This window comes from Rhinatrema bivittatum, chromosome 2, assembly GCF_901001135.1.
Source record: "Rhinatrema bivittatum chromosome 2, aRhiBiv1.1, whole genome shotgun sequence".
Classification (NCBI taxonomy): Eukaryota; Metazoa; Chordata; class Amphibia; order Gymnophiona; family Rhinatrematidae; genus Rhinatrema; species Rhinatrema bivittatum.
Window position 1 is genome coordinate 697,627,421 of NC_042616.1, and position 144,179 is coordinate 697,771,599.

The window sequence follows — 144,179 nt, forward strand, 5'->3', positions numbered from 1 at the left end:
ACCTGATAAGTTGAACTGAGTCACCATACTAGAATATTTAACAAAAAATGACAAAAATCTTCAGTTTAATAGCAGAAGAACATAGACATTAAACTATGGTATATATGAATAGAACCATAATGTTCCAAAATACAGTATCTTCTTCTTGCATATTTTATACCTTCTTATGCTAGGGGGTTAATCAACTATTCTCATGGGCTATAAAACAAGTAAGTTTGCACAGGAGTTTCTACGCAGTTACAACATTGCTCTACTGGAAGTGTTCCTGGGGGACTTAGGAGTCTTTCGAGGTCTTAAGGCCCCTAGTTACCGGTTCATTTATTTGAAAACAAGGCCTGAGTTACTAAGGCTTTTCTCCCATTCTGTGTCTATGGGATAAATGCTCAGTAAAGGAAGCCCAAAGTTTTATGTAGTTTCATACCAGAATGACCTGACTATATTAATGTCTATTAAAATCAGTACTGGTGAATCAAACCCCATGTTGGCACTGCCAACACTTGTTGCATTGTCATCACATTTTCAGTTATTTTAGTGCTTAGATTATTGGGACTATTTTCTTCTTGTTTAAATCTTCAACGGTGAAAGTCTGAGTTGTCCCTTAAAAGTACTAAAAACTTTAGGAAGAAATATACAGTAAATTTTTGGTAAAAAATAATTATAATTCTATTATTATTTTGCATTATACATTTAATGCCCTTAGGAGCTCTTGCTTCATTGGTCAAGTAAGTACTGGAAATTGTGTCTTAATTCTACTATAAATGTTTTGGCCCTGGACATCTCCTAACAAACACATATCAAATGTTTGATTTTTTTTGGTTATTAAAACCAACAATTGCAAAACAGTTGTATTCTAAAATTTTTGGCAGCCATCTTTAAGAACAGAACAACATTTTAGCTCATTTTACTGAATAGACTGGCCCAAACATAGACATTCTTTTATTGATGTTATAGATACAAAAACTGTACATTACAAACAGTATAGAAACCGACTGAAAAGAATCTGCCACACACCTGGCTAATTATCTAAAGGCAATAAAATTTACAGGTATATAAAGGAAGTAAAGCCTATTCCCTCATAGTGCACAGTTATTTTGTAGATACAGTTTTTTTCATCAATAAGTGGACGTGAAAGCAAGACTTTAATTTTCATCAGCGCAGAGAACAAGTGCGAGTTCTGCTCTGTACAGCTTCCCTCCATCAGACAAGGCCATGATGCTTTTCTTATACGTTGAAATATTGTTAATATCCAATTCCTGTTTTAAAAAAAGAGAGGATGGTTCACAATTCAATTTATTATATAACGCTCACAACCCAGATGAATGTGGACTTTATTTATTATTGATTTTTTTTTCCCCACAGGCACAGAATTTAAGGTCTATCTGTAGCCACCAAGAGAGTGAGCTGGCTAAAAGGAAACCTCTTAGTACCTTAAATTATTCATGTGATTGTATTTACCAGGAAAATTAAGTCTAATAGCAAATCTTTAATCTAATCATCCATGACAAATGAATTAATAAAGGATTTACATCTCAATTAAGGTTGCCAAGAGCACTTAAGGCCCTTCTAGAGTTATTGTCAGCAACTCTATCTTTATCTTCTTTTTTATTTCGTTGTACCTTGAAATGTCATTTATATTCAGATTGTTTCCTCACCACCTAAAAACAGTGTCAGGAATTACCTTTTTGTTCTTTTCACAGAGATCTTTCAGCAGTGCATCTAATTCATTTTCATCGATGTACCCACTGCCATCCTGGATAATGAATAATGACAATTTGGAGTCAAATACAATTTTAGTTGTAATCTCTAGTTTCAATGATTTGCACTAAGATGCTCTTTCTAATGTGCTGATTTTTTTTTTTTTTTTTTAAATCTTAGATGTGGCATTTGTCAACTGTCAGTGATATTTTGTAGTCTGCTCTAAACTAATATGCAAAAAAGGAATTTACTGCTGACTTGATTGGCCTGGCAACAATACCAGTCAGAAAACTAAGTTTCATTCTTGGTATGGCTTCCTGTTCCTGGAACATATTGGATCTAGGAGTCCTGCACTCAGTATTCCATCAGAGGGAATGCAAGATATAGCTTTACAGTAACATTTCCTGGCTTCAGGCTCCACTTACAGGTGACACTAAGGAGTCTTGGTCTGTGCTCCTATGGGCAGATTGTTGCCGTAAGGACTGGATGGAATATTGTATGGGACATGAGCTAAGATACAAGGGCACAAATTTGGAGGCTATGAACGAAAGCCCTTAGTGCTTTATGTTCAATATTCTACATTAATAAAATTGGTTAGTGTAGGTTCCTAGAATGCTAAAGAGAGAAGAAGGCTTCAAGAACATAAAATGGAACTAGATAATTATAATTAGGCTTCTGATTTTAGATGTTTATAAACTGTAAATCCAGGTGTTGTTTATTTTCTAGCTAAGTAGAGATTCTTTGAAGGTACAAAAAAATCAGTGTTTTTGCAGCACAGGAATTATTGCTGGGTACCTCTTCTGGTTGAATCAAATATATACATTTGTGCAACTGAAGAGTCAGCACAGAAAAGTCACAATAACAGACTGGAGAATCTAGGGCAGGCAAAGGGGCGGGGGGGGGGGGGGAGAGGGAAATGAGAGAGTAATAAAGGGAAATGGCATTTTTCCTGTGTTTATCCAACATACACCTATTTTATGTTTTTGCACTAGGGTGTTTTATCAGTCATTATCAGTTAAAACCTAGAATCAGAACCCCTAATTATAATTCATCTATAAACTTACCTGGTCATACAACTCAAAAGCTTTATTGAATTCTTTACCACACATTTTTACTCCCTAAGGCCAGAACAAAGGAGTGTTAAAATAATATGAAATACCTTAGTACAAAAATATATGATGGTAACTTTTAAACAGCCGCACGGGCGTACTTGTTCACGTGTATGGCGGCTCGCACGAATGGATGCAGCCATTTTATAACATGTGTGCGCATATGATATAAAATCTGCTGTACGCGCATATATGCGCATGCAATTCTGTAAGATGCACGTCTCTGCGCATAAATGCTGGCTTTAAGTGGGGAGATATTATTAGATACAGGTGCCGATGCAATTACCAGTTTCCACAGTCCATTCCCAGTTCACTCAGGTAAAGGCTCCCAACTTCCTAACCGTCCCCTAATTAATCTTAGTCCCTTTTACCCTATTAGCCCTGACATTTCAAACCCCGCTGACTAGCCCAGATCTTTTTTTTTTATTTTAAAACTTACAAGCCAGCAATAGCAGAAGTAAAGTTACATGGTAGGGGATCCTGATGTGCACACATTTCAAGTGACCTTCCTGGAACACCCATATCCCACCCATGCTCCACCCAGACCATGCCCATGCCCCGCCCCTTTTTTAACTTTTTGATTTGGGCGCGTACTCAGGCGCTTCTTAAAATCTGCGCAGTGTGCACCAGCTCAAGTCATGTGCGTATCTCCCAGCTTTGGGCACATGTAGGACTTTTAAAATTCACCTTTAAATGTTCAAATATACATGGTAGATAAAGTGATATACCTGAAATTTAAGAAGAAAATTTTCCTGTACAGGGAGTAACCTTTGGGGGTAAATAAAAGTAAATTAAAACTTTTACAACAAGGTCGATACATCAAACATATGGCAATATATTTCTTACATAATAAAAAGGTGCCACACTGCACATACCATTTTTATTATAAAGCAGCTACCAACATTATAGGTGTTTTATAGTAAGTTTTTTTTTTTTTTTAAATACATTGTGGGTAAAAATGTTCCTATAGTCTATAGTAGTAGATGCATTATTTATGGTGCCACGGTGATAGAAAATGAGGCAGTCGCCATGACAGCTAATCTAGCAAGTATGTTTTGTATATTTGTTACTGATTGCATTTATTGTTGCATATTTTGTTTATTGCCCAGTGCTCCAATTGGATAGGGGGCATTATAAATATATAAAATACTGTCTGAGCATTTCTGTTATTTACTATCAGGATTTTTAAAGTTAACCGTAACTGCAGGTTAGAGGGGACATTCAGACCACAGAGGCCTAAAATATAAATAGTCTGGCTTCTGTACTTGAAAAAATGAGAGAGTCCTGCAGGGTGTCTAGCTATACCCTCAACTGAATGGCTTTACCCAAAAGGGGTTATCTTGCATAACACCCTGTTTTCCTGTCAAAATTATGCTTCTGCTTCCAGAAATGATTCAGCATGTTTTATTGTGTGTGATCGGTGAGTCAAAGTGTGTTCAAAGATCATTATAACCCCAGTTTTTTTATAGAAGCAAAGTGTATTTTTAAATGAAATCAAACCTTTAAAGGGGGATTTTAAATCCTTGGCGCATGCATATCCCGGCAGACACGCGAGTGGCCGGGCCGAGTGTGCAGTGAGCGCATTTTCTAAATGGCCTGGTCATGCGCGTATCTGCTGGTACACGTGGAAGAACCAGGGTTTAGAAAAAAGGCAGGCTGGGGGCAGGGCAAGGGGCCAGCCGGGACAGCGCCGTTGTGCACTGTCCTGGTGAAGTGTGTGCTGGTAGCCGGCCGGTGAGCGCAACGTACAACTCTTCAGAGGAAGTAAATTATAAAGCAAAAAAAAAAAGTGAATATTTAGATGGGGATTAAGGGTCGAAGAGGAGAGGAGAAAAGGGTGGCAGAGTAGTTAGGGGGTTAGGGAAGTGGGGATAGCCCTATTGCGTCGCTGCATGCTTTTAAAGAAAATCCCTCCCTTGCACCCACGCACACATGCTCGAGCCAACATAAAATCAAGCGCACATGTGCGCGCAGGTATCGGATTTTATAATGTGCGTGTCGGTGCGTGCATGTTATAAAATTGGCGTGTCCATGTGCGTGTGCAGGGAACTACGCGCACATGGACGCGTGAGATTCTTTTAAAATTGACCTGTTACTTTTTGTCTTGATTCTTCTTCAAAGCTCATTGGGACTCTGAGACACCCCTGCTCTCAGAAATTTTATTATTATCTCTGCTTGAGTATTTGAATACTTTGGAAGATATAACAATAGCCTCATGATTGACTTCCTGATTCCACGGAGCCGAGTCATCACCTCTTTGACCTCTCAAAAAAAGGACACATGCATTCCTTTCTCTTGCATATAAGTATAGCTTCTTTGCCCCATTAGTATATGTAAGAAAGGAGAAGCAAGCAAGAAGTAGGAATATGTACAGAAAGAGGACAGATCTTAGACACAATGGAATCTGCCTAAACAGTAAAGGGCAGATTTTAAAAGCCCTGTGCGCGTAAATCCAGTTGGATTTACGCGAGCAGGGGACTTGCACGCTGGCGCGCCTATGTTGCATAGTCTGCCGGCGTGCGCAAAGCCCCGGGACGCGCGTAAGTCCCGGGGCTTTGCTGTGTCAGGGGCGGCTTGGGCATAGATTTGTTCGCACCGGGTTGCACGAACAAATCTACGCCCACATAACTTTAAAAATCTACCCCTAAGTACCCATGATTGCTACTCTGGTTGTAGTCCGTTTCTGCCTGCACTTGCAGGGAAGGGGTAGGTAGGAATGCTGTCCTATTTTTGGCTTGACAAAGCTGTATCATGCCTGGAATTTAACATGGGGGAAATGGTGTTCTATTCATACATTTGATTGTGCCATTATGCTTTTTTCTACAGTCCAAAGCCAGTGGTGCTGCAAGTCTGAAGAAATGATTGGTCTTTTCTAATGGATGAAACTAGTGATTCATCTTTTGAGGGATAATCCAGTGATGATATGTTAATTAATAAATGAATTAATTTGTACAAAAACTTACATTCCTCTAAGTTCCAATAAAATTGACCACAGAGGACTACAGTAAAAACATTAATAAATCAACCCAAACATTCTTTCAGGAGGTAATGACTGCTCTGAACCTGAAGATCACATTTCCTATGAAAGTTCATCAAACAGTGATAGGGAGGAGATGGTGGTGCCAACAATCCAGATGCCAAGATCTCCAGTGATACAGAAAAGAGCAACATCCCATAGCTGATATGGTAGAGAGTGACTTAGGCTTCACAGCCAGGAAAGCATAGCTATTACCCCCTGAGAGATCTATCTATCTATATCCAGATATAGATATCTACCATATTGTGAATGTGTTTGCAAGGACCTAAGTTGATCCAATAATGAATTCAATAAACTGTTAGAAAATAATTTTCATACACGAAGGCATATACATTATTTGATATAGAATGGAAAAATGTGAGAATTGCTAGAACTAGTAGCAGCTCATAATAGCAACTTTAAACATGGTGTTTAATATAAAACTGTTAAACAATATCAAATCCAAAAACTATCACCTCTTAATAATTAGTCTCAATCTAATTTCTAAATATATAAATCCAATACTGTAGTATCCAATGCTGAATTAACCATTCATTTAGTATCTTTGTGTCAATAATTCAAACAAATCTCAGCACACAAAAAATCTTTTAAGGAAGGAAGGGAAAGTTTCATACCTATAATCTTTTATCCCCAATTTTGGGTGATCCATTATAGTGTAATCATTAACAATCCGCCTCCAACCATTTTTTAAAAATATTTTTATATTGCATGAAAAAACCTTTTAAAAAATTATAATTGTCAGCAGAGTCAACACAAAATAATATCACGCCAACAAGACAGCTGTAAATGTCCCAATTTCCACCAACTGTGATTGTCTGCAAAGCCGATGCTGCAAAGCACTGGATACTACAGTATTAGATACTACAGTATTGGATTTATATATTGAGAAATTAGATTGAGACTAATTATTAAGAGGTGATAGTTTTTGGATTTGATGTTGTTTAACAATTAATAGATCCCTCGAACCAGTGCATTTAAAGTGCATATATATTTTAATATAAAACTGTAACATACCTGGCCATTTCAGTCAGTCCTAGCTTCCCATCATTGTTAGAATCAAACATTCTGAGCTGAAAAAAAATATTATAGTACAATGTAAACAGTGAAGTAGTCAGCCTATCAAGAAAGAAAAAAACCCAACTATAGTGAAAAGCATAGAGTTCAAGAAGACAAAATGGTGCAGGAGAAAGCAGGATTCTTTGACATCTAAAGAAGGGCTATAAGTTTAGTTTTTAATTTAGTTTAGTTTATTTACTTAATAAATCACTATTCCTTAAGTCAATTCAGATCGATGAATAATAAAACATTACAATGTGCATGAAGTAAAATAAATCAGAAAAAGCAATAAAACAGGTTGTGAACATAATAAAATAAGCTTGAACAAATGTAAGTGAAAAAGGTTGAACAGATTACATAATAAAATAAAAAAATACTAATTTAAAGTAATCCTCAACTGCCACCACTCAACCTAATGAATCAAAAAGCTGCAATCTCCCCTGTCAATCATGCCCGCAACCTAGGAGTCATACTTGACAAGGAACGATCCTTTAAGAACCACATCACTACTAAAATCAAAGACGGATATCACAAACTCCTAACCCTACGTCGTCTAAAATCTTTCCTTTCCCCCAACGACTTCAGAACAGTCCTTCAACTACTTATATTCTCCAGCCTGGACTACTGCAACTCCCTGCTATTCAACTTGCCTCTCTCCACCATTGGACTACTCCATATCCTCCAGAATACAGCTGCCAGATTACTCACTGGAACTAAAAAACATGATCACAGTACTCCTACCCTTATATCCCTCCCTAAATTCTTCCCCTCCCATTTGCCCGCTCTTTCCCCGATTATGATATTTTAATTGATTTATATAATAAAATTATCCTCTGTTCAATCTAGAACTTGTATTCCCTCTCAGCACCGTTATTGTATTATATGCTCTATGGTTTTAGTGTTCGTAAATATGTTTAGTTACTTCAATTTTATTTTTGTATGTTAAACACTAATGGATGGTCCACGGTCTGTACAGCCTGTTTTTCCGTCAATCCTGTTATTTGTAATTAATTCTAATTAATACTTATTAATAATGTCAATTGTAAAGCCTGTTGCTAAGTTATTGTTAAATGTAAACCACAGTGATGTATATCCTTACGTACTGCGGTATATAAAAATCTCTAAATAAATAAATAAATAAATATCACTGCACTGGCTCCCAATAAAATTCAGGATAGAATACAAAATTCTAACCATACTGTTGTGTCCGTCGCTGTCCGACGTCTCTGCTCTGCCCACCTTACCTCGTTGGCGACTCCCTTTGGGGTTGATGGAAGGCTAGCTGCTGCGACATCTCCAGGCCATCCTCCTCCAGCATACCCAGACTGGCTCGACGCTGCAAACCGCCATGTTGATCAGATGTCTAAGCGCGCGCGGCCCGACTGATGTACTGGCGTTGGCACGAACCTCAGGGGCGTCCCCCTGAGATGACATCATCAGCTCCAGATATTTAAGGTCTCAGTTTTCACTAACAAGACGAGTTAGCAAGGGTTCGCTTCCTCCTGGTCGCTGCGGATGGGATTCGTTCTCTGCAAACCCAGCTACTCTGCCTCCTCGGACTTCACTAGAGGTACCCGCTCTTTGGGGGCCTCTCTCTCTCTTTTTCTTTGCAGGTCGCAGTCTGGAACCAGTACTCGCTCCTCGAGGGCCCACGTCCCGGACTTGCTCCTGAATACCACTTCTGCTAAGAAGTCGTCGCTGCTTACAACATTGTGAGTTTCCATCTATCTCTCAGAGCTTTCCCTGGGTCCAGGTACTCACTCCTCGAGGGCCTAATGCATACCATCTCCTGGGCTGCCTTAAGAGACCATTGTGTGAGTGTTACCATCAAGGACTTGTTCCAGAACTCTGCATATACTGCCTACTCGCTTTCGGGCCGATACAGTAAAATTGTGGGAGAGCGGGCAAGCGCCCGCTCTCCCGGCGCGCGCACAGGCCACTCTCCTGTGTGCGCGATACAGTATTTTAATTTATTTTAATTAGGGCCGGCGATAAAAAGAGGCACTAGGGACTCTAGCGCGTCCCTAGCGCCTCTTTTTTGACGGAAGCAGCGGCTGTCAGCAGGTTTGACAGCTGACGCTCAATTTTGCCAGCATCGGTTCTCGAGCCAGCTAACAGCCATGGGTTCGGAAACCAGACGCCGGCAAAATTGAGTGTCCGGTTTTTGACCCGCCAGCTGCGGGCCCATTTAAATTTTTTATTTTTTACTTTTTTAAACTTTCGGGACCTCCGACTTAATAACGCCATGATATTAAGTCGGAGGGTGCATAGAAAAGCAGTTTTTACTGCTTTTCTATGCACTTTCCCAGTGCCCAGAGAAATTAGCGCCTTCCTTTGGGCAGGCACTAATTTCTGAAAGTAAAATGTGCAGCTTGGCTGCACATTTTGCTTTCTGAATCGCGCGGGAATACCTAATAGGGCCATCAACATGCATTTGCATGTTGCAGGTGCTATTAGGTTCGGGAGGGGGGTTGGACGCGCATTTTGGACGTGCTATTACTCCTTACTGAATAAGGGGTAATGCTAGCGCATCTAAAACGCGCGTCCAAATGCCGGCTAACAGTGCGCTCCGTTGGAGCTCACTGTACTGTATTGGCCTGTTTCTTAGTTTTTCTACAGCTCAGCCCCCTGGGATCGCTGTTCCAATACCTGAGGGACTACAGCCTAGCCGGGCGCTTCCAGCTCACTACTGCCACCTTTGATGGTTTAATATATTGCTTCTAAGAAGTCCTTATTGCTTAACATCAGTGAGTCTGTAACTATCTCTCAGAGCATTCCCTGAAACCAGGTACTTGCTCCTCGAGGGCCTAATGCATATCATCTCCTGGGCTGCTTTAAGAGACTATTGTGTGAGTGTTACCATCAAGGACTTGTTCCAGAACTCTGAATATACTGCCTACTCACTTTCTTACTCTACAGCTCAGCCACCCTGGGATCGCTGTTCCAGTACCTGAGGGACTACAGCCCAGCCGGGTGCTTCCAGCTCACTACTGCCACCTCAGGTGGTTTACTATATTGTCTAATAAAAGAACTAGTGTGTGTCTGTCTCCTACACTAAGCGTGACCAGTGGTCCCTCTTGGGATTTCCCCGAGGGCGTGGTCATCTGCCACTTGTCCAAGGATCCACCCACAACTATTCTAAATAACAACAGATTGCTAAAAAACAGCTTTAACAACAGAGCTTTCTGACACATACTACACAAAATAATATACAAAAAGCAATCAAACTGGCTAAGTACATCCATAAAACTGCACTCTCCAAACAGAAACCTCTGCTCAGTGAACAAAGGTCTATTAAAGATTCCACCAGCTCGTTCCAAACAAATTACCTCAACTCGGAAGAGAGCCATATCCCTAGGAAGTCACAAACTCTGGAACTCCCTCCCAACTGAACTTAGAACACAGCAAAATTTAAAAACCTTCAAAAAAGAACTAAAAGCCTGGATGTTTTCCAAAGCCTACCAAAACACCCAATGACGCTTAGATATTACTTCCCCCTACTGACCCTATGCAAACATAATGAAGCAATGCAAGCACCTAATAGAACACATAACTGAAACTATATAGTTTGACATCTGAACCACGTTTATAAAACCTACTATATCTATGTTAACAATCACAGGATTCTTTTGGAAACTCTGTTAAACATCGAAACTTTGTAAACCATTGTGATGGCGAAACCGAACGACGGTATATAAAACTCGATAAATAAATAAAATATAAATAAATAAATAATCAAATATTAATAAAGAACAATAAAATCAGATCAAGGAAACACAAAATAAAATGAAACTAAGGGGTAGATTTTAAAATGTGTGTGCGCGTATCCATGTACGCGCGATTCCCGGTGCACACACATGGACAAACCAATTTTATAACATGCTCGCACATATTATAAAATCCATGTGCCGAGTGCACATGCGCATCGGATTTTATAATCTGCATGTGCATTTTGTAAGAGTATATGCAGTGACACAATCGGGCCTCCCCGAGTTCAGCGCATTGTTAGCCTGCTCTGGGATGCGCGTTTTCCCTTACCCTTTATTCAGTAAGGGGAGGAAAACGCGCGTCCAACCTGTGGTACCTAATAGCGCCCTCAACATGCAAATGCATGTTGATGGCCATATTAGGTATGCGCGCGGGATACAGAAAGTAAAATGTGCAGCCAAGCCGCACATTTTACTTTCAGAAATTAGCGCCGACCCAAAGGTCGGCGCTAATTTCTTCCGGCGCCGGGAAAGTGCACAGAAAAGCAGTAAAAACTGCTTTTCTGTGCACTCTCTGACTTAATATCATAGCGATATTAAGTGGGAGGTCCCAAAAGTAAAAAAAGGTAAAAAAAAAAAAAGAACATTTTGAATTTGGCCTGTGGCTGTCGGGCCGAAAACCGGACGCTCAATTTTGCCAGCGTCCAGTTTCCGAGCCCGTGACTGTCAGCGGGCTCAAGAACCGACGTCAGCAAAATTGAGCGTCGGCTGTCAAACCCGCTGACAGCCGCCGCTCCTGTCAAAAAGGAGGCACTAGGGACGCGCTAGTGTCCCTAGCACCTCCTTTTCCCCGTTTTTACTGCGTCACCTAATTTAAATAGAGAATCGCGCGCACCGGCAGAGCGGGCGTTCGTCCGCTCTCCCGCAGACTTTACTGTATTGGCCCGTTTTTTATTTTGTTATTTACTGCTCCTTGGGAGCAGAAGCATTTTATGTGCGCCAGCCGGCTGCAGGCGTGCGCTTCCAAGGAACAGCGTACAATGCTGTCCTGGCCCACCCCCTGCCCTGCTCTTCCTTGCCTAGATCCCACCTCCTGGTCCACCCCTTTGAAGAGGCCCGGCACTTGTGCAGATACCAGGCCTCTTTGAAAATTTGCATGGTGCGTGCAAGGCCTGATCACGCATGTAAACCCCAGGATTTGCACGTGCAGGCCTTTGAAAATGTGCCCGAAAATGTAGTCCTGAAACATTTGGATAAAGAGAAATGATTTAAGAGCTTTCCTAAATTTCATGTAATCTTTTTCTGAATGTACACTAAGAGGTAAATAATTCCAAATGCTGGGGCCAAAAAAAGCAAAACAACTATCTCTGGAAGATTCAAGTCTAATTTTTTTTGTGGGAAGGAACAGTTAGTAGTTCTAACTGGCTGGAACATAAAGTATGACTAGGATGATAAGGAGCAATGAGAGTGGCCTCAGAAAGCCATGTACAATATTATAGCATTACTCTAGTGAATGCTATAAATGCTTTCTAATATGTTGCAACCCGACTTGTTTGAATTCTTTATTCCAAAAAAGCAGGTATATTAATCTGCTCGGCTGCTGGATCTTTCCTTACCCACTAGTGATGTCATTTCCAGGATGAGGTGCTGAAATGCTATCTCGGAGCAGCACCAGCTGGTTTGGCACTAAAAGGATCAAAGCCTTAGGAGGTTTACCTCTTGGTAGACCCTTTTGTGGGACCTTTGTGGGACTGCAAGAGTGTTTCCTGTCACTCTTTCATGTTGTGTTATTGGGGAAATTGAGTGGTGAGACATGGGTTGTTTGGGTGAGGGAGTATTGGAGAGTGTTATGAATGGGCTCAAAGGTTTTTCTATTCAGCCTTATTGCGGACGGAGGTGACTTTTAGTGAGATTTTAGAGAACTATGTATAGTTCCCTTACGGGGCACTAAAAGACCTTGTTTTTATTCAGTGGATGTGACATGGGATTATTGAATGTCAGATTTTTAGTTCAAAAGACCCATTGGATCAAGGATTTAATTGAAGAGCATAAATTACAAACTTTTTCTTACTGAGACCTGGGTTGGAGAGGGTGATGGGATGACCTTGTATCAAAGCTGTCCAGAGAGGTTTATATTTTTTAGTCATTTAGTCATTTAGTCATTTTAGTCATTCAAGAGATTTTAAAAGTGGAGGTGGGTGCCAGTTATTTTTAATCAAGGGTTGAATTTAGAGTTGGCTTCTAGTTGGAGGGCTTTGGAGTGTCAAGATTTAGCAGTTAAATGGGGTGGGTTTGAGTACTTTTTGTTATTTATAGGCTGCCTTTTGTTATTTATAGGCTGCCCTCATTCAGGTAAATTTTTAAACACCGGCGCGCATAAAACACAGGAGATATGCACGTGACCAAGCTGCGTGTGCACGCTGCGGGCATTTTGAAAGGGCCGCGGTCACGCGCTTATCTCCTGTTATGCGAAGAACATCCGGCTTTAAAAAATAGGGGTGGGCTGGGGTCGGGGTCTGGGCAGGGCATGGGCGGGCCGTGAAGTATCCGGGACAGCTCTATTAGGCACTGTCCCGGTGAAGCATGCGCTGGCAGCTGGCCGGCCCACACAAGTTACTGCTGCTCGGGACAGCAGGTAAGTAAGGGAAAGAAAAAAGAAAACCTAGTTAGAGTGTTTTTAGGGGTCAGGGAGGATAGGGGTAATGGCAAGCAGGGTAGGTAGGGGGTTAAGGAAGTTCCCTCTCGGTCCGCTCATTTATTGGAGCGGACTGGGAGGAAACTGAGAAAAGGCTTTATCACATCACCACACGCATGTACCAAAATCTCCCCCCCTTGCACACAAGACTCGGCAGTCGCGTGCGCATGCGTGCATCGATATAATATCAGGCGCGCATGTGCACGCGGGTAACAGATTTTATAACATGCGCATGTCGGCATGCGTATTTTATAATATTGGCGCATCCATGTGCGCGAACTGGGAACCGCACGCACATGGACGCCTGAGCACAGATTTGAAAATTCAACGTTAAGGAAATTCCTTCCCAGCCCGCTCGTTTATTGGAATGCACTGGGAGGGAACTGGGAAAAGACCGTATCACGTTGCCACGCGCATGTAGCAAAATCCCCCGCCCCCTTGCACGCAAGAGTCGGCACTCGCGTACACATCTGCGCACTGATATAAGATCGGGCGCACATGTGCGCGTGGGTAATGGATTTTATAAGATGGTGGTTTTAGCTGATTTTAATATGCATCAGACAGGAGTTTTTAACAGGGGAAATGTCTTTTAAGACATGATGAATGATTTAGCCTCTACCCAATTAACTCATTTTCTAACACATAAGACTTGATTTAGTATTTGACACTGATTATAGAAGTGTTATTATAGCTAGCCTTCGGGATATTCATTAATTTTGGTCTGACCATTTTATGCTGCTTTTTCCAATTTGTAATCTAGTGGTGAGTGAGAAAGGAAATGTGACAGTAATGAACTGAAATTTGGCTGCATGAAAAGAGAGTGATTTGGTGGATTGTTTAACTCTTGATAAGGAAGACTTTTTATTGAAACCACTGTAAGAGAGGACTGGGATGTGGAATACTAAGGGAGAGAGGGTGACTATGGTGGCTTCAGTGGACTGTGATGTTTAAGAGCAAAAAATGTGCTATTTGGTTCATTCAAATTTAAAACTTTTGAAGCAGCAGGATTATTAGTTGGATCATATTCGGAGGAAGAATTTGACATAGTTAAATAAAGAAAAGTGTAGGGTTCATGATCAAATTAATAATCAAGCTAAAATCAGGCTAAAATCAGGGAGGCTAACATAGGTTTATTTTCAGGCAATTAGACCTCGCTGACAAGAGACCAAGGAACATAGCCCAAGTGGTTAGATATCTTTCTGGAGGGGTGCAACAAGGGAAAACAGAACAGACTTATGGACTTACCAGTGGAAAAATTTAGTGAATTTTCAAGTATGAAAATTGTTGGAATTTGAGTGTCTTGTGGAAGTTAGAGGTCATACGTCTTTGGAGAGATGTGTGGGTAAGGAGCAGCAAATAGAGGATGATAAGGGAAGAAGTCTCATGTATATATTTCTACAGTTCATGATTAGAGGTGTCTATTTAGCAAGAAGTAAAAGCAGGCTAGTATTTATTAGATCCTTTACCTTCAAAATATATTGTGGCTGAAAAAGGTTTTTTTGTCCCATTGATAGCCTGTTGGATGAATTATTCATTGAAGGAGAATTTTGTTCTCCTGGACCTTAAGCATGCCATTGTTTGCCCCATTTTGAAGAATCCCAATCTTGATCCCTTAATTCTGATTTACTATCAATCTAGTTTCCAATTTACCATTCCTTAGTAAGCCAGTTGAGAAATCGGTAGTCCTGGCTTTTAATTTTAGAACCAGGAGCCCTATATATATATATTACAGTCTGGATTTAGAAGAGGCCATGGGATGGCATCATTTTTATTATCAACTATTAATGGCCACAGAGAGAGGTGTTTATTCTTGGTTTTTTTTTTAGATCTCCCTGCAGCATTCATTATAATTGATTATGGCATATTGTTAGGGAGGTTGCTGGTTTTAGGATTAAAAAGGATTGTATTACAATGGCCTGAGTCTTTTTTGACCAGTAAAAAACAATTGGAAAGCTAAAGTCAAACTATAGCAAAACTAGCTTTGGTGGGTTGTAGGGCTCATGCAGGGTTCAGTGATTTTGCTATTATTGTTCAATATTTATTTTGTCACTTTAATACTGATTTTCAGAGTTTCGATGTTAAACTGCCATTTTATTTTGCAGGTGATGTGCAGCTATAGGTATCTATGGAGGGTAACCACATGGCAGAATTTACAAAACCATTGCAGTTTGGCTGGAAGCAACCAGACGTACATTAAATCCAGATAAAACAGAAATACTTTGGCTGAGTAAGCATGAGAGGGATTTGGAGGTAACCATTAAAGCAAAGCCAGTGGTAAACAGTTTAGGGCAGGAATGGCGAACTCCAGTTTATGAGTACCACAAACAGGCCAGGTTTTCAGGATATCCACAATGAATATGCATGAAATAGATTTGCATAGTATAGAAATCCCTCCCCCACCGTGACACTATTGACCGCCATCTACCTGTGGCAACTGGGAGGCTATTTGAGATGCTCTGCCACTGAGACTGTTATTCTACCTTGCTTCTGGGGCTGAGCAGTGTGGAGGGATAAGGCCCAAAAGAACTTTGTGCATTTGCGGGCTGTCCAGCTGAGTCCATTGAAGTCTGACGCCATTCTGAGCTCTGATTCATTTCCCACCATGATAGCACTGACCCCACCTACCTGTGGCAACTGGGAGGCTACTTGAGATGCTGTGCCGACGCATAGTGGTGCGCTGTTGCGGAGCCCCGAAGGGGAACCTTTTGGGAACCCTTGGGAGCCTTTTGGTATTTTGGGAGCATTGCCATTGTGGTTTGATATGTATTTTGAGGGCGTAGAATCTCTGTGGTAAAAGGGAAGTGCCCCAGAGCACGAGAGTTAAGGTATGTACAATGTTGTAATACAGTCTGGGGAGAGGGAAACATCATGATAAAATGTTTTTTGGTGAATTCTAGATCAGTGGGGAAAAAGCCTGTTTTGGGGGTCTCAGCATGCTTCATCAGATTACAGGGCAAATGGGCATCTTGTAAAAGTTTTCAGCTGCCCAAATGACTAAAGAGATTGAGGAAGATTGCAGGTCACTTTCCAGCTGGAGACTAAACCCCTGAGAGGGCAGAGGCTAGTGATGCTGAGGGAGTTTGCTGTTTCTGTCCCTACCAGAGCACTTAAACGAGGGGTGAGCAAATTTCTGACCACAGGCCATGTCCAGCCTGCAGGTATCCTCCTCTACCTAGTTCTTTTCTTGACCCCCAGGAATAGCACCGTATCGTATTGTGGCCCTCAGACTAAAACATTTGTCCACTCCTGACCTAAACCTTCCAGGTAGAATCTAATCCCTAAGGAAGAGACTGAAGTAGGAATACAGAGCCTGTAGATGTCAGGCTCAACCTCTATTCCTGCTGTCTGAGACATGAGCTAAATGTCCTGATCCTGAAACTCAAAGAAATATCTTGCTCATTTCATTTTTTAAGATGTGAAGCTGCTATCTCAAGTACCTCTTATTCAGTGCCAGTGCAAGATGTTCCTCGCCCTAGGTGGTGATGCCACCCTACCATGTGATCTCTCTCTCTCTGGTGATCTCGCCAATGTATGCATTGTGCTGCGTGATGCCCTCACCTTGACCGCGGCGTCCATGTTGCCCTGCCTGCTTCCCGCGCCCTAGGTGGTCGCCTAGTTCACCTAATGACTCTTGCAGGCTCTGCTCTTGTTGATGCTCAAAAACTGCATAAATAAACGCCTTTTAGGCTCTTCACTTGGAGCTGAGCTGTTCTACATATTTGCCCATCACAGTGTTCTATGCCCCCGTTCATTTTGAGGGTCGCTTTACATTTATTAACATATATCTAGGAGATTCAAAACTCAGGCCCTTCGTTCTGGGTAAGCAGTCCAGTCTTTGGTAGTTGCTTATGTACTAGTTAACAGGACATGAATTAATTGCTGACTAATTCATTTTATACATCCACAGAGTGAAATGCAAAGTTATCTGGTATCTAGAAAATAAAGAACAAGAAATTGTTTCCAAAATTGGATTATGATTTGTTGGATCTCTCAGCATAAACTTGATTTGGTCCGATTCTTGTTAGTGAATATGCCTGCTCAGGATTTAATGATCAATTTAAAAAAATTTACACCAGGCATGGCCTTACCAGAACCAAGAGCTAAGGTGAAAAGATAACCATTATCCCTGAATTTCAGGAGATCAAATTTAATGATTTACCTCTATATGGGATGCTGCTTGTGCTAAGCATAGTCAGTGTCCCTGGCCTCCTACGATTGGATAGCCATGGGAGAAATTGCATAATTAGCTTGTTGCCGCTTTCACACCTATTAATTCAGTCTTCTGAACAAAGCTGCCTTCCCACCTTCAATCTTGGCTCCTGCTCCAGCCTCTCCCCCTGGCAAACACTGCCCCTGGTAAACAGCTTGTGGGGAACCGTCTTCTGTTGTTCTCCCCACCCCCCACCCCCACCCACTTCCTCCCTTCCTGAAGTGAAAGAGGAGGGGAAGTGAAGTTGGGGTGGACAGAGAAAACAGTCAGAAAGCTTGAGTCCCCAAAGATCTCTTAAATTCTTATCAAACAGGATGGAGTCATGTCCCTTTACAAGACCTGCATATGTGGCCAATCATACACCATTTGCAAAGATCTCGATATGTTTTGGAAGTCTGCAACTTCTGATGGATCATAGCTGGCAGAGTCGGCATTCATTTCAGTTCATGAAAGCTTTGATGACTGAGACAACTGCTGATAAGTTTGTTTGTGTTAATTCATCCCCTTTTTGTATTTGTTTCAATATGCTTTGATGCTTTTAATGCAAATACAACATTGTTCCCCGCTTAAATGGCAGAGGGATAAGAAGAATTTGATTCAGACGACTGAGGGCCACAATTTTCATGGTCTGGGATACCGTTTCGTGGGCATAAGGGAAAATGCACAGGATTGCTTCTATGGCCAAGTCCTAAAGGCAGCGAAGAAAGCGTGCATGGGGGTAACTTGCTGGTGTGGCGGTTACTACCCTTAACCAAATGAACCTTGAAACTTTTGATGCAACTCCAACATTGCTCTTTCCTTCAATGGCAGGGGAAAAGGGGAATTAGATTTAGGCAGCAACCAACACAAGCCATGACTTTTTTTTACAGACTGGGGAACTGATGCTCAGACATTAAGAAACAAAACCACAGGATTGATTTTACGGCCAAATCCATAAACAAAGCACGTCAAGCAAAACTGACTGATACATGGGGGTAACTTACACGGCGCGGCAAATACTACCATGGGAAGCTTGCTGGGCAGACTGGATGGACCATCTGTACTTTTCTGCCATCATTTCTGTTTCTATGTTATGTGTCCAATATATTTGCACATATCTTCCTGTGAAATAACTGCTGATATTGAGGACATTTTAAACATACTGAAACTTATATACCTGGAAAAGTGACAAGTACTTTCTCAAGAAAATATAAAAAGGATGTATGCACTATTTTAATTCAAAATAAAAGTGACATTTTTACTATTAAAAAGTTGTAACTTTTATGTCTTGATAAATTACTGATTTATATACTAAGTACATTTCTTATTTGTAAATATTTTAAATATTGTTTAAAAACATACAATATGAATGGTTTCAATCAAAAAAATGTACTTTTTTTGCATAATTTGAGGTGTGAATCTTTTGCAAAATTATGCAAATTTGCCACATAATTGCCACAGAATCTTGAAAAATCTGCCAAAGAATTTTCTAGCTCTGGGGATCGAGCTCAGGAGCGTGAGCCAACGTCCCCGACCGAGATATCTTTAAGTCCCGGCTCACCAAAAAGGCCGGCACCACCATCGGGCCCTGGAGAAGAAAGTAGTCAGTGGGGTGACAAGGGCCCCACGGAGACGCTCCGAGGAGAGGCCGAGGCATCCCGACAGACCCAGGAGGTGGAAGGACTTACCACTCAGGAGCACGGAGACAAGGTACTACCCGGAGGTGTTGGGGGAAGTGCAGGACTTGTTCTCGAGGCAGGGATGAGATCTACGAGCCCGAGGAGTGGAGCCGGCATAACAACAAGTGGGGGCGAAGTGAGAATCCAGGTAGCCCCAACACAGTTAATTTTGCCAAAAGACCCTGAGATTTCATTAAATACAATTTGGAAAGCTCTCCAATCCTTAGAAAATGCGATTTTGGGCCTAACCAAAGAAGTTATAGAAACAAAACAACAAGTAAAGGAAAACGCAACTGAGATAAAAGTACAGAAAGACAGAATTGATAAACTGGAAGAAAAGGTTAAAACATTTGAGAATGTGAATTTGATTACAATGCAAAAAGAAATGGAAGTTGATAAAAGATTAGAGAAAGTAGAAAATGCGCTGAGAGCTCACAATTTAAGATTCCTGAACTTCCCAGTTCTTAAAAATATTTCTCCAGTTGAACTCTTTAAATTGTATGTCTCTCAAACATTAAAATTACCTGAAGAACTGAAACCTATGATATCGAAAGCATATTATCTTCCAGCAAGTGTAAGAGGGGACGTTGAACAACAAGAACCGCCAGAATTGTCCAATTTATTGGATTCATCTCAGATTTTGAATGTTACAACTCGTAGACCTTTGCTAGTAACGTTCACATTTCTAATGGATAAAAATAATATTTTTAAATATTATTTTAGAAATAATCAAATGTTATTTTTTGGCCAAAAGGTCTGGTGTTACCAAGACCTTGTAAAGCAGACCCAAATGAGAAGAAAAACTTTCTTGGGTATGAGAGGAGAGGTAGAGCAGAAAGGAATTGTATTTAAGCTCCAATTTCCATGTAAATGCTGTTTAACATATCAGTCTCAACGTTATGTTTTTTTTGATCCAGTTCAGTTGAGGACATTCCTGGACTCGCATTCTAGTCCCATGTAAGCTTGCTGTTTGGTGTATTGGTAAAGTGAGGAGTGCCGTTCAGGTCACCATTATTTTCCTGTATGTTATAATTATGTTTCTTTTTGATGCTCAATTGTAAGCTCTCCCTTATTTCTTATATTTTATCTAATGCATGGAATTGAATTATGTTTCCACTGTTGAATTAAGTAAAATTGGATGTATCTATAATCTGTGCATTAGGATATTCTAACACAAGTGGATGCTTGTAATAATTATAAAAATTCATAAATAAATAATTGAAAAAAAAAAAAAAAGAATTTTCTAGCTCTTGCCCCAGCAGAAGATGAGGGAGGACAGGCCAGAAGCACTGCAGGGCTACCATCCTCCTCCTCCTATTTGGCCGTGATAGGAGCAGGTGAGTGAGGGGGTCTGGGAGTGGGGAGGGCAGATTGTGCCATCCACTGACACCAATGTTTCTCTTTCGGGGCAGGTGAGAGAGGGGAAATGTACCATTCCACTGCCACTAATGCTTTTGTTCCCAGGGGGTCCCTTATCTCCTGTGGCAGTTTGGCCAGGACCGGCCAATTCCACGGCAAGTGCTGAATTTTGCAGGCCTTACCATGGCCGCACATTCACGGGAGACTGGGGGCCCTGATTAAGTTTAAGGAGGTGTTAGTTAAACTTAGACTTGCCTCACTCCATCTTCAGCATCCAGAAAATCTTTCTCCCCTCCAACAAAAGGTTTCAAAAACTAGGAGTGGATGGTGCTGATATGATAATATCTCTGATGCTGGAACATTGCTCCCCCTCCCTTCCTACCCAACTGATACCCTGACAAAAATCTTTCAAGGTACTTATTTATTTATTTATTTATTTATTTATGGTTTTTATATACCGATCTTCTTACATTATATGTAAATCAAATCGGTTTACAGAGAACAGTTGAATAAGCTTGCTTGTGGGCAATTACATATAACAAAGAACTTTTTTGAGTAACATATTGTATAACTTTTTGAATAACATTGAAACATAAGAGCAAAATATACATGGCTAAAAACATAAACATAAGAGCAAAATATACTATACATGGCACAACAGGTCTTATATGTCTAAATCTTAATGTTTTAGATTGAGCTTTTCTAAATAGCATTTAAAGAAGAAATAAATAGCCAAAAAAGACAATGTCTAAAATATGGTATTATGGAATATTCCTAGTTCCTAATTGTACAGATGTCTTACAGGAATTTGTTAACAGTAGTCTAAGATAATTTACTTCTGCATTGGTAATTCGAAGCGATCAGGGAGGACTGGGAATGGATAGACTATGGGTGAGGGGGTCGGGATGGGTGGGCGAAACTCAGAATCCAAGGGGGGAGAGAAGAATAAAGGGAGGGGGATGGAGGGGTTATATAATTAGAGCGGAGAGGATGTAAAAAGAGTTCGTTGAAGCAGCTTTTTAGAAATCATGGAAATGCTTGGCTGAATAGCCAGGTTTTCAGTTTTTTCTTGAATGACTGGTGGCAAGTGTCTTGTCTGAGTTCTGGTGGTAGTGAATTCCAAAGTGAAGGACTTGCTGTGGAGAAAGCCCTATTTCTTAGTGGAGTTTTGGTTTGAGGGATGATAAGAGTGATAAAGATGATAAAGATGATAAAGTGATAAAGAGTGATAAAGATGATAACTTAAAGCAGATGTTATTCCAGGGAAGCATCTGAAGTGAGATCAGAGTTGAATGACACCCTTTCTAACATCCCATAACACCATAAAGCTGAAGTTTCCATACATTGTCTGTGACAAGTCTTGCTGTTCCTTGAATAGCAAACACATCAGTTCATGATGCACCTGTATTGTGGTAGGCCTTTCCATGTGTAGCAAGTCATAGAGCTGCACAATATTAAACTTATATATGTAAGTTGGAATACTTTTAAATGCCTTGTAAAATATTTTTATTAAATGCAGTTAGTAAATACACAGATTACTTTTATAGCTTTTCCCATGTTCACAAGAAACTTGGTGTTCATAAGTTTCCTTTACATAAAAAAAGACCCATTTTGATTTAAAAGCTCAATGAAAAGTACATGTTTGTATAATATTCATGCTGCTCTAATGAAAAGAATCACAATCTAAGAAGAGCAAATCTGAATGCTGGCTACCAGGCATCACCGCCATATTCATAACACAGAAGGGAAACCATGCTGTTTGGAGCCATTTATGTCCCAAATGGAATCAGACTGGGATGGTAATTTATAATAGGGATGGGCATTCGGGAGAAACAAAATAGGAAATGAGACAAAATTTCCTGTTCCATTTTGCATCATTTTTAAAACGGAACGAGTTAAAGTCTGATGAAATTTCATCAGAATCTCGTTTCATTTTGAAAACCCATTTAAAAAAATGTTGCTGGTCGGGCCTAGACCCAAAGCTAATTGAACTGCCATACTTCAAAATGGTATCCTTCACTGATGAAGGTGTGCCATAGTTAATTAATTCTGGCATGGCCCCTGCAGATGGCATCAGTTGGCAAAGAAGACAAAAAGAAAGAAAGATGCTGAAGAGGAGCTCCGCAGCCTGGGCTGAGGCCCAGGCATTGGGATCCAGCCTCCGGGCTGAGCCCCGGAGATAGGCCTGGGTCTGGGCAGAGGTCTCAGTGCAAGGACCTGGCCTCTAGACCAGGCTGCGGTATTTGGCGAAGGCCTAGGCCAAGGCCCAGGTGTTGGGACGCAGTCTAGGCCTAAGTAAGGTTGAGGCTTTGGCCTGGGCTTAGGTTGAGGCTTCAAGGCCTTGTGCTGATACCTAGTTGAGCAGGCCAAAGCCTTGGCCTTGCATAGGCTTAGGCCTCGGTAGATTTCCAAGATGTTGGCCTAGGCCCAATGCAGGGCCCTGACTTGGGCCGGAGCCTAGGCCTCATTTGCAGATCCCCCCAGGACTGGGGTAAGTGAGGGCCAGGTAGAATCTAGGCCCTGGCATTTTTCCAGGTGGGAAGGATGGGTGAGGGGCACCGGAGGCGTTGGGAGGCCCTGTTTCTTTTTATTTCCATTTTTGTTTTTATTTCATTTTTTGTTTTAAACTAAAGAAACAAAATAAATATTACACAAAATGAAATTCATGGGGAAACCGTCCCAAAAATGAAACAAAAGCAAAACAAAATTTTTCTACCTTTCCACCCCTAATTTAGAACATCTCAGCTGGAATTGCAAATTAGCATTCACCAATGACTGGTTTTCAGTTCAAGAGTTATACATACGATATATAGAGTACACTGGATAACAAACCTTACCATTGTTTGCGTATATTCCAGTAGTTTGGAATCATCATAAGACTTGTTTGCCTTCTGTAGCAAATCTTTCAGAAAGCTCTGTTCAAATATAAAGCAGAATGTCTCAGATAAGCATTGCCAGATAGAAGACTTATTTAAAGCATTTATTGGTCTTATTTTACAATCATTTTAGAGGGTTTTTTAATCAAATAAAAAGAAAAGTTTCTACCAGTCAATCATAAGAACTGCCATATTGGTGAAACTAACCCAACATTCTGGCTTCACCAATAGCAAGAAGTGGGAGGTCAGAGTCTGCATACAAGAAGCAGGTTATGTGTAGCATGGTCTACACCTCTCTTATACCATTCCAGTTTCCAGTAGGGGTGTACAGAGAAAAAATTTCACTTGATGGGGAAATGCTAATTTTTTTAGCATGTGCAAAATGAAATAAAACAAGTGAAATTACTTTCCTAGTTTTGAATAGTTATAGTCCATGGATGCACAGAGCCCAGGGTTATATCCATAACTGTTGCTTAAAAACCTATAATTTGAGTGACCCTCCATAAATTTGAATAATCCCTTTTTGAGAATCACAGAGCAAAAACTGGTGAAGCAAAGTCTTCTTTAGATAAGTATTTGAAGTATTTTGTCTTTGAAATATTTTGTTGACACCAGTGGTAAATGATAATATTGTATGTGCATTACACAGAAACAGTCTAGAGCACATTACGGGCATAAGACTACAGATCGTGTCTCTTGCACAGTTTTGGTTGATACTGCAAGTGTTTGAATAAGGAGTGCTACATCATTTTGCTTCACCATTTTTTGTCCTTTGATTCTCATCTTCAAGGTGAAGATTTTTGTGTGACTGTATTCTGTAGTTTATTCTTTTTTGAATCTAGTTAAGCAATTTGTCACTACAATGTCCCTTGTCTGAGTTTCACATTAAGAGATGAGGTACATCCTTTGGTTTGCTTCAATTTAGTGATGAAATCAAGAAGGTAAGATCTGATAGTGGAAAACTGCTGAATTTTACCATTCATATGGCAGTTTAAAAAAAAAGTATAAAATATTACTTTTGTGAAATTTCATTTTCTCATGGCAGCAAGTTCTACTGCTACTCTGGTCCTGGAGTGCCACAAATTGGTCTGGTTTTCAGGATATCCACAATGAATATGCATGCAATGACTCCACTGTATATAAATATCTCATGCATATTTAGTTGTGAATGTCCTGAAAACCATTACCATAGGTAACTCCAGTTCTCAGACTGGAGTTACCTACCCCTTAACTTGTTAATCATTTAAAAAAAAAGATTTTTTAATGAGATCATGATTCCTGTTACTTGGGCCAAAACATGGTGAATGTAATGAATCGAACCTTCAGAGATAGGAAAGCAAATACAAGCATAACCTACTGCTTAGAACACAGAGCTGTCAAAACCATGAAAGTCCTTCAAATTTCTTGCAGTCTTCCTCATTCTCAATACATGCCTCTGAAGTCACTGAACTTTCAGAGCTTTCTTTCTGTGATCTGAATAATCTTCTTTGATTTAGGCTAATATTTATTTATTTATTTATTTATTTATTTAAAGTTTTTTTCTATACTGTTGTTAAGTTATATACCATCACAACAGTTTACAGATAGTAATGTAAAAAATTGTATTGGGTAATACTATCTAACCAAAGTGCCAGTAAAGTTCAGGTTACATAGTTTCAACAATAAAGAATATTTTATGAATGTCATACATCTTGTCCATTTATACGTGTAAGAGATTTATTTTACATGTATAATACTTTTGTACTGGTTGGCGGCGTCCCCGCTGGGGCTGTGCTGTTGCAAGCCCTCCCATGGACGCCCGACTCCTAGGCGTGCGCGCGCGCCACTTGGGCGCTTTTCTAGGCCGTTTCCCGCCAGTGGTGACTCCGCCCAACTTCTGACGTCAGACGCCGCGGCCTTGATAAGCCGGCTGCGGCCATCCAGTCTTTGCCTTGCAACGGGTTAGCTTCCCGGTTTCCTGTTGCGCTGTGCCCCGGAGTGACCCGCTTCTCTTCAGCACTCCATTCCTACTACACTATCTGCCTAGTTCCTGCTTGCTTGCTACAGTACCTGCTGGTTCGTGTCTGCTTGCTACAGTACCTGTATCCTGCTACAGTTCCTGCCTGGTTCCAGTACCCGAAGCTTGCTACTGTTCCTGCTTGGTTCCAGTACCTGAATCCAACTACAGCTTCTGCCTGGTTCCAGTACCCGATTCCTGCTACAGTCCCTGCCTGGTTCCAGTACCTGAATTCAACTACAGTTCCTGCCTGGTCCCAGGACCCGAAGCTTGCTACTGTTCCTGCCTGGTTCCAGTACCTGAATCCTGCTACAGCTTCTGCCTGGTTCCAGTATCTGAATCCTGCCACAGTCCCTGCCTGGATCCAGTACCCGAGTCTCGCTACAGTTCCTGTCTGGTTCCAGAACCCAAACCCAGTTACAGTATTGCCACTGTCCTAGTCTGGTTCCAGTTGCCAGTCCTGATCCACAACCCGCCTAAGTCCCAGCGGTTGGGCTCCTACAGGCTCCTCCCGGGGGAGTACCAGCTTCCAGGGTGAAGAGCATCTATGTCCTGCCTGAACATCTGCCTGCTATTCACTAGAGACATTGTCCTCCTTTCCCAGTCTCCAGCAGGTCGGCCCAAGAGTCCACTAAACAGAGACTCTCATAACACCAGGAGCCAATTTATTATGCCAACGTAGTGCTTTCTAGCACCTTGATCAATGAGTGCTGAGCTGCTCTAGCTTCAATATTTTAGTGAAAAAATGAATGCATCTTCTGGTATTAAAATAATAAAAGTATGGAGCAATTCCAGTGCAAACACCAAATCATCATCATACAGCACCACTGCACCAGCGTAAATATTTGCTTAATATGTCTAGTTTGTTTCCAACTGACTCTTTACAATTTCCCCTTCTATTACATTTCCAAGAAAAAAAAAGTGAGGACTAACTTCTGCAGTGCTATATGCTGAAACAGAACTTGACTACAGCCAGTTCATAAATCTTGCTTAATTCTCTTGAGCTTCAAAACTGTCTCATGCAGAATTGCATGAGTATGGTCCTTAGGGGCTATAAAGAGGAGATCCAGGATGATTATTTATAAGGCATATATGCATACATTTGGTCTGAGAACCAGGTTAATTTGCATAGGTTAATCATTCAGTAAACCAGACCTGTTTGTGTCTCTTGAGGACCTTAGTAATGCACGTCTGGTCTAATAGATGCTAGCACTGTCAATTATCCGTGTTTGAATGCCCTTAAAATTATTTATTGGGAATAGAAGTCTAGAATTTGCTTTTCTTATTTTGGTGCAATAGTTTCCTACTGCTTTTTTTGGACAAGATCAATTAGAAATGGCCTCCTTCAGGCTACAGTGCCATGAGCCTTCTTTCTCAACTATTTTATATTCCCTCCAACTCATTTATTCCAGTAGCTGAGTGCTCCCTCCGGAACATGGTAATGTGAGCCCTAATTCTGGTTGCTAGATGTCATGGTTAATTTATGGCTAGAACTCAATGGGTTATGAATGCTGCCTCCACAGCATCCCTGTCAGCCCAAGGAGCAGAAGATCTGACCTAGGCATCATATCTAAATCTTCCATACACTATAGCACTTCCCACTGAGCCACTGGGCTGGTGTCATGAATATTCTTAAAGAAAAAAATATAAATATAGATTTGTCATGAAGACTTATTGAATTGCAGTTTGTTCTCTAAAATCTAAATTCACTAAAACCCCCCATAACATTTTGCTATCATTATGCAGCTATTACTTAATAATTATTAATTGATGTCCATCTACAGTATGCATATAACCAGACAGTAGGAAATTGCAACAGCACAAATAGGCTGCAAATGCAAAGAGATGTTTCTATCAAAATGTATAACCTTGAAAAGTTTAGAAACTTATATTATTTGGAGCCCATTTGATATATTGCAAACCCCCTTACGAGTACTGTTGGTTCATACACTTTGTAACCTAATGCTTTTTTCTATTTTCTGTAAACTCATAATCAATATCATTGAACTATGAAACTATATCCTCCTCTGCCTTTTAACAAAAATCACTCTGAATCTAAAAACTCCCTCCCTCCTCAGTGGTAAATGTATTTCTCTTCCTACTTGGCCATAAATAAATGTATATTTTAAATACAGCGCTATTCAATTTACACATAATTTTCACCAATGTTCAATATGGAGTGCTAAAGTCACCCTTGCAGATCATTATGCTGCAATTTGCACCTATCCTAAATATTTTGGGGTTTTAGAAAATATCTGCACTTCTTGCACATAAACTTGTACAAACGCTAGCAAGATGCAAGCAGACACAAAACAAGCACAGTTGTGTTCATCTACAAACTACAACACTACACTTGGCATTAATGAAATCAATCAAACAAAATAATTCCTGAGTAGTAGTTGACCAAGAAGTGTTTTCTCTGTTGTTCCTCTATACCAGTGGTTCCCAGCCCTGTCCTGGGGACCCCCTAGCCAGTCGGGTTTTCAGGATATTATCCACAATGAATATGCATGAGAGAAAATTTGCATGTTATGGAGGCAGTGCATGCAAATTTTCTCTCATGCATATTCGTTGTGGATATCCTGAAACCCAGAAAGGTGACAATATTTCAACATATCAAGAATAAATCAACATGGCACCAAAAGTATCATGAAGACCCCTAAGGTCCTGTCATGGGGCAAACTGCTAACAGTTGTGGAAAGAGTTCTCCATGACACAGTCAGGAGAGCAAAAGATCAGCAATTCTGGCCAAGTCACCCCAAAGCTTCATAAGTGGAGCAAAGGGCACCAATAGTGGCATGAACCCCCCAAGGATGTAGGGGAGGGGCTATGCAGCAGCAAGTGTTACATGAAGAGCCGAAGGCACTATGAAGGGGGAAGAAAGCACCAAAAGAATCATAAAACCCCCTATGGCAGTAATAGAGAGTCAAAACAATTGAAAGAGTAGCATGAAGACCCCAAACATCATGGGAGGTAAAAAGCAGCCATCCAAAGTAGCAAGAAAACCCCACAGCTCCAAATAAGGGGCAAAGGGTACTAACCATATTGGTAGACTGCCCTAGGCAGAGAGAACCCAGAGGAAATCCTTGGATTAGGCCTGATGTAATTTCCATATGGCATCATTAGATGAAGGAGCTGGATGTTCAGGCTTGGAGTTGGTATTTGCTGGAGGTGAAGATGATACTGACTACAGGCACCAAATGCACTTTAGCTACTAGCTGTTTAATATACTGTGATTCATGGAATCCAGAACATGATTCTTCTGAATCAGTTTTTGCAAATACTAACTCCATTACTTCAGAAGAACTGTTCCCTTTAAGCTGTGCATATGTGCATGTACACATAGGTTGTGAGCACCATACATGTGGCAAAACAACATGCACAAGAAATCCTGATACTATTTGCATTATACTGGCTCACAGTGCACAAATTTGAACTTGGCTTATAAAAGGTTGCACAAAAAGAAAAATTTTGAGCACGCAGTCTTTGTCAGAAGCAATATTTATGGAAAAGAATGGTCCTGGTTCTAGCTACTGCAATTCTACAGCCCTTGAATTTTGCTATGGTATAATCCATTGAAAGCTATATATCGGATGAGACCAATAATCTCAAAAACTGTAAGGGAATGGATTTTGACGAAAATGTCCAAGACGGCATGAAACCATTAAAAATAACTGGATGGTAAGGCCTGTGTAAAGCATTGAATGGCCAGGGCAAGAATAAGAGTTGTTAAGTACCATAGGGGAAAGGGATTTGGAAAGCAACAAGAAGAGAGGAGGAGCAGTGCAGGAAGCACCCTAAGGTACCAAATCTGTCTTGGAGCGACAGTGGAAGCAGTGGCATAGGCAATTAAAAATAGAAATGGTAGGAGCAGATCAATGCAGCAAGAAGAGTAGTCAAAACCCCTCCAAGATATACCTCAGAGGTGGGAGGAGGGAGAATGGCATCAAAAGCCAAAGGCATCAGGAAGATAAAATAACACCTGAGTTGCATGAAGGGCCTAAGGAGTGGGACAGCAAGCATGCCAAGCAATGGATTGCCAGGATAAGACAAAAAATCAGCAAGCACTGTAGGAGAAGAGGTTTTGGACAGCCAAAGTAGGAGATGACTGTCTCAGATGGCAGCATGGCTACCTGGTTGATGCTACTAGAGGCATATGCCTCTGACAAAGATTAAGCCATGCATTTCTTAAGAACACACAGCCAGTACAGTGAAACTGCAAATAGCTCATTAAATCAGTTAAGGTTCTACCTGTTACTTTTATAACTGTGGTGATTGAATCGCTAATACATGCTGATGAGTGTTGACCCCTAAAACATAATGAGGAGTATCACAAACATCACAAAGTTGTCAAAATCCCCAAGGTATACCTTGAAGGCTGAGGTAGGAGGAAGAATGATATCAAAAGCCTAAGGAGTGGTACAACAAGTATGCCAAGCAATGCATGGACAGGGCAAGAGCAAAAGTCAGCAACTACCATAAAGGAAGGGGATTTGGAAATAAATTCAAAGACAGCTAAAGAAGTAGAGGAAGCACCTTAAGGTATAAAGACTGGCTTGGATTGGCAGTAGCAGTATTGTTGCCGACAATTATTAAAAACTGAAATGGTGGAAGCAGAGCAATGCTTCAAGAAGAATAGCTGAAAGCCAACCAAAGTATACCTCAATAGCTGAAGTGGAAGAAGGAAGAGTGGCATAAAAAACTTGAAGAATGGTGTAGCCATCATGCAAAGCAATGAATGGACAGGGTGAGCAAATAGCATGTAAGAGAGCATATGGGTGAACATGTGTTCATGTGAGCAAATAGCATGTAAGACTGCATGGTATAAGAAGCTGTACAGGCCTGAGGAAGCCTCTGTTTGTTCTGGGAAGAGAGAGAGTGTGCATGAGAGAGAATGTGTAGGCATGTATGTGTATGTGAAAGAGCATATGAGAGAGAACATATGTGTGAGTAAGCAAGTATATGTGTGTGTGTTGGAGAATATGGGTATGTGAGAGAGAGAGACAGAGAAGAAAGTTGTACTACTCCCTCCCCAAACTAATCCATGAAAGTCTCAGGGTGACTAGAAATCAAAAGTTCCCAAGTATGGAGAGCAGGGGATTTTTTTTAATCCTTATTAATTTTAATAATTGTGTATTATTTGATGTCTTCTGTTTTAAATATTTGATTTATTTGGTTTATATTCTGCTTTTAAGGGTATTTGGGAACAATTAAAAAATAATTATTGGGTATTCTTTTCATCAGCTGTTTGAATATTTATTCTTTTTATGATTATAGTTTTACTATTATGATTAGTTCATATATCTTGATTTTATTGTTTGATGTTTAATGAGGAATGGTGATGTTTCTGTTTTTACATTGTTGCACTGCATACGGAGTCTGTCTTGTAACAATTTACAATTCAGTTTTTGTCTGCATGTTTCTAGTTATGCTTTGTCTTTTTATTTTGTATTTGCTTAGGATCCATCTGTGTTCTGCACATGTGACTGAGGTGAAGTATTTTGCTAGCATGTAGTTTCAGCTTGGCTTGTTCTGTTTTCCTAATATCAGGTGTATTGGTGTTTTAGGGCCTGGTGTAATATTTGAAGTGTTGCCTTTTCATAGGTAGGGTTGTTACTGTTTGAGTGCGGGCAGTAGGGATGTGCAGAGCAAAATTTTATGTTCATATTTTTTATGTCCGAAAGGGGGTCCCACTTGCGGCCAATATGGACATAAAAAAAATCCAATGAGTTGGGTATATGTACATATGTGCAAAAAAAAAATTTAAACCCCCTCACCCTCCTTAATCCCCCCCCCCAGACTTACCACAACTCCCTGGTGATCGAGCGAGGAGTGAGGACGTCATTTCTGCAATCCTTGGCGAGAAGCATGTGACGTCGGTGGCACGTCGAGTGACGCGGCGTCACGTGATTCCCGGCGAGTTCGCGCCGGATGGCTCGTTCGGCCCAAAAAGAACTTTTGGCCAGCTTGGGGGGGCCTCCTGACCCCCTCAAGCTGGCCAAAAGTTCTTTTTGGGCCGAACGAGCCGTCCGGCGCGAACTTGCCGGGAATCACGTGGCGCCGCGTCACTCAGACGCGGCGTCACGTGATTCCCGGCAAGTTCGCGCCGGACGGCCCAAAAAGAACTTTTGGCCAGCTTGGGGGGGCCTCCTGACCCCCCCAAGCTGGCCAAAAGTTCTTTTTGGGCCGAACGAGCCGTCCGGCGCGAACGAGCCGGGAATCACGTGACGCCGGCGTCACTCGACGTGCCGCCGACGTCACATGCTTCTCGCCAAGGATTGCAGAAATGGCGTCCTCACTCCTCGCTCCATCACCAGGGAGTTGTGGTAAGTCGGGGGGGGGGGGATTAAGGAGGGTGAGGGGGTTTATATTTTTATTTTGGCTCAACAATCGCGATTTCCCACATATCGAACATATCTATGTTCGATATGTGGGAAATCCGATCGTTTATGTCGAATCAATTTTTTAAGTAAAAAAAAAATATGAGTTGCGTTTTACTAATGCGGTCAATCCGAATGCACACCCCTAGCGGGCAGTGAGTGCGCTTTTCATATGAGAGGTATACTATATTGTAATTAAGTTTACCTAAAGCTTTCTGAGGGCTGACATGCTTTACAATAGTCTTAATACCATATGACTGCAGATATCTTTTTTGCAGAATTTTCCGATTGGTACCACAGTAGTGCATGTAAATAATATACATATTTTAAATGATATTTTTACCTTAGAACACTGAATATTCTTTTTCATGTAAAATCTGTTAATATAAATGCCTATTTTCTATTTATTTGTAGGAAGGGAGGAAGCAGGATTGTGTGCAAGGCTGTAAAGGTTTGCTATGACACCTAATATCCTTGCACCAGCTCTGGCTGCACATGCTCCACAAGAAGAAGCAGGATTCCATCTGGAGCTGTGCTATTTTGGGTTAGTGGCTCTCCCCAGTCTTGGCCAGGGCTAACTTTTCTGTTTTTAAAAACCCAGGGAACAGTAGGGGGTCACTTCTCGTCCCCTCTCCCCTGGAGTCGGGAGGCAGAGCCGAGCCTGGGGAACCATAAAAACAGCAGACTGTGTAGACTACAGTCATTGCAAATGCACTAGAGTGGTGGGAGGGTTGCAGAGAAATGGAGGCAAGCTACAGACACAGGTCAGAAGGGGGTAAGGCAGGAGAAAGTGCCTATGCAGTGTTGAGGAGACTTCTGTCTGAGGTGACTGCACTGAGCTCTGAGAGAAGCAGCAGGCCCTGGAACCAGTGAGTCTCTTAGAGAATGAGACTGGGAAAGGGAGGGAGCTGCTGCAGAATGGGGAAGGGTTGGCAGCAAGCAAGACCTTTACATCATGATGCAGCAGTGCGGGACTGGGGGCACTCACTGTGTGAACACATAAGCAGCAGTACAACAGTAGCACATCAGAGTGTTTGCATGTCTGTGAGAGACACACACACACACACACACACATACACACGTTGTCTGTGAGAGACAGTGTGTGTGTGTGTATCTTTGTCTCTGACACAGACACACTCACACTTTCAGCGTGTGGGTGTGTCTAAGAGAGTATATGTCTTTGTGGTTGTTAGTATGTACGAGCCAATAAAGTTTCTGCAATCTAAAAAATCTGTTTGTGACTGAGTGTATGTGTCTGCCACTGGCTGGCAGTGTCATTACTTGCAACAGGTTCAAGAGCCAGACCAGGAATCCAGAATATGTCTCTAAGAGGTATAAGCAGATATGTAGGGGGCCCAACCAATTTGCATGGATGGAATGGGGGCTGCAACTCTGCTCACCCATGGTCTCTAGAATATGTTTGACTTCTTAGTTATTTAGGAAAGATTAAGTTTATTTTGGAGATATTTTGGCTGAATTCTGCTGGGTTTCAGGGTTGACTTAGTGTGCTTTTGGAAGCTGTTGAATAACGTGCTGCAGGGAAAGTGCATGAAGGCGTCAGAAATGATAAAGGGTAATAAATTTTTGAAACTTTGGGTATTTCCTCATCTTGATATAACAATATCTCCTTGAGAAATTTTTTAAACATTTCCCAAGGGGACATCAGCCGGGTGATTGGAAAATTTATAATTCTCATATTCTTAGAGCGCAACAAGTTTTCTATATACTCTACTTCCTTATGCATTGTAATACTATCTCGTATAAATACATTTTCAGAATTCTGAGTTAACTGGATCTTATTAGTTAAACTCTGAATATCTTTCTCATGTTTTTCTACAATTTTCACTTGATCATCAATTAACTTCCTATTAGTATTAATAGCAGTCATCAATGATTCATTCATTTTTATAACATTATTATCTAATCTCATTATCATTCTACCCAGGTCAGCCATAGTAACATTGTCGGGTACTACCATCGAACAAATATTACTATCTAAATGAACTGGAGGTAATAATTGCACACCAGAATAAAGAATACTTCCATTCTCGGCCCGAGGAGGTGCCATTTGAATTTCAATTTCTGCACCTCCCTGGGCTGCCCCTATCAGTTCATTGGATGTTACAGGAGATGTAAAAGGCTTTGGCTGTGGTGGGGTTAAATGTCCTGCACCAGGACTAAGGGAGATTAACGACATACCTCCCAAACTGTCCTCTTTTGGCGTTTCCAACACGTCACTGCCCCTCACGACGTGTTGATCCATGGGGCCTATACGTTGTTGCTGCAATGGGGAGGAGGTAATGATGATCTTTGCCTTCCGTTTCTTACCCATTGAAGATGATACTCAAGGATTCTAGCCGGCTCCTGGTCTCCCCCAGTCTAAGCCGGTCCAAGCCGCGCGCCCCTTCGGCGCGCGCGGCTTAGGCGGGGCGCCGCTCTGCCGCTGATTTTATATCGGCAGTGTTCCTCAGCTGGTGTCACTCAGCTGAGGGTCCGGGTCACGTGGTCAGGGCTCCTCCACTGATTGGCCGGTTCAGGAACCCAGGAAGAGTAGGCAATTTCTTCCTGCTTCAGCTTTTTCTCTCGGCGATTTTACCGGCAGACACAGAGGGTAAGCAAACCCCTCCTCCCTTCTCTTTGCTCCCCAGAGTCACTGGTGAGCAGACTGGTATTGGGGAAATCCCATCTTCAGTGGGGGTGTCGACCTTCTTAGAGGAGTCAATCGACATCATTAATAAAAGAGCAACTCTCTTTATATCATTTATAGCCGAGCAGGATAAAGAAAATATATTTAAGAAGTTTTTTAGATTAAGGAATATGTTATTTTGTGGGCACAAGTTACAAATATTTCCAGATGTGGCTAGGGCCACACAAGCAAGAAGAAAATACTTTCTTTCATTAAAAATGCGGGTACTTGCAATAGGTGCCACATTCTTTTTGAAATTTCCGTGCCTATGCTTAGTTAACTATCAGGGTAATAAATATGGTTTTGTGGATCCTACACATTTAGAAACATTTTTACTAGATAAAAGTCAACCTGAGGTATAGGGGGAATAATGTCCAGAAAAATAATCAATCTCCCTTCTCTTTAAATTATTTCGTATATACATATTAGAACAAATAGGTAGAATACCCTTTGTTATTATATGTAAGATTGCTTAAATATTTGAATGGTATAGATCTCCCCCAATTATGGGATATGTACTCAATGCAAATGATGATTTAATATGGGTTTTTGTAAAGTAGTTGTGTTATGTTGAAGTACACATTTTCTAATTTTCATGATGTATATAATTGTGAAAAATCAATAAAAATTAAATTAAAAAAAAAAAAAAAAAAAGAAATGATAAAGGGGATGGAACAGCTCCCCTATGAGGAAAGGCTGAAGAGGTTAGGGCTGTTCAGCTTGGAGAAGAGACGGCTGAGGGGGGATATGATAGAGGTCTTTAAGATCATGAGAGGTCTTGAACGAGTAGATGTGACTCGGTTATTTACACTTTCGAATAATAGAAGGACTAGGGGGCATTCCATGAAGTTAGCAAGTAACACATTTAAGACTAATCGGAGAAAATTCTTTTTCACTCAACACACAATAAAGCTCTGGAATTGGTTGCCAGAGAAGGTAGTTAGTGCAGTTAGTGTAGCTGGGTTCAAAAAAGGTTTGGATAAGTTCTTGGAGGAGAAGTCCATTAATGGCTATTAATCAATTATACTTAGGGAATAGCCACTGCTATTAATTGCATCAGTAGCATGGGTTCTTCTTAGTGTTTGGGTAATTGCCAGGTTCTTGTGGCCTGGTTTTTGGCCTCTGTTGGAAACAGGATGCTGGGCTTGATGGACCCTTGGTCTGTCCCAGCATGGCAATTTCTTATACCCCATGGGCCAGTTTTGAAAAAAAAATCCTCTGGGCCAATATTTTCCTGCAATCTGCCCCTGAGTGCCATTGCAGAAAAGTAGGTGCGAAACAGTGATGTGGCAAAAGCAAGGAGCTGCAGTGGTAAAGGCCAGCTGTGTCGCCAGCATTTCCTGGAGCTGGCTCAGCGGCAAAGAACAGGCCCAGCATTAGGGATGTGAATCGTGTCCTCGATCGTCTTAACGATCGATTTCGGCTGGGAGGGGGAGGGAATCGTATTGTTGCCGTTTGGGGGGGGTAAAATATCGTGAAAAATCGTGAAAAATCGTTAAAAAAATCGAAAAAATCGAAAAATCGAAAAACCGGCACATTAAAACCCCCTAAAACCCACCCCCGACCCTTTAAATTAAATCCCCCACCCTCCCGAACCCCCCCCCCAAATAACTTAAATAACCTGCGGGTCCAGCGGCGGTCCGGAACGGCAGCGGTCCGGAACGGGCTCCTGCTCCTGCATCTTGTCGTCTTCGGCCGGCGCCATTTTCCAAAATGGCGCCGAAAAATGGCGGCGGCCATAGACGAAAAAGATTGGACGGCAGGAGGTCCTTCCGGACCCCCGCTGGACTTTTGGCAAGTCTCGTGGGGGTCAGGAGGCCCCCCACAAGCTGGCCAAAAGTTCCTGGAGGTCCAGCGGGGGTCAGGGAGCGATTTCCCGCCGCGAATCGTTTTCATACGGAAAATGGCGCCGGCAGGAGATCGACTGCAGGAGGTCGTTCAGCGAGGGTTCCGGCGCTGGACCTCCAGGAACTTTTGGCCAGCTTGGGGGGGGGGCCTCCTGACCCCCACAAGACTTGCCAAAAGTCCAGCGGGGGTCCGGAAGGACCTCCTGCCGTCCAATCGTGTTCGTCTATGGCCGCCGCCATTTTTCGGCGCCATTTTGGAAAATGGCGCCGGCTGAAAACAAGATTCAGTAGCAGGAGCCCGTTCCGGACCGCTGCCGTTCCGGACTGCCGCTGGACCCGCAGGTTATTTAAGTCATTTGGGTGGGGGATTTAATTTAAAGGGTCGGGGGTGGGTTTTAGGGGGTTTTAATGTGCCGGTTTTGCGATTTTACGTTTTTTTGATTTTTCACGATTTTTCACGATATTTTACCCCCCCAAACGGCAACAATACGATTCCCTCCCCCTCCCAGCCGAAATCGATCGTTAAGACGATCGAGGACACGATTCACATCCCTAACAGCCATAGACTTGAAAGGGCAACATAAACAAAGGAGACAAAACTTTTTGTTTCATTTGTGGGAACTCCCTCCATTTATTTTGTGGTCCACAAGTAAAAACAAAATGGATTCATTTATTGTATTTTAAACATCTGTTTCAACCAAATACACATCCCTACTAACTGGTAAAATTCTGTAGAAATTAATTTGTTTCTAGTAAAAGATTTACCAGCCCCATAGATGCTTTTTTTCCATGAGTTGAAAAGCACTAAAAGTAATGAGGTTCACATTGAAAATTGTTTGCCCAATAAAGTTTGGACTTAACTGGACAAATGTTGGGTTTAAAATATCCCATTGTATATGTAATATTGAATATGCATTACCAGGTAAGTATCAGCTAAAACGTATCTGGATTAAAAGAAGCTGTGCCGGAGCATTCTGGGGGTGGGGGTGGCTAATTGTCACCCAGCATCTAGCATTGCTCTGATGACAACACTGATAGTATATGAAATGCTATCATTTTTTAAATTTTATTTTGCCTGGAAATTTCTATGTTAGAACAAAAATGAAATCAGTAGAAATATGACTTTTCCACTGATTTATCTCCTGCGTGTTATATCAGTCATTTTTCCAATGACATCTTTTGGTATAGTATTGAAATTTGCAGGTAAATAAAATAAAAACTGAAAACAAAGGCCCCTAGCAATGCAAGATGCTGAACTAGGAAGATGCTTAACTAGTCCTCTAGGCTAGGCTTTTACTCTTCTTCAGGTGTTCAATGCGGATAACAAATCCACATTCATAAAAAAGAAAGGGGGGTGGTTTCGCTAATGGTTTTCACTTCAGGCAGATGGGAGGGGGCGTGTCACTGCTGTGCTCGATGGTGGAGAGAGTGGTATGTGTGTGTGTGTAGGGGAGTCTGACTTACCTCTACACTTTTAAGGGCTCAGGGAGCAAGGGGGAATGCTGGCTTTCCTGGCTGTCCGGCCCGAGTGCAGAAGATTGCACCCGGACCCTCCTGACCCCCACAAGACTTGCCAAAAGTCCCTGGTGGTCCAGTGAGGGTCCGGGAGTGATCTCACCGTCGGCTGCCAGTAATCAAAATGGCGCCTTACTATGTCACGGGGCTACTGGTGCCATTGGTCAGCCCCTGTCACATGGTAGGAGAACAAGATGGCGCCGGCCATCCATTGCTTCTACCATGTGACAGGGGCTGACCAATGGCACCGGTAGCCCCTGTGAGATAGTAGGTCAAAGGCTATCGGCGCCATTTTGATGCGAGGCAGGCCCGACGGCACAGAGGGAGAAATCACTCGTGGGACCCTGCTGGACCACCAGGGATGTTAGTAAGTCTTGGGGAGGGATTACTTCATAGTATGGCAGATACCTTTTTTGCTAAGTCGTTGTCACCAAAATAATCTATTAATAATTATTGTTAGTTTACCTTTAGTTCCTCGGTCTCAATGAAACCACTGTGATCGGTGTCATATCTTCGCCATGTCTATAAGAGCCAATTAGAAGAAATGGTTGAGAATGGATGCCAACCTGCAATGACTTTCCTAATCTAAAATCTCAAAGATAGTGTTGCCTACCTGCATGAATTCTGCACTTGACTTCAGTTGTTGTCTAAAGAACAACAGGAAGTTCTCTTCCGTTGGCAGTATTTGAGCAAGCTGAAACAGATTAACAATAATTTGAAAGACTTAAGCACTATTTATTTCTGCTAGAGCAGAAAGAATGCATTGTAAGTTTGTCTCTGTGAATTAAATGCTGTTACAGATCATATCTGACTCTGGAAGAAGTTTACATTTCTGCTATTTCTGCAACTTTTTAACATAATTATACACATGCATTGAGTTTTAGAAGTTTCTTTTTAATGCTTTGTACAAAGCCTCACGTATTTTACCAATTCAGGAAATGAAAAAAAAAATCCATTCACATCTCATTCCTTCAATATGACTCCCTCCAGGAATCCATTAGAAATGCTGGCAGTGCAATAACGAGTAAAGTGCTCCACTGTAATAGAATGGTTGATTGTATGTTCTCAGGCATTTAATCTAAGCACATTATAAGTGTCTGTACTTATCCACCAAACATCACTTGAAAGTATTTTGTTTTTGAACTAAAGAAGAGTCACAAACTTTTACCTCTGCCTTCGGGAAATGCCCACTTACCTTGAGGTCAGTACCTAGCCATTCAGAAAGGCTCTTTATATGAGGTGATTCTGCATTTAGGGCCTCATTTAGAAGATGAGGGGCGGGAGGCCGAAATGGGGGGTGGGCCTGCGCTAGCCGGCAGCGATCGTACCGTCGTGGTGCGATCGCTGCCGGTTTCGCACCCAATAGCGCCACCATAGGAGGTGTAGCTATTGGGAGCGAAATAGGCAGCGAAAAGGCACCTACCTTTTCGCTGTCCACGGCGTCGGCGCAGAGTCGGCCCCGGTGACATCCTGACTCCTCCTCTTCCAGGGCCGACTCCGCCCCGACTCCACCCCCATCCTGGTATTGCGTGTGAGCGGCTTGGAAAATGAGGCCCTTAGTTTGATATGTAAACTCTGACTGTCAAAAAAAACCTAAAGTGCAAATTAATTTTTTTGAAAAACAGTGGCCTACATGAGAAAAATAAAATGTGCAAAATGCCCTGAAATGAACAAACATGCTAACATTTTAGTTTTTTGCCCATTTGCTTTTTACAAGTAAGCCCCTTTTGTAAATAAATGTGCAAATTTCCCCCTTTGCAAATAGTAAACTTTCACATGTAGTCTGCTATATGCAAAGGTTTATTCAAATTCTGAATTACTAAACTGCTGCGAACCAATGTCATGCAAAACAGCTCATTATTGAGCTGCTGTGAACCAATATAATGCAAAGCAGCTCATTAATTCAGAATTCATTGAAACCGGCTGATGAAGATGTTTTCATGAGCTGGTTTTCAGTCAAGTCCCATTGCTAAATTTCTCATGAAAGTTTCAGATGGGGCTTATTTGTATCCAAAGCAAATTTTAGCAAAAACATACCGCTAGTATATCACACCCTTATTACAGTCCCTCCACTGGCTTCTGATTCAGTGGAGGGTGAAATTTAAAATACTTATGCTAATTCCCAAAACCATAAATACTTGTGTTGCAACAATGTCAAACCCTATATTGCAAATTTATCATCCAAATTGTGCATTGCACCCTGCCTTTTAGAAGTACCCTCACTACTATTGGTCGCTTGGATGAAACCGGAGTCAGAGCTTTTCTGATGATAGGCCTCATTCTTTGGAACACACTGACTGATCATCTCTATTTGATAGCATGCCCAGTTCAATTCAAGAAATACCTGAAAATGTATATATTTAAATTGTCATTTGAGATCATAAGTTAATTGTGCTGGAATGTCATCAACTCCTGCTCCGGGTTGTCACAGGCCATTTTTGGTCTAATACTTTATGTGAGTATTGAATGTCTTTGGCAACTTATTAAAATTCTGGTTTGGTATGTCAGGTCTTGTTTTAATTATTGTGTATGTAAAATTGTTCCCTGCCACAAACAATGGATGTATGTGGGCTATACATTTTTTAATGAATAAATAAATAACACAAGGCAAATCCAATGGTAAGTACATTAGCCCCAGTGGACGATTTTATGAAATGCTATGAAGGCAGTGATGAGTTTCTTGTTACAACATTATATTTCAGATTGTATTTATCCCACCCTTGATAATACCAGAATTTTTAATAAGAAACAGGAAAATAAATTTCCTGTTCAATTTGGTTCCTCAAACAATCTTATCCACAACAGAGCTAATTACTTGATAAGGTATCCATATTAGGATACCTTATCAAGCATTTAGCTATATTTCATTAAATTCAGTTTAACCCTGACCAATAATTGCCCCTCTGCCACAAATCTTATATGATGCTCAATGTGGCATACTCTAGGCTTGATTTACAAAACATTGTTTTCTATTGACACATAAAGGGAGAAAAACCTTAGTAAATCAGGCCATATATGAGACACATTATTTACTACTGATGACTTGGCAAGTGCAATAACATGTTTCCCTTCTCTGCATAAAAAAAAAAAAATACAACTGTAGTAGCTATAGCATGTGAGTGACAAGAAGCCTTTGTTCATAGCAGATATGGAATTTTCTTCCATACTTTCAGGACTGAAAACTAATACTTCTCCAGTTTCATTTTATAAAGAAAGATGATCTTTTAGTCTTCTCCTATAAATTGTTTAAAATGCTATCACTGCCTGAAAACCTATCATGACTTTGTACCTCATCCTGGACAACAGTGATTTATTGAAGGATTCATTTGACACTTACTACAATAAATTTGTATTTCATTTGTTTACTGCTGGTCAACATATCTGCTTTTCCCATAAATTATGGCTCATGACTTCCTTGTCAGAAAGAGGTTACAAGCACATCGGGGGCCAATGTAATAAAGTGTGTTGAAGCTGCCGTGGATTTGTGCACGCCTGTATGCGCATTTTCTCACGCAAAGCCCTCTATGGGGATGTAATAAGGGTCTTGTGCGTGGGGAAAAAAGCGTGCATGAACATGCTTACAGACCCATGTTTTTTCCTGTGCGAATGCATGCTAAAGGCACGCAAAGGAGGCAATTACCTAATCATAGGCAACGTAGAGAGCCACGCTAATGCTCGAGTAGGTGTTTTAATGCGGGTTTTTACCGCCACAGTCAGGGCAAGAGTTAAGTGATAGCGCCAACTTGGGGGGGGGGGGGGGCATTTTATTCCATTGCTTGCATTGGTGTGGTGTGGTTGTGTGTCTATGCAGCTCTGGCGTGATTTCTATGATGGAGATTTCTAATTGTGTCCAGCCGTTCCTAATGCTGTGGTGTATCCTGTGGGTTCGCCAAAGGATGACAGCAGGAGCAGAAGGTTTGGCAGGTGACAGAGGTCGTGGCATGAGAGGTTCCGGAGGAAGCAGGCTGAAAGGAGGGATTGTGAGGACCAGGCTGTTCTGGCTAGGTTCGTGATTAGCTAGGCGCTTTTCTGGGCACTTGAGCTGAATGCCTATCTCCGCAAGCAAGCGGCCAGATACATGGCCATTGGAGCACCTATCTTGGCGCCCCGACCATCCAGATTCGTGCCCGGCTGAGCACCTATCTCCGCAACCAAGTGGTCAGATACATGGCCATCAGTCCACCTATCTCATATGGCCAGAGCATCAGGCTGTCATGCAGTTATCAACCACATATAAAAGTTCACTTTTATGCGCAGATTATCAGTGCGGGTTTTCAGCGTGGATGCGGCCGCTTATTACAGAGGGCCTTACTGCGCTTAGGTACATGCATTTCTTCATGACTGTGCGGATTTATTCACGCAAATCATTTGCATAATTTTTTATTTTTTTTTTACATCCCGCCAAAGCGGCAGCTTCAGCCATGCATGGTGATCAAAACCCGTGCTCAAAACTACAGCCTGTTTTGTCGCGGGTGTTATTATATAAGCATCTTCATGTCCTAAGCTCAACTGCACTCAAATTAACTAACCTAGGGGCCCCAAGTACTAAGCATTTTTCCAATAGAAATAAAATGGGAGAAAACCATTAGAATATAGTTTCTTTAGTTTAAATCACTATGGACTAAAATAATATATTCTATCAACATAAAATATAAAGTGTCGAATGAAAATTAAAGATAACAAAAGACAGAGAGAAATCAAGAAGTGTCAATAAGAAAACCTCTTCTATTTCTTCAAACGTAAGTTAATCAGAAAATCCAAATTAAAACATCTCATAGCATTTTCTGTGAGTAAATAACTTGTGATAATTATTTTTTTAATGAAAGAAAATAACTGAATAATACAAACATATCTTTAATCCATTTTAGTTATCAATAAAAATCATGCAAATTGTCGGGCCAAGTCACTAAAGCCCACTGTTACTTACTATGTATGATAAATCCTTATAATGTGCACCTGCACACAGCACTATTCTCATAAATGTGCATTACAATATTTTAACATATTGAGTACACAATGAATGTAATAAGATAACACAATAAATGTGATTTTTTTTTGACCTGTAAAAATACCTTCTAGGTACACCTGGCCAGAACCTACACTAAACATCTGTATGTATTTTTATGATTTAATCTAACCAAAACTTAATGGCATCGGTTAGAATGTACTATAGTACGCTTACTCCAAACTTACTTATATGCCTACATGTAAACCGTTGCGATGGTTTATAACTTAGCGATGGTATAGAAAAGACTTTAAATAAATAAATAAATAAACAAACACTAAATAGTGGACTAGTTATTAATGATTTTGCTAGGGTGTCTTAGAGGCTTTTCCCAATCTAAGAATTCCACTCCAAACCGTCATCCTGATTAAATATCAACTCTTCTGGGGCTGCTGGCCCCTCAGTGTTTCGCCATCGGTTGCAGACGGCTGCGACCTCTCATGCTCACCTCTTTTCACTGCACCATCAATTCTGGGAAGAGTGGCAGCCTCCGCCAGTGAACGCCAACCTCCCTGGCATCCCTGGGACGGCGTGGGTGATGCCGACCGCCATCTTGTTCCTGGAGTTACCTAGCGCGTATGCACACGGGCCATCTTTAATACACGTCATGGCAGGAACCTCGGGGGCATCCCCTCCGCATGACGTCACCGCCTCACTGTATTTAAGCTGACTGGCTCTACGCTTAGACGAGTTAGCAAGGAGTTTCCTCATTCCTGAATCCTCTTCATTGGACTTCCAGTTCCAGTTCCTGGCTTGATGTGAACGCTCTGAGTACCCGCTCCTCGGGGGCTCTTCTGCGTTCCTAGGCTATCTGCTCCTCAGAAGGCCTTCCTGCCTTTGAACTCCTGTTTGTTCTACTCCTCAGGACTTCCTCTGGAACCATGTCTCATGAGTGCTTCTACTCTATCAAGCCTTGCTGGGATTACCTGCAGTGTACTCCGTGTCTCGGGCCACTACTGTCTCCTCCTCAGCAGGATTCACTTCACCATACCCTGCACTGTAGATTCCTGCCTCGACTTCATCAGGAACCTTCTGATCTTCCAGACCTTAGACTACCTCAGTATCACCACCTTTGTACAGTCATCCTCGGCGTACCCCGCGCTGCGGGCCACTACCAGATCTGCACATCTGAGGTAATTGCTTCACTTCCGAGAAGGCTGCCTGGCGTACCTTACTCCGCAGACCACTACCTAATATCTACATCTGAGATATCCCCCTTTATCAAGAACTGTATCTCAACTGCAGTTCCCGCTCCACGGGTTCTGCTCCTGAATTATTCTTTGACTGCAGTTCCCCGCTCCACGGGTTCTGCTCTCTCTTCTTTATAATAAAGTCTCTCTTATAGCAGTGTCCTAAGCCTCTGAGACCATGCCTACCGATGGTGAGGCCCACAGGACTCCTCCCTGTGGGTGGAGTCATCTCTCACCTTGGCCCAGGGTTCTCAGCCATACTAAAACATAACAGATTGTTAACTCCATGGACCCAGCTCAGGTCTCAGCCCTCCAGGCCATCCCTGGCCTGGCCCAATGACTCTCTAAACAATAGAGGACACTAGAGACTTTGGCGAATGCCTTCAACCAGTTGAGCTCTCAGCTGGACACTGCCTCTATGCCTGACAAACTCCCCATGTCACAGGCGTTGCCTAATCGGCTCTCCGTACCCTTGCCTGCACCTACACGTTTTACAGGTGATCCCCTTTTATGTAGGGGATTTCTGAATCAGTGCTGTATGCACTTTTCCCTGCAATCTACCTACTTTCCAGACGTAGTGTCTCTTTTAGATGGGAAAGCCCTGGCATGGGCATCACCTCTTTGGGAATGTAATGATCCAATTCTCAAAGATTTTATCGGCTTCCTTGCTCTCTTTCGTTCTGTTTTTGATGACCCCGCTCGCAAGACTATCGCTGGTTCTGCACTCCTGCACCTCCAACAAGGTACCAAATCTTTAACTGACTATGTTATTGAGTTTAAAACCTTGTCCTCAGAACTACATTGGGATTTGGATTGCCCATGGACTATTTTCCTGGAAGGCCTTAACTTTCGCATTAAAGATGAACTAGCAGCACGTGAGCTTCCTGATCACTTGGGCTCTCTCATTGAATTAGCTGGACGTATTGATCGTCGCGTGTGTGAGCACTTACAGGAGCTCAAAGCTTCCAAAAAGATGCCATCTGGGGTTCCTCGCTCTCGTCCACCACCAGTTACCCAGACTATGCTGGTACTCATCATTGAAGAAGAGAAACCCATGCAACTGGGCCGCAGTCATTTATCCACTAAAGATAGGCATCACCGAAAAAGACTAGGCCTCTGCATGTACTGTGGACAACCTGGTCACACTGTTCCCATCTGTCCTATCTGTCCGTGAAACTCGCAGACCTAGGATCCGCCGGAGGCCTCCTCCTAGGTCTAACTTCTCCATTTCCTCCACTGACCCTTCCAGTCTCTATTAATTCTGAAGCCTTTGAGTTCCACACATTAGCCTTAGTGTATTCCGGTGCCGGTGGAAACTTTATACTCAGACAACCCGTGAAGCACCTACGAATTCCCACCATTCGGACACCCACACCACTACTCTTGTCTTCTATCCATGGCAAGCCATTACCTGATGAGGTCTCATTTACCACTCAACTTATCCATCTCTGCATGGGATCTCTTCATACTGAGACCATTTCTTTCTTAGTCCTAGATAAGGCAATACATCCGGTGGTACTCGGATTACCATGGCTACAATTACACACACCTCAATTTGACTGGAGCACTCTTCAAATATCCCAATGGGGGAAGCCTTGCCATGGGAGATGTCTCGAGGAAGTGACTCCTATGCCATGTATGACCACTACCACATCTCTTATGGGCCTATCTCCATAATACTCCACCTATCAAGACGTATACTCTAAAGCAGCAGCAGACCCCTTACCACCTCACCGATCTTTTGACTGTGCCATCAATCTACTACCTGATACTGAGCCTCCCAGAGGAAGGGTGTACTCACTTTCTCTCTCGGAAACCCAGGCCATGTCCTCCAATATCCAAGAGAACTTGGCGAAGGGCTTCATTCGACTTTCTAAGTCTCCTGCAGGGGCCGGGTTCTTTTTTTGTGGGTAAGAAGGATGGTTCCCTTCGCCCATGTATAGACTACTGGGGCCTGAACAAGATCACTATGAAGGATTACTACCTACTGCCATCGATCTCCAAACTTTTTGATAGGCTCCAAGGAGCCAAAATTTTCACGAAATTGGACCTTAGAGGGGCATACAATCTGGTCTGAATATGCCAGGGTGATGAATGGAAGACAGCATTTAATACTCGCGATGGCCATTTTGAATATTTAGTCATGCCCTTTGGCCTGTGCAACACCCCAGCCGTATTTCAAAACATGATGAATGAAATTTCCAGGGACTTGCTTTACACCTGCGTAGTAGTCTATCTTGACGACATACTGGTCTTTTCCCAGAACTTCCAGAACCACCAAGTGGACGTCAAGAAAGTTCTTCAGAGATTAAGAGACAACCACTTATATGCCAAATTAGAGAAATGCTCTTTTCACCAAGAATCCGTTCCTTTTTTAGGCTATGTGGTATCCAGCCAGGGGTTCCAGATGGATCCGCAAAAAACCAATAGTATTCGAGAATGGCCACAACCTACTGGACTTAAAGCTCTGAGGAGATTTCTCGGATTCACCAACTACTACAGATCATTCATTCATCACACCTCTTACTGCCATGATGTGAAAAGAAGCTAATCCTTCTCAATGGTCTCCAGAAGCCATGATCGCGTTCCAAAAAGCTCAAGAAGGTGTTCCTTCAAGAGCCTCTTCTATGCCATCCAGATCCCTGACAACCTTTAATTGTTGAGGTAGATGCTTCGGACATTGGGGTAGGAGCCACCCTTAGCCAAGACGCTGACAACCATACACTATATCCATGTTCCTTCTTTTCTTGGAGTTTTTCTCCAGCCAAACGGAACTATGGGATAGGAGACAAGAAACTCTTGGTGATTAAATTGGCATTTGAGGAATGGCACCCATGGCTCGAAGGCGCTCAACATCAAATCACGGTTTACACCGACCACAAAAACCTTGAATACTTATGTCACGCACAGCGCTCGAATCACAGAAAGGCTCGTTGGTCATTATTTTTCAACCACTTTGACTTCCTCCTGAAGTACTGCCCAGCGGACAAGAACACTCGCGTGGATGACTTATCCCATTCCTTTTCTACGGAAGATGTCCCTGACACTCCGCATCATATCATCGACCCTAATAGGGTACTTCTCTCTGCTACTCACACAGTTCCAGCTGGGAAAACGGTGGTTCCACAGACCCTCCGGAAGAAGATACTCCAATGGGCCCATGATTCTCTACTCGCAGGACATCCAGGACAATCCCGGACTTTAGCTACTCTACAGATGTATTACTGGTGGCCCTCTATGAAAAAAGACTTTCAGGCCTACGTGGAGTCATGTCCTACCTGCGCTAGACAGAAACCACCACTGGGTCGTCCTTCTTCAGCCACTACCCGCTCCAACTGAACCGTGGACACATATTGCCATGGACTTCATAGTTGACCTGCCAGTGTCCGACGGCAATAACACCATCTGGGTCACAGTTGACCGTTTTTCTAAAATGGCCCATTTTGTGGTTCTACCCGGGTTACCTTTGGCTCCTGAATTAGTGAAGCTATTCATACGGCATGTTTTCCGCCTCCATGGCCTGCCAAGACATATCCTCTCTGACAGAGGGGTCCAGTTTACAGCTAAGTTTTAGAAGGCGCTATGCAGAAAATTTGACATCTCGCTGGATTTCACGAGCGCTTACCACCCACAGGAGAACGGACAAACTGAAAGAACAAATCGCACATGAAAATAATTTCTATGAGCCTATGTTAATTCCAGGCAAAATGATTGGTCCGAGTTGCTCCCATGGGCTGAATTTGCAATTCTCATCCATCACCTTAGACCTGTTGCAGTAAAAGGGAGAAGCAGCAGCCCTTGAAGCCCAAATTAAAGGTCTTGTTGTGTGGGGGGGAGTTGTCACAGCCACAAAAAGTAGCGGACACAGGGATCAATAACTGGGGCCCGCAAGGCCAGGGGTGGGAGGAGGCGGCAGAACACTGCACGGAGCGGCAGTAGCCACAGAGGCATTCACGGAGAGGGGGGCCAGTGGTCGGTGTTCCACCTTCACGGAGCGGAAGGCTGGCGTGGCATTCACAGAGCGGGATGCCAATGGTATACCACCTTCACGGAGTGGAAGGATGGAGGGCTGCCATCTCCAAAAAAAAAAAAAGCAGAGGGGTGGGTAAGAGTATGTAAAATTACCGGCGAGGACATATGCTATAGGTATTGCCAATTATTAGGCTTGTTCAATATTTGTTGATTGTTAATGTGGCTCGCGAGAATGAGCACTACTACCTGGAGATAATACCCTTGTTCAATGTACATACACACGGTTAATGAGACTCCATCATTGATCTAGGCTTCAACAGCAAGAGGAAATGTGGAAAAAAAAAAGGATTTGCATTCACAAAAAAGCGAGGTGTAGCTTGCTTGTTACGGCGGTTACTTCCCCAAAACCAAATAAGTCGATACTTTACTTTCAATACATATCCAGCATAGCTCTCTGCTTCAACGGCAGGGGAGAAAGTCTAATACTTCACTTTCAATGCATAGCTCTCTGCTTCAATGGCAGGGGGAATGTGGAAAAGAGGATCTGTATATGGACAACAACCAACAAGGTCTGAATTACATAGTCTGAGTGGACAAAGGCATGGGTGTAGCCTGCTTATTGCTGCGGTTACTACCCCTAATTAAGCTAGATATTCACTTGGATGCGGTTCCGGCACTGCTTTCTATATTGGTGGTGGGGTGGAGGGGAAATGGAACTAAGGGGTACTAAAAGCCAGGCGTAACAAGTATGAAAAAAAAAAAAAGAGTGCATGGCTTGCTGGGCAGACTGGATGGGCCATTTGGTCTTCTGCCGTCATTTCTATGTTTCTATCAGCGTCTACAGGGTCATCACCCTTTCAACTTATCTATGGACGACAACCTTTACCTCCTCTACCGGTTCCATTGTCGGTACCGTCTCCAGCAGCCCAGGTATCGGCACAAGAACTGCATCAACTCTGGCAGCACACCAAGGAACTTCTTCTGAAGGATGGACAGAAGGCCAAAATGTTCTACGATGCTCACCACCGAGCCGCTCCACAGTTCCAACCTGGAGACAAGGTATGGCTCAGTACCCGCTTCATCTGCCTAAAACTGCCTTCTGTCCGATTTGCGCCTCGATACATTGGACCTTTCACAGTGCTTCACTGCCTGGGTCCTGTCACCTAAAGCCTACAGTTACCTGCCTCACTGCGCATCCACAATGCCTTCCACATCTCCCTTCTTAAGCCTCTCGTGTTATCAGAATTTTCGAAGACGACACCTCAACTTCAACCTCTTACGGCTGAAGAGGACATCACCTACCAGGTTGAGGATATATTGGATGTGAGAAAGCACGGTAGGTGCTGGGAGTACCTCATACCCTGGGAAGGGTTTGGTCCCGAGGAGAATAGTTGGGAGCCTGCAAGCAAAATCCTCGACAAGGAGTTGATCCGGCAATTCCACGTTTCCCAGCCTAGGAAACCAAAACCCCCGGGGAGGGGCCCTAAGAAGGGGGCTACTGTTGCACCCATCGGTCGCAAATGGCTGCGACCTCTCATGCTCACCTCTTTTTTTGCTGTACCATCAATTCTGGGAAGAGTGGCAGCCTCTGCCAGTGAATGCTGTCCTCCATGGTGTCCCCAGGATGGCGTGGGTGATGCCGACGCCATCTTGTTCCTGGAGTTACCTAGCATGCGCGTGTGCACACGGGCCATCTTTAATACACATCATGGTTGGAACCTCAGGGGCATCCCCTCTGCATGACGACACTGACTCACTGTATTTAAGCTGACTGGCCCTACGCTTAGATGAGTTAGCAAGGAGTTTCCTCATTGCTGAATCCTCTTCATTGGACTTCCGGTTCCAGTTCCTGGCTTGCTGTGTGAACGCTCTGAGTACCCGCTCCTCGTGGGCTATTCCGCGTTCCTAGGCTATCCGCTCCTCGGAGGGCCTTCCTGCCTTTGAACTCCTGTTTGTTCTACTCAGGAATTCCTCTGGAACCACGTCTCATGAGTGCTTCTACTCTACCAAGCCTTGCTGGGATTACCCACGGTGTACCTTGTTTCTCGGGCCACTACTGTCTTCTCCTCAGCAGGATTCACTTCACCATACCCTGCACTGTAGATTCCTGCCTCAGCTTCATCAGGAACCTTCTAAGCTTCCAGACTCAGACTACCTCAGTATCACCACCTTAGTATAGTCATTCTCGGCATACCCCTGCTGCGGGCCACTACTGGATCTGCACATCAGAGGTAATTGCTTCACTTCTGATAAGGCTGCCTGGCGTACCTTACTCCACAGACCACTACCAAATATCTACATCTGAGATATCACCTTGGGCATCCCCCTTTATCAAGAACTGTATCTCAACTGCAGTTCCTGTTCCATGGGTTCTGCTCCTGAATTATTCTTTGACTGCGATTCCTGGACTGCAGTTCCCCGCTCCATGGGTTCTGCTCTCTCTTCTCTATAATAAACAGCAGTGTCCTAAGCCTCTGAGACCGCGCCTACCAATGGTGAGGCCCACAGGGCTCCTCCCTGTGGGTGGAGTCATCTCTCACCTCGGCCTAGGGTTCACATCCATACTAAAACATAACACTCAGATTGAAGATGAAACCTTTTCTGGGGCTCACAGATGCCTCCCTCATCTACCCCTGATTGGCTTCAGGCCCCATCCGTGCAAGGCTTGATACATTGTGAAGCAATGGTATATGATGATGCAAGAATTCAGTAGATCCCTAAATATGTCATTGACAAAGTTTTGGAACACAGCCAAAGCATTGCATAGGGAAAACAGCATTACCAAGTATTCCTAATGGCCATCATGGGTGTTGAAGGCAGTTTTTCATGCATCCCTTTCTCAGATACAGATAAGGTTATACACCCCCCACAGAGATCTAGCTTAGTGAAGACAGATTCTCCCTGGAGCTGATCAAAAAGCTCAGATATTAAATGTAGGGGATTCTTATTTTTTATGTTTATGGCATTCAAACTCTATAGTCAGACAAGACAAGATCATAAGGAACTGTCCTTCTTAACCACAAAAAAGAATCCTCCTGCATGGGAGGTGGGGGGTCGAATGAAGCCTCTGTCTAAATCCTCCCGAATATATTCTGACATGGCCACAATCTCAGGTATAGAAAACGGGTAAATCCTGCACCGTGGTAGCATTTTGCTGGGTATTAAATTGATGGTGCAGTCATAAGAACAGAGGGGCAGTAAGGTCTCTGCCTGTTCCTTACTGAATACATCAATGAATGAACTTGGGTAGCCCTGGGACATCTGGGAGATCTAAGGAGCACAGCTGAACAGGAAGAGGAAAAGACTGTCCACAGGGGCATCCCAAGAGAAGATGTCCCATTTCCCCAGTCCACAACTGGGCAATGCCATTGTAACCAGGGCAAACCCAGAAAAAACAGGATTAATGGACCTCTAGAACACAAACAGAGAGAGGTGCTCTTCATGCATGACTCCCTCTCTCAAGGTGACAGGTTCTGTGGCGTAATGTATAGCAACTGGTAAGGGTTTTCTATAAACTGAGGAGAAAGTAGTGGGCTAGTCAGTGGAACTAAAGAAATACCATACTGTTGTAAATGCTCTCATCTATGAAGTTGCCGGTGGCTCCAGAGTCCAGAAAGACTTCAGTGAAGAATTTCTTGCCTTTGCAGACAATCTGGACCTTCAGCACATTTCTTTGTAGGGGAGTACAATGGGTAGTGTCCAGGATTGCTGTAACATTGACTAGAAGAGTGGACCCTTTGTGTTGTGGTGTGATTGGCACTGCCTAGTGGGCAAGCACAGCAGGCTTGCACCAACAGCTGGTAGAGAAGCCCTTAGGTAGAACCGGTTGGAGCTTTGCCTATAGCAATCACTTCCCTTGCAGGTTGATCCCTTGGATTCTGGCAGCTGCTTAGGTGGGGACCCTAGGGCAAACCTGGAGAGCAGAGAGTCAGAGACCAGGCAAATGGTCAGGGAAAGTGGCAGACAACAGAGTTGAGAGGCAGGCCAGTAGTAAGGGCAGGCTGCAGATGAAGCAAGGTCAGAATCCAATCCAGGGTCATAACCAGAACGTCAAGCTGAGGGAAGAGGGAACAACGAACAGGACAGATAAGGCAATGCATGGACAAGGCAAAGACAAGGCACGGACAAGGAAACTAGCTAGTAACATGGACTGGGACACAAGGCGCTAGCTGGTTGCAAAGGACTTCATTATATACTCCTGGAGGATGTGATGTCATCAGCCAGCACCACAGGAAGTCCTGGCTAGGGTACCTATAAAGGAAGTCCAGAGTTACAGGAAGTTCTATTCCAGGTCCTTGGAATAGTATGCGGCTGGAGGCTATGCTAGAGTTGGTTTGGATCAGAGGTGAGGAATGTAATAGTTGCCTTTTCAATCAATCCTATGCTTTGGCGGTTCCCATCTTCTCTGGACATGACACAGCGTAATGTCCCTGGCCTAGACATTACAAGTACAAGTTGTTTTGTCTTCACTGACATTTCTCTTAGAAACAAGAAACATGCTGGCAGAAAAAGATTGTATAGTCCATCCAGTCTGCCCATCCATCCAATTAATTTAGCATTATAATTCTCATCACTTCCTTAGAGATTCCCTGTATTTATCCCATGTTTTTTTCAATTCAGATACCTGTTTTGTCTCAACCACTTTCACTGGAAAGCTATTCTAGTCATCCACTACTCTCTCTGTAAAGAAATATTTCCTAAGATTACTCTGGAATCTCCCCCCTTTCAACCTCATCTCATGACCCTCGTTTTAGAGCCTCCTTTCTGTTGAAAAAGGCTCACCTCCTATGCATAGAAATCTTTGAGATATTTGTCTCTATCACATTTCTCTATTTCACCTTTCCCCTAGGGTATGCATGTTTAGATCTTTAAGTCTATCCCCATATACTTTAGAACAAAGACCACTGACCATTTTAGTAATCACCCTCTGGACCGACTCCATCCTGTTTATATCCTTTTGAAGGTGCGGTCTCCAGATTTGTACACAGTATTCCAAGTATTCTTCTTCAGATAGCCTGGATTGACCCAAATACCTGGGGTCCTCCTCGACTGGAGCCGACATAAATAGCCAGGTTGGCATCAGCAGAGGCCTGTGAAACCAGGATGCTAGCCGGACCCCATGCTAGGGAGCTCCCAGTCTCATTCTTGAAATTGAAAGTTCACCGTTATGCTCAAGGACACGAAGCTGTCCAGAGTGGTGGAGAGACTGTGGCTGGCCAGTTTTCCTAAGTTGGTCTAATAGGTCTGGCAAAACACGGCTGTTAATGCTTCTTCATTCCATTATAGCTCCGATGTCAAGATGCAGAAATACTGCCCCACAGTCTTGCTCTTGGAAAAGGTAAAGAGGAGTTGATTTGTACAATGTACTCTCTATTGTTGCGTTCGTGCCTACTCTTCGCCCTCGCACCACCCTATCTACCTTTGTGGCGACTCCCTCCGGGTCTGATGGATGGCCGTGGCGTCTCCATGCCGCTTCTCTCCGGCGTCCCCAGACCGGCTCGACGCTGCAGATCTGCCATGTTCCTGATGACGTAGGGTGCGCGCTCCGAAGTAAGTACCAGCAAGGGCGCATACCTTAGGGGCGTCCCCCTGTATTGACGTCATCCACTTCCATCATAAAAGGTCTTCACTTTTGCTAAATGAATCGAGTTAGCAAGGGGGATTGATTGCGGGGATTCATCTGGACCCGCTTCTCTCTACGCTACTCTGCCTCCTCGGACTTACCAGGAGTATCCGCTCCTCGGGAGCCTCGCTCTCTTTTCTTTATTTCAGATTGCAGACAGGAACCGGTACTCGCTCCTCGAGGGCCTATGTTCCTGAACACTCTGAAGATTCTCTATTGCCTGGAAGCGATCGCAGATACAGACATTGTGAGTTACTATTTCAGATTACAGATAGGAACTGGTAGTCGTTCCTCGAGGGCCCATGTTCCTAAACACGCTGAAGATTCTCTACTATCTAGAAGCTATCCCAGGTACAGACATTTGTGAGTTACTATTTCAGATTGCAGATAGGAACTGGTACTCGCTCCTCGAGGGCTCATGTTCCTGAATACACTGAAGATTCTCTACTGCCTGGAAGCTATCGCAGATACAGACAATTGTGAGTTACCATCGCTCTCTCAGAGCTTTCCCTGGAACCAGGTACTCGCTCCTCGAGGGCCTAACTCTTTCCAGCTACTGAGCCTTCTTAAGAATCTATGTGAGTGTGTCATCTGCTACTGGCTATGTATACAGCATATCCTGTCTACTCACTATCTATAGCTCTCTACAGCTCAGCAACCCTGGGATCGCAGTTCCAGTATCTGAGGGACTTCAGCCCTGCTGGGCATATCAACTCACTACTGCCACCTCTGGTGGTTCTACTAACCTGTCTAATAAAAGAACTATCTGTGTCTGTCTCCATACTCAAGCCTAGTCAGTGGTCCCTCTCAGGATATCCTCCTGGGGCTGCTGTCATCTGCCATCGGCCCAAGGATTCATCTATTACAGAGTGCTCACTCCTCTCACTTCAGGAGCTGAGCACAACAGTCTGCTAACTCTTATCAGCACAGCAGATCCTAACAGATTGCTAACTCCTCCCCTCTGGAGGAGCAGATTACAACATCTATCTAGCTTGATTGAATCTAGATAGAGAAGGCATCAAGCTAGGTAAAGAGTACATTGTACAAATCAACTCCTTTTAAAACTTTCATCACTCCAAATGACTGAAATTCTTTAGTGATGTCAACTTTGCTGGTCCTACCTCTGACTGAGTATGGAAAACTGCCTCTCTCAACCTACACCATTCCCCAAAACCCACCCCGAGTTAAAAGTGCCCCCTTTTACAGTGGTATAACATACTGGTCTCTACAGAGGCTCTCTCCTTCTCCCCAACAGCATTTGTAATGATAAAACCCTTTTTAGTTGGTAATGCACCTGTGGTGGATTAATCAGTATGCAATGCAAAAATTAGCACTGGTGCAATAAAATTTATTGCAGCTTATGGAAATTATCTATGCGATGCGGGAGTAGGGAAATTAGCCTAGCCACACCCCCTTTTTATTGCAGGCACTATTTTCACTATATTTATAGCTTTTTGATGAATCTAGGTCTTACAGTGGTATTCAAAAATAAGTTTTACTGTAACTTAAAGAATAATATCCATGCAAGGAATCAAAAATCATCATCATCATAAACAAAAAGAATGATGGCTCCCAAAATCACTGTCTCCTTATCCATCTTCCAGCCTGAATCAGTGTCCTTGTTCCAGTATTGAAAAAAGGAAACAGCACTTCAAAATAGGGGTAGGAAGGCAAATGCCAAAACAATTCCTCCCTTCAAAATAGAGATAATCCTGAGAATAACTTCTTTTCAGCCTCAAAACTTTCACTTTGAACACTGCAAATCCACTTGACTGTCAGACAGACAAGCAGTCTCAATCCTGATCCTCCAAAATGGGGAGGGCTTTTCTTCAAGGCTGGTGAGGTATCAAAAATACTGCCCAGGCTTGTAAAGTAAAAAAATTCTCTACTCTCTTCTGCAGACAGGGAAACCCTTTCTGGGGCACAAAAAGAGGATTTCTTCCTCTTATTCCATTTTAGCAGGCAGAGGGCCTACTGGGATCTCCAAAACAAAAACGCACCAAAGCTTCCCAAACTTTATAAAGGCAGACCACCACCTCAAACCAAAGCTACAGTCAACACAAGCTGAGCATGCTCAAGATCAGATTAAATAGAGGCGCACTAATCAGTCCCAAAAGGCAGGGGGAATGACCAACACTTGGGGAGGATCCACACATGCAAAAATCTCTCAGCAGATGCAAACAAGAAAAATGTTTGGTAAGGGTGGGAAGGCCACCGTTAAACTTAATTCTTGCTAAAACAGGAAGGCAATGAAGATGTTTTTCCAACACTGGAGTACAATAAACAAACGTCCTTACACCATAAATCAGTTTGTAAGCTGTGTTCTGTAATAGCTGAAGATCTCCCAGAGAAATGAGTAACAAACCCAAATATAAGATGTAGTCGATTCTTGGCAGGATGAGACTCTGTACTAGTGTCCGGACATCATGGAATTCAAGAAAGGTTTTCATCCGATTAATAAATTGTAGATTAAAAAATGAAGACCAAATCATAGACAATATCTGGCTTTAATCTTTACACCAAATATTGAGATTGACTCAGATGGAATGATCTGTATACCAGACATACAATACTGCTAACACTTGGAAGAAGCAAATGTCTCAACATTTTGTTCCAGTGCAATTACTCCATGTATGCTCCATTGATTCTGAAACCATGATTTTAAAAGTTAGATATAGCTACCCCTAAAACTGTAAATAAACATTAGCAATTTCACACGCTAGATTGGTGACACTGCTACAGCATGAATATGTGACGGCCAGGATGCAATCAGTGGTGCCTCGATCTACCTGCTATTCCATTTGGGACAAATTTTGGCACTCTCTTCTACTTTCCAAGAGAAACCTTATTACTCGATATACGGATTATGACTATACAGTCTCTACAAGAGATAACTCATAGCTCTAAAATGGATGGACGCCTGGCTCCTGAGGGCTGGGGAAGGGATAGGGGGAGTTGGAGAATGTATTACTACATCAGTGTCATGCCATGCTTTTGTGAAGTTGTTCGTAAAGTAAAAATTGTTCAATAAAGAAAAGATTAAAAAAAATTATATCAAGCAATGGCACTAAGATACAAATATTTCTCTTTTCAAAATGTATCTTACTCATGATGCTAACCATAGTTGATGACTTTCTCAATATACTTATGCTGGTGCATCCTTACATTCCATGGAAGAGGTGAAAGGGGCAACTCCAGCTTGGTTAGTGCATATTTCCCTAGTAGGGATATGCTATGACCAAGTACTTTGACAGCAGAATAACAGGGTTTTACATTTAAATTAATTGACAAATGAAGTTTTATGTTTCAATGTAATCATTGACCTGAAAATAATAAAGTCCCTTTATAACGGGGAACAAGAATCATTTCAGTCTTTGCACAGATAGCCAAAGGCAACTGGAATGAAAAGTATAGAAATCTCAACTAATGTATTACTAAAAACCATTACACTCAAATTTAAAGTTTCACTTAATCAAGGGCATAGGTTGAAAAATCAATACATCTTTCCACTTTGAAGTGGCTGAAAGGCAGAATATAAATCAAATAAAAATAATTAATTAAGACAATTTTCAATGATTTCAACTCATAAGAAACAATTCCTACCTTAGATTTTTATGTAAATATCATGATGACTTTTTAAAGTATTTTTTCTTTATTTGGAAGATGCATAGGTACGTTTGACTATTTGAACTTCAGACAAGCAGAGAATGAACTTTTGCTAAGAAGTTCAGGGTGTTCTCAACTAGAAACAGGATTCCAAAACAAAATATGGTACTTTTAAATTCTTTCAAAGTTAAGTAAATGTAAGTGTCCAATATTAAGTAAAATCATATCTTTCTATGAAAAAAAGATTGAAAAACATGTTATTCCTACAGCATTATAATTTTAGGTGTTATGGTCACCGGCTGCGGCGGTCCGCGGCTGGGACCGACCATCATGGCCGCCGGTCGCGGCAGACCGCGACCGGGGCAAGTGCCTACCGGCAGGGTCCGACAATCCCCCAGGCTCCGGCAGGCATGGGCAGTCCTCCCCCGTACTCTCTTCACGGCCGTTGCCACTGACGGTGTCCTGCTGCATGGCTCCTCGTTGGCTGGATTGGCTCTGCCCCCCTCTGGGGATGACTAGGGCCGCGCGCGCGGCTGGCTGCTAAATTTAAAGGAACCACGACAGGAAGTTGTCATGGTTCCTCCTCTGGACTCCTTCCTGTTTCTGGATATTTAAGGCAAAGTCTGCTCCTCAGACCTTGCCTTGGTATTGAGGCTCTGGAGGGAGCTTGTCTGTGCTCCGTGTTCCTGGTCCATTCCATGTCTTGTCCCTGCTTCCTGTGGACTGACTCCTCGGCTTTTGACCTTCAGACTGGCTTCAGACCTTTCTCCTGCTTTGATCCTGGACTGGCTTTGGACCATTCTCCTCCTTCTGGACTGGCATACGACCCTTCTCTGGACTTCGACCCTTGGACCGGCTCTTGACTATTATTCGACTTCCGGACTGTCTACGACTTGCTGGAGGCGCCAGCCATCTGGAATCCACGACCCACAGAGGCGCCTGCATCCAGACCTATTGTCCGGTGAGTCTCCTAAGTCCCAGCGGCCGGGTTCCTACGGGCTCCTCCTAGGGGAATCACGAGCTTCCAGGGTGAAGTTTTCTTTCAACATCTGCATCTTCAGGCCTTGCCCTCCGACGGTAGAGACCTAAAGGGTTGTACCCTTTTGGGGAAGCATTAACTCTACCTTGGAACAAGGGTCCACTTCCAGGATCATAACATTAGGAACCAATGTATTCTGTTTTGTATTATAGATGCAATATGCACCACAATTTAGCACAATTTAAAATGTACCTATTTGACTATAAGGCACCAGTCGTCGTCATGGGAAGGCAGATTACTCAGAGAATGCAAACTCTACCAGTTAGCTGCTAGTGTTGGATACTGTGGTTCAGGGAATCTTCAAATCTCAGACAAGAACTGAGAAACCACACTCAGGCAGAAAGGCATGGCTAATGGCTCACATCACTTTATGGAGTATTGCTATTTAAATTCTTGTACTTATCTTGTAACAAACTCACAGCTGGTTATACACATTCACTTCAAGAATTAAAAGTGGTATTGTTATTTCAAATAGCCTGAGCTGTTTCCCGTGTATCAGTTACTCATGCCATTCTGCTAGTGTTTAGATCCTGTCTTGATTTAAGATTTCTTAGGTGAAATTTGTTTGTAGTTCCAGTTTTGGCAGTAATAGTAATCATACTAACCATCATGTGACATTTTATATACCAGTAAATATTACTGTATATGAAGCTTATGCTGGCTATACAGTTCCTAAATATTTATTTAAATAAATAAATAAATTTATCTAAGTAAATAAATAAATATTTCTTACCTTTTATACTGTAAAATATTACTATTACTACTTATTTCTATAGCACTACTAGACATACAAATCACTGTACTTATACAAATAAGAGAGAGTCCTGCTCTATGGAGCTTGCAATCTAGTCAAGACACAGATGAGAAAAATAAGAGGATCCCATTAGTTATATCAAGGGGAATTTCCAGAGGATAATTTGGGGGCTTGAACAAATTACAATTGGAAGAGCACCCTTCTAATGTGTGTGAAGAAGGATGCTAAATCATAGAAAACAATGGCAGTTGATAAAATCACTGCATCTCATGTATGTGAATGAAGTGCCTTTCAAATGTGCACTGGTGAGGTGTCAACATATGAAAAGTCACTCGGGGTTATTTAGTTTGAGGCATTCCGTCAAGATTCAGGAACGATCCCTCAATATAAGGAGAACTTGTTTTTAAATGATCAAGGTGCAGCCTAAGCTGGTACAAAGTTAAACAAGAACTGTCCAGGCTTAGGGGCGGATTTTAAAAGGGTTACGCGCGTGCTGAGCCTATTTTGCAAAGCCCCGGGACCCGCGTATGTCCCGGGGCTTTGTGAAAGGGGTGGGGCGGGGGCGGGACCGAGGCCTCCGGCACAGCGGCTTTGCCGGGGGATCGCGCACCGGCAAGTTACGCCTGCCAAAGGCAGGCATAATTTACAAAATAAAGGTAGGAGGGATTTAGGTAGGACTGGGGGGCAGGTTAGATAGGGGAAGGGAAGGTTGGGGGGTGGGGGGAAAGGAAAGTTCCCACTGAGGCTGCTCCGATTTCGGAGCGGCTCAGAGGGAACAGGAAAAGCCATCGGGGCTCTCCTAGGGCTCGGCTTGTGCAAGGTGCACTAGTGTGCACCCTCTTGCTCGTGCCAACCCCGGATTTTATAACATGCGCGCGGCTGCTCGCGCATGTTATAAAATCGGGCCTACATTTGTGCGTGCCGGATAGCGCGCATAAATGTACCCCGCGCGTGTATGTTTAAAAATCCGGCCCTTAGTGCAAAGGAAATAAACCTTGACAGTTTCTAATGGGATACATTTCTCAAGAATGCAAAGCCACTTTATTTTACCACATGTAATTGGTCCCTCCCGATGCAGCCTTTGCAAAACATAGTCCATATCGGGGGACTGACATTTCAATAACGATTTGGCATTTTGGAATTATTGAACTTTTCCTGTTTAAATTGTTTTTTCTGGTTTGTTTTACATGGACATTTGCAATTGATTTCGCAACATACCTGTTGGATTGTATTTTTTAACAAAGTCCACGCCTCTTGAACACCTTTTACCTTTGTAGCTGTTCCTTTCAGTTTTTTTCTAACTATTTTTCTCATTTTATCAAAGTTTCCCTTTTAAAAGTTTAGCACTAGAACCATAGATTTGCTTACTGTCCCCTTCCAGTAATTAATTGGAATTTGATCATATTATGATCACTATTGCCAAGCTGTCCCACCACTGTTACCTCTTTCACCAAATCATGTGCTCCACTGAGAATTAGATCTAAAATTGTTCCCTCTCTCGTCAGTTCCTGAACCAATTACTCCAAAGAACTGTCATTTATTCCATCCATGAACTTTATCTCTCTAGCATGTCCCAATGATACATTTACCAAGTCAATATTGGGGTAATTGAAATCTCCAGTAAATCTTGTTTTAATGTTCCAAACACTTTCAAAATCACTTAAAATGGCAACTCCGTAAAGCATAACATCAAATTTCAGCAGTCCCCCGACACATTCCCGTGTTTCGCTAGGCTGCATCGGGAGGGACCAGAGGCATGATTTTATCTATAAACATAAAACAAATGTACACAATTGAATGGTGGAAAAAGGCTACATCAACTACAAAGTAAATTTTAGCATACAATTCACATACCTGTGATAGCGTTGTACGGGGCGCGAGCGCCCTCACAGGTGACAGGTATTTAAAGAACAGAAAAGGCGCGAACATGGAGGATCTCGCGAGAACTGTCAATCATCCTATCTGTCAAACGTCAGCGGCTCCATCCCCTCAGTCAAACAAGAACCATTCTATATCTTTATTAAGACCTTTTGGAAACACTGTATCCAAAGTGAAGATCCATCTCTGTTCCCTCCTTCCGAGGATCTCGGGGAAATCACCACCCCGAGATGGGCGGCAAACCACCTCAATCACTGTGAAGGAGAGGTCAGAGATGGTGTGGCCCTGCTGGGCCCAGTGAGACACCAGGGGCTCATCCATCCGCAGGGAACGAATATTAGAACAATGTTCTATCATTCTGGTTTTAAGCATCCTAGTGGTTTTACCGACGTACAAAAATGGACAGGGGCAATTGACGACATAGATGACTCCTTTTGTCATGCAGTTAGACTCAGAACGGAGCTTAAAAAACCGGCTGGAGGTGGGATGTGTAAACCCAGAGGAGGCAGACGTGTGGCTGCACATAGTGCAGTGTCCACATGGTTGATGAAAACCACCCGTACCACAAGTCCTGTCAATAATTTTTTTCGACGCCTGAAACTGAAATTATTTTTTACAGATGCTCCATCAACAGCTGATCTCTCTGTTGTCCACCCTAAGTCCCGGTGGATTCCCCCTGGCCCCACCGATGCACTACTTGGTGCGTTTGAACGTCTTGTTTGTAAGGATGCACAGACCATTTTTTCAAATAAACAGTATGTTCGCTATAATCTTTCTAAAGAAGCTCTCCGGGCTATTGACGTTTTAGCAAAGGACAGCTCAATTATCATAAAACCAGCGGATAAGAGGGGTGGGATTGTGGTACAAAACCGGACAGACTATGAGGAGGAGGCTTTACGACAGCTACAGGATTCCACTTTTTACAGTCCTTTACCAACTGATCCTACTACGTCTTTAATGGTGGAAATTAAAGATCTGGTTCATGAGGCACTAGACCGACATAAAATAACCAACAAAGAGGCTAAGTTTCTGGTTGCTTCCAACCCTATAATGCCTTTATTTTACACTCTACCTAAGATTCATAAAACCCTGGTACACCCTCCTGGCCGTCCCATTGTTTCTGGGATCGGGTCCCTTTTAGAACCACTATCTCAATTTGTAGACGTGTTTCTAAAACCATTTGTCTCACAGATTAAATCATATGTCCGGGACTCCTCTCACTTAATTTCTATACTATCTGAGTTGGCTGTTCCCCATGAACATTTCTTTTTCGCCACCTTAGACGTAGTTTTGCTGTACTCCAATATCCCCCAAAATGAGGCTCTTCAAGTAATTGCAAACACCTTAGATACTCGTCCTCTGCCACACCGGGTGCCTACATCATTTCTATTGTGCCTATCTGAATTGGCCCTTACAAAAAATTTCTTCCAATTTCAAGATATATATTACCAACAAATAAAAGGCACGGCTATGGGGGCTACAATGGCCCCCAGCCTTGCCTGTTTATTTATGGACCAATTTGAGAAAGATTTCATTTATCCCTCCGATTGGTTTGGGTTTATTTTTTTGTGGCGTCGTTATATCGACGATATTTTTATCATCTGGCGTGGGACGGACGCACAATTGTATATGTTTATTGACTGGGTCAACTCTTTGAGTAGACATATACAGTTTAATTTTTGTATCCATCCGCATGAAATCCCGTTTTTGGATATTTTGATCTCAGTATCAGGAGATAAGTTTGTTACTACGTTGTACCAAAAAAATACTGACCGTAACACCCTTTTGTCCTACCAAAGTTGTCACCCTAGAGCCCTATGTGACAATATACCCACGGGGCAGTTCTTAAGGTTACGCCGCCTGTGCTCCACCCGAGCAGAATTTTTGTCGCAAGCACATAATATGACGATCCGCTTTTTGGAACATGGCTATCCCACTAGAGTGGTTAAGAAAGCCTTTAAGAGGGTTTTGTATACCCATAGGGATTGGCTATTCCTTTCACCCACGAACTCAGATGATGGAGCCAACAACTGTATCTTACCCTTTTCAATCATGGGTAGGACCATTGCCAGTATGATTCGGCATCATTGGTCTTCATTAGAACTTACAGCACTTTTTCACAGTTCTCTTCGTTTCACTTTTCGTCGGGGCCAAAATCTGCAGGACCGTCTGGTACATACTGCACTGCCAATTATTGACAGGACTTGCGGTATGGGTGGTTTTCATCAACCATGTGGACACTGCACTATGTGCAGCCACACGTCTGCCTCCTCTGGGTTTACACATCCCACCTCCGGCCGGTTTTTTAAGCTCCGTTCTGAGTAACTGCATGACAAAAGGAGTCATCTATGTCGTCAATTGCCCCTGTCCATTTTTGTACGTCGGTAAAACCACTAGGATGCTTAAAACCAGAATGATAGAACATTGTTCTAATATTCGTTCCCTGTGGATGGATGAGCCCCTGGTGTCTCACTGGGCCCAGCAGGGCCACACCATCTCTGACCTCTCCTTCACAGTGATTGAGGTGGTTTGCTGCCCATCTTGGGGTGGTGATTTCCCCGAGATCCTCGGAAGGAGGGAACAGAGATGGATCTTCACTTTGGATACAGTGTTTCCAAAAGGTCTTAATAAAGATATAGAATGGTTCTTGTTTGACTGAGGGGATGGAGCCGCTGACGTTTGACAGATAGGATGATTGACAGTTCTCGCGAGATCCTCCATGTTCGCGCCTTTTCTGTTCTTTAAATACCTGTCACCTGTGAGGGCACTCGCGCCCCGTACAACGCTATCACAGGTATGTGAATTGTATGCTAAAATTTACTTTGTAGTTGATGTAGCCTTTTTCCACCATTCAATTGTGTACATTTGTTTTATGTTTATAGATAAAATCATGCCTCTGGTCCCTCCCGATGCAGCCTAGCGAAACACGGGACCGTGTCGGGGGACTGCTGAAATTTGATGTTATGCTTTACGGAGTTGCCATTTTAAGTGATTTTGAAAGTGTTTGGAACATTAAAACAAGATTTACTGGAAATTTTTGGTGGTTATAAGTTTCTGCCTGCACCAGTGCTCTTTGTTACTTGCGGATGTACAAGGGACTGCTTCTTCTTTGTTTGGTAATTGAAATCTCCCATTATTACGGCACTACCAATTTGGTTAGCTTCCCTAATTTCTCTTAGCATTTCACTGTAATTTTCACCATCTTGGCCAGGTGAATGGTAGTATACTCTTATCACTATACTCTTCCCCAACACACAAGGGAATTCTATCCATAAAGATTCAATTGTGCATTTAGTCTCATGCAGAATCTTTGTCCTGTTAGACTCTATGCCATCCCAGACATAAAGCACCACCCTGCCTCCCAGATGCTCTTCTCTGTCATTGCGATATAATTTGTCCCATTGGTTATCCTCCTTCCACCATGTCTCTGAGATGCCAATTAAGTCTATGTCATCATTCACTGCTATACATTCTAATTCTCCCATCTTAATTCTTAGACGTCTGGCATTAGCATACAAATATTTCAAAGTGTGTTTTTTGTTTGTATTTTCATTCTGCTTTTTAATTAATAGGGATAAATTGGAATTTTTTCGCTCAGGTGAGTTTTTACTTACACTTGGACTACTTTTCTTAATATTGGAACTTCACTGTTGGGATGCCCTAATTCTAATGCATCCTTAGTATCCTTTGAAGATACCTCCCTCCAAACCATACACTGCTGAGTGACTGTCAGCTTTCCCCTTTGTTCTAGTTTAAAAGCTGCTTTATCTCCTTTTTAAAGGTTAGCACCAGCAGTCTGGTTTCACCGTGGTTAAGGTGGAGCCCATCCCTTTGGAAAAGACTCTCCCTTCCTCAAAAGGTTCCCCAGTTCCTTACAAAACTGAATCTCTCTTCCTTGCACCATCGTCTCATCCACGCATCGAGACTCCGGCACTCTGCCTGCCTCTGGGGACCTGTGTGTGGAACACGGAACATTTCAGAGAATGCTACCCTGGAGGATCTGTATTTCAGCTTTCTACCTAACAGCCTAAATTTGGCTTCCAGAACCTCCCTCCCACATTTTCCTATGTCGTTGGTGCCCACATGTACCACAACAGCTGGCTCTTATCTAGGTGACGCGTGAGGTCCGCCACCTTCGCATCAGGTAGCATGTTACCAGGCGATCTTCACGCCCACCCGCCACCCGGCTGTCTACATTCCTAATAATCAACTCACCAACTATGATGGCCGACCTAACCCTTCCCTCCTGGGCAGTAGCCCTGGGAGACAGATCCTCGGTGCGAAAGGACAATGCACCACCTGGAGAGCAGGTCCCTGCTACAGGATCTTTTCCTGCTGTATCAGGTTGATGTTCTCCAATCATGAGACCTTATTCCTCCAAGGCAGCACAAGGCTGCCAGTCTGAAGTTGGGACTTGGCTACTATGTCCCTGAAGGTCTCATCTATATACCTCTCTGTCTGCCTTAGCTCCTCCAGGTCTGCCACTCTAGCCTCCAGAGATTGGACTCATTCTCTGTGAGACAGGAGCTCTTTGCATCGGATGCAGACGTACAACTTCTCACCGGCAGGTAAAAAAATCATACATGTGACACTCGATGCAAAAGACTGGGAGGCCCCCCTCTTGCTGCTGGACTACTGCCTTCATCTAAAATGTATTATCTTCCTAGTTAAGTTTTAGGTTGCTATGGGAGTAGGAAGGTGTCTAATTAATTAGTGTCCTTTAAATGTATTAGTGTATTCACTGTATGTCTGGTAGTGGCCTACAGGGGAATGATCAAACTCTCAATAAGGTGTGGGGAATTCGTGAAGTGAAATTAAAAGGCTGATTTGTTTTTTAGTGTGAAAGTGACACCTGCCTATAAATTAAAGGATGAGCTAGGGGTGGGTGGGCTGGGAAATACCAACACACTAACTTCTGCTTATTAGCTGTCTTACTGACTAACTATTTAAAAATACACTAATTTCTGTTTATTAGCTGCCTTACTGACTATTAAAAGCACAAATAACAAACACACTAACTAATATACCACAATAGTTTTCTTCTCCCCAATACTTTAAAAAAAAATAAAAATTTCCCAAGCAGAACTTTCTGATTCCTTTCAGCCACCAGCAAGGTGCTCCTTTCCTCTCAGTGCTCCCACTGGATTGAACCTGGTAGGATCTCAAACAGTAGAAAGATCCCATGCTGCTAATGCCCAAGGATAAGTAGTGGCTTTTCACAAGTCAGTCTGGTTAATAACTGTTTATGGGCTTATCCTCCAAGAACTTGTCCAAAACTTTTTTTTAAAACTATCTATGCTGTCTGCCTTTATCTCATCCTATGACAATGAATTCCAGAGCTCTATTCTGCATTGAGTGAAAAAGAATTTTCTCTGATTTATTTTAAATGTGCTATTTACTAACTTCATGGTGTGACCCTAGGTTTTGTATTTTTTGAAAGAGTAAATAACCAATTCACATTTACCCATTCTATTCTACTCATGATTTTATAGACCTCTATCATATCCCCCCTCTGCCATCTCTTCTCTAACTTGAACAGCCCTAACCTCTTTAGCCTTTCCTTTTAGAGGAGCTGTTCCATCCCCTTTATCATTTGTGTTGCCTTTCTTTGTACCTTTTCTATTTCAGCTATATCTTTTTTGAGATACAACAACCAGAATTGTTTTGCTCCATGGTGTGGTCTCACCATGGAGCAATAAAGAGGAATTATAACTTTCTCCATTATATTCCTTATTCGTTTCCTAATGATTTTTAATATTATGTGATTTTTTTTGACTGCTACCACAACTGAGTGAAGGATTTCAATGTATTGTCCACTAGGACGCCCAAATCTTTTTCCTAGCTGGTAACTCCTAATATGGAACCTAATTTTGTGTAACTACAGTGTGGGATACTTCTCCCTAGGTGCACTTGTTAAATTTTATCTGTCATTTAATATAGTAATATAGTAACATGGTAATAACCACAGAAAAGGACCAAATGGTCCATCTAGTCTGCCCAGCAATCTTCTTATGGAAGAACCTGCTGTATCGTGCAAGTTATCCCCATGTTTCTCTTAAGGATAGCAACTGCTGTTCCATTCAGTTTTCCCCAAACTTTATGATAACCCATAAAAAAAAATTAATGTAATAACATTTTTACTGGGTGATGAGCCTTCTTGAAAATTCAGAATGCTGCTTGACATGCTTTACTTATGGACTTGGCCATAGAAGCAGTCGCATGCCTTTTCATTTCTGTCTGTGTATCAGTAACCCAGATTGTAAAAGTCAGGGACCATGTTGGTTGTCAACTGAACCCAATTCCTCTTCCAACCACTCTCCCCCCCCCACCCCATTTTCAAAGCAGAGAGCGATGTTCCAGCTGTGTTTGAAAAATTCCCTCATGAGAAGCTTCTAAGAAAACTAAAAAGTCATGGGATAGGAGGCGATGTCCTTTTTTGGATTAGAAACTGGTTAAAAGAGAGGAAACAGAGAGTAGGAGTAAATGGTCAATTTTCTCAATGGAAAAGGGTAAACAGTGAAGTTCCTCAGGGATCTGTACTTGGACTGGTGCTTTTCAATATATTTATAAATGATATGGAAAGGAATATGACAAGTGAGGTTAACAAATTTGCAGATACAAAATTATTCAGAGTAGTTAAATCACAAGTGGATTGTCATAAATTGCAGGAGGACCTTGAGAGACTGGAAGATTGGGTTTGCAAATGGCAGATGAAATTTAATGTGGACAAGTGCAAGCTGTTGCATATATGGAAAAATACCCCTTGTTGTAGTTTCACGATGTTAGGTTCCATATTAGGAGTTAACTACCAGGAAAAAGGTTCTAGTCATCATAGTGGATAATACATTGAATTTGTTGGCTTAGTGTGCTGCAACAGTCAAAAAAGCAAACAGAATGATAGGAATTATTAGGAAGGGAATGGTGAATAAAACAGAAAATATCATAATGCCTCGGTATCGCTCCATGGTGAGACTGCACCTTGAGTACTGGGTACAGTTCTGGTCACCGCATCTCAAAAAATATTAGGGATGTGAATCGTTTTTCAACGATTAAAATTATCGTCCGATAATGTTTATATCGTCTTAAATCGTTATAGAACACGATACAATAGAAATTCTAACGATTTATCGTTAAAAATCGTTAAATCGTGTTAGTGCGCACTAACTCGAGTTAGTGCGCACTAACTCCCCGTTAGTGCGCACTAACTCGATTTAGTGCGCACTAACTGAAAATGATACAAATAAACACTTTCCAGGTCACTGAAGGTCAGTTAGGAATGAATATGTGTTCCTATTGGCTGGCTGCCCTCTTATCTATTGATGTTACCAAGGTTACCACTGAGGTGATGGTTGGGGGGATGGGAAATGGAACTGGAAACTAACGAACACCAACAGAAAATGAAACAAAGTGTTCACACTTCCCAGGTCAGTAAAGGTCACTTAGGAATGAATATGTATGTATGTATTCCTATTGGCTGGCTGTGCTCTTATCTATTGATGTTACCAATATGGTTGGGGGGATGTGAAATGGAAACAGTTGGAAGCTTGACAAAAAAAGTAATGTAATGATCAGCACTCACCTGACTAGAACTTGTTTGTTTATTATTTTTGTTAGCAGGCACCTGAAATGCTAGTGCATGTTGAATTTGTCAATCACTGTGCATTTTAGAAAGGTGGTCCTGGCTGGAACTGTACACAGTTCAAATATATATAATTGATTGTTGGTAAGTGTATTTTTTAAGTAGCCACACTGGCACCAGTATGTTTACTTTTCCTCCTACTTAACTCACTAGCTCAGCTTTGTAAGAAGGGCTTCTCTGCTTGTGTGTTCTTTTTGTTTGGTGTGAGGAGAGCAGAAACATCAGATCTTTATTCAATCTACTACAGTCATCTCTTACAGTGCCCTATCCCTATTAATACCAGGAGTGTTGTGATCTTCCTGCACACAGTGCCCTAACCCTGATACCAGTCTGAGACAGCTCCCTCCCTGCATTACTAGTGAGAGGCTGGCTTCACAGACAGGGGGGAGCTGCCTGACCCTCACTCCTGACTTCCCCCATGTCCCAGCTAGTGAATGGTGTGTGGGTGAGGGGGGGGGGGAGGATGGTGAAGTCTGAGACAGCTCCCTCCCTGCATTACTAGTGAGAGGCTGGCTTCACAGACAGGGGGGAGCTGCCTGACCCTCACTCCTGACTTCCCCATGTCCCCGCTAGTGAATGGTGTGTGGGTGAGGGGGGAGGGGAGGATGGTGAAGTCTGAGACAGCTCCCTCCCTGCATTACTAGTGAGAGGCTGGCTTCGCAGACAGGGGGGAGCTGCCTGACCCTCACTCCTGACTTCCCCCATGTCCCAGCTAGTGAATGGTGTGTGGGTGAGGGGGGGGGGGGGAGGATGGTGAAGTCTGAGACAGCTCCCTCCCTGCATTACTAGTGAGAGGCTGGCTTCGCAGACAGGGGGGAGCTGCCTGACCCTCACTCCTGACTTCCCCCATGTCCCAGCTAGTGAATGGTGTGTGGGTGAGGGGGGGGGGAGGATGGTGAAGTCTGAGACAGCTCCCTCCCTGCATTACTAGTGAGAGGCTGGCTTCGCAGACAGGGGGGAGCTGCCTGACCCTCACTCCTGACTTCCCCCATGTCCCAGCTAGTGAATGGTGTGTGGGTGGGGGGGGGGGGGGGAGGATGGTGAAGTCTGAGACAGCTCCCTCCCTGCATTACTAGTGAGAGGCTGGCTTCACAGACAGGGGGGAGCTGCCTGACCCTCACTCCTCCGGGGTATTGTGATCTTCCTGCACACAGTGCCCTATCCCTGATACCAGGGGTGTTGTGATCTTCCTGCATGCAGTGCCCTATCCCTATTAATACCAGGAGTGTTGTGATCTTCCTGCATGCAGTGCCCTATCCCTATTAATACCAGGAGTGTTGTGATCTTCCTGCATGCAGTGCCCTATCCCTGATACCGGGATGTGTGCAAGAAGATCACAACACCCCCGGTATCAGGAATAGGGCACTGTGTGCAGGAAGATCACAACACCCCCAGTATCAGGAATAGGGCACTGTGTGCAGGAAGATCACAACACTCCTGGTATTAATAGGGATAGGGCACTGTGTGCAGGAAGATCACAATACCCCTGGTATCAGGGTTAGGGCACAAGTTCTAGTCACATTGACTGATCACATTACTTGTTTTGTCAAGCTACCAACTGTTTCCATTTCCCATCCCCCATATACTGTCAGTAGGAAACTTGGTAACATGAATAAATAAGAGGGCAGCCAATAGGAATACATATTCATTCCTAAACTGACCTTAACTGACCTGAAAAGTGTCAAATTGTATCATTTTCAGTTAGTGCGCACTAACTCCCAGTTAGTGCGCACTAACTCCCGTTAGTGTGCACTAACTCGAGTTAGTGCGCACTAATCGGAAAAAACGATTTTTAACGATTTTTTAACTAAAAAATCGTGCCTAAGACGATTTTCTTGCCCTGCCACACGATTTCTATCGTTAAGACGATATGGAAAACGATTCACATCCCTAAAAAATATATAGTTGCGATGGAGAAGGAACAGAGAAGGGCAACCAAAATGATAAAGGGGATGGAATAGCTCCCCTATAAGGAAAGGCTAAAGATGTTAGGGCTGTTCAACTTGGAGAAGAGATGTCTGAGGGGGGATATGATAGCGGTCTTTAAAATTATGAGAGGTCTAGAATGGGTAGATGTGAATCAGTTATTTACTCTTTCGGATAATAGAAGGACTAGGCAGCACTCCATGAAATTAGCAAGTAGCACATTTACAACTAATTGGAGAAAATTATTTTTCACTCAAATCACAGTTAAGCTCTGGAGTTTGTTGCCAGAGGATGTGGTTAGTGCAGTTAGTGTAGCTGGGTTTAAAAAAGGTTTGGATAGGTTCTTAGAGGAGAAGTCCTTTAACTGCTATTAATCAAGTTGACTTAGGGGTAGATTTTTAAAAAGCGCGCCTTCGCGTACTTTTGTTGGCGCATCAGGCGCAAACAAAAGTATGCTGGATTTTAGTAGATACGCCCGTAGCCGCGCGTATCCGCTAAAATCCTGGATCGGCGCGCGCAAGGCTGCCGATTTCGTGTAGCCGGCGCGCACCGAGCCGCGCAGCCTGCCGCCGTTCCCTCCAAGGCCGCTCCAAAATCGGAGCGGCCTCGGAGGGAACTCGCTTTCGCCCTCCCCTCACCTTCCCCTCCCTTCCTCTATCTAACCCACCCCCCCGGCCCTATCTAGACCCCCCCTACCTTTGTCGGGGGAGTTACGCCTCCCGGAGGGAGAAGTAAATCCCCGTGCGCCAGCGGGCCACTAGCACGCCGAGACGCGACCTGGGGGCGGTTCTGGAGGGCGCATCCACGCCCCCGGACCGCCCCCGGGCCGAAACCATGCCCCCGGGCCCACCCCCGAATTGCCGCATCCCGCCCCCAAAATGCCGCGCCGATCTGACACGCCCCCCGACACGCCCCCGACACGCCCCCCTCGAAAAACCCCGGGACTTACACGAGTCCCGGGGCTCTGCGCGCGCCGGTAGGCCTATGGAACATAGGCGCACCGGCGCGCAAGGCCCTGCTCGCGTAAATCCGGGCGGATTTACGCGAGCAGGGCTTTTAAAATCCACCCCTTAGGGTATAGCCACTGCTATTATTGGCATCAGTAGCATGGGTTCTACTTAGTGTTTGGGCATTTGCCAGGTACTTGTAGCCTGGTTTGGCCACTGTTGGAAACAGGATGCTGGACTTGATGGACCCTTGGTCTGACCCAATATGACAATTTCTTATGTTCTTATGTTTAAAGCATCAAGGCTTATAGGTTAAGGGTACAAATCCTATGCCTTCTGTTAAGGGTAGTAACTGCTGCTCTGTGCAGGTTACCCCCATGCTTATCAGTTCCCCAGACTGTAAAAGTTGTTGGTTGTTGTGTAAATCAAATTCCCCTTTTCCCCTTGCCTTTGAAGTGGAGAGCAATGTTGCAGTTGCATCTAAAGCAAAAAGGCTTATTGGTTAAGGGTAATAACCATTGTATCAACAAGTTACCCCCATGCACCCTTTTCTTTATTTCCATCCTCTAGCCTTTAGGGATCCACAGAGTTTATCTCATGCTCCTTTGAATTGTTTGATTGCTTTTGTCTTCATCACCTCCTCCAGAAAGGCATTCCAGGCATCCACCACCCTCTTCGTGAAGAAATATTTCCTGAAATTGGCTCTGAGTTATCCCCCCTGGAGTTTCATTTTGTGACCCCTGATTCTACTGTTTCCTTTCCATCAGAAAAGGTTTGACATTTGTACATCATTAAAACCTTTCAGGTATCTGAAGATCTGTATCATATCTCCCCTACATCTCCTCTTCCAGTGTAAACATATTTAGATCCTTCAGCCTCTCCTAGTAAGTCTTCCTATACTGATCCCACTCCATTTTGGTCATCCTTTTCTGGACCGCCTCCGTCCTGCTCTATCTTTTTTGAGATATGGGCTCCAGAACTGAACACAGTACAAGGACCAATTGCATTATAACCTCCTTTTTCTTACTGGTTATTCCTTTCTGTATGCAGCTTAGCATTCTTCTGGCTTTAGCTATCACCTTGTCACAGCTTGAGATTGCCAGACAACTTCATCTTCTTGAGATTGCCAGACACTATTACCCCAAGATCCCTCTCTTTGGTCTGTTCACATCAGTTTTTCAATTCCCATCACATACAGCTCATTTGGATTACCACATCCCAGATGCATGACTCTGCACTTCTTGGCATTGAATTCTAGCTGCCAAAGACCACTCTTCAAATTTCTTAAAACACTTTTCATTTTCTCAACTCCTTCAGGTGTGTCCACTCTCTTGAAAATCTTAATTTCATTCACAAATAGACAAACTTCACACAAAACTATCGAGCAGATACTGTTGTTGAATGTCCAATATTCCAGTCTCACAAGGTCTTCCTGCAATTTCTCATACTCCACTTGTGAATTCACTACTCAGAATAATTTTTGTCATCTGCAAATTTGTTCACCTCATTCGGTCCTTTTTCCAGATTAATTATAAATATATTAAAAAGCACTGGTCCCAGTACAGATCCTTACTTTTCTCTACTTTTCTCTACTGAGAAAACTGACCATTTATTCCTACTCTCGAAGTCATATCTTTTAACCAGTCTGCAATCCACAAAAGTATATTGCTTCATATCCCTTAATTTTTTTTTCGTCTTAGGAGTCTCTCATGGGGAACGTTTTCAAATGCTTTCTGAAAATCCAAATACTCTATATCCACTCGATCATCATTATTTATATGCTTATTAACCCCTTCAAAAATATGTAGCAGATTGGTAAGGTGAAACTTCCCTTATGTAAATCCATGCTAGCTATGTCCCTTTAAACCATGCCTTTCTATATGTTCCATAATTTTATTCTTTAGAATAATTTATATGCTTTTTCCTGGCACTGATGTCAGGCTCACTGGTCTATAGTTTCCCCGCATCACCCCACTCTTGTTTTGTGCATAGAGCAACTTCAGCCCTATACTGTACCAGTTCCTTGGGATTTTACAACCTGAATGCATGACTTTGAATAGCATTAAATCATAACTGCCAAACTCTAGAGCATTCCTCAAGTGTCACTAGAACCTGCCACATGTTTTCCACATCTTCCAGGGTTTCTACTCTGTTACAGATTTTGATGTTATTATCTACAAAAAGGCAAAACTTATCCAAAAGCCCTTCAGCAATAAACTTCAATAAAGTTTGAACAAGCTCACTCATATAGTAGAAGGGCAGGGGCAGTCCGCTCTTGTGCTTCTACGGTTGGGACAGGCCCTCTGTGCACTGCAAGAAGGAATGAATAATGTTGGGAGGGGGAGGTCTTGCCATCATCTGCTTTTACAGCTTGGATGGGGGCCTCCATATCCTTAGGGTAATCTGAAGGGAGTAACTGTTACAGCACTAAACACCTCTGCTGGTCAGACTGCATGGGGCAATTAGGTTTTTACTGACATATTCTATGTTACTATCTTGAACAATACTGGACTGAGGACGAACAAATCCCTGCTGCAAACCACTAGTAAACCCCCCTTTCTTTGAAGTGAGCACCATTCAACTGCTACTGTTTGTATCTTCCCACACAACCAGTTTCTAAGCCAGTCAGCCACTTTATTGACTATACAAAGAGCACTCGGTTTGTTTATAATTCACCTATGCTGAACTGTTTTAAAGGCCTTTCTGATATCCAAATACACTACATCTAGTTTCTTTCCATGATCTAATTCTCTAGGCATCCAGTCAAAGAAAAAGATTAGATTTGTCTGCTAAGATCTTCCTCTGGTAAAACCATGCTTCCTCGGATTTTGTAATCCATTACATTCCAGAAACAGTACTATCCTCAGTTTTATTTATTTATTTATTTAAAGATTTTATATACCGACATTCATCAATGATATCACATCGGTTCACAGCGTAACATAAACTAGTGCCTGGGGTGGCGCTTTACATAGAACACGTTTATAAAGAACAAGTTTAACATAATACAAATATAACATGTTAACAAGAGGGGAAATTGAAAGAAGGGGGAGATATAAAGTTAAACATGTTTTAGTAGCAATTCCATTAATTTACTCATCAGCAATTTAGTTTTAGTAGCAATTCCATTAATTTACTCGTTACTGATGTCTGACTAACTGGCCTGTAGTTCCTAATCTCCTCCTTATTCCCAGTTTTGAGACTAGGATGGCAAACCATTTCCTGGGTGCGACAGATCTCTTATAAACTGCTCATTCACAGCACTCCCTACTACTATGAAGGGAATACATGTCCCACATTTGTCTATCAAAAATGTGGTAACCTTATGGCAGGAGCAGGAGACCTCGATGCTTATGTTCTTGCCATTTTTGCTCTATACCACCTCCTTCCTTGTTCTAATGAGATATGCTAACCCAAGGCCAGAAAAGTATAAACAGTGCCAGGGTTCTAGTTACACAGTTTAACATAATCCCAGTTCCTATATTATACTTGCTTCCATTTCAGTTAGATTACCTTAAGGTATTGATGGTAATTGACATCCTGGGCACGAAGATTCAGATTAAAAAGAAATAATCATTCTTATCACCAGCAGTATCAAAGGTAAATAATGCACAATATTATAGGAGATTACCTGCAAAGCTAAGAGGAACTTTTTTTTTTTTTGGAGAAAGGCATATAAGGATCATTTCTTAAAGGGATTACATAGTAAAAGAAATGAATGCCGATCCATCTGATCCATTCAGTATGCCCAAACTGAGACTTTCTCTCTGGTTTTCTACCACTTGGGTAAATAAGTACATAAACTTCCATTTACTATATCAACATCTCCCTCTCTGATGTCCCCTACCCAACCTCTCAACCCTTTTCCAACAACCATCTTCCATAGCTGTTCCAAATATATATTTTTCATTCATAACCTCTACCTATTACCTCCTATCACTTTGCGAGTTAAGCAGCTAAACTGACCCCTTTGAAAATTTATGGGGGATTGAGTTGCTAAATTTATTCACAGTTTCATTAAAAAGCTAAATTTATCCACTACAAATCCTCTTCTGAGTTGAGGAACTACTGGCCTGTATCAAGCTTACCAACAGTAGCAAAATCTTAGAGAAAACAGTGTTGGAACAGCTAGAGGACTATATAACCAGTTTTGGTTTCACAAAAAATCACAGTACTGAGCATCTCCTGTTCAGTCTGTTAGATTGCCTACTGGGTTGTTTGGACCAGGGTGGTTTAGGCATACTGGTCCAGCTCGACTTAATTGTGGCCTTTGACTCAGTGCATCACGAGATGCTTTGAAGCTATTTAGCGCTGTATGTCTTAGGGGAAACAGTTTTAAGTTGGTTTAGATCGTTTCTTATCGACAGAACACAAAGAGTTCAGATGGGAAGTGATACTTCGTTCTGGCATACCTTTAAATATGGGGTGCCCTGGGGACAGCCCTTTCAGCAGTTTTATTTAATATTTGTCTTCTTTGGGGGCTTTATTACGTTCATTGGATATTAAATATTTGATATATGCTGATGATATTCAGTTGTTTTTTTTACCATTTGGATTAAAGGGTGAACTGACAATAAGTAGGTTATAGGCTAACTTTAGCAAGTAAGAGAAAGGTTGAATGACCATCATTTATTTTTAAATTATAAATAAAACTAAGATCTTACGGGTGGGAAAGTCACTGGCTGGTTCCCCCGGGTCAGAGGTGAAAATTACAACTGATCTCTCCATGCCTTTACAGACAGAAGTAAGAAGTTTGGGAGTCTTTTTAGACTTGCAACTGTCTATGAAATCACAAGTGCGCCACATAGCTGTTTATAAGCTGAAGATGATTAGGCCGTTAAAGAGTTTTCTACCTCATGACCTTTTTTGGATGGAGGTACAAGCTTTGGTCCTGGGCCTCTGGACTATTTCAGTGCACTGTATCTAGGTCTACCAGAGAAGCTAACCCATGTGCTTCAACTTGCTGAGCTACTGAACATTATACTCCACATTATATTTTCTCTTTTTTCAACTGTGAACACTTTCACATAGTAGAAAACAAATGATAATTTCTGAACAACTTTGGGGGCAATGAAAATACAAGGATTATTCTGCTAAAAGTCCATTCTAACAATGGGTTTCAGTATTCAGTCTGATATGGTGGTCACGACCTTTGGCAGATCATTGCTTTCAGCACCCTCTAAAGATCTTGGTGGGTCTAGTATAGTCTTCTGAATCAGTGCAGTCAGTGCTGGACTGCATATGCCATTGAGTGCACCTGGTCAATGTGCCAAGAACTGGAGAAAGTAAGAACATGGTGAGTCATGGTGCAATGTAACAATGGCTGTCCTGTCCCAATGCTTCTTGCCATCTGTTTTGATGTCAGCCAGGTCTTCTGGGATGAGAGCTGATAGCAGTTTTGCTAATGATGTTTATTATAGAAAGTCTCAAAGCTGTGTTTAGTTTTTATGTCATTTTGTTTCAAAATAGTGAAATCAGGTCATTGTAGTGCAAATATTGCCACTAGCAAAGGAATATAGCCACTAGCGGAATCTCACATAGATTCTGTTGGTATGGTGTGGAAGCTCAGAAGGATAAGATAGGGGTCTGGTTGACAGAGGAACCTTTTCATAATGGCTACCACTCTTTCTGGCAGTTCATTCCCTTGGGAAAATACCAGCTTGTCATAACATGGCGATATCATATTGAGCTAAGAAGTCTAAAAACAACTGGGTCTTAAGCTATTACTAATCCTGCTACTATTTATCATTTCTAAAACACTAATATTGACATACACAGTGCTGTAGAGATTCACTTAAGAGACATTGCTTGCTCCATGGATCTTTCAATCTATTCAAGGTAAACATGCATGACAAATAAGAGTCTATGAGAAGTGTATTTATTGTAGAGAAGTCATTAAGAATAAAAGATGCCACAAAATGGTGAGTTTTCAGACTGGATTTAAATATGACTAGAGAGAGACCATGACATATCAACTCGGGAAGACTATTCCAGGTATTTGATATAGCAAAGTGGAAAATATGGAGTCGTGAGTTGACAGTGGAGATGAATGGCAGAGGTAAGAGTGACTTGCCTGATGACTGGAGTTCATGAGGAAGGGTGTAATGAGATTATTAATTAAGTTGATTTAGAAAATAGCCACTGTTATTACTAGCAACAGTAACATGGAATAGGCTTAGTTTTTGAGTACTTGCCAGGTTCTTATGGCCTGGATTGGCCACTGTTGGAAACAGGATGCTGGGCTTGATGGACCCTTGGTCTAACCCAGTATGGCATGTTCTTATGTTCTTAAAAAAGAAGATAGATAATGAGATGTGAAGAGTGAATGCATTTGTAGGTAAGAGTAGCTTGACCTATATGTGGAAGTGAAATGTAGTGACTTGAAAAGCATAGCAATGTCAGAAGATAAATCATGCAGTCAATTTTTGAATAGATGAGAGAGGTAAAATATAGTTCAGTAAGAGGCCCACAAGGATTAAATTGCAATAATCTAAGTGGGAGGTGATACGAGTGGATACACATTTTGGTAGCATGCTGAGAAAGGAAAGGATAGACAAATGACATTTTTCAGCGTGTTTTGGATGTGGAGTCAGTCCCGTTTTTTCTAGTGAGGTGTCTTAAGAATTCCTGCTAAGGCTGCTTGAACTGGCATTTTTCTTTGTTTATTTTCAATCTTGAGGCCTTTATTTTCTGAAGTATCTTTTATAATTGGCAGTCATGTTTCTCAGTGTGGTTCCATAAACTAACACATCATCCATATAAGTCACTACACCATCATAGTCTTCAAAAGGTTTGGCATCAATCCATGACTCTATAAAGTTGAAATCAATGGGATATCTGAGAGCCAGATTTAGAGAAATGTCACAATTTGGCCAACACTGTCTAGTGTGTGTAATCATTTACCCCACATGGACAACGTAAGTGTCAGTGCTGGATATGCAATTATTGTCTCTGAATCTTGCTATGTTTCTGTTTTTATACACAATTTAAAAACTTAGACTTCAAATTCTTTTTGGATCATTTGCTCGTGGTAAATGATTACACAGACCAGACAGCATCAGCCAAATTGTAACACTTTGCTGATTCCATCTCTCTGATACCCCAACTGATTTCAGCTTTATTGGGTCATAAATTGGTGCCTTTTTTCACATATTTCTGTTACTATTCTTCCTTTTCTCACAGTGTGGTTTATATGACAAGGTTGTGGTTGCTTCTCTTTTTGATTCTTTAAGAATGTTTGTCATCTTGCACTGGAATATCTCAGGGACTCAAATCATGCAAAAAAAAAAAAAAACTTCCGAAGCAGTAATGTTCCCATGGCATTCTGAATGTCATCAGCTTGGCACTCCTCATCTAACAGGATCCTCCAAAATCCACTGGCTGCATCAGGTTTGGAGAATATGGCACTTTCTGCCAGCTTGCGTGTTATCTAACTAGGATGAATTTCCACTTTTAGACATTTTTATTGAGTTTCATCAAAGCCACACATACTTGGATGCTCCCTTTTGCTTGGTCACTGGAACCATCGAAGCACACCAGTTAGTTTAGTTACTTTTTCAGTCCTGAGCATTTTTCACGCATTTCAACTCTGCCTCGACTTTTTGTAGCAGTTGTATCGGAATATGATGGGATTTGCTATCCTGTAAGGTTCCGCTCATTGTTTTATGAAAATTTTGACTGACTCTTTCTTTAAGAACCCCATAGCACTGAAGACATTATGGCCTTGATGTCCACATTTTCTCATTGCCACTCCTATTCCTCTTCTCAGTACATTTTCATCTGTGGAATTCACCAGCACTAACTGGAAGAAATATCCTCTAGGTCCGTCATGGATGTTGAGGTGAGTACATGCTATGGACTGACTTGTGGTTAACACATTTCCTGGGCTCATCAGAATCTTGTTATCTGGCCTAAGAGGAGGTTTCCTATAAAGCTATTCATAAAGTTATGACAGAGGTGTCTTTTCTAGCATTCAATTTGAATTTCATTGGAATACATGCAATTTGTAAAGTCATGCACGCTGATGGCTACTGATCTGATGCTAACTTTTTCATAGTCAACTTGTTATTGGTTATTTCTTGCAGTACCGAGCAGAAAACCCAAGGTCCCTTGGTTTTCTGCATGACTACTTCTTACACTTGCATGGTGCAGCACACCACTGCAAAGTGGCCAGCTTTCTGGCACTCACTGCATTTTCATCTAACGGCTGGGCATGTGTTGGTAGACAGATGATCTCCACCATTCCTTCTACATTTACTCAAATTTTTTTGGAAATAAGATCTCTGGGCACTTTCTTGGTATTTCAGCCTGCTCTGGCTTTGCTGAGGCTTATTTTTGCCACATAACATCTCTTCTCTCCTCTATGTACTTGAAGCCTTGTTCTGTGCTTTACCAGTTCAGAGAGCCTAGTAATCTCTATGGCTGTGGATAGCATCAGGTCTTTCTGTATTTGTAGCTTCAGTGACATAACTTTGTCCTGAATTCTGGTTACCAGCCGGTCCTGGATCTGGTCCTCCTTAGCAGCTCCAAAGTCATAGTGCTCAGCCAGTTCATATAGCTGACTACTGAAAGCTTCTACTGGTTTCCCTTTGAGCTGAGATTGCTGGTGGAACTTTGCCCTCTCATTACATTGCACTTGAAGATAAAATATTCCTCATCATTTTCCAAGGCCTTTTCATATCTGGTCTTGTCTCCCTCAGCCTGTAAAACAACTAACTTGAAGATGTGCTCAGCTTAAAGCCACATATTATAAATAATTGTATATACATGCACCACCTCTTCCTCCGCATGCAGCTGGCCAACCACTAGTTACAGTCAGGCCAGGGTGCCAGATCAGGAAAGCTGAGTCCTGCAGGAGAGTCAAACTTCACATCTTGAGGCACTGAGAGGCTTACTGTGGGTTCTTAGGTTCAAACTTCTTACACCATATCATGTTATAGACTAAAGGTAGGCAACTCCAGTTCTGGAGTGCCACAAACAGGTGTTTTTTTTTTTTGTAAGACATCCACAATGAATATGCATGAGATATATTTACATACATTGGAGGCAGTGCATGCAAATATATTTCATGCATATTGTAGTGTTTCAGCCATTGACGCTGCCTCTTCACCAGTGGTGGTGGTGGAGGTGGAGGTGCTGTATCAGCTTATTTCTAGAATACAGGCAGCTGTAGGTTAAAGCTGTCTAGACTGGGAACTGTCAGTAGAGGGGGTTGTTGAACCAGTGTCTGATCTATTTTCCCATCTGGAGGTTCAGCATAGTGCTTAAAAGGATCCTCACCCCAATTACCTGACCTTTAAATAAATCTAAAATGGAGTCTAGCCTGTATAAGAAGAGACATCTCTGACCAGCAAATTATAGCTTAACACAAGCTTTCAGAATTTAATAAAGTAAGTTTCCAGGGGTTTAGAAACAAGAACAAGTGCACAAACAAAACACTGCTTTATTAAGCTCCTACTAATCTTTTCTTCACCTTCAAATCAGTGCCCACAACAATTACTTTTATTTAGGAAGTCCATCATCCTTCTTCTAATGTTTCACCATTGTCTGCAGAACTTGATTGAAGAAATCCCTCAGTCTCCTTAATTGGTAACAGTTCTGTTGTCTAATATTTTCCCTGCTAGCTATGGGCAATTCCCTAAAGATTTCTTAGCTTGGGCTCCAGGGCTCAGTAACAATTCTTGAAAGCTTTGATTTAACCAGTGACAATCTTAATTTTCTAAAGCTAAACCCCTCCCACTTGATAACCAGTACAAACTCCTAAAGCTTTTATAAGTTCAGCTCGCATTAGTACTTTAGTAATCCTCACCACTCTGATAGTTATTCCCTGTCCATCCCTTAACACTTACAGAGGATAAGGCTAACACAGCAATATCTAAGCATTTGTGGACCTGCTTTCTTAATAATTCTAATCAGTGAATAGCCTTTTCAAGTGCTTAAGGTGAACAAAGAAACTCTTACTTCATACCAGGATTCAAACAGCAGCTAACTGAGTTCCATATTCAAAAGCATTTTAGCCAGCTAACTCAGAAGTTATTCAGCTAAATGTTTATTTGGGCACATATCCAGCTAAGTTCTAGCTGGCTAATAAGTCAGGAGGTTAGAATTTAGCTGGATAAGTTAGAGGCATTCTAGAGGCATAACTGGAATGAGTTGGATTAGCTGGCTAAGATAACCATCTAATTTCGATATTCCGAGTTAGCCAGGCTAAGTCTGGTCGGGCCCGAGAGCTGTCCTTAAGTTAACAGGTTATTGTTAACCAGCTAACTATAAGATATCCAACTATATTCAATTGTGCAGCTGCAGTATTCCATATACCTCCGAAGTTAGTTGGCTAACTTTGCTATCTAGACTGTGTCTGAATATGGACCTCAGTTTTAAACTTCTCCAATTAAGGAGTAACCTTTTATTTGCTTCAAACTCACAGGCCAATACAGAAAAAGTCGCGGGAGAGCGGGCGAGCGCCTGCTCTCCCTGCGTGTGCACAGGCCACTCTCCTGGGCGCGTGATTCAATTTTGCCAGCATCGGTTCTCAAACCCGCTGACAGCCACGGGTTCGGAAACCAGACGCCGGCAAAATTGAGCATCCGGTTTTCAACCCGCGAGCCACGGGCCAATTTTAAATTTTTTATCTTTTTTGACTATTTTTAACTTTTGGGACCTCCAACAATATTGCCAGACAGAGAGCCAGGAAAGGTGACACCCACTCTCCAGGTAGGCTCTACTGATCAATAAGTGGCATCGAGGGTTGCCTTATAGGTGGTTTCCCCTTCCTCCAGGTATCAGACAAGTGTGGGTCCCTGTGCTACCTGTGTCACAACATTTGAAGTGAGGAAGGAAAAGTGATTGTGGGAGAGCAATCCACTGACATGGTGCCAAGGACATAAAACAAAAAACAAGATTCTGGGAATTATAGATCTGAAAATACTTCTTCAGTATGTAAAACATCGATACTAGATCAAATCACCAAGCAATTAGTAAGCAACTACATAATAACACAGTGTGAAGAAACAGCCTCTATAGATTTATGAAGAACAAATATTGCTAAACCAACCAAATACGTTTTTTAAATAGAGTTAATAGGCCTTATATGTAAGTAAGAAGCAGTATATGTGATATGTCCTGACTTTAGTAAGAGGTATAGTTTAAAAGCATTGCTTGTGCAAAAATGCCCATATATGCATATATGTTAGCCATGCATGAGCAACGCGGATTTTGAAAAGCAGTGAATTATGTGCATATATTCCTGTGTGCACGTGAAATATAATAGGGTGATGGGGCATCAGTGTTCCAGGGTGGGGCCAACACTAACACATGTAGCTCCATATTTTAAAACTGGAAATCACAGCATGCATAAGCTTATCTGCATAATGAAGGCACATTTTAAATATAGATGGGGGTTAGCATGAAGACTTTAACTTTACTCCATGGGCCATCATGGATTTTATTGAAAGGACTGAGGGGGCATGCTAGAGGGACTTGTGACTTCTTTAAGGTAGTAAACCAGGAGCATCGCCAGGGACCTTAACAAAGGAAATTAACTACATGGTTACTACTTGAGGTGTAGCTAACTTTTCCAGAATAGCGCAGCTAAGAACTTAAGAACATAAGAACATGCCATACTGGGTCAGACCAAGGGTCCATCAAGCCCAGCATCCTGTTTCCAACAGTGGCCAATCCAGGCCATAAGAACCTGGCAAGTACCCAAAAACTAAGTCTATTCCATGTAACCATTGCTAATGGCAGTGGCTATTCTCTAAGTGAACTTAATAGCAGGTAATGGACTTCTCCTCCAAGAACTTATCCAATCCTTTTTTAAACACAGCTATACTAACTGCACGAACCACTTTCTCTGGCAACAAATTCCAGAGTTTAATTGTGCGTTGAGTAAAAAAGAACTTTCTCCGATTAGTTTTAAATGTGCCCCATGCTAACTTCATGGAGTGCCCCCTAGTCTTTCTACTATCCGAAAGAGTAAATAACCGATTCACATCTACCCATTCTAGACCTCTCATGATTTTAAATACCTCTATCATATCCCCCCTCAGTTGTCTCTTCTCCAAGCTGAAAAGTCCTAACCTCTTTAGTCTTTCCTCATAGGGGATTTCTTCCATTCCCCTTATCATTTTGGTAGCCCTTCTCTGTACCTTCTCCATCGCAATTATATCTTTTTTGAGATGCGGCGACCAGAATTGTACACAGTATTCAAGGTGCGGTCTCACCATGGAGTGATACAGAGGCATTATGACATTTTCCGTTTTATTCATCATTCCTTTTCTAATAATTCCCAACATTCTGTTTGCTTTTTTGACTGCTGCAGCACACTGCACCGACGATTTCAATGTGTTATCCACTATGACACCTAGATCTCTTTCTTGGGTTGTAGCACCTAATATGGAACCCAACATTGTGTAATTATAGCATGGGTTATTTTTCCCTATATGCATCACCTTGCACTTATCCACATTAAATTTCATCTGCCATTTGGATGCCCAATTTTCCAGTCTCACAAGGTCTTCCTGCAATTTGTCACAATCTGCTTGTGATTTAACTACTCTGAACAATTTTGTGTCATCTGCAAATTTGATTATCTCACTTGTAGTATTTCTTTCCAGATCATTTATAAATATATTGAACAGTAAGGGTTTTTTTGTAAGCCGTGCTAGTTGTTGACATGGTAATTGTTAGGATCCAGCCTGCTATGCAGCCTCCCTGCCACCAGAGGTCCCTATGGAGTTAAATTTGCTCTCACTCTAGCCATAGTCTCCAAGGGCTCATGACTCAGCAAGGCTTGGCCTATTTAGATCTGCCTTTTGCAATACCTGATGCCTTGTCATCTAGTCTAATCAACTTCCTGCTTGGCCCTGTTCTACCTTGTATTGCTTTGTTGCCTCATGGCCTTATAGCTCAGTCTTGTCTAGTCTTGTGGCCTTCAGGCCTTCCAGCACCACCTTGCCTAACTTAATTTTCTGGCCTCTAGGACTTCCAGCTCTGTGTTGCCTAATCCTGTGGCCTCTGAGCCTTCCAGCCTTGCCTTGCCTAGACCTGCAGCCTTCTGATCTCCTAGTATCTTCCTATCTGGCCTCTGGGCCTTCTGAACTGCTGCCTTTGGGCCTCTGTGTTCTTTGTTCTGTTCTGACTTGTCCCTGGCCTGTCCTTGTCTATCTTGGTCTAATCTTGCTCTTAATCCTAAATACTGCATAAACACTGTCTACTACATATAAGAAGAACTAGAAAAAGACAGCCTAACTGTGTATATTGATCTATTCACATGTAAAACTATAAATGTTTCATTTTTCAAAATGTACCTTTATTATTTTTTATTTTTTACTCAGTGTTCTTGTTTTACTGATACATGTATCTAAACAGTTTTTACTATTTCATTATTCTCAATAAATCTCCACATCTGTAAACTCTAAAATACCCATAATTCACCATTCATATCCTTTCATACTTCCTCACACATTCATACCTATCATAAAACACTTACTCCCAATGTATAACCATTTACCTTATTATAACCCCAATATGTATTGTGCTTTTCCATTATAACCTTTACTTATACATCCACCATGTTGCATATGCTGACTTATGCGTGACTTCAAAAAACACAGTCCTTTTCTTTTAACTTTTAACACTGGATCCTCTTCACTCCAACAAATGATTGCATTTTTTCTTAATTTCACTCTTTCTCTTAAGCTTGAGTAGCCTCGCAATGTTATTCTCTTACGAATGTCAAGTCTTCATTTGGCTAGGCTCTCTTTGACTCGCTCTCTTAGAAACAAATGTTTTACTTAGCCGCCTGGGTTGGGCCAAATGAAGACTTGCCATTTGTAAGAGAATAATATTGCGAGGCTACTCAAGCTTAAGAGAAAGAGTGAAATTAAGAAAAAATGCAATCATTCGTTGGAGTGAAGAGGATCCAGTGTTAAAAGTTAAAAGAAAAAGTGTGTTTTTTGAAGTCACGCATAAATCAGCATATGCAACATGGTGGATGTATAAGTAAAGGTTATAATGGAATAGCACAATACATATTGGGGTTATAATAAGGTAAATGGTTGTGCATTGGGAGTAAGTGTTTATGATAGGTATGAATGTGTGAGGAAGTATGAAAGGATATGAATGGTGAATTATGGGTATTTTAGAGTTTAGAAATGTGGGGCTTTATTGAGAATAATGGAATAGTAAAAACTGTTTAGATACATGCATCAGTAAAACAAGAACACTGAGTAAAAAAAAAATAATAAAGGTATATTTTGAAAAATGAAACATTTATAGTTTTACATTTGAATAGATCAATATAAACAGGCTGTCTTTTTCTTGGTCTAATCTTGTTCTTGTCTGGACTAGTCCTGTCCCTGGTATCCATTCCCTGTACTGCCAATGCCCTGCCTTATCCCAGTCTACCCAGCCTGTTGAGCCTAGTTCCACGTGCGCCCAGCCCTTGTCTCCAGTCCTTCCCTGCCTCAGTCTCCAGCCCTGACCTGCATTAGTCTCTAGCCTTGCCTTGCCTCAGTCTCCAGCCCTGTCTTGCCTTCATCTCCAGTCCTTGCCTCCAGCCTGTGTCTCCAAGTTCCAGCCCGCACCTTGATTCCAGCTGCACCCTAAGTCTTGCTGGCTTCCAGAACCTGCAGGGGAGGTGAATGGTACAGATAAAAGATCCTCTCTGCTCTACCTTGAAGTTCTGTTCTGTCCCTGTGGAGGTTCCCCAGCTCTAGCCGGACCCTCAGTTGTGACAGTAATTAGCTGATTTGCATGCATTTACATGCAACACAGCTTATTACCTGAAATGGCTCCAGATTCATTTTTAGTGCTAAGTTGTGAAATGGCATCAGCAAATAACGCAAGTTACCTGGGAAATAATTTATGTTATTAGCCGATATTGTGAGTTATTGCCATTTCATGGCTTCGTAAATAGGCCCCTAAGTTTGAATTAAACCTACAGAAGGGGCGCGCGGGCACATGTTTACGAGTGTGTCAGCGAACACCCAGATACATGGCAATTTTAAGCTTGTGTGTGCCCAGCAGTGAAAGTTGGCTTATGGATGCACAAGTGATGGTATTTTATAACACGCAGAAGTGCTAGATGCACATCCATTTCCGGATTTCAACATGTGTCCATTTTGAAAATTCATCTTTCGGTGTTTACTTTTAATAATGTCAATGGAAAAAAGATCTGGAAGTAAAGCATGCAATATGCTTCCAAAAGGGCAAATTTCAAAGCCATTCTCACCCAGTTGAATTGGCTGGCTGAAAATTGCCTTTTCTCAATCCAGCTAAAGATTTGCTGGCCTTCCATTCCATGCAAACCTTCAGCTGGACTGTGAAGAAGCATTCCCCAAAGTGTATTTAGGTCAGAGTGGGAAAATAATGCACACAGGCTGCATTTGTAAATCCACAGGAACAATATATAATTGAAAATTCACCCACTATAAAAGCAGGTGAAAAGAACCTGTGAACTTTGCACCTAGGTGAGGAATTTGAAAATTACCCTCCCTGCAGGTGTAGTTTGATTTCCTCGATTATATATTCTTCTTTCTTTGGGATCTCCATCATATTTGTGGGCTATATATTTGGAACAAATTGATTTTTTTCTTCATTTTTGAGTCACAAGGCTTTTTCTTGTTTGTTTGGGTTTTTTGTTTTTTTTTTTTGTATTAATGATGGAAACATTTCCAAATTTCTTTAAGAATATAAGAACATAAGATTTGCCATACTTGATAAGACCAAAGGTCCATGAAGCCCAGTATTCTGTTTCAAACACTGGCCAATCCAGGTCACTATTATCTGGCAGGATCCCAAAAGGTAAATAGAATCCATTGCTTATCCTAGGGATAAGCAATGGATTCTATTGCTTATCCATTGCTTATCCTAGGGATAAGCAATGGATTTCCTCAAGTCCGTCTTAATAATTGTTTATGGACATTTCCTCCAGGCCCTTGTCCAAAACTTTTTTAAATCCAGTTATATTAACATCTTTCACTACATCCTGTTGTACTTACTGCCTGGGCCGGTCCTTCCTCCTGTGCCGTTTCCCGAGGCCGGAGGGCCTCCGTTACTGCTGACGCTGGCGCAGGGCCTCCAGCGTGCAGGATGCCGCCGGTGTTGCCCCAGCTGATTCCTGCCTTAGGCTCGCATGTACGCCTTAGGCGAAGATTTAAAGGGCCCATGGCAGGAAGTTGCCGTCGGCCCTTCCCTCGGATGTCAGGGCTCTGCCCTATAAAAACCCTCAACTGACGCCCCTCTGGCGACTTGGCAACAAGTCTGCTCTTGCTGCCCTTGTGGTGTCGTGCTTGTTCCAGCATTCCTCTTCCTGTCATCCCAGTGCCTGTTTCTGCCTTCCTTGTGCCGGTCCCTGTCTGCCAAAGTCCCCATTCCTGCCTTCCCGCCCTGTTCCTGCTCCTGCTCCTTCTCCTTCTACTTCAGATGGATTCCCCTGGCTTTAACTTTGGATTGGACCTCAGGCTTCTTGCTCGCCACCTGCCCTGGACTTCGGATTGGACCTCACGCTTTTTGCTTGCCGCCTGCCCTGGACTTCGGATTGGACCTCACGCTCCTTGCTTGCCACCTGCCTTGGGCCTTCGGACTGGACCACTCGCCTCTTGCTTGCTGCCAGCCCAGGACTTGGATCATCCCTTGTCGGAGCTTCAACACAGGGGCCCACCTAAGTCCAGCCGGCCCCCAGAACCCAAGGGCTCAACCTGCGGGGAACGGGGTTGGTAGTGGTGAAGCCTCAGTCAGCTGGCCCCTGTCATCCGTCAGCCTCACCTCCTAATGTTGGGAACCTGTGGGTGGTCTTCCTCCCAGGTGGCGTCAATCCCAACTCAGACCAAGGGTCCTCAACCTCTGTCGAGGTCACACAACACATCCTCTGGCAATGAATTCCAGAGCTTAATTATAAGTTGAGTAAAAAAGTATTTTCTCCTATTTGTCTTAAATTTACTACTTAGTAAATTCAATGCAAATCCCCTAATCTTTCTACTTTTTGAAAGAGTAAACAATTGATTTGTGTTTACTTATTCCATTCCACTCATTTTCTAGACCTCTATCGTATCTCCTCTCAACCATCTCTTCTCCAAGCTGAAAAGCCCTAACCTCTTTCATTTTTCCATCCCTTTTATCATTTTGGTTGCCCTTCTCTGTACCTTTTCTAATCTGCTATATCTTTTTATGAGATATGGTGACCAGAATTGCACACAATACTTCAGATGTGGTTGCACTGTGCATTATGATATTCTCTGCTTTATTCTCCATTCCTTTCCTAATTTCTATTTGCTTTCTTGGCTGCTACCACACACTGAGCTGAGGATGTCAACATGCTTTCCACAATAATGCCTTGATCCTTTTCCTGTGTAGTGACTCTTAATGTGGAACCATGCATTGTGTAGCTATAATTTAGATTGCTCTTCCCTAGGTGCATCACTTTGGAGTTGTCCACATTAAATGCCATGTGCCATATGCATGCTAGTCTCCCAATCTTGCAAGTTCCTCTTGCAATTTCTCACTATCCTCTTGCAATTTAACAACTTTGAATAAATTTGTCATCTGCAAATTTGATTTCCTTATTCATTGTTCCCATTTCCAGGTCATTTATAAATATGTTAAAAAGCACTGGTCCCAGAACAGATCCCTGGGGTACTCCACTATTCACCTGTCTCTATTGAGAAAGTTTACCATTTAGACATATTCTCTGTTTTCTATCTTTTAACCAGTTCCTAATCCACAATAGGACATTACCTCTTATCCCATGACATTTTAATTTCCTGAGAAGTCTCTCATGAGAGACTTTGCCAAATGCTTTCTGGAAATCCAGATACACTAAGGGCCTCATTTTCCAATATCGCAATACCAAGAGAGAGAGAGAGAGAACCTTGCCATAGGTATTTGTATCCCTATGGGAGGCCCACCTAGTAACTCGAGGTGAGGTTTAGGTATTAGTGTAGGGGGTTAGGGGCCACTTTCACATTCAACGTGAGACGTATGAACAGAACAGTGGTCTCTTGTGAAGATTTGATGATCTACGGAGTGAGGAAACTCACTCCAAGATGAGATTTGTGCAATGTTCTCTCCACCTAGCTTGTTGTTACCCAGTAGAGAGTCCATCAAGCTAGGTGGAGAGAACATTGCACAAACCGTTTTTAAAAATTGGCATTACGTTTGCATATGTCCCTGAAGACATACCCAAAGTGCAAGAGTATACTATATCACCCTGAGGGCAATGATAGGATTTCTCCTGTTATATAGCCTTATCCTACATTCATAATGCCTCCTGACCAGCAGAGGCCCTCAGTATGCTTCATCCCTGGTCTTCTCAAGTTCCTCTTTACTGCCTTGACAGAAACTCCTTGTCTTCTCATGGTGTCACTTCTGGCTCCATGACTTTACCTTTGTTCTTGTCTTGTCTGTGGCCTATGGGCCTTCTTTTTGGCTTGCTTTGGCTTGCGACCTATGGGTCTTCTGCCTTGCCTTCCCTTGTGGCCTTTGGGATTTCTAGTCTCTTGCCTTGCCTTGAGACCCTCAGGCCTATCTAGTCTTGTTGCCTGTCTTGAGGCCTCTGGCCAATTCTTTCTTGTATCCTGCCTTGGGGCCTTCAGGCCTATTCCATCTGTTCCAATCCTTTCTGCCTTTGGGCTTCTGCATTCTTTGTTTCCCTTGTTTGACTTGTCTAAGTCTTGCTCTAGTCTGCCTTGTTGATCTTGTCCTGTCTGTTCCAGTATCCAGTCCTGCCTATACCAGAGTTCTGTCCTTGTCTTGTCTCATCCTTGTCTTGTCTAGTTCCAGATCTTACTTAGTATCCAGCCTTGCTTTCTTCTGGTTGCCAAGCCTTGCCTGCTTTGTCCTGCCTGCCATTGTCAAGCCTTGTCTCCTGCGTGCCTATTCCAAGCTTTGCCTAGGTAGACTCACCACTATGATGTAATGCTGCCGCAAAGATCTGCTGGCCCCCAGAAACTAAGGGCTTAACCTGTGGGGGAGGGGGCTGGCTAGATAGAAGACTGATCCTTGTCTTGATCTGAGTCCTGCCTTGCAGTCCAGTGACACTCCCCAGATGACTTTCCTGGACTCTGAGGTCTGTATCAGGCAGGTCCTAACTACAGGATTCCTTCTTGTTGTACCATGCTAATATTCTCCTTCCAGGTGATCTTTCTCCTCCAAAGCATCATAGGGGCTGCCTGAGTGGAGGTGTGACTGTTCTACTATGTCACTGAAGGTCTCCTCTATATACCTCTATGTCTCACATAGTTCATCCATTTGCCACTCTAGTCGTCAGAAATTGGATTTGTTCTCTTTTATCAATGTTACATTATAAGGGGCGGATTTTAAATGCCCTGCGCGTGCCGGCGCACCTATTTTGCATTGGGGGAGTGTCGCGCGTGACGCGGCGTTTTGGGGGCGGCGACGCGGGCGTGGTTTCGGCCCGGGGGTGTTCCGGGGGCATGGCCGTGGCCTCCGGACCAGCTCCCGGGACCGGAACACGGAGTGGGGCTGCCGGCCGGCGCGCGCAAAGTTACGCCTGCAGGCGTAACTTTGCCGACAAAGGTAGGGGGTGGGTTTAGATGGGGGGGGGGTGGGTTAGGTAGGGGAAGGGAGGGGAAGGTGGGGGAGGGCGGAGGGAACAGGCAGCGCTCGCTGGGCTCGGCGCGCGCAGGTTGCACAAATGTGCACCCCCTTGCGCGCGCTGACCCTGGATTTTATAAGATACGTGCGGTTATGCGCGTATCTTATAAAATCCAGCGTACTTTTGTTCGCGCCTGGTGCGCGAACAAAAGTACGTGATCGCGCAAATTTTTTAAATCTACCCCTAAATGTATATTGAAATGATATTAAATAAATAATTTAAAAAAATTGACCCCAAAATTATCATTCCAGACAAGAAATGTAGATAAATTGATTCTGTGGCCCTTATGACTTTAAACTAGTATACAAGATCAAAATAAATAATCAATTTCATTTTTAGCCAAATTTGCCATTGGCTTCACTTGCTAAGGTTTCCTGAAATGACTCTTAGATGTTCAAATTCACTCTGCCCTTTGAGTTCTGCAATCTTTAACAAAATGAATATTTCTAATTTACAACTGTCTCAATGTGAGCTAGACCAAGTAGCTATTCAATACTTCAAAAAGAACTGTGAAGATGATCCTGCTTCTTGTCCTTTTCACTTAGACCTATAATGTTCAGTGAAGTGTAATGAACACTTTCAGAAAGGCACATTTTTTTGTATTTACACACCAATACCTCTATAAAGATCACTAAAGAATCCCAATGGGCTTGTCAAATTGTACTCATGGCTTTTAGGGAGAGAGTCATTGCTTTTTTAATTCTTTTGCACAGCAAAATTTTCAGGAAATACATAAGTATGGCATTCACATAATCTGTAAAAAGTTATTTACTAACTCATGGTTTGGTAGATGTGTTTTATTAATTTAATTAATCAAAGAAATCACATGCAAAGCATTACATGGAATGGAATAATAAAACATTTCTTACCTCGCCTATTCCTATTTTGCCATCAGTATTCTGTCCATACTGGTCCACAAAGGCTTTCATTTTGTCTGACAAATCCTAAAAATGTGCAATGAAATGATAATTACATATCCAAATTAGCCAATACAGTCACTTCTTAAACAAATGAAAATGGCATGTTTTGCATTATATTAGAGGTGTATTGGAGCTGGGGGGTGCATCAGACATGCATGGTGGGCTTGGTTTCTATACTGCCTAAAAGTGCAGTAGCTTCAGAATTTGAAGTTTTCAGTTTTTTTTTTTTATCTTATATAGTACTTTCATCATTTAATTGACTTCTCTGATGTTGTATGATTTGTGACTATGACTTCATACATTTCTTTTTTCAGTCAGTTACCCACTCTTAAGCTCTGATTTATTATATTTTAGTAAATTTGACATTTTTTAATTCCACCCCTACACTTCTATAATTGTTAAAAAGAATTTTGTGCATTATTAATGAGTTGGAATTCCTGATGGTCTTAGACCATGTATTAATACCCCAGGACAGGGTTCCCTCTAATTTTTGACAGGTTATGTGCACAAAAATTTTCTTTCATGAAACTTTTTATAACCTGAGCTAAAATGTGTACTATGAGCCAAATGTGCCCAAGGAAAAATAGAAAAAAAAATTCAGATTTGAAAAGTTTTATTTAACTGTTTTAATAAAAATAATTCTCCATTACTTAAAAGATCATAAAGCAAGAAAAGAGTAAGCCATGCTTTACTATTGCTGCAAAATTCATTTAATTCTATATGGCTAGACACAATGTTAAGTAACACAAAACCATGAAAAAAATAAACACTCAAAATCCATATAGTAAACCTATAATAGTAACACAAGGACTGTAAACATTACTCTGGGTCTCAGAATAGCAATACACCACCTACTGGGGAAATGAAACAGACCCAATTGCTATAAATCCCTACACAAACACTTCATTCTAGCAGAATCTCTCACCTTGGTCACATGTGTAGAACAGAGGCAGACCCTCACCAAATACAGAATAAAGGATCACAAATTAGAATCAGCAATATGCAGACAAAAACTGAAATGGAAACTCCAAGAAGCCAGATTCTGCCTACAGTTTAACAATGGAAAAACAGAAACACTACCATTTCTCATAAAACAAACAATAAAATCAAGAAACATAAAGCCTCAATTATAATAGTAAAACCATACTAATAAAAAAATGACTAATAGAATACCATACATTAATTAAAGTCATATATTTCAAAACAGCAGACACATCAAATAACATGCAATAATTAAAACTAATAAGGATTAAAAAATTCCCAGCTATCCATACATGGGAGCTCTTGATTTCTAGTCAACCTGAGTTTGTCCAGGATTAGAGGGCTAGCAGGGCACACCAACTTTATCCTCTCTCACACATACCTTTATGTACATTCTCTCTCACACACACATATATGCTTTCATACACAACTACACCCCACATCCGCTCTCTCCCACAGACACACACAGACACACCCTCAAACACAAGCTCTCTGACCCTCTCTCTCCCTCCCCCTCCACCACACACACAGGCTCTTACTACTGCAGATTCTCTTATACACACACATGCACTCACTTTCACTAGTTCCCTCAAACAGACCCCCAGGCAGGCACCCATTAATTCTCACCCCTCATCCCCAGGCAAGCTCCTTTTCATTTTCACACACACACACATGCACACACACACACACACGCACACACACTCACTCAAGGCAAACTCTCCTCTCTTTCTTTTGCCAGCAAGCAACCTCAGAGCCTCTCCCACTTCTTTGATGCTACTGTCACTGCTGCCACGTGCCTACTGGGGAGGAGACAATTGTTAATACAGAAGCCTGATCTGCTGCTCCTCTTCTGTGCAGGCCCCACAGTATGAAAAATTTGTGGGGCTAGCACTTTGTGAGATCAGCATAGAGAAAGTACTACCCTCATGAGTTTTTAATACTGCAGGGCCAGCACAAAAGACGTGATGGAGTCAGTTTTTGTTCTCATTGGTCCTGGTGTGCGGCCCCTTATTTCTTCAGCTGACAGTGGGATGAGTTCCATTGGTAGCCACATGAGCCTCTCTCCCTGTTTTACAGCTGGCGGGAGAGGAGCTTGTGCACAAACTGCTCTGCTGTGACCTTGGGGTCCAGAGTCTTTGTGTGCACTCATACACACACACCTTAGAGGTAACAATGCCCCAAGATTTGCCTTCTAATTGAAGTCTGCTAAGCATCTTATAATATATGGGGCCTTTGTCAAGCCAAGATCGACACTTAACATAGAAACATAGACACGACGGCAGAAAAGGACCAAATGGTCCATCTAGTCTGCCCAGCAAGTTTATGGTAGCATCTGCCGCAGCATACAGGTCACCCCCATACTTATCAGTTTCCCAGACCATCAAAGTCAGGCACTTGTTGGTTGCTGTTTGAGTCCAACTGCTGTTGAAGCAGAGAGCAATGTTGGAGTCACATCAAAATTATCAGGCTTATTGGCTGCATCAGCAAGTTACCACCATGCTTATTTGTTTCCCCAGACTGTAAAATTCAATGTTCTTATTTTTTGCTGTCTGAATCTAATTACCCTTTTCCTCTTTTCCCCCTGCCGTTAAAGCAGAGAGCAATGAGGAGTTGCATCAAGAGAACGAAGGCTTATTGGTTAAGAGTAGTAACCGTCACACCAGCAAGATATGGGGCATTACACACAATGCCTCTCTCCCCCCCCTTAAGACCCCATGAAAATATCATTTTAAAGTTGTGGGCCTTTCAGTTCAATGGGCAGCCACAGCCCCTGCCCCTCTATGATTTCAAAATCAATATTGAGACTCCAGGCCTCCATCTTAATCTCTTGTACCCCCTCTCACATCCCACACCAACATTAACCCAGCCAGACCCACCATCGGGAGTGCAGTCTCCGAGTTTTCAGGGCTGCTGGGTGGGGCAGATGGGTTAATGTTGGTGTGGGACACGGGGATTAAGGTGAACACCCAGAGATCTGATATTGATTTTAAAATTGTGGAGGGGGATTAGTTGGAGTAGCTTATTAGGTCAAAATACCCACAACTTTCAAATCATCTTTTGGGAGAGGCTTGGTGGGGATGGAGGCATGAGGTGCAATGCCCACATCTTAAAGCCTTTAGTGGGGTGGCTGGGGGAAATTGGGTCTGTTGGCCCGCTAGGATTTAAAAACATCATTTTTGATCACTACTTAACTGGCTATATTTTGATTATATCTGGTTAAGAAGCAAGTTATCTAGGTACACATAGCCAGATAACTTTAAAGACCTAACTGGTTACATTCAGACATAACTGGTTAGATTTTAAAGTTATCTGCTTACATGTAACCAGATAAACTTAGGTGAATATATTCAATGGGACATTTATCCCACTAAATATCTGGCACAAATTATTCAGCTAACTTTATCCAGATAAGTTACCCAGCTAACTTTGACAGGATAACTCGTCCATGAACTGGCATACTGAATATTGGTCTTTATGATAATAATACATTAGACCTTGTCTACAAGGATCTATCATATAAAGATACTGTATATTTGCATACATGAAAGTTTTAAATTGCATTAGAATACTTATCTTTATAATGTTTAGACTGTGGCTCTCAAGGCCAGCATTACTGACAGGGCTCAATAGAAAATGTTATTATCACTCCCCTACAGTGGCATCACAGATCAAATTAGAGATATTATTCCTTTCAAGTATTATGAAATGAAAACAGAAAAGACTTAGCAACAAAATCATCTAATGAAAAAATATGCAAGCCCCGAGGTCCAGAAAAAGCAGAAATGTTAAAGCGATCTCAGCAAAACAATAAACTGATGAAGTTTTATAAACATCATACAGCCATGAGTGATGTAAACTCCACCTACAGAGAGCATATAATGCATAATTTAAGAGTCTAGTGATTAAACACAGCAAGAGATTAACCATCTGAAACAGGGGATGAAAATTACAGATTTGTAGACTGATAGGACTAGAAGGCACCCCAAGCAGCTGTGCAGTCCCGCCAAGATCCGCTACACCTGAACCATCTGAGACAGATGTTTATCTAATCTACTCTTAAAAACTGTCAATGATGGAGAGAGCAGCTCATGAGAAATAAAAACAACAAAGACACTGAAATAACAGCTTGCAGCTTGTCAGTGATGGCAAAGGACTCTATGATACCAATGAGGCAAGAAACCTTAAATAGGATACCTGCTTGGTAAAATTAGCCTAGAAATTCAATGGTACTTTGAATATGCAAGCTGATAAAAATGTATCCACAATGCATACATGGTTTTTTTTTAAATTAGGTTATTTCATATTGCACGCATGATCCAAGGAAGGTAATGAAGTTCAGTGTAGCAGGAACTAGCTTTTTCAGTAGGCATTCCAAGGTAGACACGTATAAGACAGATGCCAAAAGAATTGGATTCAGTCAACAACCAACAAAGCCCTGATTTTTACAGTCTGGGGTACTGATACGAAGACAGAAGGGGAAAAGCACAGGACTGCTTCTACAGCCAAGTCCATAAGCAAAGCACATCAAGCAGCACTGTCTGAATTTTCAATGAGGCTCATCACCCAGTAAGAATGTTGCTAGCAGTACATTTTTATGGGTTATCATAAGGCTTGGGGATAACTGCATGGAGCAGCAGAGCTACCCTTAAGAGAAACATGGGAGAAACCTGTATGGTGCAGCAGATGTTACCAAAAGAAGCTTGCTGGGCAGACTGGATGGTCCATTTGGTCCTTTTCTGCCTTCCTTACAATGTTACTATATATAATAGAAAAAAACTTACTCGAAACCCTAAGATCATTGATAACACTTTCATGCAGACAGTATAGCAAAAATACATTTTAGCCAATATTGTAGCAACTGACTTGAGTTCCATTTTTCAACTGTATAACACAAAGTTGAAAATACACATTCAGTTATATACTGCTCCACATAAAACCATAGCCATACTAGCTAAAGGGCTGATGGAATATGGTGTGCTAATGTTAGTGCAGATTTTTATTCCTGTTTTAGTGCACACTTATCTACGGTAAGTTAACTCTGGTATTTAACTGGGGTTTTAACTCCTAAAAAAATGCATGTTAAACCAGGAGTAAAAACCAGCACTAAAATTAACGTGGGTTCATGCAAATCCCATATAAAAAAAGGCATTAGCTATTCCTCAGCAATGCAAGGAGGAGCACTGAAGAGCAGACAGCTTAATGCACATTTTCTTAATGCTGGAAATTTTACTCCTGGTTCAGAGCAGAAGTAAAACTTAATCCACAGTTCTGATGGCCATGTTATACTATTACTTTGCCCAGTGTGAGAGTGTCTAACTGCTTCTACCAGTCTGGGCAAAGCAATATAATAATGATGGCCACCAGAAATGTGAGTTTACTCCATATCAGACCCAGAAGCTTTATTTCCAGTGTAAGCTATCTAGATGGGCACCTACAGCTGAACAGTACACTGGTGCTGTGCATCCCAATTTTGCAATTCTGTTTACCCATGGGTGCCTACCTCAGAGAGCTTACACTTTTTCAGCTAGCTGTAATTTCCCACTCCAGAGAGCAAATTCTTGATTCCAAGGCCATTTTGGCAAGAAGTGGCAAGTAAAAATCAAAGCATTAGCTCTCTGGGGAAGGTACCTACAGCTAACAACAAAACATAAACTCTCCGCAGCTGAACAGGATGCCGAAGCCAGATGTACAACATCAAAGTGCATACTGTTCAGCTGAAGGTGCCCATCCCAGAAAGCTTATGATTTGATTTTTTATGCCAAAATGACATTTCAGGTGAGATTGGTGCTGTGCATCCCAAATTGTGGACACATTCTCTCATTTAAGACCATTTTGACAAGGAATTGCAAGTGAAATAAAAGAATAATTTCTCTTGGGAAGGCACCTATAGCTAGATGAACAAAGCATAGGCTGTCTGGATGGGCACCAATGGCTGAACAGCTCACACTTTAGCACTGTGTGTGTATTGTCCAGCTGTTCATGAAAACAAAGAAAAAAACTGTGGTTGGTGGGGTAAACTCATATTGCTCATATTGTTGTGCCCAGTGTGGTACTCTAACTCAGACCCAGGAAGGAGTTAAATTTCTAATGTAAGTTCTCTGGGGATGGAACCTACAGCTGAACAATGCATAAGCTCTCTCAGGAAGGCACCTGCACAAAACCAAAGCACATATGAGTCAGCTGAATATGCCTTTCCCAGAGAGCTTATGCTTTGTTCCGCAGTAGGTGCAATCCCAAGAGAGATTAGGCTGAAAATGTAACTCTTTCCTTTCTTGTGGCCAAAGTTACTATATTGCTTTACCCAGTGTGATAGAAACAGATAGACAGACACTACCAAATGGACACTAATAGAATAACATGGCCACCAGAAATGTGAGTTATCTTTTACTCCACTTTGGGCCAAGGAGTTAATATACAGGAGTAAGGAGGTATGTGCTTGAAGATGGAAGGAGTGTGACCAAAATGGCCTTGCATGGGAGACTGGCACTGGACATCCTGTGTCACAATCTTGTATGCTAGGCCATTTGGTCAAGGCATGCCAAATGTAATCAAAGGGTAAGCTCTCTGGAATGAGCAGCTACAATAATTAGGGATAAACAGTACCAAATAGCATACTCTTTGGTTGTAGATACCCTCTCTATAGATTTTACCTTTTGATTTCACTTTTCTTGCCCCAATTTCCTTGCATACAAGATTGTGTCCGAGTTGAGATGCCCACTTTGCCCAGTGCCAATCTTGCATGCAAGTTCATTTTGGTCACACTCCTTCCAACTTCAAGCACTTACCTCCTTACTCCTGCTTTAAAATGCTTTTCTGCATTAGTGTGGATTTTTCAGGTTAACACCCACTTTAGCATGCTTTTTTCATTAAGTATACTTTTTTTTAACTCCTACTCTATTAGCATCCTATTAGCTTACTGCATTCTATGGGGACTCCTGCTTTTAACGCGCTCATTAAGTAAAACCTGTGTTAAACAGCTGTGATTTTAGCACAGGTTTTTTTTTACATCGGCCCCTTTGTTATCAATAAGACACACTTGCTAAACTCTAAAGGATAAAAATAAGCAAACTGTATGAAAAAGAACATATAAAGTTTTATTAAAAATGATCAATTTAAGTTGCTATTTATTTATTTAATTCTTTTTGATATACTGATACTCAAGACACATGTCTTATCGTACCGGTTTAAATAAGCTTCATAAAAACATATAAAAGACCATGAATATCACTATATAAATAGATATAGCTATCTCTTAATGATATACCCTCTTGTGATATGTAGCTGGAACTATGAGGTCCTTGCCTTGTGTTAGAAAAAATAGTTTCCAATAAGTCAAATGGAATATTAGATGCATTCTTATTAAAGAATGCAAAAAAAAATGTTACATGCCTAATGTAGGTGCACTGGAAAGGCTATCTTCTGAAAGGTTTTCTCAAAATATTATGTTTATTATTCTTTGTACAGAAAGGAAAAATCATGCAATAGATTTATTGCTGTCAAATATAAGGTTGTGAAAATGTATTTCTCTAATCAGCATATTAAGAAATATTCATGTAATTCTCATTCAGTAAGTCTCTACAATTTATTTCAGTTAAACTTGTGCTACCTCTATGATATGCAGTAGACCTGACTTTAAAAAAGAAATAGCAATAATAATATTGATTTACTGAACTATTTTTGCACTTAGTTTTCTGAGCTCCTGAATGAATTCTATTTACTTGGACAGAGCTGTAACCAGAATTAATTCTGTCACTATAAATGCATTTATCTGTATGTAAAACGCAGTTTCAATCATCTTTATACAGCTTCTAGATTACGTTTTGTTTTTGTTTGTTTTTTAGAATATTCTCATACATTATGACATTGGCTTGTTTGTAAAAATGAATTAGGGGATTTTTTTTGCCATAAAGCAACAGACCTGCAAATAAATAGTTTAAGCTAAATTGCACATCTGTATACTGACCAGCAAGGGGCAGAAATGTATTTCAACCTGCAGTTTTTCTCTTCTGAGGAGTTAAAAATGAAAGACATACTATCAAACAGGTACATTTGCTAACTTGTTTTTTTCTACCTGGCGCAGTAAATATTGAGTTATTCAGAAGGTTTACTAAAGTAAAAGGCTTAAGTAGTCACAGGAAACTATAATTTCACTTTTGGTAGTGTTTTGTTAAAATACAATTTTGGAATTATGACTTTAACCTGTTGAGAATCTTACAGGTGATTTCTGATAAATAAAATATGGAGGCTATATTTGCAAGGCACTGCAGTTTAACTAAATGTTTCTAATTACTTAAACAATATGCAAATATAATAAACATAATTCTGAATAATGAGAAGCAATCTTCTCCTGCCTAAGGGTAGGAGAGACCCAGCCAATTAATCTGTTTCTTGAATATTTCCATATTTTTGTAAGACATAAAGTTGCCCGCAATATCCACCTACCAGTCCAGCCTTCTTTCGCGCTTGCTGAAGTTCCTGAATAAAGTCCTGTAATTCCTTTCCTTCAATGTATCCATTTCCTGTAACAATAATGAGTATTTATTCAATCATTCGTATCATGTACTTATAATTTCCATTCTTCCTAGCATATCTGGTGTTATTTTGTTTTTAATGGATAAGGGCACGACGTGAACTTTGCAAATCCCTATGCTTTATAAATGATGTCAGGAAATTTAAGTTTGACTTTTCGGTTTTCCGGCTCCAATGCACATTCGTGGGACCAAACGCAGAATTTCGATTTTCTACAGCTGACGCGGAGGACAGTTTTAGAGCTAATTCACATATGGATAAAAATAAAGATTGCCTTTTAAAACTACAACCAAAGCCGGAGCTCCTAGAGCTCACCTTCTCTGTAGAAGCAAACCAGCAAAGCTGCAAAATAGAAAAAGAAGCTGCAACCTTGGGTTTGAAAAAAGGAACTTGAAAAACAGTTATCTTGCCTACTGAAGCACGTGAAAGTTGACACGATGGAAAGAGAAATCTCGGTTTCACCTATTGGGACAATTTATATTGAAATATAGTCACCATCTGTGTCGTAGTGACGCCAGATTTCCAGGAACTGTGTCGCCGAGATCTCGACTCCTTGCAGGTGAGTCTCTGCCATGATGTGCGCAGGAGAGGAGCTGTCTGCGGTGCTGACGGACCGAGCTGGTCCTCCGCAGCCCTCTCAGCTCTATATATGGCGGCTCTGCTGGGATGACCACGCCCTCTCACCGATCGCCGCACACCCAATTCCCTGCTCGGGTGCTTGATTTACTGAACTGTCCTCGTCCTTAGTTTGCTGCGCTTCTGAACTGATTCTGTTTACACGGACACTCCATTAACCAGAATTTTTTTCTGTCAGCCTAGGTTAATTTTTCTATATATGGAAGGCAGTTTCAGCCATCTTCAGACAGCTTCTAGTTTAAGTTTTTAAGAACATTCTCGTTCTTTTTGATTGCAAAAACGTTTTGGGGAAAATCTGTTCGGGTTTTTTTTTTTTTTTTTTTTTTCCATAAAGCAACTGACCTGTAAAATAAGTTTGCTGAGTTAGTTAATCTACACATCTGTTTATATGGGCAGCACTGTGGTGCCCCATGCTGGAAGGTAATGCGGTGGGCTGTCTTCATCTCCCCTCAAGTGCCCAAATTCACCATTGCTGAAAGAAGGAGGGGCTGCTCACACCCTGACAGAATCAGGTCATGTAGGGGCTCCCTTCAGGTCATCTGGCCTCTTGGTCTGGTCTTATCTTCACTGGCCCCCTGGTCTAGCCTTACCTTTGCCAGGTGGCCACATTCATGTAAGTCTCAACATTACTGCATGGCCCAAAGACACAAGAACAAAAGAAATGCCATGCTGGGTCATGCTAAGATCAATCAAGCCCAGCATCCTGTCTCCGACAGTGGCCAGTTTGGATCACAGGTACCTGACAGATGCCAAAGAGTAGCTCTGTTTCTTGTTACTCACTTGCAGGGATAACAATGACTTTCTCTAGCCTACCTAGCTAATCATTTTTTATTGACTTTTCCTCCAGGAATGTGTCCAAAACTCCTTTAAACCTCCTTATGCTAGTCACCTTGACCACCTCTTCTGCAACAGATTCCACAGCGTGATTGTGCATTGAATGGAAAGTACATTCTGTGTGGTTCTTAGTTTCATGGGGTATACCCTTGTTTTAGTCTTAGTTGAAAGGGTAAATAGCCACCCTTTATTTACCAGTTATCCTCAACACATGATTTTATAAACTTCTAGCATTTCCCCTCTGAGCCATCTTTTCCATGCTGAAGCCTCTCTTCATAGGGGAGGCATTCCATTCACTTTATCACAATTTTACCCTCCTCTGCACCTTTTCTAGTTCCACTATGTCTTTGTTGAGATGGGGCAACCAGAACTGCACATAATATTCAAGGTGTGGTTGTACCATGGATCCATTCCTTTTCAGATCATTCCTAACATTCTATTTCATTTTTTGATGGCTGCTGTACACTGAAGTAAGGATTTCAATGTATTGTCCATGTGGACTCCAAGAGCCTTTTCCTGCATGATGACTCCAAATAACAAATCCAACATTGTGTACCTATAGTTGAGATTATTTTTCCCCATGTGCACTATTTTGCACTTTCACAAATTTAATTTCATCTCTATTTAGATTCCTAGTTTTCTAGTCTTACAATGACCTTCTGCAGTTCTTCACATTCTGCTGCTGTTTTAACAGCTTTGAGTAATTTTGTCATCTACAAATTTGATCTCCTCACTAATTGTTCCCTTTTCCAGATCATTTGTGAAAATGTTAACAACTCAGATCCCAGTACAGATTTCTGTGTTACTTCTCTTATGACCTTTCTCTGTTTGGAAAACTTTCCATTTAGTGCTACCCTGTGTTTCCTGTCTTTTAACCAGTCACCAATACATAATAGAACACTGCTTCCTATCCCATGACTTTGTAATTTCCTAAGGCATATCTCATTGGGTACTTAATCAAATGCTTTCTGAAAATCCAAATACACTATATCAACCGTCTCACCTTTATCTACATGTTTACTTACACCTTCAATAAAACCTAATAGAAGTTCCCTTTCTCTCTTTTAAAAGGTTTTGGGTGCTGCATTCCTTCCTAGAAGCAGCTGTTGCTTAATGCATAGCTGGCTGGTACCTGTGAAGTTAGCTGAATCATGACAGGAGTGTACTGACTGAATCATTCCAAAATGATAAGGGGAATGGAACAACTCCCCTATGAGGAAAGACTAAAGAGGTTAGGACTTTTCAGCTTGGAGAAGAGACGACTGAGGGGGGATATGATAGAGGTGTTTAAAATCATGAGAGGTCTAGAATGGGTAGATGTGAATCGGTTATTTACTCTTTCAGATAGTAGAAAGACTAGGGGGCACTCCATGAAGTTAGGATGGGACACATTTAAAACTAATCGGAGAAAGTTCTTTTTTTACTCAACGCACAATTAAACTCTGGAATTTGTTGCCAGAGGATGTGGTTAGTGCAGTTAGTATAGCTGTGTTTAAAAAAGGATTGGATAAGTTCTTGGAGGAGAAGTCCATTACCTGCTATTAAGTTCACCTAGAGAATAGTCATATTGTTGTTTTAATGATATTATGTATGTATGTTGTAAATCACCTAGACCTTTTTGTGTTAGGCATTTAAGTTTTAATAAATGAAAATGGAAATGGAAATGGAACAGGCAGCAAGAAAGAAAACCAAAGTAGTGGTTGGAGTGGAGAGGAATGGGTAGCTCAGTAGAAAAGCAAGGTCCAGCCAAGATTATTCAGTAAGAAGAGGGTAGGGATGGAGAAATAGGGGCTCCAGGGCACAGGGTAAAAGGAAGACTATTTGCAAGTACATGAGACAGAACAGCCCATAGACATACATCTATCATAATAATGGGCTCGCTGAAAACTGAAATCTAAAAAGGAGTAGCTGGATGTACAGGAACAGACAGAAAGCCGACTCTCTATTGGCCTGGCCATTAAAGTCACCCCTTCTGCAGTAGCCTCAGATACTGTCAAAGGAGGTATTATTGGATTGAAAATTCCTCTGGCAGAATGAAATCATTCTTGAACTGGTCCTCTGCATAAGTCAGGTTGTGTATTAGTCTGAATTTATCCTGCACAATAGGCTAGGCAACCTATCATTTCAGTGAATGGCTTAATGGGGAAGGGGGCCTGTCACTCACCCTGCCAAGTTTTAGTTCCTTCCTGAGATTGTCATGGTGACATCCATGAGGTAACAAGCAGAATGGGAATTAGGAAGGTCTGGATGTCCCTAGGAGCCCTAAAAGAGAATCCCAAATCAATCCCTAAACATCTCTTGCATTCGTCCATTGGGTGCTGAATAAGCAGATGGAAATGGATCAAATGCTACATTTCTTAGATAACTATCTGCTCATGGTTCTGGCCAGGATGCCTGACTTTGCAAAACTGTTCAGAAGTTCTATGAACTGGTGCAGGAATATGGTATCAGATTACAGGCAGACACGTTTCACTCACAACACCTTCCTGGGCATAGAGTTGGATTACAACTACATGGTATCCAGGTAATTCATTTATTTGGATTTATTACCCACCTTTTTGAATAAGAAATTCACCCAAGGTGAGGTACAACATATCAGAATGGCAGCATGAAATCAGAGATCAGTGACAGTTTATCAATTTTAGTGTGAAGGAATAAATCAATAATAATGAACTAAACTTGAAATCAATAAAGAATATCTCAGCAAAACAGGTTGCATAGCAGCAAGTCCAAAGTACTCATAGTCATAATGGTGTCAAGCAGTTTAAAGCAGTCAGTTTAATTCTAGTGCATGCAGGGGAGCAGGTTTCAGCCACTTTCCAGGGTGAGGGCATTAAAGGCTTGGCAGAAGATTACCAAAGGATAAGCTTCAACGCTTGTCCACTTTGGAACTGGAGAAAAGCAAGGCCCAAAAAGTGACACTGTGGTATGTGCCTGTGGGATCACTAACTGGGAGCCTGGCCTTTGCCTGTCAGGTGATCTCAATGGGCGGCATATTCCTGCATCAGCTGATCTTGCTTTACTGTGGGCATGTCCTGGAACCACCACCGTATTCACTGCATTTAGGTGAGAAAGTCACTCTGTGAGGACCTGGCAATCTGGAAAGCATTCCTTTCTGGGCTTAATGGGGCATTTGGTCTGGTTGCCCCCTCCTATGTCCAATACCAGTCTTAAATTGTACTGTGATGCATCAACTGGGTATGGTTTTAGTGTGTACTTTAAAGGGGCATGATGTGCACCCTCATGAACACATGAATGGAAGAAAAGGAGCATTACCAGGAGTGTCACTTTCTAAGGATTGTTCCCCATTGTAGTTGATATACACATCTGGGGTGGCCATCCGGGGACTAGGAGTGTGATATTCTGGGATGACAACTTGGCAGTATTGGAGGCGATAAGATGCCAATCTGCCAAGTATCCCCTGGTGGCTGAGCTCTTCCAAGAATTCATGCTAAGCTGTCTTCACCAGAACATTGCAGCAATGGCCTGTCATATGCTGGGGTTTTTGTAATGACAATACTGATTCTTTCTCATTGTAAGTGGTTCCTGTCCAGAAAGTTGATATTTAAAACATAGCCATAGCTAGCCTTTCAACGTACATGCTATTCACTGTCAGCCAGATTTTAAATCCCCCCCCCCCTCGCATGTAAAATCCGGTCTTTATGCGCGTGGCCGGGTCCTGAGCACGGTGAGCCTATTTTCAAAAAGGCCCTGCCACGCGCGTAAAGGCCAGTATGTGCATACGTGCCGGTCTTCCTGCAAAGGGCGGGCCTGGGGTCGTGTTCTGGGCGGGGAGGGCGGGGGACGGGTCGGGACAGCAGCATTGATCACTGTTCTGGAGCCTCGCGTGCCGGCCAGCTACCGGCGCATGCAACTTACTTCAGGTTGTGCCCTTAAGTAAGTTGGGAATAAAAAGGAAAAAACCCAAAAAGGTAGGACAGAGGTTGGGGAGGAGAGGGGAAGGGGAAGGGGAAGGGGAAGGGGAAGGGGAAGGAAGGCTAGGGCAGAGGGTAGGGAAGTTTCTTCCCAGTCTGCTTCAATTAAAGAGGGAAGGCCACGATGTGTCACTGCACGAAACAAGCAAAAATCTACCTGCACATGTGCGTGTGGATTACAAAATCCAGTGCGCATGTGGACACGGCCTATCGATTTTATAACATGTGTGTGCCGGCATATGCATGTTATAAAATTGGCACATCCATATGTGCGCGATGGATGGAATGCGCACATGGATGTGCATGCGCATCTATCAAAATCTAACCCTGTATATGCATATATGCTCCTTTGAAAATGTACCCCATGGTGAGATATGGGTGTTAGTAGCATAAGACTATAGGAAAACATTGTTTACACCCACAAAATAAGGGCCAGATTTTTAAACTTATGCACGGGTGTAGATTTGTTCGCGCAACCCGGCGCGAACAAATCTACGCCCGATTTTATAACATGCGCACGCTGCCACGTGCATGTTATAAAATCTGGGGTTGGCGCGCAAGGGGGTGCACACATGTGCACCTTGCGCACACCGAGCCCGAGGGGAGCCTCGATGGCTTTCCCCATTCCCTCCAAGGCCGCTCCAAAATTGGAGCGGCCTTGGAGGAAACTTTTTCTCTGGCTCCCCCCCAACCTTCGCCTTCCTTCCCCTATCTAACCCACCCCCCAGCCCTAACTAAATCCCCCCCACCTTTGTTGAAAAAGTTATGCCTACCCGAGGCAGGTGTAACTTGTGCGCGCCAGCTTGCCATCCCCGGCACAGGCTGCTGTGCCGGAGGATTCAGCCCCACCCCCGGACCGCCCCCGAACCGCCACCCCGCCCATGACCCACCCCCGGACCGCCCATTTTTGAAAGCCCTGGGACATACTCGCGTCCCGGGGCTTGCGCACACCACTGAGCCTATGCAAGATAGGCTCGGCGCACGCAGAGGCAGGCAGGGGCAGCTTTTCGTGGATTACGCGCGTATGTTACGCGCATAACCCTTTGAAAATCTTCCCCTAAGTGTGTTTGTGGTTCAAGGAGTAGCGATTTTCAGAGATGGGTATCTTAAGAAGTGCCTTCAGTTGGGAAGGTTTTACAAAACTATATTTTCAGTAGGTTTCTGAAGATTAACATTGTTTTTTTGTTAATCTGACGTTGAGAGTTCCATGGTTTTGGAACTGCACCTGAGAAGATTCTCTCTCTGGTACAAGTGAGGTGCTGGTTCTTGAGTGGTGCTACCATTAGGCCCACTTGTGGTAGTGATTTCAGAGTGCAGGAAGGCTTGTAGGATTGCTCGTGATGATTCGGGTAGAATAAGACATAGCCATTCAGGACTTTTAAAAACAAAATCACAATCTTAAAATTTGATGGCCTATCAGTAGCCAGGGTAGGGCTTTAAGATGGGTAGGATACTCTCTGACTTTTTAGCTTTCAGTGGCATTTGAGCTGCAGCATTGAACATAAGTTGCAAATGCTGAGCAAGTTTTCTTGGGATCCTAATGTAGAGTGAGTTGTAGAATTTTGATTTTCTACAGCTGAAGCAGAGGATAGTTTTAGAGCTAATTCACTTATGTGAAAAAATAAATATCGCTTTTGGAAGCTGCGACCAAACCAGGAATTCTGAGAGATTGCCCTTTCTGCAGGAGCAAATCAGTAAAACTGCAACTAGAACAGGAAGCGGCAACTTTAGTTTTGAAAGAGCTTGAAAATGAAAAGTTGACACAATAGAAATAGAAGGTTTGATTTCACCTACTGGGACAACTTATATTGAAATATTGTCAATATCTGAGTCATAGAGATGCCAGATTTTGAAGAGCTGTAATGCCAAGATCTTGACTCCATGGAGATGAGTCTCCCAAGTTGAGATTGGGAATGGATAAAGGAGCAGACCACAGTGCTGAATGACTGGACTGATACTCTGTAGACATCTGAACTATAGCCATGCCCTCTCACTGACCTCAGCCCGCTCAACTCCCCCTGCTTGGGTTTCCCTTCCTCTCTCTCCCCTTCCTCCTCTCCTCGCACCTTGCTCTCTTTACTTATTGGGAGTGGCCCTATCTGCTTGGATCAGACTTCTGAAGAGCAGTCTGCTATATCTCCTGAAGATGGCAAATATCCAGCTGGGATAAAAAAAACAGGTGGCATAGACAGGTCACACTTTTGAAATGGAATGGAATGATAAGGATGTGCAGAGGACAGCATACATTGCATTTGGTATTTGTATTCGTTGGGGGGCAGATACGTTGCATTCGGCAAGGGGGGCCCCCGATACGTTCATGCACTCATTCTTATTCGTTTCCCGGCTAAAATTTAATTAACTACAACCCCCCACCCTCTGACCCCCACAAGACTTGCCAAAAGTCCCTGGTGGTCCAGCGGGGGTCCGGGAGCGATCTCCTGCACTCGGGCCGTCGGCTGCCAGTAATCAAAATGGCGCCAATAGCCTTTGCCCTTACTATGTCACAGGGGATGACCAATGTCACTGGTAGTCTTGTGGGGGTCAGGAGGGTCCCCCAAGACTTGCCAAAAGTCCCTGGTGGTCCAGCGGGGGTCCAGGAGCGACCTCCTACACTCGGGCTGACAGCTGCCAGTATTCAAAATGGCGCTGATAGCCTTTCCCCTCACTATGTCACAGGGGCTACCGGTGCAATTGGTCAGCCCCTGTCACATGGTAGGAGTCAAACAATGGCACCGGTAGCCCCTGTGACATAGTAAGGTTAAAGGCTATCGGCGCCATTTTGAATACCAGCAGCCGATGGCGTGAGTGCAGGAGATGGCTCCTGGACCTCCTGCTGGACCACCAGGGAGATTTGGTAAGTCTTGGGGGGGTCAGGAGGGTGGGGGGTTTGTTTAAATTCACTCCTTTAGATGGCCGAATAATTCGGTGAAGATTCGTTGTATTCGTGGGAATCGTGATAGGTTTCGCTTCCCCACAATACAACAAATATGGCCCTATAAATTGCGGATTACCAATACATTGCAAACGAATGCACACACCTATGGAATGATATATGGAATGAAAACTTCTATTTCTATTGTGTCAACTTTTTATTTTCAAGTTCCTCTTTCAAAACTAAAGTTGCAGCTTCTTGTTCTGTCTCTTTTTGTGCTATCTTCCTTCCAATATTCTGCAACAAAACATTAGTGATTGAAGTAGTGAAATAATGTTAGCCTTATATTCTTGTCTACATATATTAATAAATTTCTAGAAATTTTAGAAAAAATTCAGAACAGTAACAAGTTTCTTCGAAATATCAAGTTGGCAGGTTCTTGTTTCTATTATTTTCTCTTTCGGGTTGTGTTCCAATGTTTCTTATCCCCCCAATGCAATTGAATTTACTGCTTACCCTTTATAGACTAAAAGTTTGTACCTGTTATAATGCTTTAGAGCAATGGTTCTCAATCCATCCATTGATGATCACCTGGCCAGTTTGAATTTCAGGATATCCACAAATAATACGGATGAGATATATTCACAGCCATTGCCTCCATTGTATGAAAATCTATCTCCTGCATATTTAATGTAAATATCCTGAAATTCAGACTCACTGGGGATACTCCAGGATCAGGCTGAGAGTCACTGTACTAAAAAACAAGACAGCAAATACAATGACTCAGAAGTAAATCATAAATGATTTCCTGCTTCACTCTCAGAATAAATGTGAGGAGTGGCTCATAAAATCTGTTAACAGCTATTCTCAAGGGTTTCTGGGGTTAAGCTAGCATGAGTTGTACATGTAAAAACAGCAGTGTTTTTCAGCCTTGTCTAGATAACCATAATGTATATGCATAAGTTTGCATACAATAGGGGTCCAATGAATGCAAAATATCTCATACATATTCATTAATGATATCCTGAAATCCAGACTGGTGAGGTCTATTTCCAGGAAAAAATTGGGAACCATAGTACCCAACACTTTATTCATGGACCTGTTTCTAAAAGTGCTCATTGTGCTATAGAAACAATGTCCAACATTCAGAGCAAAAGCCTGATGCTGCAGCTTCTCTACATCACTATCTCTGTGCCAAGTGAACAAAAAAGAATGTAGACAGATTATGTATTTCTAGAAACTTCCTTCTCTTGGCTCTCATTTCTTCTTTTTGTTGTTTTTAAAACTTTCATCTCTCAGTGAAAATCCCCTGAATGGGCTTTTAATAAGAATCGCACAACAGTACCCTAACTAAAGAGAAAGATCTGGGCATTTAAGTGGCAGATAAAATTTAGTATATATATATATATATATATATATATATATATATATATATATATATATATGGAAAATAATCACAATGCGGGGATAATACATTTCTACACGGGTGCACATGTTTACCCATATAAAAATGGAGTTTGATTATTGCCCACTGAAAATGTGGCTCAAAGTATGAAGGATGATAGGACAAACTTTTAGATATAATGAAAGATGGTAACACGGAAGGGAGAGGGTGATAAAACAGAAACACATTTGTGGATGTCTGCAGCAGGTGCAGAAGTAATGCAGTATTTGAAAGGGAAAGTAAACAGATTCTGAATTTTCTTTGAAAAGTCAAGAAGCTGCTAATCTGATATCCACCCACAACAGGATAGAGTTAACGCTGAATTTTAAAAGCCCAGCGCACGCATCAATTAGGAATTGCGTGCACAAATCGGGCTTACACGCACCCATCCTATTTTAAAAACTCAGATATGTGCATGCACACTTTGAAAAGTATGCTTGCAGTCTGTTGGGTGCTTTCATGCTCTGTGACAACTTTTACAATTGTCCTCCCCATGTTAACAATGTTAGGTTCTATATTAGGAGTTAATATCACCCAGGAAAAGGATGTTGGAGAGCACTGTGGATAATAAGTTGGAAATTTTCAGCTCATTGTGCAATGATAGTAAGAGAAAGAAAATAGAATTTTAGCAATTATTCAGAAAGAAAAATAAAATAAACTAAGAATCTATATAAATCAATGTGTGACCATATCCTGAGTATTATGTGCTGTTCTGGTTGCCTCTTCTCAGAAAAGCTATAGCAGATCAAGAACAGGCAATGATATAAAAATGAAGAAAGAGCATGGAATAGACTCCCTGTGAAGAGAGGCTACACAGATTAGGGCCTTCAGCTTGGAGAAGAGGCGACTGAGAGGGGATATGACAGAGCTAGAAAATCATGAGGGATACAGAACAGGTTAATACGGAACTGTTATTTACCCTTTCAAACAGTACAAGGACTCTGGGACACACCATGAAACTAACCGGAAGCAGATTTAAAACAAATGTCTTTATTTTTCACTTAACACACAATTAAGCTGTGAAATTTGTTACCAGAGGATTTGGTCAAGGTTAATAGTGTAAGTAGTTTTTAAAAGCTTTGGACAAGTTTCTGGAGGACAGGCCCACTAGCAATGATGAGTAAAGTAAGCATTGGGATCACCATCTCCTACATATGGGAATGAGCAACAGGAAAGATACACTGTGTACTTTAAGTCACTTGGACTGGCCACTGTCAGAGACAGAATGCTGGACTTCATGGTCTATTAGTCTAATCCAGCATGGAACATCTTATATTCTTAAAAGTAATATTTGGTAATATCTCCTCAGTAATGGAAGACTAATATCATACTGGCTCAAATACAAGACAGTCTTTAATGTAAACAAGCCGTTTCTGATGCCAAATATTTGTTTCAAAATCTACCGTAAATATTCCCCTTTGTTTCTTTTCATCCTTTCTTTCTATCTTTTATTTCTCCTCATCTACCCTTTCCTTAGTTCACTTTCCTCTCTTCCCTTCTTATCCTCTTTTTCCATTCCTTATCCTCTTCTCTCCCTTCACTCTTTCCTCTAATTCTTTTCAACCTCTCCAATCAAACATGTCGCTCCCTTCAAGAGTCCATGAGGCTACTCCTCTTCTTGGCCTTGCATGAGACTCCTAGGCTATCTCTAATTAATTCCAGTCTCATCAGTCCACTGCCATCTTCACAGCCCTGCCACATTGCATCTCCTTCTTCATGACTCCATGTACGACTGTTGCTTTCTACCCAGCCCAGCATCAATTAGGGGATGCACGCACAAGCTGGGCTTAAGTGCCTCATCCTATTTTAAAAACTCAGAGATGTGCATGCATCTTGGGCTGAATGCACATCTCACAGAGTTTCAAAAATGGGTGGGGTGTGGGCATGGTCTGGGTGGAGCATGGGTGTTCTGAAGTGGGGCCAAGAGATGGCGCATATGTACTTATGTGCCTTGGCACCTGCCCAGGTCCATGCCACATACATTTACTTCTACCATGGAGGAGATGTGTTAAAAAAACCCAACAACTGTTTTATAGGGGTTTAAAGAGCCTGGAGTAACTGGGGGAACAGACTATCAAACCAGGGGGGGTTAAACGACCTAGCTCATTACTAGGCAACTGGTGAAACTGGCAATGGTGTGGACTTGCATCCGTTTTAAAATTCCCTGACTTATGCGGTAAACGTGCCATTTATGTGGCTAGGCACATGCCCATTTAAAGCTGGGCATACATTTGCACATGCCCCAGTTTATGGTATAATATGTGTGCTTGTTATAAAATTGGTGCGCCCTGGGCACGGGCCAACGCACAAGCGCCAATGTTCACCCACGCACCGGTATGAAAGTTACCATTCCCAGTACCTGGAATGAGTTTATATTGCATCTTCTTATTGCATTAGTTAACAGATATTTATGAAAAATATTAACAACACAGTGTATTATGGAAGGTTACACCTACATTGTCTCATTTGATTCTGAATTAATAACAGCCCAAGCAAAAAGTGCAAAATAAAACTGGGATTTCTTTAATCACTCCTCTTTTCTAACTGGCAGTGAAGAAAATACTTAACCTTCCTGGCTTAGAAGACTACAGCACTTTTGCTTGTCTCTTTACCTCCTGGCTCAAATGCTTAAGAGAAGAAAGTATCTGTGCATTCATTTGTAACAAAAATGTGGGCTATTTTTTTCCCTCCTATGGAAAACTAATTAAAAGCTTTCCCTGCACTGTATCCAATGAAAGCTGCTATTCAGCAGTTTTTCTAGTTTTCCATTTTCCATTGGACATACTAAAAACAATTTAGTTTGAACTGAAACTCTGATACAAAAATCTTGGAAAAAGCACATTTAAAAAAATACATCTGCTGGCTTCCGGTTTGTTAACTGTATAAACAGATGCCACTGAGCATTATCTAAGAAATGTCCTTTGAATGTTGTACTGTGAGCATTAACAGATATTCTCTCATGGATTATTGGCTAATTCATTAAGACTTTTACCTCATTCGGTGGCAGTAGGAAAAAACCTTGTTGAATTAAGGCCTCAGCATTATTTAGAGTGCTCCAAAGCTGGATTTTAGATGTTGTACTACTCTTAAGTCATGTACCAAATAAAATTTGCTGCTGCATGTTATGCATTTTTTATTTTAATTGCTTTGACATTCTTATATCATACTGTATTCCTGTTGCTGTTTTAACACCATATGGGACCTGATCCATAATCTGTTTCTCCCATAGGCAAAAAAGGCAAGAAAACCCTTCTTTTGATATACATCCAGTAAAGAAGTATTCATATGGTGTGCATATTACATATATTCAAATCATCATACTTTGTCTATGAAAATAATGGGGAGAGCTTCAAAGGACACAGTCCAGGGCAGACATATGGAGGTGCTTCTGGAAGGCTTCAACTCAATATTTATTTAGCCATATTAGAGAGTTGAGAAAGAAGGAGACTCTTTTGAAACATGACCTTTATAAAATCCATGCTACACATGTCTAGTATAACTGTGAAATATTATGAAAACACATTTTAATTATGCATATATTCAGTGCAGCATGTAATATTCTTGCTGATCTTTATGAATGCTCATGTTACAAATTTCTGCTATCAGCACTGCAGTAATAAGTAATAGCATCAGTTCTTCTTGTTTGCACCTTACTCTCAACTCTACAAGATCTCTGAGCCATGCAATTAAACAAATATTTGGAGATCTTTGATCCACAGACTTTTTTTTTGCATGCTTGGAAATTACACATTTGGACTTGCTCAAGGGATCTTTGACTCCTTTCCACATAAGTTTATTCCTGTATAAGTTTACTTTGCCTATCTACAAATTTTATAGATTGAAGACCATGCGTCAAGTTCACACATCAATTTCTGTAACACACAATGTATTTTTTTTTTATTGTTAATGCTTTGTTGGTATTTGGATGTATGTACTAAATGTGCTAATTTGTGGTGTATTAGCAACACAATTTTGCAGTTGCATATAACATTGCAGATAGGTGTGACCCCTTCATAGCTCCAACTGGTTATACTCCATTTACTACTCATAAATGTAACATAGCGTTGTGATAGCAGATAAGGATCAATTGGCCCACTCTTTCTGTCCAGTAGTCTTTCCATTTGTTTTTCTACCTCTTTGGGTAGATAAGCATATCAGTTTCCATACTTAAATCAACACTGCCATATCTTTCACCCAACTTTCAACTCTGTTCCTACCATTACCCTCTTTATAGCTTTCCCAAGCAAGTTTAAATTCTTTTACAGTGAGGTCCTACACCATCTCTGCAGATATCCAGAGTCCATTGCAGGCATCAACTTCTTGTTTGATTCTTACAAGTCCCATACTTAATCCAACACCCTGTATTACCACCAAGCTTTGTAACAATCCAAATGGCTTCCCAAACTGAGATTTGCCTGAATATTCAGTCATCCCTGTGCTCCTTGATGTTAGGGTTGTAATCATGATCATTCTGTGTGGGTTGCTCCAATCTTCTTGGAAGTCTAATGCACCAGTCTCTGCACATCGGCATGGCCCTCAATTTCCAGATGATCAGAATCATTCAAGACCCTTCCCTCAATTCTTCTACTTGTTAGCCTTCAGCTGCCCATACCACTGTGTTTTATGTATGTCTCAAACCTGTATGTAGTCTGTCAAGGTTTGATTGCCACTACCTGTTTATAGACTTCTCCATGTAGCTGTCAGCATTTCAGTAAAAAAGCATTTTCCCATGCTTCTTTCCTGCAATTTCACATCATGAACTTTTGTCCTTGAATTTTCTTTCCAATGTAAAATTTCACCTTCTTCTTCTTGTAGTCTGTCAAATATTTGAATGTTCCTATTGTTTCATCCCCTTTTCCTTCTTTTATCCACTGCTAAGCCTCTTTTTATAGGATTTGGGTTTGATAGCTTGTATCATTTTAATAATTTAACCTCATGCCCATTGTGAGGATTAAATGTATGGGCTAAATTACTGCCAACTTAACATAAAATTCTTCTGGCTATATTATAAAAAGACAAGACAATACGGACCCTATGATCTTACATTTAATAGATGATTATAGTTAATATGATAATAGGCATAATATCAAGGTAGGAAAGCATTGTTATTATTAATAGTGTGCATTGACTAGAAACCAAAGAATGAGGTGAACTGTCAAGCCTTATTATAGATGAGTAAGGATTCATTCATTGCCCTTGTTTGGACAATTAAAAGAAATGGAGAAAATGGAAACAAATGTTGGAAAGATTTTTTCTTTTTTAAAAATCTGGATTAATTGTCAGGGTTTTAGAGCATCTGAACTGTGAAAAAACAGAAACTGAGATTTGGACTGTTCAGTCAGCAGCCATGGAGTTTTGTAAAGTGAGTTCTTATATGTGTATAAAATTTACATAAGATAATTGTTGTGCTGGAGGTGGCCTGGCACAGGATTGGTACGGCTCGCTGAGGGTTCCCAGAGGATGCCTGCCCCCAGGAGGCAGAGCACACAAGGAGCTTCACCAATAACTGTCAGGGGGCTCCGTGGGTTGAGCCCTTGGATTCCCAGACCGTCTGGGCTTAGGTGGGCATCGGAGGGTCTCCTGGAGAGATAGCATAGAGGTGTGCCCACTAAGAGCAAAGGTGCATGGCTAGTGGAGAACAGATAAGCTAGACCGGAACTGAGTGTACTGGAGACCATTGGAACGGAACAGGAGCTGAAGGTCCTCCGGTCAGGATAAGCAGCGCCTAGCAGTCTAGTTTGGAGAAGGCCATGAGTGACGTCAGAACTGGCAGGCCTGGTGGTCACAGGAGAAGCAAAGAGAGTGTCCGAGTAGAGTGCAAGGGTCAAAGCCAGGGTATCTGTCTGAGGGTGGTCAGCCAAAGCAAGGGTCAGTTCCAGGTATCAGTCCGAGCATGGTCAGTAGCAAGCAGAGGTCAGTTCCAGGTATCAATCCGAGTAGTCAGTAGCAAGCAGAGGTCAGTTCCAAGTATCAGTCCGAGCGTGGTCAGTATCAAGCTGAGGTCAGTTCCCAGATTTCATTCCAAGTGTGGTTAGTATCAAGCAGAGGTCAGATCCAGGCAGCAGTCCAAACGTGGTCAAAGGCAAGCTGAGGTCAGTACCGAGTATCAGTCTGAGAAGATACAACCTGGATAGCGGAACGTAGACGCTGGAACACAGGAAGGAAAGCAGGAGCACTGGAAGACACAGGAACACAGGAATGCAGGAATACTGGAACAAGCACAGGAGCAAGGAATGCAGGAACACAGGACGGCAACTAGCTTCACGATGCGTGACGACCCGTTTGCCAAGGCGAGGAACTGTGGGAAGGCCCTCGCCTTTTAAATGGTGTTCAAGTTAAGTCATCGGGAGGCGTCCGGCCCTTTAAAGGAGGGAGCGCGAGCCGCACGTGCACCTAGGGGCGGGGCCGAGGATGCGGGAGCTCCGCTGTGAGACCTGCGATGACCGAGATATGTGGGGAAGGCGCAGAGGATGCCACGAGCTGGATGCAGTAGCGAGAGAGGAGTGCCCGGAACTCGTGGAGGGAAGCGCGAGGTGACCAGGCCCGGTCGAGGCTGAGATGCGCAACTATAATTCTCATTGTATTCAGGGCAGGGGACTGCTCGAGGTAATAGCATCAGGTTGGTAAGGTTTACTTCCAAAATTATAGATAATTATCTAAAAGTTATTGACTAACAACTCATTTTATTATTTCTTAAAACATATTGAAATTGATTTTCAAGGGTTTAGGTGCTTAACTTTCAGGGTCATTCTTTAAACTGTTATGTGCCATTACCGCATGTATTAGGACCTTATCACATGCGATAAGAACCTAACACATGAGATACTGGCTGCTTCACGGCGGTACTATTTAATTCAGGGGAAGGGGAGGAGTGTGGGCAGGGTTTGGGCGGGGTTATGGTCCAGCAGCACTGTGGGCGATAATATTTTCCACATTATCGATGGCAGTACCACGGGAAATAACAGCACCTTTTCCTGCGGTGCTATGGCGGAGAAAGTGTGCTGCCCAGCCACAACTGTGGCGGGAGAAAACGCACTGCCACAATGCAGCCGGCTGCATACTTTCGCCCCTGCCCCTTTTTTCCCCCGCTATATTTATAGCGGAATGATGAATCCCAGGGTTTGAGAGTTAGGTCCCATTGGCCCTTTTGAATTTCCTAAATTTAGGCTCCAGTTTCACTGGGCACAAGGAAATTTAGGGTCTTAAAAAGTGGGTGGCTAAGGAGGCAGAGTTAGGGAAGGGAAATAAATTTGATGCTTAGCACTGATTTTCAACAGTAGGCCCCTAATATAGCAGCCTCAATCTGTTGCTCACGCCAACTGTGGAGCTCCATGGCCGGTCGCACTTACCCAGTGCTATCCTGGTTCAGCTCCAACTTTCTTTGCAGCAGAAGGGAACCGACATCGGCCCCACCAGGAACTCCCTAGGCGCTTGCATGCGCCTCTCCACAGAATTTAAAGGGGCCATGGTGGGAAAGTTCCCGCAGCTCCCTCTAATGACATCAGCCCTCCAGACTACTTAAGCCCATCCCTGCCTGCAGTGCTTTGCCTCAGCAATGGGTCGAGCTCCTTGTGAGTAGCTAGTTGCCTGACGCTGTGTTTCTGACTCCATGTCCCTGACTCCATGTCCCTAACTCCATGTCCCTGTTCTTGTCCCTTTCTGGATTGCTTTTCTGGCCTTGACATTGCATCGTTCTGGACTTCATTGCATTGCCACCGGCCTCGACTCCTGGTACACTTCTGGACTTTGTTGGATTGCCGCCTTCCTTGACTCCTGGTATGCTTCTGGACTTTGTTGGATCACTGCCTGTCCTGAACCAAGGATCCTTGACTCAGCTCGTGCCTTCGCCCTTTGTGGAGTTGTTCATCTTTGGAGATCTGCACCTAAGTCCAGCCGGCCCTGGTACCCAAGGGCTCAACATGTGAGGAAAGAGGGCTGGTATTGATGAAAGTCCTGTTGGGTCTTTGCACTGGCCAGCTCTGCCAGCCAACAACGAGGACCTGCAGGGCTCTTCTCTTCAGGTACTGTCAACCTCTTCTCAGTCCAAGGGTCCACTTTTGCAACAGTTTTGAGGCCATGGCCATGGACCCAGCAAATCTTTCAGGGCTCCAGGCCATTCCAGGCTTGGATCAGAAAATCCAACAGCAGCAGCACTTCTTGGAGTTGTTGGCAGACAAGATAGAATACCTTGGTGCCCATTTGGATGCAACCACCACCTCCTGACTTGCCCAAGACTCCCACAACACTCCCCCAATGTTCCTGGTGGTCCAGCGGGGGTCACGAGAGTTCTTCCCCGCTCTTGGGTTGTCAGCTGCTAGTAATCAGAATGGTGGCGGTGGCCCTTACCATGTGACAGGGCTACCGGTGACATTGGCCGGCCCCTGTCACATGGTAGGAGCAATGGATGGCCTGCGTCATTTTTTAAGCTGTCCATTGCTCCTACCATGTGACAGGGACAGGCTAATGGCACTGGTAGCCCCTGTCACATGGTAAGGGCAAAGGGCCGCCGGTGCCATTTTGATTACTGGCAGCTGACAGCCTGAGAGCAGGAGATCACTCCCGGGCCCCCCCACTGGACCACCAGGGACTATCAGCGAGTCTTGGTGGGGGGGGGGGGGGGGGGGGGCCCTAGGGTGGAGTATTGTATTTAATTAAATTTGAAGGGTTGGGACAGTTTTTGTTTTTTTTTTACAAAACTGGCAACGAAAAAAAAGTTTCCAATCCGGGGGTGGACTGAAATGGCCCACCCCCAAACCAAAAATGAAACGGAAAAAAAAGTATGCACACCTCTAATTTGCATATATTTTATGTACAAAAATAAAGTAGGTCTTGGGTAAATTGGCCTTTATGTGAATAAGTCTTCATATTTTAAAACACGAGCGAGCAATTGAAAATTATTATTTTACCAATTACTCTACCAGTTCGTCCAGTCCTTCTCCAGCTTATCGAGTCCCTCCTGGTTCTTCAGCCTGATCCCCACAGTTCACCCAGACCTCCCACCTGATCAATACTACACAATAAACAGGTTTAATATCACTTATGCAAAATAATTAGCAGCTGTGAAATTACGCGAGTGTTGGCAAATCTATGCATGTGAGTGTCTTTTAAAATAGTAACTTATGTGCATAAATGTTAGCACTATACCAGAATGCCCCAGACCACTCTCTTTTTACGTGCATAAATGTGCAGGGGAAAGCAAAAATATATGTGTATGTTCTATGTTTATGAAAAGGTATGTACAAGGGTAGATGCTACTTACATGTGTATATGCTAATTTTTACACGTGTAATTCTTTAAAAATTCACCCCTTAAGCATAGATGATGTGTTGAAAATAGGCACCTAGCTTAGGCATCTAAATTTAGGAAATATGCTTTTTTTGATTATCAGCCTCATTGTTATTATTATTCAAAAAAGAGAAATTGTGGAATTCACATAAAAGAGGAAAACAGTTGAAAGATGATTTTCTTTATTCATCAAATTCAGCTGTAAAATCAATCCAGGCTGTCTGTGATCAGGTTGAAGAACACAGATAGACACACAGGGGCGGATTTTCAGAGCCCTGCTCGCGTAAATCCGCCCAAAACCGGGCGGATTTACGCGAGCAGGGCCCTGCGCGCCGGTGAGCCTATTTTACATAGGCTCACCGGCGCGCGCAGAACCCCGGGACTCGCGTAAGTCCCGGGGTTTTCGGAGTGGGCGTGTCGGGAGGCGTGTCGGGGGGCGGGGCCGGAGCGCGCGGCGTTGCGGGGGCGTGTCGGCAGCGTTTTGGGGGCGGGTACGGGGGCGTGGCTACGGCCCGGGGGCGTGGCTGCGCCCTCCGTACCCGCCCCCAGGTCGCGGCCCGGCGCGCAGGAGGCCCGCTGGCGCGCGGGGATTTACGCCTCCCTCTGGGAGGCGTAAATCCCCCGACAAAGGTAGGATGGGGGTTTAGACAGGGCCGGGCGGGTGGGTTAGGTAGGGGAAGGGAGGGGAAGGTGAGGGGAGGGCAAAGGAAAGTTCCCTCCTAGGCCGCTCCGATTTCGGAGCGGCCTAGGAGGGAACGGGGGTAGGCTGCGCGGCTCGGCGCGCGCAGGCTATACGAAATCGATAGCCTTGCGCGCGCCGATCCAGGATTTTAGCCGATACGCGCGACTACGCGCGTATCTACTAAAATCCAGCGTACTTTTGTTTGCGCCTGGAGCGCAAACAAAAGTAGGCTGTTCGCGCTCGTCTGAAAATCTACCCCACAGTGCTTCTTCAGAAGCATGCCACAATTTATATTTTTTTTCTACCTGGATTTATAAGTAACCTGAGAATATATTTAAGGGTTACAATTACTAAGCCACAATAAGTGATTGTGCAATATAGCGTGATATTTTGACCAAAAAACAGCCCCCTATTGAAATTAATAGCTTTACATGCATTTGCATGCATAAAATGTACTAATGCATGGAAAGCAGCTGATGTATAGGTAATCCTATGCAAGCAACATAATGCAGCTTGTTTCAAAAAAAGCAAATCACATTATTTTAATGAAAACTCAGTTGTAGATAACTGATCCCGGGCGCATTGGGACACCATCGCACATCCCAATGTTCCCAGGATGCTTCATAGAGGGACTGCAGAGGCCCTAAATCGGCCCCCTAAAATTGAATAGATCCTCCCGGGCATCTTGTGAGACTCCTGCCCACCCTCTTACCACATCTAAAGATTGCCTACAAGTAAAAGAAATCACAAATTGCAAGTTTAAAATCATGAGATGAAGCCCCGCCCCCTACTCCAAGCCCTTCCTCTTTCCAAAGAATTTCCCCTCTGGGTTCCAACACCTGCCCCAAGTTCTTCCCCCAACATTAGTAGTCTCTGGTAGTCTAGTGGTCCACCCCTCCACCCCTCCACCCCCCCAGATCCCCCATAAATTTAGAAGAAATCCCTGGTGTCTAGTGGGACCTGGAGCACTCCCTAGGCTCCAGGCCAGTTGATGCCTTCTTTCAAAATGGCATTGATCAGCCTTTGCCTCTAATCATGTGATGGTTCAAAGGCTGACTGGTGACATTTTGGAAAATGGTGTTGACCGGCCTGGGGCCTAGAGGGCACTCCAGGCCCCACTAGACACCAGGGATTTCTTCTAAAGGTATGGGGGTTTCCGGGGTGGGGGGTGGTTCACTAGACTACCAGGGACTTTTTTCACAGAAGGGGGTTGGGGTGGGGTGGCCACTAAACTACCAGGGACTACCTCTAATGTTGCGGGGTCCAGGGGGTGGATGAGGGGGTAGAGACCCCATGAGGGGTCTGTTGGAACACTGAGGGGAGGGGATTTTTTTCAGAAAGGGGAGGAATTTGGGTAGGGGGGCAGGGCTTCACTGTATGATTTTAAACTTGCAATTTATGATTTTTTTTAAGCCACATCTAGATGTGATGGGGTGGGGGTGAGGGTGATCCAAGACCCCTCTGGGGGTTTGGTACACTGGGGGTGAGGGGTTAGGGCCAATGCTGGTCCTTTTAGAGGATGGTGGCCCTGTGCAGAGGGAGCCACCATCACATTTTTTCACCCTTTCCCCATAATATTTTTTATTGCGGGTTTTTTTTCTGTGATTAAAATTATTGAGGGAAAATGGCCGCAATATTTTACTAGGGAGGGGCCAAATATCACGAGAACACCCTCCATGATATTGCTCACCTCCCAGAATAAAATATAGCACCATAGAAAATGACCTCCTAAATTTGAATGCATAGGAATTTTCTTTAGCTTACACAATTAAAAATATAACTGAACTCCTTAGTCTACTGTGCAAGTTCTTTGGTTGTTGGGTGAATGACTGTATTTCACAGTGTTATATGATTTTTCTCAATTTCAAATTAAGACATTTTATAGATGTCTTCAGGTGATGGGCACTAGTGCTAACTTGGTTAATGTATGATTAAACAACCAACTATAATAATCTGAATAAGATTTGATGAATAAGAAATGTACAGAATAATAAAGTAATCTAAACACGAAGAAAGACACAACAGAACTAAGGTAACAATAAGTATGCATAGTAAGCAAGTGTCAGAAAACAAAAAGAATTATGAATTTCACATATAATGGCCAGGTTTACTTGTGCTTCTTGTCCTACTGTGAGTCCTTAGAGCTTTTCATCCAATATCTTATATTTATCCCAAGACTCAACAGCGCTGGTGGATTCTAAACAAAGGTAAGTTACTGTCAGGCCGATACAGTAAAGTGCGGCCGCGGTTGCCCGTTTTTTAACCCGCTTTGGTCGCGCATTTTGAGCGTGTAAGGCGGACCCACAATTCAGTATCAGCTTTTACGTGTCCTTATCGCTTGCAGAAAGAGACGCATATCCCTTTCTGCCCACCGCATGTATATGATATGTTAATGATCGGATTAGCTATTCCCTCCGATACAGTAACGTGTGCCCAAATTATCACCTTTTTGACCCACTTATTTACCGCATCTTTAACCTGCATATTTACCGCCTACCCTGACCCTGGCGTTAGTGTGGTGTTCAGTCCGCTTTGTACTGGATAGTGCCATGGACAACATGCATATATTGGCTCTGGCGCTATTTTTCATTCGGTTGAGAAGCAGAATGAGAAATGCTGGAATGAGAAATACTCGAAATGCTCGGCAGATTGTAGAACCCAGCCAACCGGAGAACCCAGCAGCAAGACCGGAGGAGGTATGTATTCTGTTTGGGTTCAAGTGTACCACCCATCTCTGGGCGTCTCTGAGTCTCTGGACCTTGGACGTCCATGAACGGAAGCCCCGACTTTGGACGTCCGGCTTCCATTCATGGATGTCCAAGGTTGGGGCTTCCGTTCATGGACGTCCATTCATGGACATCTGTTCATGGACGTCCAAGTCGGGGCTTCCATTCATGGACGTCCATGAACGGAAGCCCCGACTTTGGACGTCCGGCTTCCGTTCATGAACGTCCAAGGTCGGGGCTTCCATTCATGGATGTCCGTTCATGGACGTCCAAAGTCAGGGCTTCCGTTCATGGACGTCCAAGGTCGGGGCTTCCATTCATGGATGTCCATGAATAGAAGCCCCGTCTTTGAACGTCCAGCCTATGATCATGGACGCCCGGATACAGGTAGGAAGGTCCATGCACTGAAGCCCCAACCTTGGACATCCATGAACGGCGCTCAAGGCAGCGGGGCCTCCAATCATGTAGAAAATACCATCCACCTACCTGGTAGAATGACATTTCAAATGACATTTGAAATGTCATTTGAAATGGTAGGTACAAGCGCACCCTGCATACTGTATAGGCGCTGAATACCTCTCTATACAGTAAAATGGACTGCGAACACCTACCGCTTCATTGACGCGCTTTGGACGCTCGTTTATTGCCGCTTGGATTTGCGTCTAATTTGAATACTGAATCAAGCGGCTTGTGAACCAAAATGTGCGCGCGTCAAACGAGCGGGCACCCGGCACTGCCACACTTTTTCTTACGCGTCCTTACTGTATCAGCCCGTAAATGGGTTAACGTAGCAACAGCAATTTAACATTTCCTGGGACACTGCTTAAAGAAAACCTTACACAGTTTTCTCAGCATATATTCATGGGAACTTCTTGCCTCAATTAGTTTTAAAATCCTACTGCATATTGACTTATGCAAACAGCAATTAATCCACATCACCAAGCCGGATTCACTCAAGAAGGGACAGACTTGCATATCATTGTTGTTTGAGGGTGTGGAATGCCATGCAGAGAAACACACACAGTCTCATCAGCCATGCACCACTTTCCTCCATTGTGATGGAATGATAATCAGGGTTTAGATCTGTGAAAGACTGAAGAGACATTTTAATAGAAAAGTACACAGAATTGTGCATCGCTTCTGAAGCATATTTGCAAGAAAAACATATCGAGAAAAAAGAGACCTCGTTTAGCTTTCTTCACATTTCATTTGAAGTCAGTTTCGGAACTCTTAATAACATTCTCCCAAAGTGTTGAAATAATTCACTCTGCAGTTTTTCTTTATTTGGTAGTTTCCACCTGCTATTTTTGATATTCCAACTCGGTCAGAACTGGCCTCCTTTGGGCACTCTGCTATGAGCATTCATTCACAACTACTGCAAGTTTCTCCATTATTTCGAATCCTTTTACAAATCACCTAGCCCAGACATTACAGCCATGTTCCTCGGTCAAGGGGGCTACAGATCATTGCATCCTTTGGGAAAGGGTTGCCAACTGGATTCAGATTTTCAGAAAAGGTTGATCCAGTCCTGGTTTTACTCCCTGTATGAAGAGAATTATAGTCTTGCTTTTTCTTATGGATTGCACTAGGGAAATGAGAACAAGTCCTTGTATGCAATGGGGGTAAAACCGGGACTGGATCAACCTGTCCTGAAAATCTGGAGCCAGTTGGCAACCCTGCTCTGGAGTACAGTAACATAGATTCTGAGTCTAGCCACTAGGTGTTTCTGTTGATCAATGGTTGGGGTTTCTTTCTCCCTAGGGGCTGTGAATGTTGCCTCCAAAGCATCAGGTCTGGGGTTATGCATAGGTTTACTAGGCCTGTGCTTAGAGTGGCAAAATTTTGGGGTGCAGTAAATCTTCTGTCCCTTACCGCTTAACAATCCTGCCCCAGACCTCCAAAGGCTCCTCCACCCAACTGCCATACCACTTTCCCATACTCCCCTAGACTTTGCTCCAGCAACACAATTCTCATAGTGCAGTGAACAAGGAGGCTAAGCCTGTGCTCTAGAGATGTGAATCGTTTTCCATATCGTCTTAACAATAGAAATCATGTGGCAGGAGAAGAAAATCGTGTTTGGCACGATTATTTCGTTGAAAAATCGTTAAAAATCGTTTTTTCCGATTAGTGCGCACTAACTCGAGTTAGTGCGCACTAACTGAAAATGATACAAATAGACACTTTCAAGGTCACTGAAGGTCAGTTAGGAATGAATATGTGTTCCTATTGGCTGGCAGCCCTCTTATCTATTGATGTTACCAAGGTTACCACTGAGGTGATGGTTGGGGGGATGGGAAATGGAACTGGAAACTCACGAACACCAACAGAAAATGAAACAAAGTGTTCACACTTCCCAGGTCAGTAAAGGTCACTTAGGAATGAATATGTATTCCTATTGGCTGGCTGTGCTCTTATCTATTGATGTTACCAAGGTTACCACTGAGGTAATGGTTGGGGGGATGTGAAATGGAAACAGTTGGAAGCTTGACTTGTGATGATCAGCACTCACGTGACTAGAACTTCTTTGTTTATTATTTTTGTTAGCAGACACGTGCATGTTGAATTTGCCAATCACTGTGCATTTTACAAAGGTGGTCCTGGCTGGAACTGTACACAGTTCCAATATATGTAATTGATTGTTGGTAAGTGTATTTTTTAAGTAGCCACACTGGCACCAGTATGTTTACTTTTCCTCCTACTTAACTCACTAGCTCAGCTTTGTAAGAAGGGCTTCTCTGCTTGTGTGTTCCTTTTGTTTGGTGTGAGGAGAGCAGAAACATCAGATCTTTATTCAATCTACTACAGTCATCTCTTATATTAACCTACTCAATTTTTTTTAAATGATTTGTTATATCACTGAATTAATAATTCATTATTATTAGGTGGTGGTGAATGTCTGACTAAGCTACTTGGCTAGTGTAACTGGTGAGGCTAGTGGCAGTTTAGCAGAATTATAATTTATTTGTATTAGTACTGCAGCATTAATATATTCAAGCCTAGGTAGGCAGCCAGTGCACTACTCCTGCAGTCACCTCATTGCTTCCTGTGCATTGCATTATAATATGCGCACACACTGACTCCAGCTTGGGTGGGGACAAGGCAGGTCTCCTTTACTGCACACACTGACTCCAGTTTGGTGATAAGGCAGGTCTCTAGAGATGGGGGAAGTCAGGAGTGAGGGTCAGGCAGCTCCCCCCTGTCTGTGAAGCCAGCCTCTCACTAGTAATGCAGGGAGGGAGCTGTCTCAGACTTCACCATCCTCCTCCCCCCCCCCCCCCTCACCCACACACCATTCACTAGCTGGGACATGGGGGAAGTCAGGAGTGAGGGTCAGGCAGCTCCCCCCTGTCTGTGAAGCCAGCCTCTCACTAGTAATGCAGGGAGGGAGCTGTCTCAGACTTCACCATCCTCCTCCCCCCCCCCCCCTCACCCACACACCATTCACTAGCTGGGACATGGGGGAAGTCAGGAGTGAGGGTCAGGCAGCTCCCCCCTGTCTGTGAAGCCAGCCTCTCACTAGTAATGCAGGGAGGGAGCTGTCTCAGACTTCACCATCCTCCCCCCCCCCCCTCACCCACACACCATTCACTAGCTGGGACATGGGGGAAGTCAGGAGTGAGGGTCAGGCAGCTCCCCCCTGTCTGTGAAGCCAGCCTCTCACTAGTAATGCAGGGAGGGAGCTGTCTCAGACTTCACCATCCTCCTCCCCCCCCCCCCCTCACCCACACACCATTCACTAGCTGGGACATGGGGGAAGTCAGGAGTGAGGGTCAGGCAGCTCCCCCCTGTCTGTGAAGCCAGCCTCTCACTAGTAATGCAGGGAGGGAGCTGTCTCAGACTTCACCATCCTCCTCCCACCCCCCCCCTCACCCACACACCATTCTCTAGCTGGGACATGGGGGAAGTCAGGAGTGAGGGTCAGGCAGCTCCCCCCTGTCTGTGAAGCCAGCCTCTCACTAGTAATGCAGGGAGGGAGCTGTATCAGACTTCACCATCCTCCCCCCCCCCCCCCCCTCACCCACACACCATTCACTAGCTGGGACATGGGGGAAGTCAGGAGTGAGGGTCAGGCAGCTCCCCCCTGTCTGTGAAGCCAGCCTCTCACTAGTAATGCAGGGAGGGAGCTGTCTCAGACTTCACCATCCTCCTCCCCCCCCCCCCTCACCCACACACCATTCACTAGCTGGGACATGGGGGAAGTCAGGAGTGAGGGTCAGGCAGCTCCCCCCTGTCTGTGAAGCCAGCCTCTCACTAATAATGCAGGGAGGGAGCTGTCTCAGACTTCACCATCCTCCCCCCCCCCCCTCACCCACACACCATTCACTAGCTGGGACATGGGGGAAGTCAGGAGTGAGGGTCAGGCAGCTCCCCCCTGTCTGTGAAGCCAGCCTCTCACTAGTAATGCAGGGAGGGAGCTGTCTCAGACTTCACCATCCTCCTCCCCCCCCCCCCTCACCCATACACCATTCACTAGCTGGGACATGGGGGAAGTCAGGAGTGAGGGTCAGGCAGCTCCCCCCTGTCTGTGAAGCCAGCCTCTCACTAGTAATGCAGGGAGGGAGCTGTCTCAGACTTCACCATCCTCCCCCCCCCCCCTCACCCACACACCATTCACTAGCTGGGACATGGGGGAAGTCAGGAGTGAGGGTCAGGCAGCTCCCCCCTGTCTGTGAAGCCAGCCTCTCACTAGTAATGCAGGGAGGGAGCTGTCTCAGACTTCACCATCCTCCCCCCCCCCCTCACCCACACAGCATTCACTAGCTGGGACATGGGGGAAGTCAGGAGTGAGGGTCAGGCAGCTCCCCCCTGTCTGTGAAGCCAGCCTCTCACTAGTAATGCAGGGAGGGAGCTGTCTCAGACTGGTATCAGGGTTAGGGCACTGTGTGCAGGAAGATCACAACACCCCTGGTGCCAGGGTTAGGGCACTGTGTGCAGGAAGATCACAACACCCCTGGTGCCAGGGTTAGGGCACTGTGTGTGCAGGAAGATCACAACACTCCTGGTATTAATAGGGATAGGGCACTGTGTGCAGGAAGATCACAACACCCCTGGTGCCAGGGTTAGGGCACTGTGTGCAGGAAGATCACAACACCCCTGGTGCCAGGGTTAGGGCACTGTGTGCAGGAAAATCACAACACCCCTGGTGCCAGGGTTAGGGCACTGTGTGTGCAGGAAGATCACAACACCCCTGGTGCCAGGGTTAGGGCACTGTGTGTGCAGGAAGATCACAACACCCCTGGTGCCAGGGTTAGGGCACTGTGTGCAGGAAGATCACAACAGTCCTGGTATTAATAGGGTTAGGGCACTGTGTGCAGGAAGATCGCAACACCCCTGGTGCCAGGGTTAGGGCACTGTGTGCAGGAAGATCACAACACCCCTGGTGCCAGGGTTAGGGCACTGTGTGCAGGAAAATCACAACACCCCTGGTGCCAGGGTTAGGGCACTGTGTGTGCAGGAAGATCACAACACTCCTGGTATTAATAGGGATAGGGCACTGTATGAGATGACTGTAGTAGATTGAATAAAGATCTGATGTTTCTGCTCTCCTCACACCAAACAAAAGCAACACACAAGCAGAGAAGCCCTTCTTACAAAGCTGAGCTAGTGAGTTAAGTAGGAGGAAAAGTAAACATACTGGTGCCAGTGTGGCTACTTAAAAAATACACTTACCAACAATCAATTACATATATTTGAACTGTGTACAGTTCCAGCCAGGACCACCTTTCTAAAATGCACAGTGATTGGCAAATTCAACATGCACTAGCATTTCAGGTGCCTGCTAACAAAAATAATAAACAAACAAGTTCTAGTCACGTGAGTGCTGATCATTACATTACTTTTTTTGTCAAGCTTCCAACTGTTTCCATTTCACATCCCCCCAACCATTACCTCAGTGTTAGCCTTGGTAACATCAATAGATAAGAGCACAGCCAGCCAATAGGAATACATACATATTCATTCCTAAGTGACCTTTACTGACCTGGGAAGTGTGAACACTTTGTTTCATTTTCTGTTGGTGTTCGTTAGTTTCCAGTTCCATTTCCCATCCCCCCAACCATCACCTCAGTGGTAACCTTGGTAACATCAATAGATAAGAGGGCAGCCAGCCAATAGGAACACATATTCATTCCTAACTGACCTTCAGTGACCTGGAAAGTGTTTATTTGTATCATTTTCAGTTAGTGCGCACTAAATCGAGTTAGTGCGCACTAACTGGGAGTTAGTGCGCACTAACTCCCGTTAGTGCGCACTAACACGATTTAACGATTTTTAACGATAAATCGTTAGAATTTCTATTGTATCGTGTTCTATAACGATACAAGACGATATTAACATTATCGGACGATAATTTTAATCGTTGAAAAACGATTCACATCCCTAACTGTGCTCATAGGCCCCACCACCTCTAGGCTTCCATGTGGATCTAGGGCCTTTGAGTGCAGGCTTAGATCCTGCACTCACTGAACTGTGAGGATTGCATCACTGAAGCTGGGGAGGAGGGTGGAGGCTTGCAGTGGGAGGGGGTGGGCAGTGCCTAGGGGTAGAGTCTACCCAAATCCATCCCTGCAGAGTATCCCTAGCCTCAACTGACCCAGGAGTGGAGTCCTAGTTTGGGGATTAAAGTCCAGTCCCTCTGCATGGCAATGCTACTGAGATCCCATTTGGCCCCATTTTAAACTGATCTGAAACCCATATTTATGGAAACTTGTTTTGCACAAGATTAAGCATTCTAAATGAATTGTTATTCATTGTGAAACATACTTTAACACATTTTAAATTGGCCAGACATCCATTTTAAATACTCTGTAAATAAAATTAAATGACAATTGTATGCTCTAAGCTTTTATTTTACTAATTAGACATTAACACCAAGTCATTACTGCTACTTAACTACTTATAGGTATTGGTAATCAAATCCCACTGGACCTTCTTCAATTGGTACTCTTGATCTGTTTTACTTTCCACTTACCATTCTAATTATATGCAAATTTCCAGTAAGTGTAGAATTTCCAAAGGCTACAGTTCTTCCACATCTTTCAGGCTATTCTAGTCTAGATCCTTCACTTGCCCACATTTTTTAGTAATACTGATTCAGAACTCTTTTGAAATTCATGTTCTAACCATGCTTCCTTAAATTTCCTGGGGTAGATACTCAAAGCTGGCCATGCAAGCAACTTATCTGGCTAAGTTATGATGCATATTCAGCGGCACGGTGAAGCCACTGAATATACATCTATCCGGCTAAGTTTAGACCTGCTCCAAGGGGCATCTAAACTTACATGTATTAACTCTGATTATTGGTAGTTAGTCTTATAAGTTAAACAGCTAACTCGCTCTTCCCCCAATCCACCCAGAGCTCGCCTACGTTTTCTGCGTGTAACTTTTAATTGTATAAAGAAATTAAACGGCAGCCACTGAACATAGGTGCATATTCAGCGGCTGCTACTTAGCCATGAAAGTCCTGCTTATCTGGCTAAATAGCACTGACATGCTTTTAATATAGGGCCTTCTGTTTTTAAGGCATATAGGCACACCAATGGTTTTGTTCAGTTACTACTTTTGTATAGAAAGCCGATTCTGTCAGCATCACCTCATTAAGATGATGCTGACAGATAAACAATCATAATTTATATAAATATCTTTGTTAAATCTGTCTAATGCCGACTCCCAGAATTCTAGACTTTTTTTGATCAGATGAAAGTGAAGGAGAACCATTCATAGTCACTTTCTTTTTTTTCACTTGGGTTTTAATGTAGAAATAATGATGGTAACTGTCTAACCGGCACGTGCGTGTACATGGCTATTTTATAACACCATTCCACAAGACCGACAAGAGATGCTTACAAAGGATCACTTCAAGTACCTCCAGCCAAGACTACCAGACACATCACGCTTAGAGATCGGGCATTCTCCACAGCCGGTCCAACATTATGGAACTCCATTCCCCCGGATCTTAGAATGGAACCCAACATCTCAACATTCAAGATAAGACTCAAAACGTGGCTGTTCACGCAGGCCTTTCCTAACTCCAACCCCATCTAATCCCCCTTCATGCAACAAGCTCCGCTAGTATTAGCGTTAATAGCCACCTCTCACAATGTTATTTATACATATATTTTACTATCTAATCTTCATTTCCCTTCTCATTCCAAGTTATTGTTTTCCTTGTTATATGTAACTGCTTTTCTGCACTTTTATTAAATGGTAAAGTTTCACCCCTGTTTCTTGTGAACCAGCATGATGGGACCACCGTCTTGAATGTTGGTATATAAAAAAACTTAAATAAATAAATAAAATAAATAAATAAATATGCACGCATGATTTAAAATAACCTGTCCATATCCATGCATGGGCGTGCAAATCCCGCTTCTACCACGTAAATCCTGGGATTTTAAAAGGGACGAACACCCATTCCATTCCCAGTTTACCAGTTGATCCACCACGTCACCCAGTTAACAGATAGGTCATCCAACACCCCTTGGTTTGAGAGCCTACACGCTCTTCAGTTAGCCCCGACCCTTAAAATCCCACAGATCTGCCTAGTTTTCTTTACAGTTTAACTTACACAGCATCCATAGCAGAAGTACAGTTACACAGCAGGGGCCCTCGGCGCGTGCCAAGTCACATCAGTATTTACATGTACATTTTAGATTTACGCCCCAAAATGTCAATGCCCTGCCCAGCCCACACCTACAGCCCTCCCCTTTTTGAAACTTTTGAGGTGTGCACGCTGTGAGAGATATGCACATATCTCAGTGGCTTTTAAAATCCGCTTGGTGCACGCAAGCCCGACTTATTCACCCCCCCCCCACAATATACATGCATCAGGCTTTTAAAATTCACCTTAAGATTTTTAGAGTAAAGGTATGGTGTAGGAGAGGTTATGATGCAGTACAAATCTCCATAATACTTTAGCTTTCAAGGGAAACAGTAGCAAGTCATTCTAGACCAACACATGACGATGCACTCTCAAATTGGCAATTACAATTACTGATGCTGTTACTATTATTTAACATTTGTAAAGCACTACCAGACATATGCAGTGCTGTACAAGTACACAGTCCCTGCTCCATGGAGCTTATACTCTAGTCAATATAAACATACATGACAAACAAAAATGGATAAGAACAAATCACAAGCAAGCAGATGTTTACACAGTCCAAAGATTTTAGGACCAGGGGTCATCTGTATGATAGCAGTATCAAGACGAACATGAGAAAGTATTTCTTTAATTAATGGGAGTTAAACTGTGGAATCAGCTGCTGCAAATGTTGCTATCCACACCATCTCAATTCAATGTAGACCTCCCCTACTTCCACCCAAGGTCCAGCCCTTGACTCCTCTTTCTATCCTTTGATGACCTGAGGAGTTAGAAAGGGCTAGTGCAAGGTATGCAGCCAGGATTGATGCTTGAGAGGGCAATGTGTGACATTGCGGTCAGCAGCAGATAATCCTGGCCTGACTGCATTCCTGGATGACAAGGACATAAAGGGATATTAGACATTAGGTGGAGGCCAAGTGGCTTCACACTTTCAAAGATCTACAGGGAACATTTAGATAAATACTGTTTTTTTAATCTGAATTGGGACCACTGTCAGAAACTGGTTGGTGGACTATATAAACCATTGGTCTGACCCAGTTTAGCAGTTCTTATGTTCTTATGTATTTATTGTAGAGAAGTACTTAAAGATGAATTTTAAAAGCCAGACGTTCACCAAAACCAGGAGATGGGCAAGCATCTAGCACATGCGTGTGTCTACCCAGTTTTATAAACCGCCCAAATATGTGCACAAATACCGATGCATGAATATCTCACATTGCAAAAAAGAAGGGCAGGAATGTGAGCGAGGAATGGGCATTTCAAGGCAGGACCAAGAGATAAGCCTGCATATAGCTATACGCCTGGGTGTGTGTCCAGGTACAGTATATTTCAGTGCAAGGTTACTTCTGCTGTGGATGAGGTATAAGTCTGAATAAAACTATTTCCAGGCATCTATGAAGTACTTGAGGGTTAACTGGGGGGAGTGCAGGTAAAGAATCTGGGGGTCTTGAGGACCCAGCTATAGACTGGACAAACTAGTGGATGAACTGGTGAAACTGGTCATGGCCTGAACGTGTGCCTGTTTTAAAATTCTGTCTCTTGCACGCCTGAAAGCCCACATTTCTCTGTTGTGCGTTCATACACTCTTAAAATTAGGGGCACACATTTATGTACCTGGCCTATTTTATAACATGTGCACGCATCTGACTGCCCATATGTATATGGGTGCTTGCACCGGTTTTAAAATGACCAATCCTGGATTTAAAAGCAATTTAAAAAAAGTGAGTTTTTAAACTGGATTTCAGTATGGCCAGAGAGAAAGCATGGCATATAGTCTCAGGAAGTCTATTCCACACATACGGAATGGCAAGATGGAGAGTGTGGAGTCAGGTATTGACAATAGATGAGAGTGGCATAGATAAGAGTGATTTGCTGGCTGTAGGGAGAGAGAAGAGAAGATAGGTAACGAGGAGCTGCAGAGCGAATGCATTGATATGCGATTAAGAGAGGCTTGAACTACTTGGACAGGGAGTCAGTGTAGCAACTTGAGAAGAGGAGTTACAAGGTCAAAGCAATGTTAAAGACAGATAAGTCATGCAACTGAATTTTAAATAGATTACAGTGGAGAAAAATGGTTCAGCAGGAGGTCTGTGACGAGCAAGTTGAAGTTTAAGTGACAGGAGATAAGAGTGAATGAGAGTTTTATAGCATGCTCAGAAAGGTAGTGAAAGCTTGTTTCTTTCACTTATGGAATATATGTAATCTATTTCCATTCCTAATAAAAAAAAAAGGGATTTAATTACAATAGTCCATGAGCTAATCACAACATGCTTGTATTACTGTAATTCTTTGTTCATGGTCTGCCAAAGAATCAGCTAAGAAGACTGCAAATGGGGTAAAATACTTAGGCACACCTGGTTTCAGGAGCAACATTGCCTATAAGTAAGGCTGTGCGTTGACTTCCAGTTAGCCAGAGGACTGAATTTAAAATAATCTTTCTATTATTTAAAGCCGTATACAACTATGCTCTGCAGTAATTTAGCTCCTGTGTGCTCTGCACCAGGACATACTTTGTGGTCCTCCTAACACCTGCTTCTCAAAGTCCTGGACATAATTAGATTAGCAGAAACTACTAAGAAGTACTTTTCTTATATAGGACCATATTATTGGAATTCTATCCAACAGAAGCTTAAATTAGTAAGAGATTTAGCTACTTTTAGCTAATTATGCCAGACATGGTTGTGGCCGTCTTCTGGTAGTTTCTGGTCACAGTGAAGCTGCTGCATCATTTTGGATCTTGGTCTCATTTCTATTTTAACATTTCAGGAGGTTTTTATTTTTAATTAATTTTGACCCTGTTTGACAGGCATCTTATTATGTATGCTTTAAATTGAATTAAGGTCTATGAATAACATTGTTTTATTGTTTTGCATTGATGACTCCTTATTTAAAATAACATAGGGATGAAACAATTACGTGCGGTTATCTGCCCCCCATTTACCCCAATGAAAACTCCACACTGATTGGCTTTTAAATTGGCCGCAGTTTATTACCAACATAACCTGAGCCTGAACAATAACATCAACCATAATTCAAATATCATCCCCCATTTTCCATCCCCCCTATCCAGACCCTGTTTCTCCACCACCTTAAACCCCAATGGTGGAGCCACCCCCTCCCCCTATTCCCCCGCCTGCTTCGCCTCGTACCAGCGAGAGCAAGCTCGACCGTGAACCCTGGCCCCCATGGTTCTGCGATCCTCCCATGTAGCAGCCCCCCCAACTACACGGAGCACCCCCCCCCTTTGCCCTAACCCAACACCCCCTTTAACAGTAAACATGAACTGGGCTCGGGTTTTCCGCCTCAAAACTACTGACCTAGTCGGTATGTTTCCCCCACTGCGGCCTAACTGCCTCCCACTGAACTAAACCTCTACCATTTCGCAATTTCTTTTTCTAGACCTTCTTGTAACGTGTTATTAAATAGGTCCATGCCGACCTCTGACAAATGTACGCCGTCTCCGCTGAAAAGACCGGCCTCACACTGCCATGACCACTGATGCCTTATCCAAAACCCCCTTCCCACCTCATCCATTTTCCCATATCATTTCCTCTTTATTTCTTTTTTTTTTTTTTTATTTGTTCATTTTCAATAATATAGACATTGATACATGTCAAAGAAAATACAGGATTAGCAATTATTTCTAGTATTATTACATTGTTCAAAAGGAGAATTTTTCTCTGATTTATGGAAACATTCTAACATAACAAGAACATCAATAATCAAAATAAACTTTTACATTTTTGCTTCCTGATTATACTTATATATTAACGTGGGGAGATCCAGTTTACTTAGAGCAATAATAAACAGAAACCAAGTCAATATTACATTGAGAGTAAGACAGTTAATCTAAATTTACTGCTGATTTTACTTTTATCCTGTCTCTAGAGACCATTGATGATTTTGCAGAAAATTCTCTAATTGTATGGGATCATAAAATACATATTTGTTCCCTTCCACTCTCATCATGCATTTACATGGAAATCTCAGAATTATCTGGGCTCCATGTTCTCTAGCTCGAGGTATCAATAATAGGAACTTCTTTCTTCTCCTTTGAGTATCCTTAGATACGTCCGGATAAATCCAGATTTTCTGATTTAAGTAGAGGGTAGAACGATTTTGTAGGAATTTTCTCATTATGATATCTCTATCCCTTGAAGTTGAACATTTAACCAACATTGTGCCTCTGCCTTCAACCTGATGTTGCTGTGAAGTTTCCAAAAACTCAGTAATATTCAGGATATTTTCTCTGACCGTCTCTTGATTTTCCAAATCTTCTTTTATTGGTGTAACAAAGTACACTTTACTTAAGCCAGGTAATTCTTCATTAGAAATTTTCAATATATCTTTCAGGTAACTCTTAAATTGTTCTAATGGTGATATCATATGGCATTTTGGAAAGTTTATTACTCTGATATTATTATTTCTTAATTCATTTTCTACCAGCTCCAGTCTTTTATTTGTTAAAGTCTCTCCCTTAACAATTGAATTTTGAACCAATTAAATTTTGTTTAGTTTTTCTTCAATACTGGATATTTTCACTATTTGTTCAGTATTAGACTTTTTTAAATTGGAAAAAGAATCTTGAGTCACTTTTAAACTTTCTGATATCACCATAAGGGAATTTTGAAGAGTCGATATGGCCATCCAAAGAGACTCCATAGTTATATTTTTTGGTTTCTCCAACGGTTTTAAAATAGGAAAAGATGTCGGTTGCAGCACAACTTTTATATCATCAATATCTCTAGATATACCCACCGGCAATTCCAGGATAGTCCCTTCTCCTCCTATGGCTCCTTGGCTTTCGGAGGGTTCCCCTCCCCCCACTGGAGTGGACGCTGTTAAACCACTCTCCATATTAGAAACAGAGATCTCTCTTGTTAAGCCCCCTTCGGGTGTACTCACCCTATCTAACGCAGTCTGTTATAGGGGTAGTGCTGGGCTTACAGCCATGCTCCTATGCGGGGGGGAGGGTGTCAGTGGTGCTCCTGGGCTCAGAGATATTTCTCCCACTGTCGGCAGTGTTTGCTCAACAACCGTCACAGGCGCGGGATCCTCGGGAGCTCTAACTGTCTGGGAGTAAAACTCCACGATTGAGGTCTGTAACATTGGCGGACCAGGGGCGACCGAAGATAACTCCCTTATCCTGCCTTTTCTCTTTGTGTGCGGCATGTTCTCTCTCGGAGAAACAAACAGGTAACAACATTTTTTTCTCAATCGCCGGAGCTCCAACTTCCGTGTCCTCTCAGGTCAGCGCCATCTTGGATCTCCCCTCCTCTTTATTTCTTAAATGATTTATTATACCGGACCACCCAATTTGCATCTGTGGCCATCGAATCATGAATTGCGCGAGATCTTTTTTGATACATGTGAGCAAAGCTCGGCATGTCCTGGACCCGATATTGTTACCCCCCAAATGGATCACAAGTATGTTCGGGGCCCCCCACATATCAATTCGGTTTTGTATAAAGGATCTCAAATCGTCCCATCTCATTCCTCTTTGACTAAACCATGCTAACTTCCATCCTTTTCGTTCCAACTCCAACTGCTCGCCATATGGACGTTTTAAGGCCCGCCGATGCGCTCTATGAATATATGAATGGCCCACAATCCAGGCACATCCTTGTCTATACATTCGTCCCCTGCTCTCTGAAATGAGAAGACAATAGTTAATGGGAATTCCCTCAACCCTCCCCTCCCCGCCCCTCCTATCCCCTGTCCCTCTCCCTTCTCTTCTCCGTAATTACTCCGACAACTTGCCCTTGCTTTGCTGCCTAATATAACCCTTAAATGCCTTCTTCCACCATCCTATCCTTTGAATCTCCTCCTCGTCGACCCCTGCTTCCACCGCCGAAGTAGCCATGGCAATCCGAAATGAATGCGAACTGTAACCTCTATGATCTCTGCCCGCCTTCTGCGCTACATACTTCAGCACCCTAGAAAACTGATATTGCGTGAGCGCTGATTCATCCTCGTGCAATAAAAAAGGCCCCCACATGCTCGGACGTACCTGTAAGTAAAATCTGGCTGTGCGTACCGGGAACACTACCCAGTCCTCCGCTATTACCAATTGTATAAAAGCCCCTTTTCCTATTTGATCTGTCTTGGATTTCCGTATCAGCAATGTGATACTTTCCTGTCCCATCCTTACACAACTGACATCCATACATTGTCTCTCTGTACTGAAACTAGATTTGGCTATTAACTCGCTAATCTGCATGGCCCCAAAAAAAGCCCACAAAAAGGCTACCTGGAACAACACAACTTCGAAGTCGGACCAACAAACATGAGGTAAACTCAGTGAAAATTCCCTTAAATCTGTATACCTTAACGGCAACATTTTATCCGCCTGCTCCCTCGAGCCTCTTTTCCATCCTCTCAATACTCTACGCAAGCAAAAGCTGCTCGTTGGGTTCCTCTCACCTTCTATTTTTGAAAAAAGGCGTATCCTGCCAATTGTGCGGCAACCGTGCCCACCGACACCCCTTCCCTTCGCCCTTTTAACACAAATCCCACTAAGAAATTATCTGTCCCCATTCCTCTTTGTCAACCCATTTCCCGCAAATAAGCTGACATGATCTCATTGCCTCTAGCATAGCTCTTCCACTTGTTAGGGGTCACAGAGCTGTGAATTAACTCTCTTTCTTCTTGTCCACCTGTCATCACTAGGAATCTTCTTGCGCTTCGTGCACTCTTCTGACCTTACATAAAAGGAAAGTATGAACCTTGGCCTGCCTAACTTATGAAACTTGTGTCCCCGTCTCCTCCCACCCTTCTTTGATCTGTCCCCTCTTACCCTCCGTTGTGTGCAAACCTGAGTATTTATTTATTTATATTTATGGTTTTTTTTCTGGCCCCCATCTCCGCCCATCTAGTCCTGCCCCACCCCTGTTCCCCTCATCCTCCCCATACCTACCCCTACCCCCCTGTACTGTTGTCATTCTCTCTTGTTTTTTTTTGGTTTTTTTTTTACGAACTACACCTTGGACGTCCCTTGCATACATTTCGTGCTTGGATGTGCACCGTTACACGTCCCGCATACGTGTCGGAACTTGCAGTCCGGAAATAAACAAGTGGCTCTGTTATACCGCCAACATACATCCTTCTGGGAACCGATACCCTTGCTATTCTTAGTCGCTATCCCACCTTTTCCTATACGCTTATCTCTGCCTGCCGCGCTGCCCTCCTACCACTAGCTCCCTCCTACCCCTCCTACCCCTACCTCCCTCCTACCCCTCCTACCCCTACCTCCCTCCTACCCCTCCTACCCCTACCTCCGCGCCCACCCTCCTACCACTAGCTTCCTTCCCTTGCTGTCCCCCTTTGTTAGTCATCTGGGTCAACCACAGGTTGATATCCTGAGTGCCCCAAGACATGAACTGGTTGCCCGCCATTTTCTCCCTGAACGTCTCATTGTAGTTGAGCCACGCCCAATCTTCATAGTCTTTAAACGCCCCTAAGATGCTGTCACCGTACAACAACATCGCCCCATGGAAACCTGGCTGGTAGTGCCCCACTACGCTGGCTAAACGGAAAAAAACCCTCACCCAATTCACTATATTCTTGGCAACCTTGATACCCAGCTCAGTACCCCTCCTTTTCTTGTTACCCTTCTTCTTCCTACCTTTTCCACCCCTTCTGCTCTCGAGCAGCTAGAAGATATTTATATATCTCCTTTTTCTTATTCTTCTCCTCAGTTTGCTAGGCACTCCCTCCCAAAGTTCCATGAGGGACACCAGCGCCGGATGTCCCATATCCTGGGATGGCCCTACCTCTCTTCGCCGAAGTACCTTGCTGGCCACGCTGGACGCAGACTCAGACTCTGTTTCGGAGCTGCTGTCCGTATTCGGACTATCTGAGGTTGACCTCACACTTTTACTCTTCTTTTTCAGCCCTTTGCGTGCCTTACTTAAGTGCTCATTACCTTCTCCTGGTCTAGGCCCCACAGCAACCATTCCACCTCCTGAACGCCATGCCGTGGTCCCATTGCCTGCCTCTCCGCCTCCGTAGATCCCTTCGTCTGGGCTGCTTCTCTACTCTGTTCCTTGCGAAATCCCCAAAGCAAACCGCTCCTCTGCATCTGAAACAATAAACATAGATCTCGCAGCACCCATCCTCCCTTCACTAACTGCGCGTCGCTCACGCCTCATGCCCTCTGTCTGCAGCGCTTGTGCCGCCATAGCTACACTTCTTCTCTCGGCCATCCGACTTGCCCCATCACTCCCAGCCCCCTTCTTGTGCTTGCCGGCATTCTTCCCTTCACGTTGCTCCCTCCCAAGCACACCCAGTTGCCGGGTATTCCTTCGCTCTCATTCCTGCCCGCCCAATCCCCACACCACCCTCGCGCACGCGCTCGATGGGCCGCCTGCCGCACTCACCGCACTGTTGGGCCACGCGCTCTCCGCCTCGCTCCCTTCCAGTGCGCTCACGACCGCTATCTGCTGCCGCACCCCGACTCCTTCCTCTTCCCCGTCATACAATGTTCGTCCTCTCCTCCTCCAACCCGTGTTTCCTTTGCCTCGAACCAGAACTGGTGGGTCCCCTCCTTCCAGATCATTGATAGTAAGCATGTTCCATATGCCTCTGTATCTCTTCTCCTCTTAAAGCCTCCATCGACTGTCGCCTTGGCCCCACCGGAGTCAAACCTTCTGCCGCCGCACTGTCTCTTCGCGACTCGCAGCTCGCCACCCTCCCTCTGCCTGGCCTCTGGAACCGCCATCTTATCTGGCGATTCCACCTCTGATCCCGACGCATACAGCGATAGCTCTGCCTGCTCCGGGACGCTAAAGGGGGCCTCTTCCTCCCTCGCCGCCCTCTCTTCGCCACTCTCTGCTTCTGGGCCGCTCTCACCAGAGTCCGCAGCCAGATTCACACCCACTTCAACATCCTCTGCTGTTGACGGCTGCATGGCTTCCCCTTCCAATTCTTCCCGAAACAGTGAGGCTCCGACCGCCGCTCCCCTACCCCGCTTTTTTCCAAGCGCTCTACTGGGGTCCCCTCTGCCTCTCTTGTCTCCTCCTTTTCGCATTTTTACCGCTAAATCTCTGACTGCGGGACAACAAGCTTACAACAAGCTGGTTAACTTTCTCTCCCTCTCACCATTTACCACTTCTGCTACCTTCCTAACTTACGTCACGCCTGCTACCCTATCGCCTTCACCCAATTTCAACCTGACCGTTAACCCCCCCCTTCTATGTTTACTCCTCCCCCCTTTGCTCTCCTCTTTCCCGCCGGATTCTATTAACCCTCCCCTTCCTTTTCCCTATCTCCCTTACTTCCTATCCCGCACCCTGTTTCCCGCATGTTATCGTCGCAGCTCAAATAGGCCCTCGCTGCTTTTTCTTTATTCTTTACCACTTTGTTGCCTTTTATGGGAGACGTAGTCTAGAAATATGAAAATAAATTTATATGTTTTACATCTCTTGACTCATTGCCACTATTTCTACTCTTCTAGGAGCATGGACAAGATGGATATAGACACAAATATCATTCAGATATTGTAGTATAATGACAGTTATTCTTTGTACTATAATTAATAAAATTTATTTGGATTGGTTCATATAACATCAGAACTTTATCAAAACAGCGGTCAGCCTTTTCATAATTTGACTGGTTATAGTTACTTATATTTATTATTTATCTGGTAACTTCCTAAGTTGGTCTCAGCAGGATCCTACATTGTGAAGATGCCATCCTCATGCCACAGGCAAGACTAAAAGGAGCTCCTTGATATTCTCGGCATCTCCGTCACAGGTCTCAGGGCTGGTAGGGTATCCCCATTTTTCCATGTCAGCCCTTGACCTGCCACCTTGCAGACAGAGCATTCCAGGTGGTCAATTACTCTTCTGCCTCTGCAGGAAGCTACTCAGTTGCTCTTATACCCAAGCTAATCCCTGCAGCAAGATCTCTCACTTGGCACCTGGCTGACCCATTTCCTCACAGTCAGTCACAAGAGGGTACTGTTAATTTCCTCTGTTGTTGTGAGGAAGCTCCTGCGCAGCCTCAAGCCTTTTTATTTATTTATTTTATGTGACCAGTACAGAGGATTTCCAGAGGGGGTGACAAAGAACACAATCTGAATTTTTGGTAGGTGAATGGAACTGGTATCTCAGGTCTTTGCACAAACAGCAAGCAACACTGTTGGCATAGCTGCTTTCTGAATGGCTGAGTGTTAGCTTTTTGAGCAAGATCCATTATTCTAACAGCCTAATTGACTGACAAGGTTTTATTTGGTGTAATTTGAAGTAAGCAGTCTATTTTGTTTAGTTTTATTGCAAAACCATAACCAGGATGTTCTATTAAAATTATATTTAAGTATGGAATTGTTGAAGTAAAAACACTCTACATAGTTGGATTTGAAAGTCGGTGGGCTGTTCAGTATACACTTAAGATTCACTTTACTAGATGACCTCATTTGCCCAGTATCTATCATTTTTTTTACTCCCAACTGAAGGATTTTCAGCTATTACATATTCTCTAACAATGAGGAGAGTAAGGAAGATGGAACAGTGTTCACTAAATATATATTCTGATAAAATGTTTACACTTTTTGATGATATTGATTGAGCAAAGAGTCCAACATTCAAAGACCTATACACCTAATTTTAAAAGTTAGGTATTGACTTTTGAATGTAAACATTTTCCTGGGCTCAGCATCTAAATTTAGGTGACTTAAAACACAAGGGTTGGAAATACGGGGCATCATAAAAGTAGGCAAGGATGGGGCCAGGTCAAGGAAAAACTTAGAGGCTCATCAGCACTGATTTCCAGTGCTGGGCACCGGTGATTATAAGTAGGTCATCTCTATACGTGGCCTAACTTTATGTGCCTCAAGTTAAGGCTTCTCAAGTTAAAGTTAGACATCCATAGAAAAAAATGTATATAAGCTTCTATACTTATAGGGTTCTAACTTTACTGCCTAACAAACGGCTCGATACAGTAAGGCCGCGGTAAATACAGTGCGGCAGTGTCAGGCGCACCCTTCCTCCCCGCACGCACAGTTCTCTTCACTAACTCCCCGATACTCTCCTCTAATCGCATGCAAATGCATGCCGCGGCTGTGAAGCGTTAGGGAAGGGTTATGCCCGCGCAACCCATTTTACTGTATAGGCGCTGTAACAGCGCCTATACAGTAACCTGGGTGCGCTGGTACCTGTCATTTCAAATGACATTTGAAATGACAGGTACCAGGAAGTGTAAAAAAATCTAAATTGGAGCACTTAGCGCTCTTTGAATATCAGGCTCTAAGTAAATTGTTCTGAGCGTTCAGGGAATCTATACATACAGTAGCCATCTATTTTTCTGCTATGTTTTCAGGTTCTTGCTCAACTTTACTACCAAGCAGCTGGAGAGGTAACAGACTGCATAAACACCCAAACTAATTTACATTTCTCCTCTATTTTCAAATACAATTTTGTGAGGATTTACATTTCTGCAGATCAAGGTTGTATTGCTCCAAATCAACAAACGTATGACTCCTTTGCATAAGCGAACCATAAATACATTCAAGGGTTGCAGTCTGCTTCTCTTACCCGTTTAAAGTTGTAAGTGTTCCTGCTGATCTAAGTAACAATATATGGAAACATTCCTGAATTATGCAGGATAGCATCAATGGGAGGGCTTAAGAAGTGAAAAAAGATTTTCCAAAAAAGCAAACAGGTCTTTACAACAGTATCCTGGTAGCGCTGGTCCTAATCTTCAGTGTGGAACGATGTATACGTTCACAGAAAAGGTTACTGATTTTCTTATTAAATAAGTCTAATAAGTGAATGAAAATGTTTTGAAAACAGAGAACAGCCTGTTTTTTTTTTGCAGAAAAATTTGAGTGTTCTTAATTTTTTTAATTTTCCAGAAACAGTGGAAAAGTAATGTGCTCCGAAATACATTCTAAGATAAGTATACAATAGGGAAAGGATCCTAAAAGAAGATAATCAGTACAAAAGATTATTTTTTTATGTATATCAAAGAATTAATATGATTTTAATGTCTGGCAAAACCTAAAAACAATGACAAAGTATTGTTCCAACATACTGATCGAAGAAACCAAAAATTATTTTTCTTATAATGTCATCTCACTTTCCATTTAGCTGCGTACAAAATTTCAGATACATTTACAGGTTAAGCATGTCACCTAACAGCTGTCAGAAGACTTAACATAGGAATCTAGCTGGGTAACTAAGGAATTTACCCAGCTAGTTCCCTCAAGATGCAAATTGCATCCCTCAGAGTGGCTAGTCATAAAATTATAAGAAAATAAGATTTGCCATATTGTAGACCAAAGGTCCATCAAGCCCAGTATCCTGCTTCTAACAGTGGCCAATGAAGATCAAAAGTACCTGGCAGGGCCCAAAAAGGCTGTTAGATCCCATGTTGCTTATCCCAGGGATAAACAGTGGATTTCCCCAAGTCCACCTTAAACTTTTAGATCCTGCTTATTGAAGGAATTATTTCCTGATGCCCCTTTTTACATATATTAGTTAACTAGATCCAAATATGGTATAAATATGGTATATAAAAAAATTTGCAAGTAATTAAATGAAAAAATGCTCCACTTGTGGAACGTTGGTACCTAAAAAAATAATGGTTTATGGTATTTTCTTCCAGGAATTTGTCCATACATTTTTAAAACCCAGCTACACTAACAGCTTTTAGGACATTCTCCAGGAACAAATTCCAGAGTTTAGTTATGCATTGAGTAAAAATAAAATTTTTT

General features: G+C 42.8%; 1 protein-coding gene across 1 annotated transcript; it reads right to left on the reverse strand.

The window, feature by feature from the left end:
- Window positions 1-774: 774 nt before the first annotated feature.
- CALB1 (calbindin 1) lies at window positions 775-101,080 on the reverse strand. Its single transcript, XM_029591631.1, has 11 exons — window positions 100,947-101,080; window positions 100,365-100,441; window positions 91,890-91,964; window positions 38,440-38,520; window positions 38,292-38,348; window positions 23,364-23,441; window positions 6,856-6,911; window positions 3,533-3,572; window positions 2,760-2,813; window positions 1,679-1,750; window positions 775-1,253 (listed from the first exon to the last, which is right to left on the reverse strand). The coding sequence occupies exons 1-11, from the start codon at window positions 101,023-101,025 to the stop codon at window positions 1,140-1,142; spliced, it is 783 nt and encodes a 260-aa protein (XP_029447491.1). The 5' UTR covers window positions 101,026-101,080; the 3' UTR covers window positions 775-1,139.
- Between the last annotated feature and the right edge of the window lie 43,099 nt (window positions 101,081-144,179).

Excerpts from the sequence above, each read along its gene's own strand:
- CALB1 (XM_029591631.1), bottom strand. The coding sequence starts at position 101,025 with ATGGCAGAGACTCACCTGCAAGGAGTCGAGATCTCGGCGACACAGTTC. Across the intron at positions 91,965-100,364 it reads CGCGAAAGAAGGCTGGACTG|GATTTGTCAGACAAAATGAA; the intron begins GTAGGTGGATAT and ends GCACATTTTTAG. Across the intron at positions 38,349-38,439 it reads CAAGTGCAGAATTCATGCAG|ACATGGCGAAGATATGACAC; the intron begins GTAGGCAACACT and ends TGGCTCTTATAG.